The sequence below is a fragment of the Oncorhynchus gorbuscha genome, linkage group LG18 (assembly GCF_021184085.1).
Source record: "Oncorhynchus gorbuscha isolate QuinsamMale2020 ecotype Even-year linkage group LG18, OgorEven_v1.0, whole genome shotgun sequence".
In the NCBI taxonomy this organism is placed as follows: domain Eukaryota; kingdom Metazoa; phylum Chordata; class Actinopteri; order Salmoniformes; family Salmonidae; genus Oncorhynchus; species Oncorhynchus gorbuscha.
Genome location: NC_060190.1, coordinates 43,739,746 through 43,883,924, shown reverse-complemented (window position 1 = coordinate 43,883,924; position 144,179 = coordinate 43,739,746). Strand labels below are relative to the sequence as shown.

Here is a 144,179-nt window from a genome sequence, read left to right as displayed (position 1 = left end):
TCCTCAACACGTGGGCCCCACAAGGGTGCATCTTCGACTGCGTGCATCCACGGCTGTGTATACCCACGACTGAGTGGTCTCACACAGTTCCAACTCCATCATCAAGTTCTCTAACAACTTGACAGTAGGAGGCCTGATTACCAACAATTATGAGATGGCCTATAGGGCACTCTGACGGCGTGGTGCCAGGTAAACAACCTCTCCCTCAACATCAGCAAAACAAAGGAGCTGATTGTGGACTTCAGGTGGAACCAGGTTGGGCATGCACCCATCCTCATCAATGGGGGCGCGTGGAGATGGTAAAACATGCCAAGTTCCTCGGCATAAAACATCTCAGAGGAACTGAAATGGTCAAACCACAGAGACACCATGGTGAAGAAGGCACAACAGTGTCTCTTCCAACCTCAGGAGGGTGAAGAAATTCGGTCTGTCCCAGAGGGCCCTCAGTGTTCTACATGAGCACCATTTAGAGCATACTGTTAGGCTGCATCGTAGCCTGGATCGGCAACTCCACTGCCGCTGACTGCAAGGCACTACAGAGGGTGGTACACTCACCCGAACGCAGCATTGGGTGCATACTGCCTGCCATCCAGGACACGTAAAACACCAGGTGTCTCAGGAAGGCCAAGAAGATCATCAGGGACCCCACACGCCTTCTTCTCCCCGCTTCCATCACTCAAACGCCAGGAGCGTCATAGCTAAAACTAACAGACTGGCCAATAGTTTCTACACCTAGATCATCAGGCTGCTGAATAGCCACAACTAGTCACTAGTCAGCTACCTGTTTCAGCTTATATTTTTCCCTCCCCCTCAATGGACAATTACCCTGCCCACACTCCAATGGACATTTTATTTATGTTTATCATTGTCACAGTAATAAACATGTATATATTTGTATTCATATATTTGTTGTTGTTTTATTCACACCTGCACTGTTTGAACTCGGTGTTTAAGAATTTCTCGCTACACTACATCTGCGGAAAAAATGAAAAAATGATATGTGTTATATGTATATTTATTAAACCAGTACATTCCTTTTTAATCCACAAGGGGGGAGTGAATGATTGTACACTTCAGGGAGAATGGTAGAAATAGACCCTAGCCATTCTCTAAATTGGGAAGCCAGTTGGGCAGGTCATCTTTCTCCTACTAGAGGGCGCTGTTGGCAAATAAAAAGAAGAACTGTACAACAATTTATTTATTTAACCAGGCAAGTCAGTTAAGAACAAATTATTATTTACAATGACGGCCTATCCCGGCCAAACCCTAACAATACTGGGCCAATTGTGCACCTCCCTGTGGGACTCCCAATCATGGCCAGTTGTGATACAGCCTGGAATTGAGCCAGGGTCTGTAGTGACACCTCTAGCACTGAGATACAGTGCCTTAGACCACTGCACCACTCAGGAGCCCCACAAGCAATAAGCCCTTCTGGAGTATCCACAAACAAAATAGTGTAGTGGCATTTTTATGTGTTTTTGTCAGCGAGTCCGGATTGTGTTTTGGGTGATGGCATGTGTTGTGTCTATGGTGTCCTTTACTTAGATGTTCTTCTTATTTTATAGTGAAGCGTAATCTATTGCCTTAGTATCCTCTTTGGAGAGTCTGGGTGTATCAAGGCACAAGGTGAGACCCAGATGCAGACACAGGAGGCAGATGGTTGGAGTCTTACAATGTTTAATAATCCAAAGGGGTAGGCAAGAGAATAGTCGTGGACAGGCAAAGAAGTCAAAACCAGATCAGAGTCCAGGAGGTACAGAGCATACTCCATCCAGACCAGTTGATGGCTCCAGGTAGTGGGGTTGATTGAGACCAGGCACCTTAAGGTGATCTCCAGGTCTTGGTTGGCTCGCTCTGACTGACCGTTAGTTTGGGAATGGAATCCGGATGACAGGCTGGCCGACGACCCAATAAGGGTGCAGAATGCCTTCCAGAACTGAGACAAGAACTGAGGACCCCGATCGGAAACCATGTCTACCGGGAGTCCATTGATCCGGAAGACATGCTGCACCACAAGCTTGGCTGTCTCTTTGGCAGAAGGTAGTTTGGGAAGAGGGATGAAATGGGTGGCCTTGGAGAACCGATCGACTACCGTCAGAATGACAGTATTTCCATCAGACAGAGGGAGCCCATTGTCAAAGTCCAGAGATATATGAGACCAGGGATGATGAGGGACCGGTAGTGACTGGAGGCCAGAAGGAGCTTACCGTGGAGTCTTGTTCTGAGCACACACTGTGCATTTGGCGACGAAGGCAGAAACGTCAGGAACCATTGTGGGCCACCAGAAATGTTGTCAGAGGAAGGCTAGTGTATGACAGGACCTTGGATGACATGTTAGCCTGGAGGAATGAGCCCATTCCAGGACACGGGACCGGACTGGATTAGGGACAAACAGCCGGTTAGCCGGGCCCCCTTCAGGTCCAGGCTGGGAGCGTTGTGCTTCGCGGACCAGGTTCTCAATACTCCAATCCACAGTGGCAGCAAAGCATGAGGTAGGAAGAATGGTTTCGGTCGAGGGTGTGGCAGAGGAACTGTATAGGTGGGAGAGGGCGTTGGGCTTCATATTCTTTGACCTTGGTGGTAGGAGATGGTGCAGTTAAATCTGGTGAACAGGAGGGCCCACTGGGCCTGCCTGGAGTTGAGGTGCTTGGCTGTAAAGATATATTCCAGGTTTTTATGGTCAGTCCAGACCAAGAATGGCTGTTCTGCTCCTTCCAGCCAGTGCCTCTACTCTTCACCGCCAGGAGTTCTCTGTTGCCAAAATCGTAGTTCCTTTCAGCAGGATTGAGACGATGGGACAGGAAGGCACAAGGAAGAAGCTTCTGATCCTGGGCAGATCGCTGGGACAGGATGGCCCCCACTCCAACATCTGAAGCATCCACTTCCACGACAAATTGACGCGAGGGGTCAGGATGGATGAGGATGGGTGCTGTTGTGAACCAATGCTTCAGGTCCACAAAGGCTTTGTCGAAAGCTGGAGACCATTTGAACGGTACCTTGGGAGAGGTGAGTGCCGAGAGGGGGACCGCCAGGGTGCTGTAGTCCCGAATGAAACAGCTGTAGAAGTTTGCAAACCCAAGAAACCATTGCAACTGCACCCTGGACGTTGGTTGAGGCCAATCCACCACTGTTTTCACCTTTCCAGGATCCATCTGAACATTGCCCTCAGCAATGACATATCCTAGAAAGGTGATTGTAGAGCAGTGAAACTCACACTTCTCTGCTTTCATTAACAGTTGGTTCTCCAGGAGGCGCTGAAGGACATGTCTGACATGAAGAACATGTTCTTGTGCAGATCGGGGAAAAAACAGGATGTCGTCAAAGTACACAAACACAAACCGGTTTAGCATGTCCCAAAGCACATCATTGACCAAAGCCTGGAAAACAGCAGGGGTGTTAGTGAGTTCAAATGGCATGACCTGATACTCATAAGGTCCACTGGCTGTGTTGAAGGCTGTCTTCCACTCATCCCCCTCGCGTATCCGAACCAGGTGGTAGGCATTTCGAAGGTCCAAATTGGAAAATATGGTGGTGCCCTGGAGTGGTTCAAACACTGAGGAGGATAGGTAGGGGGTAACGGTTCTTGACAGTAATGTCATTAAGTCCCCGGTAGTCAATGCATGGACGCAGGGTCATGTCCTTCTTCTCCACAAAGAAAAACCTTGCGCTGGCAGGAGATGCAGACGGCCCGACGGCCCCAGTGGCCAGAGACTCCTTTATGTACTCCTCCATAGCTCTGGTCTCTGGTCCAGACAGGGAATCCAATCGACCCCAAGGTGGTGTAGTGCCTGGAAGAAGATCAATGGCACAATCATAAGGATGGTGCGGGGGAAGGGAAGTAGCATGTGCCTTACTGAACACTTCCAGGAGGTCATGGTATTCTGTGAGGATAGCAGAGACATCCACAGTCTTGCTAACATCCAGAGGAAGACGACATGAGGAAGGCTGTGCTGCTTTAAAGCAGTGGGAATGGCAAAATGGGCTCCAACCTAGGATGGAGCTTGTGGTCCAATCAATCATCGGATTGTGCTTTTGAAGCCAGGAAAATCCCAAAACAAACGGAACATGGGGAGATGCAATGAGGAGCAATTGTCTCACTGTGGTTACCCGTAATTGAACGGGCACAGTACTATGGGTGACTTCCCCTATAGAGCGGCCGTCCAGTGCACTAGCATCCATGGGCACAGAGAGAGGCTGAGTGATAATAACAAGCTCCGAAGCTATCGTGGCGTCCATAAAACTTTCATCAGCCCCAGAGTCAATGAGCACTCGGAGAGATTTAGATTGGTCTCCCCACAGCACAAGAGCAAAAAGGGGTGTGCGGGTGATGGGAATTAGGGAACTCCCAGTCTGACTCACCATAGTACTAGTACCCACTAGAGACAAGGGTTTCCTAATAGGGCAGGTAGCTATAAAATGTCCTGCCCCTCCACAGTACAGACATTATTCATCATTCATGAGCGTTCCCCAACTGATAACCTAGCTCTTCCCAATTGCATAGGCTCAGGAGTGTCCAACTCACGTCGTAGATTCCCAAGAGGGCTCGGGTGGCTTCAAACCCTCTCGGAAGTGCTGCCTTCCAGATTCCCTTGGAGGTGAATGCGCCATAGAGGGTGCACGAGTGTGCCCGAGACCTGACCTTTCACTCTTGCGTTCCCTTAGGCGTCCATCAATTTTAATGGTAAGGGTGATTAGGGAGTCGAGATCCATCGGCAATTCCTGAGCAGCTAGCTCATCCTTTACCTCCTCAGATAATCCGTGCAAAAAGTATAGAAAAGAGACTCCGGATTCCAGGCACTCTCGGCAGCCAATGTGCGAAAATCACCCGCGTAGTCTGCCACACTATGGGAGTTTTGACATAAGTCAAGCAGTTTACTGGCCGCCTTTCTCCCGGAAACCGGAGACTCAAATACCTTTCTCACTTCTGCCATGAATTCCTCCAGATGACCACAAATGGCAGATTGTTGCTCCCAAACTGCCGTAGCCCAGGAAAGCGCCCTTCCCGACATTTCAGTATTAATATACGCTCTCTTTCATCTGTCTGAAGGAGACAAAAATGGCTGTAGCTCAAAAATAAGTGAGCACTGAGAAAGCAAACCCCTGAGAAAGAAAATCCCGGCAGGTACCAGGATTCCCCAAATATCGCTCCGAAAGAGGTAAGCGGAGTTCTCGGGGAGCCGGGATAGGCTGTACAAACTCACCACAGATAGGGGGAAAATGGCCGAGTGATTGGGGTTTTTCACAGGTGGTGGGCAGCCTCTGAGCTAACTCCCTGATTTTCTCCATTAATAGCCTTTAACCTATGGTTGTAGCGTTCCGTCAAGGACCTGAGCCCTTCCAAAAGGCCCTGTACCAACTCCTCGTGTCTCCTAATGGTGGCTCCCTGCAGGGAGACAGCGTGGCGGAGCTGATCTAAGTCAAGTCTGCCTGGTCTGTCGTGGCCAGTTCGTACTATCAAGGCACAAGGCGAGACCCAGATGCAGACACAGGAGGCAGATGGTTGGAGTCTTATAATGTTTAATAATCCAAAGGGGTAGGCAAGAGAATGGTCGTGGACAGGCAAAGAGGTCAAAACCAGATCAGAGTCCAGGGGGTACAGAGTGGCAGACAGGCTCGTGGTCAAGGCAGGCAGATTGGTCAGGCAGGCGGGTACAGTCCAGAAACAGGCAAGGGTCAAAACCGGGAGGACTAGAAAAAGGAGAAACAGATCAGGGCGTGAAAGGGTGTGGGTTCCTTGACTGTGTGTTTGTGTGGATTAGTGTTTTTACGGTTTCCCATATGTTTCTATGCGTTTTTGCTTTTGAACATGTGTGACTGTGCCTGTGTGAGCACCTTTTCTGTGTGTGCATATATGCGTGAATAAGTGTGTTTGTGATATGGAGACACTCTGGGTATGAGGTTTGTCAAAACATGCTGTGACAGGGCATGCTGATAATTACAGAGGGTTTTGTAACTCAACAGAAACTGCTGCCAACACACACACCTGTCATCACAGCCTCCATCATCGCTCTCACACACATGAGGGTAGTGGGTTCGATCTCCGGGACCACCCATACGTAGAATGTATGCACACATGACTGTAAGTCGCTTTGGATAAAAGCGTCTGCTAAATGGCATATATACTATACTATACTATGTACCCACCCATACATTATATAGACACACACTCAGGCATGCACTTCACATATGCAGACATGGAAAAGACAGCCATACAAACACAAAATATAAACAGACAGGAAATGTAGAAACAAACATTTAAAGAGACTCACGGAAATGCAGGTATGCTCAAAAACGATTTTAATCAGCACTCTCACCATTTTATTCTTGCTCTCTCACTATTTATCTTGCTCTCACTCTCTCACTCTCGCTCTTTCGCTCTTTCACTCTTTTGCTCTCTCTCACACAGAAAAACATTTAAAGTAAGTTGTTCTAGTGTCAATGGGTGTTTAAAATCTTTTACGGCTAGGGGTTCCGCTAGCGGAACTTTTCAACAACATCCGGTGAAATGGTAGAGCACGAAATTCAAAAATAATTATGAGAAATATTTCACTTTCATACATTCACAAGTGCAATACACCAAATTAAAGCTTAACTCCTTGTTAATCTAGCCATCGTGTCAGATTTCAAAAAAGGCTTTACGGCGAAAGCAAACCATGCTATTATCCGAGTACAGCACCCCATCAAACAAACACGACAATCAAAATTCAACCTGCCAGGCGCGACCAAAACGAATAATTACCTTTGAAGATCTTCTTCTGTTTGCACTCCAATATATCCCATAAACATCATAAATGGTCCTTTCGTTTGATAAATTCCGTCGTTATATCTCCAAAATGTCCATTTATTTGGCGGGTTTGACTCAGAAAAACACAGGTTCCAACTTGCGCAACATGACTAGAAATATGTAATAAGTTACCTGTAATCTTGATCCAAACAACTTTCCTAATACAACTTTAGGTATTTTTTAACGTACATAATTGATCAAATTTAAGACGGAATAAACTGCGTTCAATACCGGACGAAAACAAAGTGGAGCGAGCTTTCAGGTCACGCGCCCCAACCACAACAGTACACTAGACCCTACCCTCGTTCTGAACAGCCCTACTTCTTCATTACTCAAAAGAAAAACATCAACCAATTTCTAAAGACTGTTGACATCCAGTGGAAGCGATAGGAACTGCAAGACAGTGCCTTAGAAATCTAGATCCATATAGAAAACCCATTGAAAACACGGTCATGTCAAAGAAATAATTTCTGGATAGTTTGCCCTCGGGGTTTCGCCTGCCAAATAAGTTATGTTACACTCACAGACATAATTCAATCAGTTTAAGAAACTTTAGAGTGTTTTCTATCCAAATCTTCCAATTATATGCATATCCTACACTTTTCATCCGGACGTGAAAATACCACCCCCTAGCCCTTAATGGTGTTGCCTTCGCCTCAATAGAGACAGACAGACACAGAGAGACATACAATGCATTCACAGAAAGACATTTTCCACATTTTGTTATGTTATAGCCTTATTCTAAAATGGATTAAATAAATAAAACATCCTCATCAATCTGCACACAATACCCTGTAATTACCCAGCTAAAATGTTTTTAGAATTTTAGCAAATGTATTACAAATCAAAAACAGAAAGAACTTATTACCATAAGTATTCAGACCCTTTGCAATGAGACCCAGGTGCATCCTATTTCCATTGATCATCCTTGGGATGTTTCTACAACTTGATTCAATTCCACTTGTGGTAAATTGTGGTCAATTGATTGGACATGATTTGGAAAGGCACATACCTGTCTATATAATGTCCCACAGGTGACAGTGCAAGTCAGAGAAAAAACCAAGCCATGAGGTCAAAGGAATTGTTCGTAGACCTCTGAGACAGGATTGTGTTGAGGCACAGATCTGGGGAAGGGTATCAAAATATGTCTGTAGCATTGAAGGTCCCCAAGAACACAGTGGCCTCCATCGTTCTTAAATAGAAGAAGTTTGGAACCACCAAGACTCTTCCTAGAGCTGGCCGCTCGGCCAAACTCACACAGATCTACTTTAATTGAACAATCATTTCCACATGTGGATCAAACTGCTTATCAACCGTTCAACCTCTTACTCCCCCTCTCTTCCTCCCTCCCACCTCTTTCTCATTTTTCCTCCCCGTTTTTCTCAATCCCTTATTTTCCCTTTCTTACACTCACTACCCTCCTCATGCCCCCTTTCTACCAACCCTCTCTCTCTCTCTCTCTCGCTCATGTCTGATTGAATTACCATAAGTGTAACTCATTGCCAAAATATGCCAGGTTCTTGTGATTAAGAGTGACTTTTTTGTAAGACCAGAACATTCCACATGATCGCAAGGAGTTACAGAGAGAGAGAGAGAAAGAGAGAAAGAGAGAAAGAAAGAAAGAGGGAAAGAGGGAAAGAGGGAAAGAAAGAAAGAAAGAGAGAAAGAAAGAAAGAAAGAAAGAAAGAAAGAAAGAAAGGAGGGAAAGAGAGAAAGAAAGAAAGGGATCAGGTGGGTGAATGTTGAAAAAATAGTTTGAGGAATTTTAAAAAAATGCTAGGGACATGTGGAGGAACCAGAAAGTGAGAGTGAAAGAAAAAGGGAGAGTAAGGAAAGGAGACCAAGTAAAGTGAGAGATGTAACGAGAGAGGAAGTGAGGAAGAAGTCCATTTCTTTACATGTACTTTTGGGATTTTTTAAAAAGTTGCACCATTATGTGGACCTGGCCCCACCCACATCCGTTCTACACATCGAAGGTGGTAGAGGCAAAGGAAAAATAAATAAATGCCTCCAAATATAACAATATGCATTTCATAAATATTACAAAAGTGTATAAATAAGGCGTATTAAACACATCTGTAAAATCTCAATGAGGACATAGCAAGTTTTCATTAGTCATAGGGTACATTCACAACATAACATATATAGGCATTTCATCATTAAGTCCTTTAGGAAATAATGTCTGGAGGGTGAAAATCCCCAAACATTCTCTTTTACTCAGAGTATTATTAATAATATCACCTCCCCTGTCTGATATCTTAACTTTCCCTACGTCACAAAATATAAAGGTGGAAATGTCATGCTTCATGTAATTTAAATGTAGAGTGACTGGATAATCCCTGTAATTTCTCTTGATTGAACTTTTATGTTCACAAATTCTCTGTTTGAGAGAGCGGGTGGTTTTATCGTGTTGTTGCACTGTGCGCATCCCCTGCATTTATAGCTACCATTTGGTAGAGGGCGTAAAAGAGTTTGGCAAATTTTATTTTGTGGCTGCCAGTTGGCATGAACCCATTTATCGCGTCAATTTTCTACCTCTCCTATACACAATACGTGGTGGATATGTAAATTCAGCCGGCAAAGCTGGGTCTCGATGATAAAATATGCCAGTATTTCTTGACCACAGTTGTGAACATTACGGAGTATTATTTGGCTTTAGCGGGTATTGTTTTTGTAGCAGTTCATCTCGTGTTTTTTTCCAATGCCAAATTATGAGATTCATCCACACATTGTGAGGGATAGCCTCTTCTTAGAAACCTCATGCGCATCTCCGCAGCTTTTTCTAGGTAATCCTCTGTGGAGTGGCATATGAGGGCGCAGTCTAAAAAACTGGCTTCTTTGAAGTCCTCTTTTTAATGGTTCAGGGTGGAATAAAGTATTCCACCCTTTTTTTTAAATCCCAAAAGCTCTGACGAAGCTCGTGTGGCCGATACATAAGCGTATTAAAAATCGGTGATACTATCAAGAGCAGTGTGCGGTTTCCTTTTTCCTTCATCTTGTTCGATTGTTGCCATGCACCTGCAAATTAGATTGCTCAGATGTGAGAGTGCCTGAATTTCTTTACATGTGAAATAGCTCTTTTTCACATGTTTACCTTACATCTCACAGGTGAAACCATATTTACACATACGTATTAAATTTAGAGAAACAGGAATCGCAGTTATCAAGTCAAAGTTACGATTTCACATGTTAAAAACTTTCAAGAGAAAATTTGATATGCAAAACATTCACATGAAAATCTCACTTTCACATGTTAAACTCAATCATATGTGAAAATAACATTTGCAGGTTCACATGTAAGAAAACACCACATCTCACTTTCACTTGTGGAATTGCAGATCCACACGTGGGGTTGAAATAATGTTATTCTCCTCACAAGTGAAAAGATGTTAACACGTTGAAGTAGCAATGTTTCCACCAGTGGAAGTAGGGCGACCACATCTAAGAGGCCCAAATTTAAGACAAGGTAGCGATTTTGTTGGACATTCATGGAACAGTGGACAGAATCATTTTTTGGTGGGCACATTAATGGATCACATTCAAACGTCAACATAATTCTGCTGTATGAAGGTCACTGCATGTTAAAGAGGCCATCCTTAGTTGCTACATCCATTTTTGGACTTCTAAATGAATGACAGGTACTCATTGATTCTTGAAAAATAAAACGTACCCCATCAGATGTCGTACCCCATCAGAACCCAAAATATAAGCTTGTTTTACTCCGATGTTTGTGAAACAAAGTAAACAACCAGCCTAAAAACATGGTTACAACTATAATGTTGATGTCATGGATGGTCCGCCCTTGCATTCATGGCATGCTCTATGGATTTGAGAGTGGTTGCATTTCTCCAGCCCCATCCCTCAGCTTTTTACGGAAACTGTGGCTGGGAAAACATTTGGTTGATGTAATATATATAATAATAATAATAATAATAATAAGGATTGCCGCTTTAAACACCTTTTTAAACACCTTTAATAGAATAATAGTGTTATTATATGATGTGACCCTCTAGTGAGTGACATACTTTGTGCAATTCATAACAAAATTCTTAGTATTGCAAACAAAAATAATGATAAAATCTTAAACCCAAAGATATTGATAGCAAAACAAAATATTGCAAGGAAATAATAAAACAAATGTGAGAACAAATTAATTGTAAATTGATCCAAAATATAGTTTCAGTGATTTAAAAAAATGATAATGCAATTATATAAATCAAATCAACTAAATAAAACACCTCCCTCTTTACTTAAATTTTCCCTCTCTTTGATTATGTTACCCTGGCCTTTGCTTTTGCTAGCTTTTTTTCCAGCTGCAGGTTTTGGTACATTCATTCCAGCAACATATCACCCTGCATCCCACTGCTGGTTTGCCTCTGAAGTGAAGCAGCTTGGGTCCTGGTCGGTCCCTGGATGGGACCCCAGATGTATCTAGATGTTGTGAAAAATAAGTATGCGAAATAAAAATGTGTAAAAAAAATAAACGTCAACATTTGGCTGTGTAGGCTATTTGGCGCGCATATACAGTTAAGCCCGAAAGTTTAGATTATTATTGTTTTTTTATATTTTTTTATAGCGGGAGAGAAGGAAATGCAGATAAGGAAAATGAGGAATAAGACAGTCAGTCACGTTTGTTGACAGAGGTGGGTTCAGCGCAGGTTCACTGTGATAGCATGGCTGATTTCTGAGGAGCATTTATATAGGAAAGCTATTCACCTCTCATTGGACACACTTATAGAGTATGGAATATGCACTCCCTCCTCACCAACACACACATGTACTACACACATATACACAAACATTTTAAACACACTGACAGCCCACTGCCTCATACCGGATGTAAAACCGCAAAGTAATGCACAGTGCTGCTTGAAAATATGTGAACCCCTCTTGTGCAATTACAATTTATATTTACCGTGAAATCTTCATTTAATCAGAACCAGTCTTTTTGATCTGACATAACAGGTTTATAATTACAAATACCATACGTTGGTGTAGAGGAAATCATGTGTGTAGAAGAAAGAAAGAAAAAAGGAATTAGTGCAAGTGCAAAAATAAGTGAACCCTTTGTTACATTGGTTAAATCAAGTAGGTAAGTAGATTCAGGTGGGTAAATAATTGGGTACCAAATGAACCAATCAAAGGAGAGATCATTTGCTCTCATCCTTCTAGACCTATCGGCTGCCTTCGATACTGTGAACCATCAGATCCTCCTCTCCACCCTCTCCGAGTTGGGCATCTCCGGCGCGGCCCACGCTTGGATTGCGTCCTACCTGACAGGTCGCTCCTACCAGGTGGCGTGGCGAGAATCTGTCTCCTCACCACGTGCTCTCACCACTGGTGTCCCCCAGGGCTCTGTTCTAGGCCCTCTCCTATTCTCGCTATACACCAAGTCACTTGGCTCTGTCATAACCTCACATGGTCTCTCCTATCATTGCTATGCAGACGACACACAATTAATTTTCTCCTTTCCCCCTTCTGATGACCAGGTGGCGAATCGCATCTCTGCATGTCTGGCAGACATATCAGTGTGGATGACGGATCACCACCTCAAGCTGAACTTCGGCAAGACGGAGCTGCTCTTCCTCCCGGGGAAGGACTGCCCGTTCCATGATCTCGCCATCACGGTTGACAACTCCATTGTGTCCTCCTCCCAGAGCGCTAAGAACCTTGGCGTGATCCTGGACAACACCCTGTCGTGCTCAACTAACATCAAGGCGGTGGCCCGTTCCTGTAGGTTCATGCTCTACAACATCCGCAGAGTACAACCCTGCCTCACACAGGAAGCGGCGCAGGTCCTAATCCAGGCACTTGTCATCTCCCGTCTGGATTATTGCAACTCGCTGTTGGCTGGGCTCCCTGCCTGTGCCATTAAACCCCTACAACTCATCCAGAACGCCGCAGCCCGTCTAGTGTTCAACCTTCCCAAGTTCTCTCACGTCACCCCGCTCCTCCGCTCTCTCCACTGGCTTCCAGTTGAAGCTCGCATCCGCTACAAGACCATGGTGCTTGCCTACGGAGCTGTGAGGGGAACGGCACCTCAGTACCTCCAGGCTCTGATCAGGCCCTACACCCAAATAAGGGCACTGCGTTCATCCACCTCTGGCCTGCTCGCCTCCCTACCACTGAGGAAGTACAGTTCCCGCTCAGCCCAGTCAAAACTGTTCGCTGCTCTGGCTCCCCAATGGTGGAACAAACTCCCTCACAACGCCAGGACAGCGGAGTCAATCACCACCTTCCGGAGACACCTGAAACCCCACCTCTTTAAGGAATACCTAGGATAGGATAAAGTAATCCTTCTCACCCCCCCCCCCTTAAAATATTTAGATGCACTATTGTAAAGTGGCTGTTCCACTGGATGTCATAAGGTGAATGCACCAATTTGTAAGTCGCTCTGGATAAGAGCGTCTGCTAAATAACTTAAATGTAAATGTAAATCATTAGGAAAGAGTTTGGGCGGGACAGAAACCTAGAGATAAGAAACCTGATCACTTTGGTGTAACCATCCAGGTGAATGCAAAGCACACCAAGCCGAGAGGAAAGGAGATCTCAGAGGACATCAGGACAAGGGTAGTGACAGCACATCAGTCTATAAGATCATCTCAAAAAGATTTGAGCTCCATCAGTCCACTGTGAGGCAAATAATTTACAAATGGATAGCATTTAACATGACAGCAACTCTGCCTAGAAGTGGACCCCCTTCCGACATATCCCCAAGAGCCTCAAGAACAATATTAAATCCGATAAAAGCCAACCCAAACACAACATCTAGAGATTTGCAGACCTCCCTCACTGCATACAATAAGAAGAACACTGGATCGAAATGCCATTCATGGAAGGGTTGCTAGGAAGAAGCCTCTGCTGTCAAAAAATAACCAAACTGCCCGTCTTAACTTTGCCAGAGACCACCTGGAAAACCTGAAGGTTTCTGGAAGTCCATTCTCTGGACTGATGACTCCAAAATTGACCATTTTGGTTACAATCAACACCGCTATGTTTGGTGAAAACCCAACACTGTCTACCACAATAAGAACCTTATCCCAACAGTCAAGCATGGTGGTGGGAATGTCAAGATCTGGGGCTGCTTTTCCTTCTCTGGACCACTCCACATCATTCCATGAATTCTGGGGTATACCAGGATATTCTTGTACAGAACCTCAGGCCATCAGTCAAGGAACTAAAGCTGGGCCCAAAATGGGTCATCCAACAAGACAACAACCCAAAGCATTCAAGTAAATCTACCGAAGAATGGCTCGGGGGAAAGAAGATTTGTGTTATGGATTGGCCAAGTCAAAGTCCTGACCGAAATCCAATTGTTAAATGAACCACGTATGTTAAATAATATTTGTTTCTGCATTTACTTGGAATGTCTTTATTACGAATTGGGGTTTAGATAAGAATTGTATATGTTTATTTTTATATTTTATAGCAACATCATGACCAGCCCTGTAAAGTTCACATACTTTCAAGCAGCCCTGTATGACAATCCATCAGTAAACTCATTCTCTCTGTCACCCCTTTCTCTGCTGTTTATATTGCACTGCATCTTGGCTGCAGCTAAATTTGTTGTGTGTGTGTGTGTGTGTGTGTGTGTGTGTGTGTGTGTGTGTGTGTGTGTGTGTGTGTGTGTGTGTGTGTGTGTGTGTGTGTGTGTGTGTGTGTGTGTGTGTGTGTGTGTGTGTGTGTGTGTGTGTGTGTGTGTGTGTGTGTTTCATTATACTTGTGAGTACCAGAAGTCCTCACAAGAGTATTAAACCAACAAAAATTCAGAGAAGTGAGGACATTTTGCCAGTCCTCACGCGTAAAAAGGCTATTTTAGGCTTAGGGGTTAGGTTTCTGGTTAGAATTAAGGTTAAGGTTAGAATTGGGGTTAGTGGCTAGGGTTAGGAGTTAAGGTTAGGGTTAGGTTTAGGGGTTTGGGAAAATAAGATTTTGAATGGGAATCAATTGTTGGTTCCCAAAAAGTCCTCTCAAGTGTAGGAAGACATAGCTGTGTGTGTATGTGTGTGTGTGTTAGTGGTGCACGGGTCAGCTGTTTGTTCATCTGCACCCTCTCCCAATTGCTAATAACCCATTCACAACCGCCTGACTTTATGTGATTAAGTGAAAATCTGAGACCCGCACCCAACCCTAACACACAAATATAGAACATGCGCCATAGGCTACAGTCAAAGACGGCAGAATGATTTTTTGACATAATTAGATGTGTTTCTGCTTATAATTTCCGCTATTTGTTAGTCAACTTGTCTATAATTAGATACACGTAGCGTCTCTTTTGTCATTATACTGTATGTTGCCTTAGAAGACTAAATAAACCCTTGCTCAACAGAATAATGTCATAGAATCGATAGAACTAGTTGACATCGGTAAAGTTGTTTCTGTTATCTTACGCGGAGCAAATACATTTAGACACTGGGGAGAAAATACAAAAAAACGGGAACAATTTTCTGTGAAAGAATAACAGAATACCCCGGCCAAACTCTCCCCTTACTCGGACGATGCTGGGCCAATTGTGTGCCATCACCGATCACGACCGGTGATGATACAGCCCGGGATCGAACCAGGGCCTGTAGTGACGCCTCCAGAACTGAGATGCAGTGCCTTAGACCACTGCACCACTCAGGAGTTGAACTAAGCTCATGAGGCATTTATAAGTTATATTGTTGAAGAATCAGTAACAGTCAAAAGTTTGAACACACCTACTCAGTCAAGCGTTATTCTTTTTTTTTTTTTTACAATTTTCTACATTGTAGAATAATAAAACTATGAAACAACACACCGGAAATCATGTAGTAACCAAAAAAGTGTTAAACAAATCAAAATATATTTTATATTTGAGATTCTTCAAAGTAGCCACCCTTTGCCTTGATAACAGCTTTGCACACTTTTGGCATGCTCTCAGCCAGTTTCCTGAAGTAGTAACCTGAAATGCATTTCAATTAACAGATGTGCCTTGTTAAAAGTTAATTTGTGGAATTTCTTTCCTTCTTAAAATTAAAAAACTCCTTCGGGAGCGGTGTCAGGCCCATGGGACGGTTGAGCTAATGTAGGCTATTGCGATTAGCATGAGTTTCTAAGTAACAAGAAAATTTCCCAGGACATAGACATATCTGATATTGTCAGAAAGCTTAAATTCTTGTTAATCTAACTGGACTGTCCAATTTACAGTAGCTATTATAGTGAAATAATACCATGCTATTGTTTGAGGAGAGTGCACAGTTTTGAACATAAAAAGTTATTAATAAACAAATTAGGCACATATGGGCAATCTTGATACAACAATTTGAACAGTGCAATGCAATGGTTCATTGGATCAGTCTAAAACATACACTGCTGCCATCTAGAGGCCAAAATCTAAATTGCAGCTGGGCTGGAATAATACATTATGGCCTTTCTCTCGCATTTCAAAGATGGTACCAAAAAAAAAAGAACGGTTGTTTTTCTCTTTGTATTATCTTTTACCAGATCTATTGTGTTATATTCTCTTACATTCCTTTCACATTTCCATAAACTTCAAAGTGTTTCCGTTCAAATGGTACCAAGAATATGCATATCCTTGTTTCAGGGCCTGAGTTGCAGGCAGTTAGATTTGGGTATGTCATTTTAGGTGAAAATTGAAAAAAGGGACAGATCCTTAAGAGGTTGTGCGAGTTTAAGCATGTGTCCATTAGGCCTGTGGATTTTTTATTTATTAGCATCAATTAGATTGAGCAATAAAAGCCCCACTTTTATTTCATAGGCTGCAAGAACATATTTTTCACTGTCTTTCCACTGGTTTCAAAAACAATGATTGATAGGCAGCTTAAACTTCTTGAATTCAAGTCTTATTGGGTTCAAATACACATTTAGATTTGTGAACATTTGTCCACAACAACCACAATCTGTAAGACGCAAATAGATAAATGAGAGAGCATCAGTATGATTCACATTAATGAGCTATGTAGATATCAATAATAAATTATGTCCGTATAGACGTGGACTACACCACTGCTGTCATCCTTACCTCCAAGCGATTATTCAAGTTGAATAATCTTTGTATGCTAACAGCAGTCGCACCATTGGAAGACATAGTTTGGACTGTAGCCTACAAAAGCCTATTCTTGCTCTTTTTAAGCGATCCATCAAACCAATTTGGTGTGTCATCGTAGTGGTATCTGACTTGTGGTCAGACTCACTCAAGTGGAACAAACTTAAACTTGCGACTTTTTTCAATGCTGATTTCAATGTCATTGCGAAAACATTTAAACATTTCAAATGTAAAAGTAATCCTCTAAATAATCATCTAGTTGTTCAAAAGTATCTGTAATCTGATTGCAATATTTTTGCTGGTAAAGTAATACAGTATTACAGTTGCATGTAATCCGTTACTCTCCAACCCTGTGTATCATTTTACTGCAAGAAATTATTAATTCTGCAGGAGTTATTATTAAGGCTATGTGAGAGGTTATAGACATACAGTCAGTGTCCAGATTTCATTGTCCATTTAACCCATCTAAACAGTAGGCTACAGTTCCCTTGACATGCCATAGGCCTATTTGAAGACCCATCTTGTGACTGTCGAATTTGTATAGCGCCTCACAAAACATAGCCGGCATTGCCATCATCCTCTTTAACCACTTATGAGTCAACCTGCACATCACTAGTGTGTGTGTGTGTGTGTGTGTGTGTGTGTGTGTGTGTGTGTGTGTGTGTGTGTGTGTGTGTGTGTGTGTGTGTGTGTGTGTGTGTGTGTGTGTGTGTGTGTGTGTGTGTGTGTGTGTGTGTGTGTGTGTGTGTGTGTGTGTGTGTGTGTGTGTGTGTGTGTGTGTGTGTGTGTGTGTGTGTGTGTGTGTGTGTGTGTGTGTGTGTGTGTATATGTGCGTGTGCGTGTGCGTGCAAATAAACACCAACCCGTGGCACAACTGCATTAACAGAATTACACCATGGCTTATTGTTTTAATTATGCCACGTGGTGCTGTAGTTTAGCTGTCAAATCTGAATCTTAAACATACCATTATTCTATGGTACTTCTTCTGTGGTGCTGTGCCTGTAAACAGGACATAGGAAGCATTGGGATCAGTTGACCAAATTTATGGCACAGCAACTTCTACGGCAGTGGAGCCCACGCTAGGGCAGAGGAAGCATGCGCCCATGCATCATTCGTAGACAGAGAGGCATGGATTGAAGCTGAGTTAGACACGTTAATTCTTCATAGAGAGGCAGCCGCAACACTGGCTCAGGTTGAGATCTGGGAGGCAGCAGTAAAACTACAGGATGAGGTTTTCCACAATAAAATGAGCCTTCCTCTAACACAAAATGACACACATACATCAGGAAGCAAGCAAAGCAACATCCTAGTCATTCTTCCATGTTTGAACTTGAACCAGCATACAACAACATTAGGTCACCTTCGCCACCCCATCACAACGACACCCTAGTCACAGGGTGTGTCAGACACATGTCAGCAACCTATTCACTCTAACCAAAGAGCAGTACAACTTTAAGTCAACTGGGAAACATGCAGCATACTCCAAGCCTCAAATCTCACTTCCCAACCAAACAGGAGCCCCTGCTACAAGAGCCCCATAGACTAAAAGAGAACCAGGCCAGTTATGGAACCACCTAACACAGCCCTACACCAGGCAACACTACACATCTTTGGGAAACCAGTCCAGAGCCAAAATGATAGACTTTACTAAGGATCAAGCACGTCAAGAGCGTGAACACAGGGCTTGCACAGTTTGACGAGCAGCCTGAGAGCTTCGTGGCATGGCAGCTATTATTCAAAAACGCTACCAAGTGCCTGGACCTCACTGCTAGTGAGGTATTGGATCTGGGTAAAGAGTCCTCAGAATACGTAAAGAGGATACGCTCGGCACACATCAAAGACCCAAACGCAGCACTAAGAAAGGCATGTATCAGACTAAAGCAGCGTTACAAACCGGAAATCATTGAAATCTCACTCTTCAATAGGTCAGACAGCTTCGCCAGAATCTCCAGCGGAGAGTTTTACGCTCAGCGAGCTCAGCGAGCTCATGAAGGAAGTTCAATCAGTGAAAGTAAATGGATACCTGCCTGGTCAATGTAGGAAAGCAAAGGCTTGCTTCTTCAAACAGAAATTTGCATCCTGTAGCACAAACTCCAAAACGTTCTGGGACACTGTAAAGTCCATGGAGAATAAGAGCACCTCCTCCCACCTGCCCACTGCGCTGAGGCTAGGAAACTCTGTCACAACCGAAAAATCTACAATAATCGAGAATTTCAATAAGCAATTTTCTACGGCTGGCAATGCTTTCCACCTGGCTACTCCTACCCCGGTCAAAAGCTCTGTACCCCCCACAGCAACTTGCCCAAGCCTCCCCATTCCTTCTTCACACAAATCCAAATAGGTGATGTTCTAAAAGAACTGCAAAATCTGGAACCCTACAAATCAGCTGGGATAGACAATCTGGACCCTCTCTTTCTTAAATTGCAACCCATATTCAGCCTGTTCAACCTCTCCTTCATATTGTCTGAGATCCCCAAAGATTGGAAAGCTTCGTGGTCATCCCCCTCTTCAAAGGGGGAGACACTCTAGACCCAAACTGTTAAAGACCTATATCTATCCTACCCTGCCTTTTTAAAGTCTTCGAAATCCAAGTTAACAAATAGATCACCGACCATTTTTAATCCCACCGTACCTTCTCCGCTATGCAATCTGGTGTCTGAGCTGGTTATGGGTGCACCTCAGCCACACTCAAGATCCTAAATGATATCATAACCGCCATCGATAAAAGACAGCACTGTGCAGCCATATTCATCGACCTGGCCAAGGCTTTCGGCTCTGTCAATCACCGCATTCTTATTGGCAGTCTCAACAGCCTTGGTTTCTCAAATGACTGCCTTGCCTGGTTCACCGACAACTTCTCAGATAGAGTTCAGTGTGTCAAATCGGAGGGCCTGTTGTCGGACCTCTGGCAGTCTTTATGGGGGTGCCACAGGGTTCAATTCTCAGGCCGACTCTCTTCTCTGTATACATCAATGATGTCGCTCTTGCTGCTGGTGATTCTCTGATCCACCTCTATGCAGATGACACCATTCTGTATACTTATGGCCCTTCTTTGGACACTGTGTTAACAAACCTCCAGATGAGCTTCAATGCCATACAACACTCCTTCTGTGGCCTCCAACTGCTCTTAAATGCAAGTAAAACTAAATGCATGCTCTTCAACCGATCGCTGCCCGCACCTACCCGCCCGTCTAGCATCACTACTCTGGACGGTTCTGACTTAGAATATGTGGACAACTACAAATACCTAGGTGACTGGTTAGACTGTAAACTATCCTTCCAGACTCATATTAAGCATCTCCAATCCAAATATAAATCTAGAATCGGCTGCCTATTTCGCAACAAAGTATCCTTCAGTCATGCTGCCAAACACACCCTCGTAAAAATGACTATCCTACTGATCCTTGACTTCGGCGATATCATTTACAAAATAGCCTCCAACACTCTACTCAAATTGGATGTAGTCTATCACAGTGCCATCCGTTTTGTCACCAAAGCACCATATACTTCCCACCACTGTGACCTGTATGCTCTCGTTGGCTGGCCCTCGCTTCATATTCGTCACCAAACCCACTGGCTCCAGGTCATCTATAAGTATTTGCTAGGTAAAGCCCTGCCTAATCTCAGCTCAGTGGTCACCATAGCAGCACCCACCCATAACACACGTTTCAGCAGGTATATTTCACGGGTCATCCCCAAAGCCAACTCCTCCTTGACTGGAATGAATTGCAAAAATCACTGAAGCTGGTGTCTTATATGTCCCTCACTAACTTTAAGCATCAGCTGTCAGAGCAGTTTACCAATCATTGCACCTGTACACAGCCAATCTGTAAATAGCCCACCAAACTACCTCATCCCCATTATGTTATTTATTTTTTGTTCCTTTGCATCCCAGTATCTCTACTTGCACATTCATCTTCTGCAGATCTATCATTCCAGTGTTTAATTGCTAAATTGTAATTATTTCGCAACTATGGCCTATTTATTGCCTTACCTCCCTAATCTTACTACATTTGCACACACTGTATATAGACTTTTCTATTGTGTTATTGACTGTACGTTTGTTTATCCCATGTGTAACTCTGTGTTGTTTGTGTCACAATGTTTTGCTTTATCTTGGCAAGGTCACAGTTGTAAATGAGAACTTGTTCTCAACTGGCCTACGTGGTAAAATAAAGGTGAAATAAAATTTTAAAAATTAAAAATTGCGTGCTCTTGTGCGGTTTCCTTGTTTCTGTTAAGACTCTACGTAAAAGTTCTGGATTTACCCTTAACTCTGCTTGCTATGTTACTCTGCACCTGAGTTTGAGTTCGTGCTAGCATTATTGTTACATTGCTGTATTTTAGGTATTATATAGTTTCATGATAATGGCGCCTGAGTAGATGGCTGCCAGAGGCAGCGCTCCTACTGTCTGGGGACTTTAATGCAGGAAAACTTAAATCAGTTTTACAACATTTCTACCAGCATGTTAAATATGCAACCAGAGGAAAAAAATATATATTCCACCTTTACTCCACATACAGAGATGCGTACAAAGCTCTCCCTCGCCCTCCTTTTGGCAAATCTGACCATAATTCTTTCCTCCTGATTTTTGCTTACAAGCAAAAACTTAAGCAGGAAGCACCAGTGACTCGGTCAATAAAAAAGTGGTCAGATGCTAAGCTACAGGACTGTTTTGCTAGCACAGACTGGAATATGTTCCCGGGATTCTGCCGATGGCATTGAGGAGTACCCCACATCAGTCACTGACTTCATCAATAAGTGCATTGGTGTTGAAGTTGTCTCCACAGTGACAGTACGTACATACCCCAACCAGAAGCCATGGATTACAGGCAACATCCGCACTGAGCTAAAGGATGGAGCTGCCGCTTTCAAGGAGCGTGACTCTAACCCAGAAGCTTATAAGAAATCTCGCTATGCCCTCCGACAAACCATCAAACAGGCAATGCATCAATACAGGACTAAGATTGAATCATACTATGTCGGCTCCTATGCTCGTCGGATGTGGCAGGGCTTTTTAACTATTATAGACTACAAAGGGAAGCACAGCCACGAGCTGCCCAGTGACACAAACCTACCAGACGAGCTAAATTACTTCTATGCTCGCTTTGAGGCAAATAGCACTGAAGCATGCATTAGAGCATCAGCTGTTCCGGACGACTGTGTGATCACGCTCTCCGTAGCCAATGTGAGAAAGACCTTTAAACAGGTCAACATTCACAAGGCTGCTGGGCCAAGAACACTAAGGTAACCTGCTTAAATGACTACCGACCCGTAGCACTCACGTCTGTAGCCATGAAGTGCTTTGAAAGGATGGTCATGGTTCACATCAACACCATTATCCCAGAAACCCTAGACCCACTCCAATTTGCATACCGCCCCAACAGGTCCACATGTGATGCAATCTCTTTCCCACCTGTAGAAAAAGAATATCTATGTGAGAATGCTATTCATTGGCTACAGCTCAGTGTTCAACACAAAGTGCCCTCAAAGCTCATCACTAAGCTAAGGACCCTGGGACTAAACACCTCCTCTGCAACTGGATCCTGGACTTCCTGGCGGGCTACATCCACCACCCTGATCCTCAACACTGCCTGGTATGGCAACTGCTCAGCCTCCGACCACAAGGCACTACAGAGGGTAGTGCGTACGTCCCAGCACATCACTGGGCCCATGCTTCCTGCAATCCAGGACCTCTATACCAGGTGGTTTAAGAAGAAGGCCCTAAAAATGGTCAAATACTCCAGCCACCCTAGTCATAGACTATTCTCTTTGCTACCGCACGGCAAGCAGTACTGGAGCACCAAGTCTAGGTCCAAAAGGCTTCTTAACAGCTTCTACCCCCAAGCCATCAGACTCCAGAACAACTAATCAAAGGGCGACCCAGACTACCCCCTCCCACACTGTCGCTACTCTCTGTTTATTATCTATAAATAGTCACTTTAACTCTATTTACATGTACATATTACCTCAATTACCTCGATTAACCTGTGCCCACGCACATTGACTCTGTACCAGAACCCCCTGTGTATAGCTTTGCTTGTTATTTTACTGCTGCTGTTTAATTATTTGTTACTTTTATTTTCAATTTTTTACTTAACACTTATTTTTCTTAACTGCATTGTTGGTTAAGGGCTTGTAAGTAATCATTTCACTGTTGTATTTGGCACATGTGACAAATACAATTTGATTTGATTTGATATCTGGCTGTGCTCCATGCCATAGGCTGTAGGCTTGTTCATTTAGCTGAAAAGATATGCCAATAAGTGCCTTGCCATTATTTTATTTTGTATGATTTGATAGTAAGAAGAACATAATTGAACTTAGCTGAATAAAATAAAAATGTAATTTTTTACATTACGGAGTGAGTACGTACATGAAGTGGCTATGTTAAGCGGAAAAGTGATCATTTGAAACAGGTCCAATATGCTAAATTTAGAGAAACTTTAGTTTTTAATGATGCAAACCTTATAATGTCTTAGAAATCAAAACATAACTAAACAAAAATATAAACGCAACATGTGAAGTGTTGGTCCCATGTTTCATGAGCTGAAATAAAAATCCTATAATTTTTCCATACGCTCAAAAAGCCTATTTCTCTCAAATTTTGTGCACAAATTTGTATACATCCCTGTTAGTATGCATTTCATTTCAAGATAATCCACCCACCTGACAGGTCTGGCATATCAAGAAGCTGATTAAATAGCATGATCATTACACAGGTGCACCTTCTGCTGGGGACAATAAAAATCCACTTTAAAATGTGCAGTTTTGTCACACAACACAATGCCACAGATGTCCCAAGTTTGGAGGGAGTGTGCAACTGCAGGAATGTCCACCAGAGCTGTTGCCAGATAATTGAATGTTCATTTCTCTACAATAAGCTGCCTCCAATGTCGTTTTAGAGATTTTGGCAGTACTTCCAACAGGCTTCAAAGTCACAGACAATGTGTATCCACTCCAGCACAGGACCTCCACGCTTCCTTTTGTGAGGAAAACCTCATTCTGATTGGCTGGGACTGGCTCCCCAGTGGGTGGGCTTGGCTGACAAGTGATTGGGCCTTGGCCCTCTGCACCCATGCCCAGTCATGTGAAATCCATAGATTAGGGCCAAATACATTTTTCTTAATGACAAATTTCCTTATATGAACTGTAACTCAGTAAAATCTTTGAAATTGTTGCATGTTGCATTTATATTATTACAGTACACACACACACACACACACACACACACACACACACACACACACACACACACACACACACACACACACACACACACACACACACACACACACACACACACACACACAGAGAAATGCCTGCTGACACACACACACACACACACACACACACACACACACACACACACACACACACACACACACACACACACACACACACACACACACACACACACACACACACACACACACACACACACACACACACACACACCAGGGCCATGCACAGACCTCTGGAGGGGCAACCCCCCCCCCCCCCCAAAGAAAACTTCACAAAAATGTCTTACATTCATAGCTAATGCTCTTGTTGTCAAACTTCAATACATATATTTTTAACATAGGGACCATTATTTTCAGCAAAATCACACTCATCCCACTGTAAGCAAGCTTCTGGCTTACTGCTGAAAGCAGTGAGGGGTTTAGTATATTTTTGTTCAGTATATATGGGCTCCATGGTGCGACTCTATCGGCTATTGATGATTTGAGAAAGTTGCAAAAAAAAGCTTACACTCTGTTCCTTGCCCCAGGCTACACAGCTGTTCTCTCATCAAGTGATCATCACATTTTCACCCATCAGACTATTCTCAATTGAATCTTGTCTTTCGATTTAGAATGGCCCATTATCAAATGGGCAGGAACAGGGTCCGGGGAAAAAAGGCATGTCATCTGTATGCACATGAATAGCGAATGAATGGAGGCCGTGTGCTTTCAGGCCGGTCCATTTTGTAGGCTACTTGGGTTTTATAGCGGAGCATGTGCTCGTTATGAGTAGCTGAGAAATAAATACAAGAACAGTTATTTCACTCCACATATCAACCACTGTTTGAGTAGCTGCCCAACAGGTGATATTCTACTCAAACTCTGTATGCAATGGGCTCTCTAACCGTCTTCCTGCAGCTAACCAGTGGCGTATATTCATGGATGCCAAGGGAAGCCAGGCTTACACAAAAACATTTTCCAACATTTTTTTCTTCAAATCAAATGTATTTATATGGCCCTTCGTACATCAGCTGATATCTCAAAGTGCTGTACAGAAACCCAGACTAAAACCCCAAACAGCAAGCAATGCAGGTGTAGAAGCACGGTGGCTAGGAAAAACTCCCTAGAAAGGCCAAAACCTAGGAAGAAATCTAGAGAGGAACCAGGCTATGAGGGGTGGCCAGTCCTCTTCTGGCTGTGCCGGGTGGAGATTATAACAGAACATGGCCAAGATGTTCAAATGTTCATAAATGACCAGCATGGTTAAATAATAATAATCAAAGTAGTTGTCGAGGGTGCAGCAAGTCAGCACCTCAGGAGTAAATGTCAGTTGGCTTTTCATAGCCGATCATTAAGAGTATCTCTACCACTCCTGCTGTCTCTAGAGAGTTGAAAACAGCAGGTCTGGGACAGGTAGCACGTCCAGAACAGTTTAAACTGGAGCAGCAGCACGGCCAGGTGGACTGGGGACAGCAAGGAGTCATCATGCCAGGTAGTCCTGAGGCATGGTCCTAGGGCTCAGGTCCTCCGAGAGAAAGAAAGAGAGAATTAGAGAGAGCATACTTAAATTCACACAGGACACAGGATAAGACAGGAGAAATACTCCAGATATAACAAACTGATTCTAGCCCCCGACACATAAACTACTGCAGCATAAATACTGGAGGCTGAGACAGGAGGGGTCAGGAGACACTGTGGCCCCATCCGATGATACCCCCGGACAGGGCCAAACAGTCAGGATATAACCCCATCCACTTTGACAAAGCACAGCCCCCACACCACTAGAGGGACATCTTCAACCACCAACTTACCATCTTGAAACAAGGCCGAGTATAGCTCTCAAAGATCTCTGCCACGGCACTACCCAAAGGGGGGCGCCAACCCAGACAGGAAGATCACATCAGTGATTCAACCCACTCAAGTGATGCACCCCTCCTAGGGACGGCATGAAAGAGCACCAGTAAGCCAGTGACTCAGCCCCTGTAATAGGGTTAGAGGCAGAGAATCCCAGTGGAGAGAGAGGACCGGCCAGGCAGAAACAGCAAGGGCGGTTTGTTGCTCCAGAGCCTTTCCGTTCACCTTCACACTCCTGGGCCAGACTACAGTCAATCATATGACCCACTGAAGTGATGAGTCTTCAGTAAAGACTTAAAGGTTGAGACCGAGTCTGCGTCTCTCACATGGGTAGGCGGACCATTCCATAAAAGCTCTATAGGAGCTCTATAGGAGAAATCCCTGCCTCCAGCTGTTTACTTAGAAATTCTAGGGACAATTAGGAGGCCTGCGTCTTGTGACCATAGCGTATGTGTAGGTATGTAAGGCAGGACCAAATCAGAAAGATAGGTTGGAGCAAGCCCATGTAATGCTTTGTAGGTTAGCAGTAAAACCTTGAAATCAGCCCTTGCCTTAACAGGAAGCCAGTGTAGGGAGGCTAGCACTGGAGTAATATGATCAAATGTTTTGGTTCTAGTCAGGATTCTAGCAGCTGTATTTAGCACTAACTGAAGTTTATTTAGTGCTTTATCCGGGTAGCCGGAAAGTAGAGCATTGTAGTAGTCTAACCTAGAAGTAACAAAAGCATGGATGAATTTTTCTGCATCATTTTTGGACAGAAAGTTTCTGATTTTTGCAATGTTACATAGATGGAAAAAAGCTGTCCTTGAAACAGTCTTGATATGTTCATCAAAAGAGAGATCAGGGTCCAGAGTAACGCCGAGGTCCTTCACAATTTTATTTGAGATGACTGTACAACCATCAAGATTAATTGTCAGATTCAACAGAAGATCTCTTTGTTTTATGGGACCTAGAACAAGCATCTCTGTTTTGCCCGAGTTTAAAAGTAGAAAGTTTGCAGCCATCCATTTCCTTATGTCTTAAACACAGGCTTCTAGCGAGGGCAATTTTGGGGCTTCACCATGTTTCATTTAAATGTACAGCTGTGTGTCATCCTCATAGCAGTGAAAGTTAACATTATGTTTTCGAATGACATCCCCAAGAGGTAAAATATATAGTGAAAAAAATAGTGGTCCTAAAACAGAACCTTGAGGAACACCGAAATTTACAGTTGATTTGAGGACAAACCATTCACAGAGACAAACTGATATCTTTCTGACAGATAAGATCTAAACAAGGCCAGAACTTGTCCGTGTAGACCAATTTGGGTTTCCAATCTCTCCAGAAGAATGTGGTGATTGATGATATCAAAAGCAGCACTAAGGTCTAGGAGCACGAGCTGCGCAACAGCTTTTTTATTTATTTCAGAGGAATGGAAGATTTGATATAGGCCGATAGTTTTTTATATTTTCTGGATCAAGGTTTGGCTTTTTCAAGAGAGGCTTTATTACTGCCACTTTTAGTGAGTTTGGTACACATCCAGGGGATAGAGAGCCATTTATTATGTTCAGTAATGGAGGGCCAAGCACACGAAGCAACTCTTTCAGTAGTTTAGTTGGAATAGGGTCCAGTATGCAGCTTGAAGGTTTAGAGGCCATGATTAGGAAATTGAAATCTTCTTGGACTAAATTGTTTTTGGTATCTTTTAGTTGTCAATGTATTAGCAGAGGTGATTTGACGATGTTGAAATAGCTTTTTTTGCGACTTGCAGTAACTCTCTTCGGTAATAAATCAGTAGTTGTTTAGTGGTCCAAAAAGGTTGGAAACATTAACTTGCTTGACCATCCTGTAGGTCATGTAGATCTGCTACTGTACGTGCAATATGCTTTGTGGACTTCACTGGATAGAGGTTGCTATCCGGTTTTGTGATAAAACAAAGGTGTGGTTGAATTTATTCTGCCACTGTGTGTTCTTATTGTGTCGGCCTTCAGGCCCATAGATCACGGTCGCAAAGCATATGAATAGAGCAAACAATGCAGTTATCACAATACATAGGTTGTAATATGGCTATTTTGGGGGAGGGGCTTGACTTCCAAGTGATTTTACCCACTCACTACTACTGCAGCTATCGAGTGCTTAACTTATTTGGGACTGGGGGGCAGTATTGAGTAGCTTGGATGAATAAGGTGCCCAGAGTAAACTGCCTGCTACTCATATTCTAGCCCAGAAGCTAGAATATGCATATAATTAGTAGATTTGGTTAGAAAACACTCTGAAGTTTCTAAACTTGTTTGAATGATGTCTGTGATTATAACAGAACTCTTATGGCAGCCAGGAACCAGGAAGTGGGAAATCTGAGGTTTGTAGTGTTTCAAGTGATTGCCTATCCAATATACATTGTCTATGGGGTCAGATTGCACTTCCTATGGCTTCCACTAGATGTCAACAGTCTTTAGAACATTGTTTCAGGCTTCTACTGTCATGCAGGTGAAAGAGGACCCAAAAGCGACTTAACAGAAACAGAGTTTATTTCAGTCCAAAACGGAATAACAGAAATCCTCTAGACTTGTAGAGGGGAAACAACTGGAGAAGCGGCCACAGACTGCATCGGGTAGGCGCAGGCCGTAGTCGACAGAGACACCTGCTCACACGCAGCATCTGATGAAGGCAAAAAACACGACAGGACAGGGCGATACACAATCACGGCAAAAACACGACAGGACAGGGCGAAACGCAATCACAGCATGGTGAATACAATACAAGGAACCGACGGGACAGGAACGGATCACAAAGGAATAAATAGGGACTCTAATCAGGGGAAAGGATCGGGAACAGGTGTGGGAAGACTAAATGATGATTAGGGGAATAGGAACAGCTGGGAGCAGGAACGGAACGATAGAGAGAAGAGAGAGCGAGAGAGTGAGAGAGGGAGGGGGAGAGAGAGGGCTAGAAGGAGGGAAAGAACCAAATAAGACCAGCAGAGGGAAACGAATAGCATGGGAAGCACAGGGACAAGACAAGATAATAAATGACAAACATGACATCTACTATGAAGGGGCATCAAATAAGAGCTGTTTGAATCAGGGGTCTGGCAGAATGCCATTAGTTTAGTCACGCGCGCGGCCATGAAAGTGAGCTCAGTTCCCTTTCATTTCTAAAGACAAAGGAATTGTCCGGTTGAAACATTAATGAAGATTTATGATAAAAACATCCTAAAGGTTGATTATTTACATCGTTTGACATGTTTCTACGAACTGGAATGGAACTGTTTTGACTTTTCATCTGGACTAAGTGCCCGCGCCTTGTGAATTTGGATTTGTGAACTAAACGCGCGAACAAAAAGGAGATATTTGGACATAAGTGATGGACTTTATCGAACAAAACAAACATTTATTGTGGACCTGGGAGTGCATTCCGATGAAGATCATCAAAGGTAAGTGAACATTTATAATGCTATTTCTGTCTTTTGTGACACTTCTCCTTGGTTGGAAAATGGTTGTATGGTTTTCTGTGGCTAGGCGCTGACCTAACATAATTGCATGGTGTGCTTTTACTGTAAAGTTGTTTTTTTAATCTGACACAGCCGTTGCGATGAGGAGAAATTTATATTTAATCCCATCCATAACACTTGTATCTTAGATCAATGTTCATGATGAGTATTTTTCTAATTTGATGTGGCTCTCTGCTCTTTCACCAGATGTTTGTTTGAGACAATGCATTTCTGAACATAACGCACCAATTTCAAATGAGGTTTTTGGACATAAAGATGAACTTTATCGAACAAAACACACATTTAATGTCTAACATGGAGTCCTGGGAGTGCCATCCGGTGAAGACCATCAAAGGTTAGTGATTCATTTCAACGCTATTTCTAGCTTTTGTGACACCTCTCCTTCTTTGGAAAATGGCTGTATGGTTTTCTGTGGCTAGGCGCTGACCTAACATAATCCCAGAGAAGTTCATTTGGGAAACCAAGTGAAATCTGTTTGGGAACATCGATAGTAACATGTTATCGCAATGAAACATTTCACTAAACTGTTGACAGCCTGTCTGTCTGCTCGAGAAAGGAATAAAGGAGAGAGAGGAGTTGATAGAAATGCATGGTGGTGAGATATTCTGTATATCTAAAGGTAATGTGGCACCCAATTAAATATGAAAATCTAAACATTCCCTATTGCTAGGTTATTCAAAATCAAATACACATTCACCAATTGTAGGTGAACTGTAAGCCACCATGCACAATCAATGAACCAACAGCATTGCCTGGGGCTATACTTTCTCTCCCAGACTTATGGATATAAATTTTGGAGGGTAGCGTAAAGTTACCAGTCCATCCAGTATGCATAATAATACAGTTGTCACACCCTGATCTGTTTCACCTGTCTTTGTTCTTGTCTCCACCCCCCTCCAGGTGTCGCCCGTTTTCCCCATTATCCCCTGTGTATCTATACCTGAGTTCTCTGTTTGTCTGTTGCCAGTTCATTTTGTTCGTCAAGCCTATCAGCGGTTTTCCCCTTGCTCCTGTCTATTTCTAGTGCCCTGACCCTGAGCCTGTCTGCCGTTCTGTACCTTGGCACACTACACTGGATTATTGACCTTTGCCTGCCTTTATCCTAAGACTGCCTGCCATTCTATACCGTTTGGACTCTGATCTGGATTACTGACCTCTGCCTGCCCATGACCTGTTGTTTTGCCTGCCCCCTGTTCTAGTAATACACTTTTGTTACTTCGACACTGTCTGCATCGAGGTCTTCCCTATAACGTGATAACAGTCCATACATACCAATTATGTACCCAAGGACATCTTAAATCAGTTTGGTTTTATGATTTTCTTTCATGCATAATATGCCAGTAGGCTATGTATTGTAGAACTGCACAATGATAATTAGAATTCAGGTATTTTTTTCGTAAGCCTACGCATACTGTCTAATATGTGTATGGATGTTTTGAATTAATCATCACCTTAGAAAGCGCTGTGTTAGGCTTTGAAACCACATCCACTAAACCATGTTTTACACTGTTTCTGTCACGAACGTCGTCAGGGAAATGACCGGACCAAGGTGCAGCGTGGTGTCTGTACATTTCTTTTTATTTAGAATGTCACCAACAAAAACAAGAAACAACAAAAACGACTGTGAAGCTTACTAGGGCTATACAGGCCACTAACAAAGTCAAGTACCCACAACTAAGGTGGAAAAACAGGCTGCCTAAGTATGATTCCCAATCAGAGACAACGATAGACAGCTGTCCCTGATTGAGAACCATTCCCGGTGAAAACAGAAACAGAAAACATAGAAAAAATTAACTAGAATGCCCACCCTAGTCACACCCTGGCCTAACCAAAATAGAGAATAAAAGCCTTTCTATGGCCAGGGCGTGACAGTTTCAACCTGCTGTTGAACTTCTTTCTTCAAATTGATCATCACAGGGAGGTGAGTTATAAAAGTACAAAAGTTCTACTGTTTTGATGATACGATTGCATTTGCATTGATGTCAGAGTGGTTAGAGGGACAATAGTGCCCTGAGTACCAGCCATTAGGACGTGATGGTAGTTAGTAAGTTTGGTACTACCAAAGCATGTCCAGAGTGCATATAAGGAGATTACCGATACTCAACTGTGACTGCCGGTGTGGCGGTATTACGGTCACCGAAACAGCCCTAGTAGGACCCGGATCCTTCTAGGAAGAGAGGGAAGTGGTGCTTAAAAGGCAGACACAGGTGATGGGGGGATACCCACAAAGCCTGGTCGACCTCTCTCTTGGAGTAGCCTCCCATAACCAGTGACAGAACGCACAGGAGCTGGGAGACATTCGACCCGACCAACGACTCAAACCCTCTCTGTGTCCCGCAACACAGACTCAGCTGATGTACGGGCACCCGGGAGAGGAAGTCACTATCTTAAACACCAAGCCCCGTAAAGAATTCGATACGATTGTTAAGAGAACCTGCATCACGTCTGTTTAGGGAAACATTGCGAGCCGTCCCCTAGTCTCGCACACAAAATGATTCAAGTGAGGGCAGCCTGAGCATCTCCTGAGCCGAGACATACAAGACAACCAACATGAGTATCTTTTTTTTCTTCTTTTTTCTTTTTCTTTTTAATCCTTTTTCTCCCCAACTTCGTGGTATCCAATTGTTGTAGTAGCTACTATCCCGTACGGGCAGCCACTTTAATAATGGGAATTGATGGGAAATGATGTAAATATATCACTAGCCACTTTAAACAATGCTACCTTAAATAATGTTACTTACCCTACATTATTCATCTCATATGCATACGTATATACTGTACTCTATATCATCGACTGCATCCTTATGTAATACATGTATCACTAGCCACTTTAACTATGCCACTTTGTTTACTTTGTCTACATACTCATCTCATATGTATATACTGTACTCGATACCATCTACTGTATGCTGCCCTGCACCATCACTCATTCATATATCCTTATGTACATATTCTTTATCCCCTTACACTGTGTATAAGACAGTCATTTTGGAATTGTTAGTTAGATTACTTGTTGGTTATTACTGCATTGTCGGAACTAGAAGCACAAGCATTTCGCTACACTCGCATTAACATCTGCTAACCATGTGTATGTGACAAATAAAATTTTATTTTATTTGATTTGAGAGACGAAGGTTGAAAGTCATGCGTCCTCCGATACACAACCCAACCAAGCCGCACTGCTTCTTAACACAGCGCGCACAGCGCCCTTAACCACTGTGTCACCCGGGAGGCCTCAACATGAGTATCTTTTAATTAGTTCTGAACCCAAACCGGCTTGCTAGCCTTTGACGTTTCGGGCACATTAGCCAACTTACTCATTGCTATAGTCAGGCCAAGCAATTTGAAGAATAACTCATTGTTTCTCATTTATCACCTGTGGAAGGTGGGACTACCAGCGAGGTGTGGATTTCATTGGCCTTGACAGGTGTGACTGTAGAGTGCGACACCCCATAGTATGTTTTACCAAAGTTGAGCTGCCACAGGGCTTCCAAGAAAAATGTATCCCTCGAGGCTCAAAGTACAAAGACGAACATAAGTGCTTTCCCCATGTTACGGTTTTCTTCTATCTCCTCCTTTGAAGAGGAGGTGTAGCAAGGATCGGACCAAAATGCAGCATGGTCATTTTGATACATGTTTAATGAATAAGAACACCAACAGTACAAAAACAATAAACTTAACGTGAAAACTGAAACAGCTTATACTGGTGCAAACTAACACAGAGACAGGAACAATCATCCTCGAAACACTCAAAGAATATGGCTGCCTAAATATGGTTCCCAATCAGAGACAACAATAAACACCTGCCTCTGATTGAGAACCACTTCAGGCAACCATAGACTTTTCTAGATAACCCCACTATACCACAATCCCAATACCTACAAAAAAAAGAACTAAACACACCACATAATAAACCCATGTCACACCCTGGCCTGACCAAAATAATAAAGAAAACACAAAATACTAAGACCAGGGCGTGACACCCCAATTCTCCTTCTTCATCTGCTATCCCCAGCAGTAGCAGTGGCCCTGCGAGAAGTGAGAATTGTGCCATGAGAAACGTAAGCACAAAACCCCCTGTAATTTTTTTATACACAAAACAGATGTTAACATGGCTGCTGACCCCAATGCAGAAACCACCGCAAAGACTTAAGATGGCCCAGGTAAAAACTGCTCCATCCACAATCTACCTCATCCGCTTAGAAAATGCAGAGGCTTCAGAGCTAAGACCATCAACAATATTTTTCATGTGTTATGCATCATCTTTTCACCTTGCAAGGGACTGTAAGATAGCAGTGAAATGTAATGAGTGTGAAAGTGACTGCCAAAAGACAGCTATGGACCTCAATGGCCTTCCCCCCTGCATCTGACAACTATGGGGAGGAGGAAGAAAACCCAACCACTGCACCTACAGTCAGCTCCCTGAGTTATGTGACACTGGTCCGACAACATGGTCATCCTCCAAAATATGTCTGGTGAGAGTATACCCCCAGGAGTAGCGTGAAAACACGATCAAGCTGTACACAATACTCAATGACCAGAGCATCCAATCACTGGCAAGGTCAGACTTTTTCGATCGGTTCAGCAACCAGGACAGCCCATCCCCCTACTCACTGAGGACATGCGTGGGAGTCGTGGAAACAGCAGGGAGAAAAGCTGATGGCTTCCAGATCGAAGCAGTGAATGGAAGAGTAAGCCCTTCCTCCACTCAAGGAGTGCAATTAGCGCAATCACATCATCAACAACTGATCAAACATACCTACACCATTGGCAACCCACATCCTGTAGCTGGATCCAAGTGCCAAAATCTGTCTGTTACTAGGGAGAGACATTATCCGATTACACAAGGTGAGAGAACAAATCAATGGACCACACAATGCCCCCTTAGCTCAGAGACCTAGTGGGGGTACCTAGGTACCAGAATCCTAATGGGGGTACCATACCTGGACAATGCACACAAGCCAAGTGTGAGCAGCCTCAAAACAGATGTGGATAACGGGCATCTCTCCTTCCTCACTCTGTGCCTGAACCATGGCGGGAGCAACAGGTTTGTTTCTCCCATGCATTCAAAGCAATCCTTGTTGAAAAGACAGACAAGGACAAGACAAACAGCTGCGTTTCTCCTCTCCCCTTCAGAGCACCCAGTCCTTCTCTTCCTAAAAGAGAGGCTCATCTCAGGCTTAGCCGAGCCACCCAAGGCCATTGTATTGTGTTACACCTTGTTACACCGCATTTCTTCTATGGTACTTCTTCGTGGTGCTGTGCCTGTAAAACAGGACATAGGAAGCATTTGGATCAGTTGACCAACCGTGTTGTTTCTGCCTTCAAAAAGCATTTCCTTTTTACACCGGTATATCAATCATTAAATAATGGAGGTTTGGAAAATCCTGACTCTTGACATGGTTTTTGAATGGAGTTTGGCTGTCTGTCTCATTTCTGTTACACACACCAACAGGAGGACAGTACAGTCAGGGTGTCTAGCACTGGTTGAACACACGACCTTCGGAGCCGGAGTTAGCGGCTTAAACGTCCTTTGGAGCAAGAGTCTACGGCTTAAACATCAATCGTCCCCAGCCACAACACCCTAGCAAGCTGCCAACCTAGTACAAGAAGCTAAACGTTGCACTCAGCGTTGCACTCAACCACATTTCGCCAGGTCCAAACGTAGCCTGGTACCTGCAGAATTGGCACCTGGTGTATTCTATAAGAGAATAGTGGGCTAGTGTGTGTGTGTGTGTGTGTGTGTGTGTGTGTGTGTGTGTGTGTGTGTGTGTGTGTGTGTGTGTGTGTGTGTGTGTGTGTGTGTGTGTGTGTGTGTGTGTGTGTGTGTGTGTGTGTGTGTGTGTGTGTGTGTGTGTGTGTGTGTGTCAGGCATGTGCACAGATAGAGTTCTAAGGGTAATTGACCGCCTTTCCCATTTGCCCTCCTATGAGAAAAGTGCCCTTTCAGATTGGTGTCGTTTTTAAATTGTGACATATTTATTAAACATCTAGTCTATTTTCTATCTTGTTATTCAAATGAATTGCCCTTCAAACAGCTATTTTCTTATTTATGAATCTTGGAAAATTCCTCCTTCACCACCCCGCCCCCCTCCCCCTGTGGTGGTCAGTGCAATTTATGATGAGGGAGGAGGATTTTCTTTTCATGAGCACCTGCAGAAGGTCAGACTTTTGGATGACTGTCATTCATATTCCCTTCCCCCAGTTCAATGTAACAGCGACGACTATCATTCATATTCCCTTCCCCCAGTTCAATGTAACAGCGACGACTGTCATTCATATTCCCTTCCCCCAGTTCAATGTAACAGCGACGAATGTCATTCATATTCCCTTCCCCCAGTTCAATGTAACAGCGACAAATGTCATTCATATTCCCTTCCCCCAGTTCAATGTAACAGCGACGACTATCATTCATATTCCCTTCCCCCAGTTCAATGTAACAGCGACGACTGTCATTCATATTCCCTTCCCCCAGTTCAATGTAACAGAGACGACTGTCATTCATATTCCCTTCCCCCAGTTCAATGTAACAGCTGTCATTCATATTCCCTTCCCCCAGTTCGAATGTCATTCATATTCCCTTCCCAGTTCCAGTTCAATGTAACAGCGACGTTCAATGTCGACTGTCATTCATATTCCCTTCCCCACTGTCATTCATATTCCCTTCCCCCAGTTCAATGTAACAGCGACGACTGTCATTCATATTCCCTTTCCCCAGTTCAATGTAACAGCGACTGTCATTCGACTGTCATTCATATTCCCTTCCCCCAGTTCAATGTAACAGCGACGACTATCATTCATATTCCCTTCCCCAGTTCAATGTAACAGCATTCATATTCCCTTCCCCCAGACTATCATTCATATTCCCTTCCCCCAGTTCAATGTAACAGCATTCATATTCCCTTCCCCCAGTTCTATCATTCATATTCCCTTCCCCCAGTTCAATGTAACAGCGACGTCATTCTCCCTTCAGTTCAATTCATCATTCCCTTCCCCCAGTTCAATGTAACAGCGACGAATGTCATTCATATTCCCTTCCCCCAGTTCAATGTAACAGCGACGACTGTCATTCATATTCCCTTCCCCCAGTTCAATGTAACAGCGAATGACTGTCATTCATATTCCCTTCCCCCAGTTCAATGTAACAGCGACGACTGTCATTCATATTCCCTTCCCCCAGTTCAATGTAACAGCGACGACTGTCATTCATATTCCCTTCCCCCAGTTCAATGTAACAGTGACGACTGTCATTCAGTTATTCCCTTCCCCCCCAGTTCAATGTAACAGTGACGACTGTCATTCATATTCCCTTCCCCCAGTTCAATGTAACAGTTCGACGACTGTCATTCATATTCCCTTCCCCCAGTTCAATGTCATTCATATTCCCTTCCCCCAGTTAACCAGTTCAACTGTCATTCATATTCCCTTCCCCCAGTTCAATGTAACAGCGACGACTCATTCATTCAGTTATTCCCTTCCCCCAGTTCAATGTAACAGTCATTCATATTCCCTTCCCCAGTTCAATGACGAATGTCATTCATATTCCCTTCCCCCAGTTCAATGTAACAGCGACGACTGTCATTCATATTCCCTTCCCCCAGTTCAATGTAACAGCGACGACTGTCATTCATATTCCCTTCCCCAGTTCAATGTAACAGTTCAATGTAACACGAACTGTCATTCATATTCCCTTCCCCCAGTTCAATGTAACAGCGACGAATGTCATTCATATTCCCTTCCCCCAGTTCAATGTAACAGCGACGACTGTCATTCATATTCCCTTCCCCCAGTTCAATGTAACAGCGACGACTGTCATTCATATTCCCTTCCCCCAGTTCAATGTAACAGCGACAGTTCAAAGGCGACTGAATGTTCAATTCATATTCCCTTCCCCAGTTCAGCGACGACTGTCATTCCCCAGTTCAATGTAACAGCGACGAATGTCATTCATATTCCCTTCCCCCAGTTCAATGTAACAGCGTCATTCATATTCCCTTCCCCAGTTCGAATGTCATTCATATTCCCTTCCCCAGTTCAATGTAACAGCGACGAATGTCATTCATATTCCCTTCCCCCAGTTCAATGTAACAGCGACGACTGTCATTCATATTCCCTTCCCCCAGTTCAATGTAACAGCGACTGTCGAATGTCATTCATATTCCCTTCCCCCAGTTCAATGTAACAGTGACGACTGTCATTCATACTGTCATTCATATTCCCTTCCCCCAGTTCAATGTAACAGCGACGACTGTCATTCATATTCCCTTCCCCCAGTTCAATGTAACAGCGACGACTGTCATTCATATTCCCTTCCCCCAGTTCAATGTAACAGCGACGACTGTCATTCATATTCCCTTCCCCCAGTTCAATGTAACAGCGACGACTGTCATTCATATTCCCTTCCCCCAGTTCAATGTAACAGCATATTCCCTTCCCCACGACTGTCATTCATATTCCCTTCCCCCAGTTCAATGTAACAGCGATGAATGTCATTCATATTCCCTTCCCCCAGTTCAATGTAACAGCGACGACTGTCATTCATATTCCCTTTCCCCAGTTCAATGTAACAGCTGTCATTCATATTCCCTTCCCCAGTTCGACTGTCATTCATATTCCCTTCCCCCAGTTCAATGTAACAGCGACGACTCCCCCAGTTCATTCATATTTCCCTTCCCCAGTTCAATGTAACAGCGACGAATGTCATTCATATTCCCTTCCCCCAGTTCAATGTAACAGCGACGACTGTCATTCATATTCCCTTTCCCCAGTTCAATGTAACAGCGACGACTGTCATTCATATTCCCTTCACCCAGTTCAATGTAACAACGATAGGTTTAGGCTACTACGTGATACTCTAATTTTCCCTCTACCCATCATGAGGTTGCTCTAACCTAGCCTATGAATTTTACAATGTAGGTGCACACAGGTCGAGATAAAAATTTGAGATGACAGACAGTGTCACATGGACAGACAGTGACACATGCAATACCGTCTTGCACACTCCTGCCTGCATCCAGCTCATCGAGGGTGTAATCATTAGTTCAACAGTTACAAACAAGATATTTTATTGGACAAACACATCAGTTGTATATGACCAGGGGGAAAAAAACTTTCCAAGCCAAACCATGTCATAACCGCTACACAAACACCATATTGTTTTCCCCTTATTAGCTAAAGTAACGTCCTAGTCAACATAGCTAATAGAACTAATGCATTAGTAAACCCGCTACAATAATGCAGTAGTGTTACAGTGTATATTCAGTGAGCAGTTACACAGGCAGTCCCCAGTGGCAATAAATTAATTCAACCAAAAGCTTACCTTGGAAGAGATTTAGTGTTGTGTTGGATAGTTGTAGCCAGCTAGCTAACATAGCATCCCTCTGTTTGAGTCAGGCGTTGGAGTAACTAAACTAGCCAGCTGCATTTGCTAGCTAAGTAAGTGAAACTTTCTCTCTCTTGCTTCTCATTCAGTGTTGAAGAAATTAATTTGTTGAAAACTGTTCAACTATTGTCTTTCTTTTTCTTTGAGTCAACTACTCACCACATGTTATGCACTGCAGTGCTAGCTCGCTGTAGATTTATGCTTTCAGTACAATATTCATTTTTTGATCCTTTGATTGGGTGGACAACATGTCAGTTCATGCTGCAAGAGCTCTGATAGGTTGGAGGGCGTCCTCCGGAGGTTGTCATAATCACTGTGTAAGTCTATAATCACTGTGTAAGTCTATCACTGTGTAGCCGGACGACAGCAGTTAGCTGTCCTCCGGCTACAACATGGTGCTACCCTACAGTGCTGTTGAGGATGCTATAGACCTTCATTGCAAAACAGTGTGTTTTAATTAACTATTTGGTGACTTGAATATATTTAGTATAGTTTTATCTAAAAAGGATGCGTTTTTTCAATGTTGGAGGTTGGTTCTCCCCTTCCTCCTCTGAGGAGCCTCCACTGCTCTGCCCCCATGCGAGCGCGCACTGCAATTGTCCTGCAAACGCACTGCAGGTGTCCTGCTAGAGACTAGGGGATCATAAACTGTCTCCCCAAACTCCCAGTGACCTCTGCTACCAGGCCACCTATAGGTTGTTAGAGGGGGCAGGACACCTGACAGTTCTGCCTGTTCAGGTCAGAGCCTCTTCAGTCTCTCTCCAAGTGGACAAGAGTGATGGAGTGCATGGACAGACGTGAGTGATGTTATTGAAACTTGTGCCTTTACTGTTGGTTGTTACTATTGCTAGTTGTTAATAGTAGTTGATGCGATGTGTTATACAGTCCTTTCCTTATGTCACTATCTCCTTATACAGTCAGTATTATTATTACTCATTCATTCTCATGCTATATGTTTATTCCTATATTAATTCCTTTATCTTTCTCTGTACAGAACCACATCCATCTCATATGTCATCTGTAAATAAAGTTCTGTAGTGTGTGGAACTCTCTGTGAGGTTGCCTTATTCCTTTGACCGGTAAAGGTGTCAGTGAATCAGCCCAACTTGAGAGCCATTCTCTTTCATGGTCCTTTAACTCGTCGGATTTGGGACTTGCTGGCACCACTATGGCAGCTTACAGAGAATTCACAGGAGACTAACCATCCAGACCTCCACCCTCAGATTACACCCCCTTTTCTTCATCAGCATGTGGAGTAAAGGCAGCTTGGAGTTTGACCTATTGCTCTGCCGGATTTTATAAATCCCTTCTGCCTGTTTAGGCAGCGACAGCGGGGACTTAAAGCCTCATCCCGTTGGGGGAACCGGGTGGCAGGACAGGTGACTTGGGGACCCTGAGCAGGGATGCACCACCTCCTCGGCCCCAGCAACACTAGAGGGGATGTCTGTGATGGGGACTGGGCCAAAGCCTACTGGACAAGTGGTGTCAGCCTTCAGAAGCCACGCAGCATCACCTCATCACCCCATGCAAACCTCTACTCTGCACCAACAGTCCACTCTGTTGGCCCAGCCAGCTGTCCCCCAGCCTGGTCCTTAGTCTGCGAGAACTGAGTTCCAGCCTCCAGCATGAGCACCATTTCTCCAGGCACAACATTGTCAAGCAGTGCATCAGCCATCAGCCATCAGCCCATGCACCGGTCCAGGTAGGAGCCCTGCCCCCACCAATCCAGTCTGCTGTGCTCGAGTGGATGCTGCAGCCTTCATCACCGCCTACCAAAAGGCCTCAGGCGCACCAACTGTGCCAACGCCAGCACTCCACACGTGAGACTCATCTTCTGGGTGTGAAGCCTGTGACGGAGAATCCTCCAGACCCAGGAGTGGACCACCATCCTGCCCTGGTAAGAGAGCAGCCGCCATGCCCACCCTCCTTCTCTGGCTCCATCCTTGGGACACTATTGGGCTCTGTTGGAGAGCCTACCATGACACCCTACTGGACACAGCAAACTAGCCCTGATTTAGGGTGCCTAGACACAGTTGTCTGTCCTCTGGCCTCTCCTAACGTGCCACTGAGGGGGAGTGACAGGGGGTGACGGGGGTGGCGGAACATAGCTGGTCGAGCAGGGCTCCCAGCAGACTTTCTGTAAATATGCTACCCATATTTAGGTGTGGCTGTTTCGGATTTCCCTGCCTGTGAGTTTTATAACTTAATGTAGCTCAGCACCACCCATCACCCAATAGTGCCAGAGAGACTAGGGGATCATAAAAATCTGTCAGTTTAAGTTAGAGACATTTTTTTGCATTGGATGCATCTCAATCCAAAAAGTGACTGTTTTCTGAATTACGTCATTTTCCCTACATTTCGCCCCAAGTGGGCAGGCTGGTGGGAACACCACATACCACAGTGATTGTACAATTCATTCGGAAAGTATTCACACCACTTCACTTTTTCCGAATTTTTTTACTTTACAGCCATATTATAAAATTGATTTTTTTTAAATGTATCATCAATCTACACACATTATCCCATAATGACAGAGCGGAAATAGTGTTTTTTTAGGAATGTTTGCAAATCTATTACAAACAAAAAACAGGAATACCTTATTTACATAATTATTCAGACCCTTTGCTATGAGACTTGAAAATGAGTTCAGGTGCATCCTGTTTCCTTTGCTTATCCTTGAGATGTTTATACAACTTGATTGGAGTCCACCTGTGGTAAATTCAATTGATTGGACATTATTTGGAAAGGCACACACCTGTCTATATAAGGTCCCACAGTTGACAGTGCATGTCAGAGCAAAAACCAAGCCATGAGGCCAAAGGAATTGTCCGTAGAGCTCCGAGTCAGGAGTGGGTCGAGGCACACATCTGGGGAAAGGTACCAAAACATTTCTGTATCATTGAAGGTCCCCAAGAACACAATGGCCTCCATCATTCTTAAATGGAAGAAGTTTGAACCCATCCACATTCTTCCTAGAGCTGGCCGCCTGGCCAAACTGAGCAATCAGGGGAGATGGGCCTTGGTCAGGGAGGTGACTAAGAACCCAATGGTCACTCTGATAGAGCTCCAGACACCTAAAGTACTCTCAGACCCTGATAAACAAGATGATCTGGTCTGATGAAACCAATATTGAACTCTTTGGCCTGAATTCCAAGCTTCACGTCTGGAGGAAACCACTCATCACCTGACCAAGACCATCCCTACAGAGAAGCATGGTGGTGGCAGCATCATGCTGTGGGATGTTCGTCAGAGGCAGGGAATGACAGTCTAGTCAGGATCAAGGGAAAGATGAATGAAGCAAAGTACAGAGAGATCCTTGATGAAAACCTGCTCCAGAGCACTCAGGACCTCAGACTGGGGCGAATATTCACCTTCCAAAAGGACAATGACCCTAGCACAAGCACATAGCCAAGACTACGCAGGACAGGCTTCAGGACAAGTCTCTGAATGTCCTTCAGTGGCCCAGCCAGAGCCTGGAATTGAACCCAATCGAACATCTGAAAATAGCTGTGGGATTATTTAAGATATGGATTGAAGAGGTAGAGTTTCAGATGTTCTCAGAAGATGGACAGGGACTTTGCCGTCCTAGCTTCAGGGGGATTCTGGTTCCACCACTGGGGTGCCAGGACAGAGAAGAGCTTGGACTGGGCTGAGCGGGAGTCCAAGACTGATGCCATGGCTGCCTGTCTCTGTACTTGTGAAAAGTTATGGTTGTGCTAGAATCCATCAAATCTCTCTTTCTGCATTAGCCATCCATCTGTTATGGTTGGACAAATGTGTTAATATTGTCTGTGTCGACTGATCTGTGGTGGAACTCTAGTTTTTTTACTTTTAAGACTGTGACATTTGTGCAATAAACATTTGTGAGTAATCACCAGCAGTGGAAATAAAACAATACGCCAACTAACATTACTGGACGAACAAACTGGTTGGCTAACATTTTTTTTAGGTACTTCAGTATTCATTGGTCTTGGGTAGCAGCAGCAGATCGTTTCATCTTCTTTATCCTGTGCCAAAACACATTAATTCAGTGAGTCTAAATTGTTAATTTAGCGGCTCGCAGCATGATTGTATCAATCTAGCTAGCTAATGTTAGGAAGCACTCTAGCTAGGCTACTTTGAAGCTAAAGTTGGTAGATTTGTTAGCTAGACATACAGTTGAAGTCGGAAGTTTACATAAGCTTAGGTTGGAGTCATTAACTCGTTTTTCAACCACTCCACAAATTTTTTGTTAACAAACTATAGTTTTGGCAAGTTGGTTAGGACATTACTCTGTGCATGACAATTGTTTATAGACAGATTATTTAATTTATAATTCACTGTATCACAATTCCTGTGCCTTTAAACAGCTTGGAAAATTCCAGAAAACGATGTCATGGCTTTAGAAGCTTCTGATAGGCTAACTGACATAATTTTAGTGAATTGGAGGTGTACCTGTGGATATATTTCAAGGCCTACCTTCAAACTCAGTGCCTCTTTGCCTGACATCATGGGAAAATCAAAATAAATCAGCCAAGAAAATTGTAGACCTCCACAAGTCTGGTTCATCTTTGGGAGCAATTTCCAAATGCCTGAAAGTACCACGTTCATCTATACATCCAATAGTACTCAAGTATAAACACCATGGGACCAGGCAGCCGTCATACCGCTCAGGAAGGAGACACGTTCTGTCTCCTAGAGATAAACGTCCTTTGGTGCGAAAAGTTCAAATCAATCCCAGAACAACAGCAAAGGACCTTGTGAAGATGCTGGAGGAAACAGGTACAAAAATATCTATATCCACAGTCAAATGAGTCCTATATCAACATAATCTGAAAGACCGCTCAGCAAGGAAGAAGCCACTGCTCCAAAACCGCCATAAAAAGCCAGACCACAGTTTGCAACTGCACATGGGGACAGAGATTATACTTTTTGGAGAAATGTCCTCTGGTCTGATGAAACAAAAATAGAATTGTTTGGCCATAATGACCATCGTTATGTTTGGAGGAAAACGGGGGAGGCTTGCAAGCCGAATAACACCATCTCAACCGTGAAGCACGGAGGTGGCAGTATCATGAAGTTGGGGTGCTTTGCTGCAGGAGGGACTGGTGCACTTCACAAAATAGATGGCATCATGATGCAGGAATATATTGAAGTAACATTTCAAGACTTCAGTCAGGAAGTTTAAAGCTTGGTTGCAAATGGGTCTTCCAAATTGAGATTGACCCCAAGCATACTTCCAAAGTTGTGGAAAAATGGCTTAAGGACAACAAAATCAAGGTATTGGAGTGGCCATCACAAAGCCCTGACCTCAATCCTATAGAAAATTTGTGGCAGAACTGAAAATGCGTATGCGAGCAAGGAGGCCTACAAACCTGACTCATTTACACCAGCTCTGTCAGTTGGAAGGGGCCAAAATTCACCCAACTTATTGTGGTAAGCTTGTGGAAGGCTACCCAAAACGTTTGACCCAAGTTAAACATTTTAAAGGCAAAGCTACCAAATACTAATTGAGTGTATGTAAACTTCTGACCCACATTCTTAAAATAAAGTAGTGATCCTAACTGACCTAAGACTGGGAATTTTTACTAGGATTAAATGTCAGGAATTGTGAAAAACTGAGTTTAAATGCATTTGGCTAATGTATATGTAAACTTCCAACTTCAACTGTAGATTGACTCATTCTAGATAGTTGTAGAGGACGACTTCTCAGGGATAGGTGTCCCGTCAATGGGACAGCGCCTTGTGTCATGATTGCAGATTTGAGAGAAATAACAAATATCAGTACATTTAAGTGTCTCATATCGGCTGAAAGCTTCAATTCTTGGTAATATAACTGCACTGTCCAATTTGCAGTAGCTATTACTGCGAAATATGCCATGCTTTTGTTTGAGGAGAGCTCCTAACAAAACACTTTTTTTTCACTGCGATAGGTTTGAGAATTTCACCTCTAAAGGTGAAATGTGTACTTACATTCTGAAATCTTGCTCTGATTTATCATCCAAAGGGTCCCAGAGATAACATTAAGTATCATTGTGTTAGATAACATCCTTTTTTATATCCTAAAAAGTTCCATATAGCATGCACGATCGATGTTGTATTTCCACTTGTTCAATTTGCAAAGAAAGGAATCTGTGAAAATCTAACCCTAAACGTTGTTACAACCATTCAAATCACATTGTATTTATTCCTCAGAGATCCTAGAACGTAATCAGACTTCACTATATCATTAGGGGTGTAGTATATCCTATAGGACAGTATTGGTCCTATTTGGTCATAGAGCGGCACCTTCATGGCACCCTGATGACGAGGGTGGTCTTCACTTGATCGATTTTAACTTTGTCAAATAAGCACAAATCAGGGTCGCAAAATGTAGCTGCAAACCTTTTACGACAGCATGCCTTTTCCTTTTGGACATAAATTATAAGAATATTCAGAGTTATGAAGTTATGAAAACTGTTTGTTTTGCAAATGTTGAACTTGGGTGACTTCACCTGTGTGACTTCACACTAAATGTCATGTAGTTCACTCATACTTCAAGTTATCTGTCTGAAACTTTGCTCGTATACTGCTGCCATCTTGTGGACACCATGGGAATTACAAACAGAGTGATGGCTGGTTGTTTTGTTCTTTGTATTTTCTTCTATCAGATCTATTGTGTTATATTCTCCTACATTCAATTCACATTTCCACAAACTTCAAAGTGTTTCCTTTCAAATGGCACCAAAAATATGCATATCCTTGCTTCAGGGCCTGAGCTACAGGCAGTTAGATTTGGGTATGTCATTTAGGAGATTTTTTTTAAATGGGGCTATTCCTAAGAAGTTTTATTAACTGCTTTTATTATCACATCATTAGAAAACGTGGACTTCGGTTGTGAGGCCGGTTAGACGTACTGCCAAATTCTCTATAACGACGTTGGAGGCAGCTTATGGTAAATACATTAACATTAAATTATCTGGCAACAGCTCTGGTCGAGATTCTTGCAGTCAGCATGCCAATTTCATGCTCCTTCAAAACTGGAGACATCTGTGGCATTGTATTGTGTGCCAAAACTGCACATTTTAGAGTGGCTTTTTATTGTCCCCAGCACAAGGTGCACCTGTGTAATGATCGTGCTGTTTAATCAGCTTCTTGATATGCCACACCTGTCAGTTGGATGGATTATCTTGGCAAAGGAGAAATGCTCACTAACAGGGATGTATGCGAATTTGTGCACAAAGTTGGAGAGAAATAAGCTTTTTGTGTGTATGGATTCTGGGATCTAGGATTTCTGGGATCTTATATTTTTATATAGTGTAGAAGTGTAAGTTACACAGTGTGCGGCTGCTGTAGAATGAATGAGCTCCATCACAGGATGTGTTTAACTTTATTACCCAAAATTGACAACTGTTCCCCTGCTCCTCTCTCTCTCTCTCTCTCTCTTTCTCTCTCTCTCAATTCAATTCACCTCAATTCAAAGAGCTTTATTGGCATGGGAAACATATGGTCTCTCTCTCTCTCTCTCTCTCTCTCTCTCTCTCTCTCTCTCTCTCTCTCTCTCTCTCTCTCTCTCTCTCTTTCGTGCTCTCTCTCTCTCGCTCTCTCTCTCTGCCACTGGTCCAGGGTGTTGTTTGTATATGTGTATGTATGTGGCTGTGTGTTTCTGTGTGAGGGAGTTCAAGTGTGTTTAGGTGTGGAGGTGTGATTGTTTGTATTTGTTTGTGTTGGTTCTTATTTCCAACACTTAACATACCTAGTGGTTAGTAAAAGTATGTGTGTGTGGCGTGTGCACCAGACCATGTATACTGGTGTAAGAGCGTTTGCCTATCTGTAGACGTGTTGGTCTTTCTGAGTGTTGGTATTCGTGTGTGTATCTATTTATTTGTGTGTGTGTGTGTGTGTGTGTGTGTGTGTGTGTGTGTGTGTGTGTGTGTGTGTGTGTGTGTGTGTGTGCGTGCGTGCGTGCGTGCGTGCGTGCGTGTGTGTGTGCATGCCTGTCGTTCTCGGCGTGCCTCTCAGAGCTTCACATGACATCAATCTGAGAGCAAGCGGGATAGTGATCTCATTACCAACGGCCTGCTGCTGATTAAAACCTGCCGTCTACACCCCTCTCCTCCCCCACCCCTTATTTTCTTCTCTCTCCCCTCCCCCTCCCTACCTCGCTCTGTCTTTCCAGCCTAGGGCTCACACCATTCTGCGGTTTCTCCGCTGCTTGCGTCCAAATGGGGCCCCATTTTAAGTTCTCCAAAATGTCACTCTCTTTCGACTGCCTCGTTTCCAGTTCACTCTCAGCTTCTTCTTGTTTCTCTGCTGTTTTCCTTTTCCTGGAGCAAACAACAGCTGTAATGCCTTTCAACCTCCTTTTACATTATCAGGGCCCTCCCACTATTATTCTCTCATTCCATCCTCACCACGATCCCAGCTTTGTTTTACATTTGAGTCACTGAGCAGACACTCTTATCCAGAGCGACTTACAGAAGCAATTATTTGCCTTACTCAAGGGTATATCGACAGATTCTTTACCTAGTCGGCTTGCGGATTTAAGCCAGCAACCTTTAATTTGCGGGCCCAACACTCTTAACCGCTGGACTAACTACCTGCCATTCCTCTCTTTCTCTCACAGCCTTTAGCACAGTGTTTCCCAAACTATGGGTTGCCACCCCATTTGAAAATGGGGTAGCTAGAGAAACTCTGAAATAAAATAAATCAAATCGCGCTTGGTTCACAGAACCGGGGTTATGTCAGTAACCTCCAGTAGCTACTAGATTAGGTTTTAATGAACAGAGCGGTTTATGTTTCTTCCTACAAATGTGGCTCTATCTTCTGAACCGTTGAAACGACAAAATATCATGACCCCATCACTGAAAGATAAGAATGTTTCCCTCTACAATGTCCACAAGCCGCGTAGGACTCATTAGAACAAAGTGGACAAGACCAGGTACTAAATCACACCGGGGGAAATATATCATCAATGGTGATGTTCTTTTCTACACAGAAGATCATACAAAATGATTGCCTGGTGATCTTCTGTACTTCCCAATACCTTTCTTATGTATTTCAGTCACTTCAAAACCAAATTTCTTTCAGTTTGAAATACGGTCAAAAGTACTATCAGAATGATTTGTAATAGATTCATAGCCCCAAATGGCCGTTGATTAATCACCTTTTTTTTTACATGGTGGGGGTCACACATTTTACTAAACATCAAAATGGGATCCAGGGCCAAAAACATTGTGAACCCCTGCTGTAGCAGATGTGCATAATGCACTTAGGTTCATAATTGTTTTATTTTTTATTTTGAACTCTATTTGGCTGTTACTTTGGCAACAGCTGCTCTTGATGTGACAAAATACAGTACAACACAACCATACACATAGACAGACACTATCCTGACCAACAGAAACTGTAACCACTAACCAGAGTGTGGGTGCAAGCCAATGGGGAAAGGGGATAGGAAATAGAGAGTAGGCACTCTTATCTGCCTTCGATACCTCATTCTGTTGACTGCACACACCCACACACTCACACACACACTCAAACCATAAATCTACCCCCCCCCTCGTCTTCACACACTTCACTGACACTGACACTGAAACACAAACGCTACTAACCTTTAACCTCCCTGATGCTACTGCCCCACAGACAGTAATATGCTCACAATATTAGGCAGGTGTCCTTAATGTTTTGTACACTCAGTGTATGTGCACACACAGACTCTATCTATTGCATGGTGAGACCCTTTCTTACATCCCTGCTGAAGGTCCATCAGATACAGTCTTCATTTGATTTGCTTGTCTGTTACCAGCCGTCTTACAGTTGGCTAGAGTTAGTTTCAGTCTGTTCAACCTGTTTCAGACTGGTTGACTGTGTGTAAGACTGCTAGTCTGGTAGACTGTTTCCCTCAGACATTACGAGACAGACGAAAGTTAATTCATCTCCTGCGTGTACAGGCAGGGAAGCAGACAGCAGAAAGACAAACAGATAGGCAGTCAGAGAGACAGACAGAAAGACAGACAGTCAGACAGGCAGGCAGGCAGATGGGCATTTAGACAGGCACGCAGGCTTGGATACTGTGGGGTAGGGCTTTATGTAATGACTGATTAATTGTACCTCCATCAAATGCTTCCTTACCAGAAAACCACACTGCTGATTTGCCTAGGAAAATCCTAGAGGAGGAACAGAACAGGCGTCTTCTGAAACAGAGCAATAAATGAACCCATTGTACTTTACATGTCAAGGTGTGTTAAGTATGTGTGTGTGTGTGTGTGTGTTTCTGGAGTTGCCCGATGTGTGACAAGTGTAGTCTTTAGTGTGTGTGCATGTGCTAATACGTGTGTGCCTGTGTGTTTGCGTGTGTGTGTGATTGAGGCTGAAAGGGGATAGCAGGGTAAGGGGCTAAGGTAGGAGTGAGGCTGAGGGGAGGTTAGGGGGTAAGTGGTTCTGTGACTCATCCCTGCTCAGTAATTAGCCCAGGGTATCAGCTCCTCTGAGACTAAACACGTTAGACGAAAGCACAGTTAGAACACCTATTATCGTGGAATTGCCCATTATTGTTTATTATCACATAATGTGTTAGTTAAGAGTTTGCCCAACTGATGCATTTTAAGAATAGTTATTACTTAAAAAGTTGTTGGTTATTCCTTAGCAAAAAGATTTGTAGGAATTTTATGAGAAATGCTTTTCACACTTCAATTTGTAGTTTCACGGGCCAGACTTATCAATCAATCAAATGTATTTATAAAGCCCTTCTTACATCAGCTGATGTCACAAAGTGCTGTACAGAAGCCCAGCCTAAAACCCCAAACAGCAAGCAATGCAGGTGTAGAAGCACGGTGGCTATAAAAAACTCCCTAGAAAGGTCGGAACCTAGGAAGAAACCTAGAGAGGAACCAGGCAATGAGGAGTGGCCAGTCCTCTTCTGGCTGTGCCGGGTGGAGATTATAACAAAACATGGTCAAGATGTTATATCTTTGTTATTCTTGTTAAATTATTATTATTCATTGTTGAATATATATTGGACTGCTATTATTATTGTTGTCGCTAGGTAAATGACCTGTGCTATTGAGTCAGATTGAGTGTATTCAGTGTGACTGTGGAGATTTAGTCACAATAGTGTGTTCAGTGGTCCGTGGCTCAGGCCCCTCTTGGGCTCCCAGATCCTTGGCCCCAGTCCCACAGTTCAGGCATTGTAAACATTAAGCAAAGGCCAAGGATTCATACTGATATCCCCGAAGGTGTACAGCCTTCTGCTGCATGTGTGTTTGTGTATGTCTGCTAGGTAATGACTGTTTCAGTGTGTGTGTGTGTGTGTGTGTGTGTGTGTGTGTGTGTGTGTGTGTGTGTGTGTGTGTGTGTGTGTGTGTGTGTGTGTGTGTGTGTGTGTGTGTGTGTGTGTGTGTGTGTGTGTGTGTGTGTGTGTGTGTGTGTGTGTGTGTGTGTGTGTGTGTGTGTGTGTGTGTGTGTGACTTTAAATGAAAAGAGAATCTAGGACCATAGAACATGAGAGCATGTTGGGACTGAGAAGAAAAACAAACGAATTGGCATTTATGCCCCCCCCCCTTCCCCCTCTGACACACATGCGCACACACATGCAAAGTTGGGTGGGCAGTTGTTTGTTTTTAAAGGAAGAGGAATATGCATAACGGGAGATATGGGAATAGTCAAGGAAATGAAACATCCAAGAACAGTAAGGTGACAGACCAAAGGTTTGGGACGAAGAGTGAAGGGGGAGAGTGAGAGACAAAGAAAAAGAGAGAGAGAGAGAGAGAGAGAGAGAGAGAGAGAGAGAGAGAGAGAGAGAGAGAGAGAGAGAGGAAAGAGAGAGGAGGGGGCTGAGAAGCTGAAACCTAAGCTTTCTGGACTCTATTTTCCATTCCTTCAGGCATTCTGTGGCTTGTAAAAAAATGCACTGTATATTTGAAGTGTTGGATCACGTGACAGGGAGGGTTTGTAAATCAAAGTGCATAATGATTTCAGTAGGGGAGAGAGAGGGAGCAAGAAGAGAGTGAGTGAGTGAGTGATCAAGGGAAAGAGAGAGAGAGAGAGAGAGAGAGAGAGAGAGAGAGAGAGAGAGAGAGAGAGAGAGAGAGAGAGAGAGAGAGAGAGAGAGAGAGAGAGAGAAAAGGGAGAGGAAGGCAGAATGCAACAGGCTGTGCTTTATCTTCGCTCTGAGAGGGACTTCTGACTGATGAACTGAACTCTACTACACATAACTCAATCCACTCTCTTCCTTCATTCGTCCATCTGTACTCCAGACACACTGCAGAGCTGGTGAGTTTGGGTTTCGGATTGAACTTTACAGACCGTCTCTCTTTTTCCTGTTTTTTATTTGTTTCTGAGTCTTTCTTTGGAGTGAGAGAGAAAGAGAACATGTCAGAGCAGGACTGAGACAAGAGTGTGTGTGTGTGTGTGTGTGTGTGTGTGTGTGTGTGTGTGTGTGTGTGTGTGTGTGTGTGTGTGTGTGTGTGTGTGTGTGTGTGTGTGTGTGTGTGTGTGTGTGTGTGTGTGTGTGTGTGTGTGTGTGTGTGTGTGTGTGTGTGTGTGTGTGTGTGTGTGTGTGTGTGTGTGTGTGTGTGTGTGTGTGTGTGTGTGTGTGTGTGTGTGTGTGTGTGTGTGTGTGTGTGTGTGTGTGTGTGTGTGTGTGTGTGTGTGTGTGTGTGTGGATGGGGAGATGATTGAAACAGAGACTGCTTGTGTGTGTTTGGGGAGGAATGGGACTCTACAAGGGGAGAGTTTGAGTTTCCTGAGGACAGCTTTAATTGAGAACAGATTTAAAGAGAGAGAAGGAGGTAAACTAGTGAGAAAGACAGAGATCGCCTCTTTCTTGTGCTTGACCGTTGTTACAAGTGTGAGTAGATGTGTAGTATTGTATGCATGAGTGTGTGATGTGTTTTTTTAACGTGTTCTTGTGTGTGTTTGCTGATTGTATGACAACTTTATAGTTTCCTAATCAAACGCTTACATTCTTAATGTGACAAACTGGCATGACATGAGCACTGCGTTGCATGACACGATATGTGAAAAACCTTGAATCTATGCACAAACTGTTGTCTCAGTAGTGATCAAAGTGATTCCTCATTCCATTTGAATATTCTCACATGGCATCGGCCGCACTAATGTTATGTATTATATTATTATTAAAAAAGAATTATATGCCATTTAGCAGACGCTTTTATCCAAAGCGACTTACAGTCATGTGTGCATACATTCTACATATGGATGGTCCCGGGAATCGAACCCACTACCCTGGCGTTACAAGCGCCATGCTCTACCAACTGAGCTACAGAAGGACCATGTTATAGGGACGTGCACTGCATGTCAGTGTAATACACCTTCATAATGCACTTTCTTCCCCATGTCATGATATATGTGCACCGAGTGTACAAAACATTAAGAACACCTGCTCTTTCCATGGCAGACTGACCAAGTGAATCCAGGTGTAAGCTATGATCCCCTATTGATGGCACTTGCTAAATACACTTCAATCAGTGAGGATGAAGGGGAGGAGACAGGTTAAAGAAGGATTTCTAAGCCGTGAGTCAAGTGAGACATGGACTGTGTATGTGTGCCATTCAGAGAATGAATGGGCAAGAACAAAATATTGAAGTGCTTTTGAACGGGGTATGGTAGTAGGGGACCGGTTTGTGTCCAGAAATGCAACACTGCTGGGTTTTTCATGCTCAATAGTTTCCGTGTGTATCAAGAATAGTCCACCACCCAAAGGACATCCAGCCAACTTGACACAACTTTGGGAAGCAGTGGAGTCAACATGGGCCAGCATCCCTGTGGAACACTTTCGACACCTTGTGGAGTCCAAGCACCAACAAGTTGAGGCTGTTCTGAGGGCAAAAGGGGGATCTACAACTCAATATTATAAAGGTGCCCTTAATGTTTGGGATACTCAGTGTATGTCAGTGTAATTCCATCTCAATGTCTTTATAGTATGGGTCCTTATATGTCAGTATATTTCCTCCCCATGTTATGGTCACACCCAGCATAAAGTAGCACAGACCTATTAAGCAGTGACTACGCTAGGATTAGACAGAGCCTCTACTTTGCCCACAGGCTGCTCAATCATATTGTGAATTGTCACTCTCGGCAGATGCTTCATCAGTCATGCAAATGGCTGGAGCTGGTCTGGTCTGGTCTGGTCTGGTCTGCTCTGGTGTGTGTGTGTGTGTGTGTGTGTGTGTGTGTGTGTGTGTGTGTGTGTGTGTGTGTGTGTGTGTGTGTGTGTGTGCGTGCGTGCGTGCGTGCGTGCGTGCGTGCGTGCGTGCGTGCGTGCATGCGTGCGTGCGTGCGTGCGTGCGTGTGTCGGTGCGTGCTTGCGTGCGTGTGTGTGTGTATATGCCCGTATGTGTATGTGCATGTGTGTGTGTTTGTGTGTGTGCACTGTGCAGTAGTCCTGTCACATAACACATAAGGTTATGTAAACAGGTTACGGAGGTGCAATTATACAAGCGACATGGAAACATTGAAACGACGTGATTTGAATATCGGGAGATGACTGAGAGCCGTGTGCGTCTGATCTCTGTTTCCTTCTGGTGTGCAGTGTGTGTGTGCGTGTGTGAAAGAAAAAAACAAACTCTTTGACCCCATGTAGTAAACCTTCAGTACATGGTGTTACATGTACTTCCATCCTCTCTCAGCAACAACCTGCAACCGTTTGAGGATCCTCAGTTTGGGTTTATTTGACAGGAAAAGTGAAACTAAGTGTTTTACACACATTTGTGAGTCACTCATACAGTGGGGATAGGCACAATTCTTGTCAAAAACAACATGTCCCCATCAATTTTATTAAAAATAGATTCGGTTATATTATTGAATCGAATTTGTTTAGATTCAACTTTTACTATCTATTACTTTGTGTACAAATCTGTGGTTTAACTGTTGTGTTCCGTCTTGCTGTGATATAATGCTGATCTCAGTGTGCTGATCTATGGAGTACAGCTCTATGCAATGCTTATCCTGCCCTTTGCCAATGTAGCGGATGCCCGACAAATCTATTCCAGATTCATTTTCCTAATGTCTGGTGGAATGTTAGTCAGCACATCTAGTAACTATCTTGGCATGGAGAGACGAGGAGGAGGAGAAGGAAGAAGAAGAGGCAGCAAATAGAGCACAGACAGGGCACAAAGGTTTAATGTGGCTAAGCACCACATTAAATGCTGGTTTGTGTCCACACACACTAATAAAAACACACATTCACTATAGTAACACACTCTCTCTCCCTCATCTACACTAACAAGCACTCACAGTCTCACTGCAGAATTAGACGTTTATCCCACTTTTCTCCAAATGTCACATTTAGAAGGTTAAGGTTTTGGATAGAGTTAAAACATTAAGTTTAGGCACTCATTCTGAATGGTTAAGGTAAGGGTTAAGGTCTGGGGTAGGGTAGGGTTAAAGCAACAACAACAAAAACAACCTAGACGTCAAATTTCAAAGTCAAGCTTAAGTGACCTGCCTAATGAACAAACACACACACACACACACACACACACACACACACACACACACACACACACACACACACACACACACACACACACACACACACACACACACACACACACACACACACACACACACACACACACACACACACACACACACACACACACACACACGTTTCCCTAAGAGATCAACACAACACACTAGTGTGTCCCACCAGAGCGAGACCAGCCAGTTCCAGTAAAAGCATTGTGTGTACAGATGTAGGATCTTAATTTGATCACTCTTTTGTTGCTGAGAATGCAAACTTGTAGTGTATTTTTATGGGGGTAAAATACAAAAAAAATACACTTTCAAATTTCAGACTTGATTTTCCGTAACGATAAATGTAACCCCTACAAAAATGACAATTTATTATAATCCACATAATAATTCATATTTCCTGTTGGGTCAGCATAATTCTTCTGCTGTAGCATACTGGCTCAAGTTAAGATCCTGTCTGTGAAGTGTTTGGCAGACAGCATGGTCGGAGTGTGTCTAAATATACTCCACGGAGAGTCCCTTTCTTTTATTCTCTATCACCACAACTCTGTGTCAGACTGGATCTCTCTCTCTCTGTGTGAGTGAAGTCAGTGGAGATTTACTAGAACCATTCCTCACTGTATATGTGATGTGTCTGAGTGAGTACTCGTGTCTTTGTGTGCTAGTGATCCTGGTATTTATGAGAATGTGTCTATGAACTGGCAATCTTGTGTATAGTCAGTTCAGTTTAAATGTGTAGTTAGCGGTTAGCTCTTTTGTGTGTTTTTGCGTGTGTATTGTGTGTGCGTGTCTGGGGGTGTAGATGTAGGATCTTAATTTGAGCCAGTTTGCTCCAGCAGGAAAAGAATCCAGGAAAATGATCCTGCAACAGGGTGATTCAATTAAGGTCCCACATCTCTATAAATTTGAAGTCAGAGATCCAAACACTTAGAGTGGTTTTCATCACCCTGTAATTTTCTCAGACCAAAGATATCTGGAAAGAGTGTCAACTAATCGCCCTGAGCAACAATACTCTCAATCCCATCAAACCCTCAGGTCACCCACTAGCAACCAACAGGAAGGCACAGGTCTAGGATCCGTTTACACTCTCTAAACCCTAACCTTAACGATCAGGGTGGGCTAAACGGACTAACTATGCCAATGACTGCCATCTCTATAATGGCCATTTAGTTAGCCCCATTCCCTGATTCACATACTGTATGGGGGTTAGTTTGGTTAGAATATACAGTACATAATGTATACTGTGCATATGTGTATGGACCTCTGATGTCTGGAAATGTAATAAGTCGTGGAGCCCAATTTATTTCAAATAATGTATGCTATTGTTCAACTTGTTTTGATAGCATTCGTTTATGACTAAATGTGTTTTTTTTGTGTTTGTTTTATGATCAAACTCACCTTACCTGCCAGACTGATGTTTCTTGTCCTGTCTGCCCATACACTTTAGATACATTCCCAGCAAACACACATGTATAAAAATGTATACACGTGTGTCTAAGTAATATTCTCGCACACATCTTTCACACGCACACAAAGAGAGATTCAGGACACACCTGCAGTGTTTGTGCGTAGGTTATTACCGCCTAACTCCTTTAACCTCCTTGCCATCTTTGTGTCTTTGTTCCCTTCGCTTTGCAAGGCAGGGCCCTCAGTAGGAGAATGTTGTCTCTCTCCTCTCTTTCTTCTTTCTCTCTCTCTGTTTCATGGTCTCCACTCGTCTGTCAACACGAAGCATTTCTCATTACCTCTCTCTCTCTCTCTATATTTCGCTCTCGCCCCCCCCACCTGCCTGTCTGTCCATACCAACCCACTTTCAAACTCTCCTCTTTTGAGGTGCTGAACAGAACAAATAGAGCAGTAGATGGTCCCCGGGACCAATATAGAATGTTCCATGACTGTAACTGATATCTAAATGCATATATTACTATTACTATTACTATAATTTCCAATCTGACAATAAAAAAACATAATTAGTGCGCAACAGCAGATTGTGAGAATGTTGAGAAATACAGTATGTCATCATCAGAAATAGGGGAATTGTAAATCAGTTGGATTTTGTAAAAAAAAAAAAAAAAATGATACAACGGGTGGGATCTAATCCTGAAGGCTGATTGGTTAAAAGCACATTCCAGCCAGTGTCTTTTCCACAAGTTAACACTGGCTAAATCTATCATGTTAAAATGCCTATCTACTCTGTTAATCTGACTGTGCAATCCACTGTCTCATCAGGCCACTTAGGCAAGTTATAAACTTGATCTCCACTATAAAAAGGAGTCGGGATGAGACAGACAGGTTGGCAGTGTTTCTCAGCCAGTTGAAATCTTGAATTAGCTGGTATCATTTTTATGGATATAGTTTTCAGTCTTTCCAGCTTCAGTTGGAAGTGATTATGTTAGCTGTGTCATTGGCCTCTGAACAACAGTGTCCTGATAAGAGAGCACATGTTCTATGCCAGACGAAATCCCACCTCATTTGCTCATTCTTATGGATGTATCCAAGTAAATGTCACTAGAAAACAGCTTAAACAAATGCAAAAGCAGCTACTGTTGTTATTCTGGCTGCACTGTTTGACGTGACCATAAGTTAGCCGTAGTTAGCCGTAGTTAGCTAGTGAGCAAACAAGGGATAAGAATGTTGCCAGCCAGTAAGGCAATGGAACATTTAGAATGAACGTCTGTGGCCATAGATGCAGAACGAAAAGACTGAACGACTGGGTCGCGTCTCAGGAAACCGAACCGATAGAACGAACAACCAACCGGCTTGGGTAGCAACCCTAGATTTGTGTCGAGACTATGTCTTGTGGAAGGATGAAATAGTATGAATTTATTCATAAAAATTATGTTTTTAAATCAAATATGTCAATCATTGTTTGAATATTTTGGTAACCTGTTGTATAAAAGTGATAATGCCCCTGAAGCCGGTGTTTGGAGGATTTATTGGCACAGGTGTTGTTAGGCCCGAGACGAAGTCGGCTTCTGTGTCATTAAACGTAGCACGGTGTTATACATCTTTCATTGTGCATTCATTTTGTTTTTAGACATCTTTCACCACATAACCATTAATCAAAATATACATTTACTGTGAAATATAATGAGTACATTGGTTTAATCACCAAAACACATATCTTCTCAATTTAGTTATCTTAACAACCAGTTACATGTAATCCAATAGCAAGGAAGGTAAGATTGTCACACCGTCCTCCTCTTCATCTGAAGAGGAGAGAAGGATCGGAGGACCAAAATGCAGCGTGATATGTGTTCATCATGAATTTTAATGAAGAAAACACTGAACACTGAAACACTATACAAAAACAGTAAACAAAATAACAACCGTGAAGCTTATGCGAGCTGCGCTGAAACAAGCCATCAACATAGACAATCACCCTCAAACAAACAGTGCAACCCAGGCTACCTAAGTATGATTCACAATCAGAGACAACTAATGACACCTGCCTCTGATTGAGAACCATACTAGGCCGAAACATAGAAATCCCCAAATCATAGAAAAACAAACATAGACTGCCCACCCAACTCACGCCCTGACCATACTAAATAAATACAAAACAGAGGAAATAAAGGTCAGAACGTGACAAAGATACATGTTTCAAAATTGCCCTTTGAATGTAGTATGCTACACAGCACTGTAAATTACATTAAACTGTTTTCCCATTATGCACTAATATTGACTGAATATTACATTTCCAGAATTTTGACCCCATGTGTGATCAAAGGTGTGGTGATTGAAGACAGATTTCACAATTAAATGAAATGAATAAAATGGCAGTAAATATCATGTTGTCACTTTGGATAAAAGTGTCTGCTACGTAAAAGGCATCAATCACCGTATTACAGTACTCTATTGGCCAATGCAAAACAGTAAAGCACATGCTTCAAGAGATCTTTGCAAATGCATTGAAATGGAAATACAAAAAATCTCATTTACATAAGTGTTCACACCCCTGAGTCAATACTTTGTAGAATCACCTTTGGCAGTGATCACACCTGTGAGTCTGACTGGGTAAGTCTCTAAGAGCTTTCCACACCTGGCTTGTGCAGCATATTTTCATTATTATTTTCATAATTCTTCAAGCTCTGTCAAATTGGTTGTTGATCATTGCTTTGACAACCATTTTCAGGTCTTGCCATACATTTTTAAGTATTGGATTTAAGTCAAAACTGTAACTTGGCCATTCAGGAACATTCACTGTCTTCTATGGTAAGCAACTCCAGTGTAGATTTGGCCTTTGGTCCTGCTGAAAGGTGATTTCCCCTCCCAGTGTCTGGTGGAAAGCAGACTGAACCAGGTATTCCGCTAGGATTTTGCCTGTGCTTAGCTCCATCCCTGAGCGATTTCTTCCTCTCCGACAACTGAGTCAGGAAGGACGCCTGTATCTTAGTAGTGACCAGGTGTATTGATACACCATCCAAAGTGTAATTAATAACTTCACCATGTTCAAAGGAATATTCAATGACTGTTTATTTTTACCCATCGACCAATAGGTACCCTTCTTTATGAGTCTGGAAAACCTCCCTGGTCTTTTGTTTTGGTTGAATCGGTTTTTGAAATTCATTGGTCGACTAAGGGACCTTACAGATCATTGTATATGTGTGGGGTACAGAGATGAGGCAGTCATTCAACAGTCATGTTAAACACTGTTATTGCACACAGAGTGAGTCCATACAACTTATTATGTGACTTGTTAAGCATATTTGTACTCCTGAACATGTTAAGGCTTGCCATAACAAAGGGGTTGAATACTTATTGACTCAAGACATTTCAGCTTTTAATGTTATATTCATTTGTAAATATTTTGAAAAACATAATTATACTATGACATTTTGTGATATTGTGCGTAGGCCAATGACAAAAAGAAATATTTAAAATTCAGGCAGAGTTTAAATTTTTTTATTTATTTTACTTAAGGTGTGTAACGTCGTTCGTCTGTTGAATGAAGAGAGTCGGACCGAAATGCAGCGTGTTGGTTACTCATGCCTTTAATGAATGATATGACGGTACATGAAATAACTGAAATACGAAAACAACAAACGAAACGAGAAACTAATTACAGCCTATCTGGTGAATACAACACAGAGACAGGAACAAACACCCACAAAATACAAAGCGAACTGAGGCTACCTAAATACGGTTCCCAATCCGAGACAACGAGAATCACCTGACTCCAATTGAGAACCGCCTCAGGCAGCCAAGCCTAACTAGACACACCCCTAATCATACACAATCCCAATGCTAATAAAACCCCAATACGAAACACAACATATAAACCCATGTCACACCCTGGCCTACCCAAACATATAACAAAAACACAAAATACAATGACCAAGGCGTGACAGAACCCCCCCTAAGGTGCGGACTCCCGGACGCACCTCAAGAGCATAGGGAGGGTCCGGGTGGGCGTCTGTCCATGGTGGCGGTTCTCGGGACGTGGACCCACTCCATTAATGTCCTAGTTCCTCCCCTTCGCGTCCTGGGATAATCCACCCTCTCCGCCGACCATGGCCTAATAGTCCTCACCCAGATCCCAACATAAATGAGGAGCAGCTCATGACAGAGGGGCAGCTCGGGACAGAGGGGCAGCTCGGGACAGAGGCAGCCCGGGACTGAGGGGTAGCCCGGGACTGAGGGGAAGCCCAGTACTGAGAGGAAGCCCAGTACTGAGAGGAAGCCCAGTACTGAGAGGAAGCTCAGGCAGGTAGTAGGCTCCGGTAAATCCTGGCTGGCTGGCGGAACTGGAAGAGACTGGTTGTCTGGCAGATCTGCAAAAGACTGGTTGTCGGGCAGATCTGGAAGAGACTGGTTGTCTGGCGGCGCTGGGCAGACTGGGAGCACTGGCGGAGCTGGGCAGACTGGGAGCACTGGCGACGCTGGGCAGACTGGGAGCACTGGTGGCGCTGGGCAGACTGGGAGCACTGGCGGCGCTGGGCAGACTGGGAGCACTGGCAGCGCTAGGCAGACTGGGAGCACTGGCGGCGCTGGGCAGACTGGGAGCACTGGTGGTGCTGGGCAGACTGGAGACTCCGGCAGCGCAGGAGAGGAGAAAGGCTCTGGCTGCGCTAAACAGCCGGGAGACTCCGACAGCGCAGGAGAGGAGAAAAGCGCTGGCTGCGCTGGACAGGCGAGGCGCACTGGAGGCCTGGTGCGTGGTGCTGGAACTGGTGGTACTGGATCGAGGACACGCACAGGAAGCCTGGTGCGGGGAGCTGCTACCGAAGGACTGGTGTGTGGAGGTGGCTCTGGATAGACCGGACCGTGCAGGCGCACTGGAGTTCTTGAGCACCGAGCCTGCCCAAGCTTACCTGGCTCGATGCCAACTCTAGCCCGGCCAATAGGAAGGGCTGGTATGTGCCGCACCTGGCTCTGCACCCGCACTGGAAACACCGTGCGCTCCATAGCATAACACGGTGCTTGCCCGGTATCTCTAGCCCAACGGTGAGCACAGGGAGTTTGCGAAGGTCTCCTACCTGGCATAACTATTCTCCCTTCTAGCCCCCCCCCAATAATTTTTTGGGGCTGCTTTTCCGGCTTCCAACCGCGTTGCCGTTCTGCCTCCTCATAACAGTACCTCTCCGCTTTAGCCGCATCTATTTCTTCCTTGGGACGGCGATATTCTCCCGGCTGCGCCCAGGGTCCTTTTCCGTCTAATATCATCTCCCATGTCCAGAAGTCCTTATATTGCTGCTCCTCACAATTAACAGGGAGAGTAGGCTCAGGTCTGACTCCTGACTCAACCACTCTCTCTCTGCGCTTTCCCCCAATAAATATTTGGGGGTTACTTTCGTTTTTTGCTCTGCGTCGCCGTGTTTTCCTTTTAGTCTCCATTCGTCTATAGCCCTCTTCGCACTGCTGAAGCGAATCCCAAGCGGGCTCCTGCACTCTCTCTGGGTCGGCTGCCCACCTGTCGATTTCTTCCCACGTCGTATACTCCATGCTTCTGCTGTCCATAACGTCGTTGCCAGTTACACGCTGCTCGGTCCGTGAGAGGTGGTAGGTGTTTCTGTAATGTCGTTCGTCTGTTGAATGAAGAGAGTCGGACCGAAATGCAGCGTGTTGGTTACTCATGCCTTTAATGAATGAAATGACGGTACATGAAATAACTGAAATACGAAAACAACAAACGAAACGAGAAACTAATTACAGCCTATCTGGTGAATACAACACAGAGACAGGAACAAACACCCACAAAATACAAAGCGAACTGAGGCTACCTAAATACGGTTCCCAATCCGAGACAACGAGAATCACCTGACTCCAATTGAGAACTGCCTCAGGCAGCCAAGCCTAACTAGACACACCCCTAATCATACACAATCCCAATGCTAATAAAACCCCAATACGAAACACAACATATAAACCCATGTCACACCCTGGCCTACCCAAACATATAACAAAAACACAAAATACAATGACGAAGGCGTGACAAGGTGAAGTTAAATCATAATAGTCATCATCATAGAGGTACATTTGGGTATATATAATACTTTTTATGTTTCTACAGATGTAGGACTTTAATCTGATCCAGTTTGCTACAGCAAGAAAATAATCCTTCAGCAACAATACATGTGAAGTATTATGTGGATTATGATTAATGGACACTTTCATAGGAGTTGTTGCATGTTTAGGGCAAATCAAATCTGACATTTCTAAGTGGAAATAACAAACTTTAGAAGGCTTTTTAAAACTCAAATTTTCTACAAATCTGATTTTCCTGCTGTGCTTAGAGTTTTGAAACATCTGCCTTTTTGATGATCTATTTAGAGTATTGTACTAATAAGAGTTGTGAAAAGTACCACATACTTGTGAAAATAAAACAAAAGCAATTTCAAACAAGGTAGGCACTACATCAGTAGTTCAGTAGTTATCAGTTTTGAGCAGTTTGATTAAGTGATAGTTCATTGTATTGTTAACAAATTACAAGAAAATCATATCAAAAGTACTATTCAAATTGCATTTTGAATATGTATTCAAATTGTAATTGATTTGGTGCAGTGAACAAGTCACTTTGTGAATGTGTTTGTTGTACACAATCAATTCAAAATGTGCTTAGAGTTTTGAAACATGAGCCATTTTTTCGTGCTTAGAGTTGTGAAAATATACCACGTACTTGTGTAAATTGCACCAAAGCGATTGATTTTATTGTCATTTGAGGGGACAATAGGTACCAGCAATAATTGAGCTTTACTTGCTCAAAATGTAAATGCCTGTTCTTCTCGTTTCCTCTTGTGTGCCAGTATAGTCACAATGGTGTACTGAGTACAGAGAGAGAGAGAGAGAGAAATGTTGCTCTTTTGTCGACCTTTCAGTTTTTCTCTATGAATATCAATGGCAATTTCATTAAATGATATATTTCCAGAATTGTATTTTCTTGTTTTCCAGCCTGGACGAAACAAACATATTTTTGTTCGGTAACGATGACGTATTTTCTTTGGTGTTTTACATAAAGGACTCTTAATGGAAACCATGCAGGAGTGTGGTTCTGCTTTAAGTGTTGAGTTGGAGTGCCTGTTCACTTCTGATACAGGCTATTTAAGAGCTCGTCTGTTCTGCATTGTTTAAGAACAACTCTCTTGTGTGTGGCTACTCATCACATTTAACTCTTTCCAAATGAACATTTTCCTCCAAGTAGGACTGTTCTTCTTCATGTTTAAAAAAATTGCTTTATGCTTCACTTTTATTGGTGCACTGCTATTTAGTTCAAAATCTTTGTCTCATAAGGTACCGTGTTTGGTACTTTAACACTGTGTTTAAGTCTGTTGAATAGTGGTCATTGTCATTGGGTCAGGTTGTATCATCTGGCCACCTGGTGTACCAGTGAAGCTGTCCTCTGTCTGTGTGTTACTTTAATCGCAGCCTCAGGCATGCCTTCAGATCAACATCCACTAGTCCTTTAAACAAAGCAGGTCACCTCTAGTCCTTCCTCTGTGGTGGAACGCAACCATCGACCCCCGAGAGAGAGAGAGAGAGAGAGAGAGAGAGAGAGAGAGAGAGAGAGAGAGAGAGAGAGAGAGAGAGAGAGAGAGAGAGAGAGAGAGAGAGAGAGAGAGAGAGAGAGAGAGAGAGAGAGAGAGAGAAACTCCAGCACTTAGGGCAGACTGACACAGACCCGTGAGCACAGAGCTAAAAGGTGCCTACTAAATGCCTCGATTAAGAGTGACCCCTGAACCCTATCTGTAGCCTGGAGCGACATGGGGTGACCTCAGTCGCGACCTGGCAACCCCAGAGTCAGCCGGAGGGGTTGGGCTCCCCATAACGGCACCATTGTGCGTTTGATTTAAACATTATTATCATCATTACCGTCATTAGTGCTGTTATTGCAGCCACTATTATGATTAGGCCTGCCATTAAGAGAGTAACAGTATTATAGTCACTGGCGTATCTGTAATTACCATTATTTATGGTTAGTAAGTTATTGTAAAGGTTACGACAGTGATTGTAACAGTAACAGTGGTATTATTACAAAGACTGTTATTTTGACAGTATGCGGCTAAAGCACAGCTCAAATGATTGTTTGCAGTGGAAGGTACAGTATAGAAACACATTATAGGCTTGGTTGGATAAAACATATTCCAATTTCCATAGGCGGTATTATGAGGCGTGTGAGAAGCAGTTACTGCTGCCTAAACAAATCCCATGTTTCTGTACCATCTGTCCGTCTGACAGGGAGAGATACAATGAGATGGCTGTGGCTAGAGGAGACAGGAGCTTGTGAGTGAGAATGTAGACTCAATGGTTACATAGAAACAAAGCAACCATAACGAATGATTATGAGGTGAAAGTTTCCACAATTGGAAGTAAAATGTTCACATGAGGTTAAAGATTTCATTCACATGACATTGTTTGTGTTTAGCACAAGAGTCTAGTTTGCGGCAAAGAAGTTAACAGTCGTAAAAAGGGCATTGTGGTTTTTTAACTTACCATCTTGGTCATAAATAGTATCTAAATATCTGGCTAATAAAGGAAATGTATATGCATAGTTACAACAACAAAAAATAGCAAAGCCAACAATATAACAGCTTTCATAAATTATAGTTATTGTTTGCAAGCCTGGACCACAATCGTAAAAATATTTTGGTTTTACGAGACCGATGGTAGCATGTGTTTTAGAGAGCCAGCTATATGTCAACATAGCTCATATACTATGGCCTTTTTTATTTTGTCTGGGAAAGAGAGAACATTTAATTGAATTGTGTATTGTTTGTGGGCAAATATATTTTGTGTGTGTGTGTGCATGCGGGCGTGTGTGTGTGTAAGTTTATCAGCATGTGTGTATGTGCGATTGGCCGTGTGTGTGTGTGTGTGTGTGTGTGTGTGTGTGTGTGTGTGTGTGTGTGTGTGTGTGTGTGTGTGTGTGTGTGTGTGTGTGTGTGTGTGTGTGTGTGTGTGTGTGTGTGTGTGTGTGTGTGTGTGTGTGTGTGTGTGTGTGTGTGTGTGTGTGTGTGTGTGTGTGTGTGTGTGTGTGTGTGTGTGTGTGTGTGTGTGTGTGTGTGTGTGTGTGTGTGTGTGTGTGTGTGTGTGTGTGTGTGTGTGTGTGTGTGTATGCCATGTGAAGCTTGCCATGCGGACCGTTTGACCCTGTGCTAATTCAGACACAGCAGACAACACTTCTGCAGAGAGAGGGAAAAACACACACACACACACACACATACAAATACAAGGTTATATACTTTTTTTGTATTTTGACTACATACTTTAACTCCACTTAACAAATAAGCCCATGTTTTTAACTAAAGACGGCATGATTTTACACACTTTTCATTTATCCTGCTTGGGTTGATTTGAGAGGATTGGAGTTTGGGACTTTTTCAGTTTCTCTCCTGCTGCGATTTTAAATTCTCCATCCCTCAGTCTTACTGCATCAACTGTATGTAGTAGCTGTATAACCTGGCAGTTTTGACAACTGGTAACACATTCTGTGACTACTGGTAACACAACTGGTAACTAATTCCATGTTGGGAAAATATATTAGATCGTAACGTCTTGTTCTATAGAACATTTATGGATTTAATGCTGAATAGTTGAGCTGCATGGGGTTTTACACAAACTGCTTTAGATAGCTGTGAATGCTCCTCAAATCTACATCACTTACACACAGTGATGGTCCGTCTCGGAAATAAGTGAATTCACTTGTATTGTTTCAGTAAAATTATCCAACTGTACACATGGAGATTAAAACCTTAAGCCAGTCGGTGAAACACGTCTGGCGGGCAGAGAGGTGATTTAATAAGTCATTAAAGAATGACTTGGGGTCACAGTGTGCAGTTTTAATGAGTCTGATTAAAGCTCTCTCTGCATGCCCACCCCAGTAATGACCTGGTGTGTGTCTGTATGTGTGTGTGTGTGTGTTTAAGTCAGGAGTTAGAGGCATATTAAACCGCGCCTCCATATTACTCAGTGGGTTGCATTCGCCACATGAAAGCTGGATACTTAAAATCACCCAGAGAAGTGTACGCTTCGCCTCACAAACAAGCCGTTGTGTGGGTTTAACTCAGTTGGAAAAAAAACACATTTTACACTGTACATGGTCCCTGAATAACAAAAGGCAGGTGCAGTTGGTAACACTGGAGGACAGCTTTTACTTGTGATTAACTTCAGACAGGCTTTTATTGTTTGTTCTCTTTGTTAAGGAAAATATCCAAAGGTCATTGTTATATATCCAGTGGCTGGTGTAGGCTATTTGTAAACTTTATTTAACTACACAAGTCAGTTAAGAACAAATTCTTATTTACAATGACAGCCTACACCGGATGACGCTGAGCCAATTGTGCGCCTCCCTATGGGGCTTACAATCACGGCTGGTTGTGATACAGCCTGGATTTGAACCAGGGTGTCTGTAGTGATGCCTCTAGCACTGAGATGCAGTGCCTTAGACTGCTGTGCCTTAGACCGCTGCGCCACTCGGGAGCCCAAAATCAAGCCTATGCTATACAGTATAAATATATGTATACATTTTATATGTCTAGCCGTTCGACCAATGTCAAATACTTCTGTAAAATAAACATTTTCACGAGAACCAGTGTGAAGAGAGGCAATAAATGTTTTTTTTGTTTGGTGTGTGTCGAGGTCTGCCCTTCAGTTAAAGGTCTTTTTGGAAAAGAGAGAGTGGAATGGAAAACCTCTGACACACACACACCAAAGCTGCTTTTAATTCCTCTGCATTCGGAAAGGTGGGCGTCAGTTACCTGTGCACCCCTCGGGCATGTGTGTGTGTGTGTGTGTGTGTGTGTGTGTGTGTGTGTGTGTGTGTGTGTGTGTGTGTGTGTGTGTGTGTGTGTGTGTGTGTGTGTGTGCGTGCGTGCGTGCGTGCGTGCGTGCGTGCGTGCGTGCGTGCGTGCGTGAAGAGTGGCAGGTTGAATCAGGTCGGGACTTGGGGTAATGGACTTGAGGGTGATGGTGGGCGATGAGATCACTGAGACAACACCCCTTTGCCCCCTCCACACACACCGTGTTTGTACGTGTGTGTGTCTCAGCAGGGCCAGACGGCCCAGTCTGAACCGACCCAGCCCGGCCTCATAAAGGCAGCATTGAAGCCTGGAAGCCCAGAAACGCACAGCACCGCTTTTGTTGCCCTGCCCAAGGTGTGTTACCCCTGGAGGGAGAGAGAGAGAGGCTCCCCTGGCTGGTGTGACTCATTAGAGAAAATGCAACAGTTCTCTGGGTTGGAGGCTCATTATTTTGTGTGTTTATTGGGGGAAATAAACCGTTTCTTTATTTTTATGTACGTTTTTCATCAGCCAGTTCGCTCCCTCCCTCTTTCTTCACCAACGTCCCCTCTTTCTCTTCTCAATCCAGCTCCCAATGTGGGAGTAATTAATGAAACGCTACTCACCTCTTACGAACGGAGAAAAGGCTCAGTGCCTTCCAGATGCCTGAAACAAACTCTTTCTTTCTCTCTCTCTTTACTCTCTCTCTCTCTTTTTCCCTCTGTTTTCTATCGTCTTTCGCTTTCACCACTTTCTTTTTTCCTTCACTGCCTTTCTTTCTTTCTTTCCTTCTTTTTCTCTTTCTTTCTTTCCTTCTTGTTCTCTTTCTTTCATAGTCTTAGAGAGACTTGGGTCTTGTGTTGTGATCAGTAAGGGAGCCCATTGCAAGTGAAGCAACGCCGGGGCTGTCTGCGGTGTGGTTCCTCTCAACAGATCTCGTAATAACTTCATCTCTCCTCCATACTTCACCTCTTCGGGGTCAATTTGAGACAGCGATGGAGCTTCCGACTGACCCTGGTTCCCACCAAACACTTCCCCATAAGGATGCTTAATAAAGTCAATGATTGTGTATCCGTGCGGGAGTGAGTATGTGTGTCTGAAGGGGTGTCGTTGCACCACTTACTTTCATTTGTATATTGGACACCCGTCTATGTCACTCATACAATCCCACCTACTCAAGTATTTATTTTGTTGCCCATACTTCTTACTAAAAGAGATTCTTTGTCTCTGGCGCACAAAAGCCTTTTTTTCTCACTCAGTGAAAATATTTGGAGGAGAAATTGGCCGACGCAGAGAAGTGCTGAAACCCCTGAAGATCCAAACATTTAAAGAAAATATGTCAATAAGAGAATTTATGGCTTGAAAAACAATTGTGAGATAGTTCATGCTTTTGTTTCCGTGTACATGCATACATGTGGTTGAAGAATAATGACTAATGAGCTACAAGGCATGGTTATTCAGAACAGAACACAACAAGACAAAAAGCAAACAAAACAACACGACCATAACATCCCGTAAACCTCCGGGTCAGAGCTCGGCCTAACAGCAGACCTGATGGAACAAATAGAACAATGAGAAGCAGATTCAAATCCTGGCAGAGGGATGTATTTGGTGGACTGATTGGAAACGGTTGAGAGGGAGGTTTAGGGATGGAGGAAGAGGTGGCTAGAGCAGGGGAGGGGATAGAAACAGGAAGAGGAGAAAGAGAGAGGGTATCTATGACAGTTGTGATGATAGATGGGGCAGGGTATTGATAGGGGGCGTAGAGGATCCACTGGGTTGATTTAGTGGATCGAATGTCTTGGGTAGAAGGGTTCATCCTATGTGTATAGTGCAGGGGGGTACAGTGTGACCTGAACAGGAAAAACGCAGGGCCCTATGTATTGTATATGGTATATAATATAATAATAATAATATATGCCATTTAGCAGACGCTTTTATCCAAAGCGACTTACAGTCATGTGTGCATACATTCTACGTATGGGTGGTCCCGGGGATCGAACCCACTACGCTGGCGTTACAAGCGCCATGCTCTACCAACTGAGCTACAGAAGGACCACGTATATGGTATATGGTATATGGTATATGGTATATGGTATATGGTATATGGTATATGGTATATGGTATATGGTATATGGTATATGGTATATGGTATAGGGAAGCACACGTGCGTGAGTGGTGTGTGTCCTTTCTGTAACGTGGCTGGGTTGGCCAGCCGGCCTGGCCCCACATGTGGAACAGTTTACTGGAATGGAACTCTAAATTAGCGGTGCCCCGCTGCAGTAGGCTGTAATTAGCTAGCTTTGTGAACATGGGAGACAGACAGACAGACAGACAGACAGACAGACAGACAGACAGACAGACAGACAGACAGACAGACAGACAGACAGACAGACAGACAGACAGACAGACAGACAGACAGACAGACAGACAGACAGACAGACAGACAGACAGACAGACAGACAGGGGGAAGGAGGAAGAAAATAATACAAGTATGTGTTTGCACTGATGGGTCCGTTTTCAGGGGTTGTGTGTGTTATGGCCTCTTTGTGTACATTTGTGTATGTGTGCATGTTTGCGCTCTTGCTCAGTATGCCACCCTACTGCCCCTGCAGTGCCCCCCAGTGCGTGGAACAGGTCACTGCAGAGTGAGTGTGTGTGTGTGAGTGTGTTTTTCCACTGTACATGTTAATCCATGGACATGTTCTTCCCTGTTTTGAGACGGTACTGTGAGTTCCTCACCCTTCCCTCCCTCTGCTCCTCTCTCCTCTCTCATTCTCCCTCTCCCCTCTTTCTCTCTCTTTCTATCTCTCTCATTCTCACCCACCTTCTCACTCCCTCTCTCCTCTCCCTCTCCCTCTCCCTCTCCCTCTCCCTCTCCCTCTCCCTCTCCCTCTCCCTCTCCCTCTCCCTCTCTCTTTCTATCTCTCTCCTTCTCACCCACCTTCTCACTCCCTCTCTCCCCTCCTCTCTCTCCCTCTCCCTCTCCCTCTCCCTCTCCCTCTCCCTCTCCCTCTCCCTCTCCCTCTCTCTTTCTATCTTTCTCCTTCTCACCCACCTTCTCACTCTCCCTCTCCCTCTTTCTCTCTCTTTCTATCTCTCTCCTTCTCACCCACCTTCTCACTCCCCCTCTCCCCTCCTCTCCCTCTCCCTCTCCCTCCCCTCCCCCTCTCTCTCATTCTCCCTCTCCCTCTTTCTCTCTCTTTCTATCTCTCTCCTTCTCACCCACCTTCTCACTCCCCCTCTCGCCTCCCTCTCTCTCTCTCTCTCTCTCTCTCTCTCTCTCTCTCTCTCTCTCTCTCTCTCTCTCTCTCTCTCTCTCTCTCTCTCTCTCCCTCTCCCCCTCCCCCTCTCTCTCTCTCTCTCTCTCTCTCTCACTCCCTCTCTCCCTCTCCTTATCCCTCTCTCACCCTCCCTCTCCCTCTCCCCCTCCTCCTCCTCTCTCTCTCTGACACTCTCTCTCTCTCTCTCTCTCTCTCTCTCTCTCTCTCTCTCTCTCTCTCTCTCTCTCTCTCTCTCTCTCTCTCTCTCTCTCTCTCTCTCTCTCTCTCTCACACTATGATTCATAAGCTGCAGCATGCCCAAAACAACACTGCATTCTTTGGCTCCTGTGTGTTAACCACAGATCTACCGGCGAGAATGTGACCCCATCCACTCATCACATCACTCTGTGGGGGGTGGGATGGTACACCAGGAGGAGATACGGAGGGAGGGAGAAAGGGAGAGTTACAATGATAGATAGAGGAAATAATTTGATCTGACAAGGTACATCTTCTGCTGCTTTCTGTGTATCTGACCCAGAAGATGGGGGGGGGGGCACACTTAACCCATGTTGTAATGGATTAAGTGTGTTGGGCAGAGCAGCCACAGTTTCAGGCTGGCAGAGAAAACACAGGGACTCTTTATAGTGGAGTTGGGCTGATTTAAATCAGATGGCATTGCACTGTTTGGAAGCCTTTCTCTGCTCTGTCTCATCCTCTCAGTCCTACTTTGTACTTATTTTCCCTAGAAATGTCGCTGTCTCTCATTCTCTGCCCACTGCTGTCTTCAACATATCCCATATTCCCTTTATTCCTCATCATTCACTTTTCTTCTTACCATCTTTTGAGTCAGCTACAGTTTCTCTATGAATGATGCCATCCCTCTTATGTTTGTAACAGACGTCTCATTGGATCATATATTGATGCATTTGGATTGAGGCTGTGTAGCCTACTTTAAACTGACAGGCATTGTAACTAACCTCCTATTCTCTCTTCTTTCCCTCTAGAGAGCGTAGATCTGAGGCAGTGTTGCCCAGGCTTGGTGTCTCGTCTGTGGGTCCCACCTCAGCTCATCATCCTTCCTCAGCCCTGTACTCTCCAGGCCCGCAGGACCAACCCCAATAAGACCACTGCCTGAGCGGGACAGTGGACCGGAGCTATCCTGGACCGGAATTATCCTCTCAACGCCATGGCAACCAATAGGGAACGGCAGGTGGGTCACATGACTGGCTTTTCACCTGCTGTCTACCCCTTTGCCTTCAACTCCATGAGGAGCCACTCCCCCTTCGACCTGCTGGCCAATAGCAGCCTGTTTGGACGATTTGGGGCAGACCTACCGAAAGAGATGGCTGCATTGTGTAAGTACTGTTAATCATATTCTCCATATTCAATACATAATGTATACACACACAATAACATACTCAAAACAACACCCTTTTGCGATATCTTACTCAGTCACAACTCTTGGGATGGATTGGGATGGATTGGGATGGAGAGAGAGAGAGCAAGAGAGAGCAAGAGAGAGAGAGAGACAGAGAGAGAGAGAGAGAGAGAGAGCAAGAGAGAGAGAGAGAGAGAGAGAGAGAGAGAGAGAGAGAGAGAGAGAGAGAGAGAGAGAGAGAGAGAGAGAGAGAGAGAGAGAGAGAGAAAACAAGAGAGATTGAGAGAGAGAGAGAGAGAGAGAGAGAGAGAGAGAGAGAGAGAGAGAGAGAGAGAGAGAGAGAGAGAGAGAGAGAGAGAGAGAGAGAGAGAGAGAGCAAGCAAGAGAGAGAGAGAGAAAGAAAACAAGAGAGATTGAGAGAGAGAGAGAGAGAGAGAGAGAGAGAGAGAGAGAGAGAGAGAGAGAGAGAGAGAGAGAGAGAGAGAGAGAGAGACAGAGAGAGAGAGACAGAGAGAGACAGACAGAGAGAGAGAGACAGACAGAGAGAGAGAGCAAGAGAGAGAGAGAGAGAGAGAGAGAGAGAGAGAGAGAGAGAGAGAGAGAGCAGAGAGAGAGAGAGAGAGCAAGAGAGAGAGAGAGAGAGAGAGAGAGAGAGAGCAAGAGAGAGAGAGAGAGAGACAGAGAGAGCAAGAGAGAGAGAGAGAGAGAGCAAAAACAGCCCTTCCAGGAAAGCAGGGTTTTTCCATGTGGTAAAGCAGGCAGGCAGGCAGGGGAGGGAGGGGGGGTGCAGGCAATGGGTTGGCAGGGTACAGGGCCGGGGCCAGCCTGGCCTCTCTCTAGTCTGAAGGCAGCAGGAAGAACAAGTGTCCCTTTATGATTTGGCTTTACAGAGGTGAATCAAATTATAACATATACAAAACAACATGAAAAGAGAGGGATTAGAGAGGGGGGGGGGGTTTGAAACAGTTTCTTGTTTTTGAATGGGTGAGCCAGTGGGGCTGTCAGAGTTTCCACACAAGTTCAAAGGGGGTGCTGTTGTCCAGAGAGAGAGAGAGAGAGAGAAAGAGAGAGAAAGAGAGTACTCACATATCTATGTGCAGCACGATTTGTGACCTGTTGCCACAAGAAAAAGGGCAACCAGAGAAGAAAAAACATCATTGTAAATACAACCCATATTTATTTTCCCTTTTGTACTTGAACTATTTTCACATAATATGACATTTGTAATGTCTTTATTCTTTGGATAATGTTTACTGTTAATGTAATGTTTACTGTTAATATGTATTGTTTATTTCACTTTTGTTTATTATCTAGTTCACCTGCTTTGGCAATGTTAACATATGTTTCCCATGCCATTAAAAGCTCTTAAATTGAATTCAATTGAGAGTAGAGAGAGAAGAGAGAGAAGAGAGAGATAAGAGAGAGATAAGAGACAGTTGGATAAATGTAGGTAAACTTGAACTTTTTTTCGCAAGAACTTATACAGGAAACTAACCTCAACATTAAAACCTTCAATCCGAATCTAAATTCCATACCTAAAACCTTGATTTTGGACAAAATTACATGAATGGACTGTTACTACCAAGGACTATCACGAAAAAAAATGGAACAAACCAAAACCTGCAGAAGAAAGACAGCAGAACCTGGAAATACCATCCAACACCAAACTGAGTGATTCATATTCAGTCTGAAGCTACTTCTGAAGCCAAAAAGTAAAAGACAATAATAATTTTGTTATATAACGCTAAGTAAATAAGTATACTAAGCTACCGAGCTGCTAGGACAGAACAGACCTGGCAGCACCTTCAATTAGCACTGAAGTGTGAAGTCAGATGTCTGAAAACTCTTGAGCCCAACAATGGCAGGAGAGTTTCACAGCCCCCACCTCCACCCTACCCAGATGCAGAGGCCTTTGAAGCCCCAATGGCGTATCCCTGTCCTGAGGTCATTACAATACAGTAGTACCCCATGGATATTAAAAATAACTCTGCAAGGAATAAGTACAACAACAAAAAAGCTCCTCAAGGGACAATCCAGAGACACTATTTGCTGACTGCTACAAAGAGGATAATGTAAGCAACTTCAATTTCCACACAGACCCTCCCATGGCACAGTGCTATAAGAGCACACTACCCCTATGTCAAGGGAGAGGATATTGGCCCAGGGTGGAAACTCTGAATACTAGACATTGAGGAAATTGAAACAACCTCTGTCAACGTGTACAAGTCTGGGACAGTAATGGTGCAGGGCATCCTCATGCAGTTCCAGCAGGACTTTTACAGGATCAAAGAGAGAAGACAGCAGGAATATCCCTCTCTCTCTGTGACTACTCCCCCATCCTGAGTGAGTCTGATCACACCTCTTCAAACTGTCCTACAGACGAAGATAGGTATTCCCCCAGCACTGATCACACCTCTTCAAACTGTCCTTCAGACGAAGATAGGTATTCCCCCAGCACTGATCACACCTCTTCAAACTGTCCTACAGACGAAGATAGGTATTCCCCCAGCACTGATCACACCTCTTCAAACTGTCCTGCAGACGAAGATAGGTATTCCCCCAGCACTGATCACACCTCTTCAAACTGTCCTGCAGACGAAGATAGGTATTCCCCCAGCACTGATCACACCTCTTCAAACTGTCCTGCAGACGAAGATAGGTATTCCCCCAGCACTGATCACACCTCTTCAAACTGTCCTGCAGACGAAGATAGGTATTCCCCCAGCACTGATCACACCTCTTCAAACTGTCCTCCCCCAGCAGATGAAGATAGGTATTCCCCCAGCACTGATCACACCTCTTCAAACTGTCCAGATGAAGATGTATTCCCCCAGCACTGATCACACCTCTTCAAACTGTCCTGCAGACGAAGATAGGTATTCCCCCAGCACTGATCACACCACTTCAAACTGTCCTACAGATGAAGATAGGTATTCCCCCAGCACTGATCACACCTCTTCAAACTGTCCTGCAGATGAAGATAGGTATTCCCCCAGCACTGATCACACCTCTTCAAACTGTCCTGCAGACGAAGATAGATATCCCCAGCACTGATCACACCTCTTCAAACTGTCCTACAGACGAAGATAGATATCCCCAGCACTGATCACACCTCTTCAAACTGTCCTACAGACGAAGATAGATATCCCCAGCACTGATCACACCTCTTCAAACTGTCCTGCAGACGAAGATAGATATCCCCAGCACTGATCACACCTCTTCAAACTGTCCTACAGACGAAGATAGATATCCCCAGCACTGATCACACCTCTTCAAACTGTCCTACAGATGAAGATAGGTATTCCCCCAGCACTGATCACACCTCTTCAAACTGTCCTGCAGACGAAGATAGGTATCCCCAGCACCGATCACACCTCTTCAATCTGTCCTACAGACGAAGATAGGTATCCCCCAAGCACTGATCACACCTCTTCAAACTGTCCTGCAGACGAAGATAGGTATCCCCCCAGCACCGATCACACCTCTTCAATCTGTCCTACAGACGAAGATAGGTATCCCCCCAGCACCAATCACACCTCTTCAAACTGTCCTGCAGACGAAGATAGGTATCCCCCCAGCACCGATCACACCTCTTCAAACTGACCTACAGACGAAGATAGGTATCCCCCCCAGCACCGATCACACCTCTTCAAACTGTCCTGCAGACGAAGATAGGTATTCCCCCAGCACTGATCACACCTCTTCAAACTGTCCTGCAGACAAAGATAGGTATCCCCTAGCACTGATCACACCTCTTCAAACTGTCCTACAGATGAAGATAGGTATTCCCCCAGCACTGATCACACCTCTTCAAACTGTCCTGCAGAGATGAAGATTCCCCCAGCACTGATCACACCTCTTCAAACTGTCCTACCCCAGCACTGATCACACCTCTTCAAACTGTCCTACAGATGAAGATAGGTATCTCCCAGCACTGATCACACCTCTTCAAACTGTCCTACAGATGAAGATAGGTATTCCCCCAGCACTGATCACACCTCTTCAAACTGTCCTACAGATGAAGATAGGTATTCCCCCAGCACTGATCACACCTCTTCAAACTGTCCTGCAGACGAAGATAGGTATCCCCAGCAACGATCACACCTCTTCAATCTGTCCTACAGACGAAGATAGGTATCCCCCCAGCACTGATCACACCTCTTCAAACTGTCCTGCAGATGAAGATAGGTATCCCCCCAGCACCGATCACACCTCTTCAATCTGTCCTACAGACGAAGATAGGTATCCCCCCAGCACCGATCACACCTCTTCAAACTGTCCTGCAGACGAAGATAGGTATCCCCCCAGCACCGATCACACCTATTCAATCTGTCCTACAGACGAGGATAGGTATCCCCCCAGCACCGATCACACCTCTTCAAACTGTCCTGCAGACGAAGATAGGTATCCCCCAGCACCGATCACACCTATTCAATCTGTCCTACAGACGAGGATAGGTATCCCCCAGCACCGACCTCTTCACAGACGAAGATAGGTATTCTTCAAACTGTCCTACAGACGAAGATAGGTATCCCCCCCAGCACTGATCACACCTCTTCAAACTGTCCTGCAGACAGTTAGCACTGAAGTGTGAAGTCAGATGTGTGAAAACTATTGAGCCCAACAATGGTAGGAGAGGTATCCCCCAGCACTGAACACACCCAGTCCCACAACTGCACTGTTCCTCCTTCATAGAGAGGGATAAATTCAGAGAGCTGGAGAGAGACATAGTGGAGCTCAGAGAGCTAGTCCACACAATCCAGACAGAACAAGACCACAAAACAGACCAGCACAACCCCCCCATCAGGAAAGAGTGGCAACAGCACTCGCGGGTGTGATTGAAAAAGCTTCTTCCACTTTCCCCAACGCACAAGTGGTTGTCACCCTGCTACCATGAAAATACTTTCACCCTGCCACCATACAGTGGGTGAATGCAAGCATTTCGCGAGACTGTGATTCAAAACATAATGTCTACCTGGCCCACAAGTCCACCCTGGACTTTAACAGCCTTTACAACCAGGTCCACCTCTACAAGGCAGCAATCCCAACTTTTTCCAGGACCCTGAAGGATGTCACCCTCAACCATAGCCCCAGCACCTCACACAGGAACAACAGAGCAACAGCCACCCCGCCCAGACCAGCGAGACACCCTCCCAAACCTGCAAAAAAACTCCCAAAGGACCTGCACCAAGAGAACCCATGCCAGAGGACCTACACCCAGACCACAGCATCACCTGCCACACCACAACCAGCTAAGAACACCACAAGCAAACCCTGGCCACACCGTATATAGGCCCCCCATATCAGTCCAATGTGCCATCTGCCCACCCCATGCCACCCGCCCCTGCGGCAAGGACCTCAGCATGACAGCAGAACATATGCCCAGGCCGTGAGCGGAGCAACAGGTCTAAACCCCTCTACTACACCCGCGCAAGCCCCATCCTGCGACCTAAGAGGTATGTATCAGATGCTCAACATTCTCTGCTCACACCTACTGTGATGGTCCGGGCCTAAACCACACAAAGCTTTCACTATCTCATCCTGGAATATACAAGGTCTGAGGTCATCTGCCCTTGGCCTAAACAGCAGGAACCCAGACTTCATCAAATACAGACATTGTCATCCTACAAGAAACATGGTATAAAAGAGATGGACCCACTGGTTGACCTCTAGGTTACAGAGAGCTGGTATTCCCATCCACCAAACTACCAGGTGTGAAACAGGGAAGAGACTCAGGGGGTATGCTAATTTGGTATAGAGCAGACCTAACCCACTCAATTAAATTTGTCAAAAGAGGAACATTTTACATCTGGCTAGAAATGATTCAGGAAATTATCTAAACAGAGAAAAATGGCCTCATGTGTGCTGCCTATATCCCCCAATAGAATCCCCGTACTTTAACGATGACAGCTTCTCCATCCTAGAGTGGGAGATCAACAAATTCCAGGCTCAGGGACCTGTACTAGTCTGTGGCGACCTAAATGCCAGAACTGGACAAGAACCCGACACCCTCAGCACACGGGGGGACAAACACCTACCTGGAGTTGACAGCATTCCCTTCACCATATGCCCCCCTAGACACAACTACTACAACGAAACAAACAGAAACGGGTCACAACTCCTGCAACTCTGTTGGGTACGCTGGGTATGTACATAGTCAATGGTAGGCTTTGAGGGGACTCCTATGGTAGGTACACCTATAGCTCATCTCTTGGTAGTAGTGGTAGTAGTATTGTAGACTACTTTATCACTGACCTCAACCCAGAGTCTCTTAATAAAGCGTTCGCAGTCAGTCTACTGACACCCCTTTCAGATCACAGGAAAATCACACTCCACTTAAAATGAGGCGATGCTCAATCATGAGGCATCAAGGCCAAAGGAACTGAATAATATTAAGAAATACTATAGATGGAAAGAAAATAACAAAAAAACATTGGGCAACAGCAAATTCAATCCCTTCTAGACAATTTCCTGGACAAAATGTTTCACTGTAACAGTGAAGGTGTACACTTGGCAGTAGAAAACCTAAACAATATATTTGACGTCTCAGCCTCCCTTTCTCATCTAAAAATGTCAAGCAGACAACCTAAGAAAATGAGCAACAATGATAAATGGTTTGATGAAGAATGCAAAATAGGGACTCTAATCAGGGAAAGGATCGGGAACAGGTGTGGGAAGACTAAATGATTGATTAGGGGAATAGGAACAGCTGGGAGCAGGAACGGAACGATAGAGAGAAGAGAGAGCGAGAGAGTGAGAGAGGGAGGGGGGAGAGAGAGGGATAGAAAGAGGGAAAGAACCTAATAAGACCAGCAGAGGGAAACGAATAGAATGGGAAGCACAGGGACAAGACAAGATAATAAATGACAAAACATGACAGTACCCCCACTCACCGAGCGCCTCCTGGCGCACTCGAGGAGGAATCCTGGCGGCAACGGAGGAAATCATCAATGAGTGAACGGTCCAGCACGTCCCGAGACGGAACCCAACTCCTCTCCTCAGGACCGTAACCCTCCCAATCCACTAAGTATTGGTGACCCCGTCCCCGAGAACGCATGTCCATGATCTTATGTACCTTGTAAATAGGTGCGCTCTCGACAAGGACGGGGGGGGAGGGAAGACGAACGGGGGTGCGAAGAAAGGGCTTGACACAGGAGACATGGAAGACAGGATGGACGCGACGAAGATGTCGCGGAAGAAGCAGTCGCACAGCGACAGGATTGACGACCTGGGAGACACGGAACGGACCAATGAACCGCGGAGTCAACTTACGAGAAGCTGTCGTAAGAGGAAGGTTGCGAGTGGAAAGCCACACTCTCTGGCCGCAACAATACCTTGGACTCTTAATCCTGCGTTTATTGGCGGCTCTCACAGTCTGTGCCCTGTAACGGCAAAGTGCAGACCTCACCCTCCTCCAGGTGCGCTCACAACGTTGGACAAACGCTTGAGCGGAGGGAACGCTGGACTCGGCAAGCTGGGATGAGAACAGAGGAGGCTGGTAACCCAGACTACTCTGAAACGGAGATAACCCGGTAGCAGACGAAGGAAGCGAATTGTGAGCGTATTCTGCCCAGGGGAGCTGTTCTGCCCAAGACGCAGGGTTTCTGAAAGAAAGGCTGCGTAGTATGCGACCAATCGTCTGATTGGCCCTCTCTGCTTGACCGTTAGACTGGGGATGAAACCCGGAAGAGAGACTGACGGACGCACCAATCAAACGACAGAACTCCCTCCAAAACTGTGACGTGAATTGCGGGCCTCTGTCTGAAACGGCGTCTAACGGGAGGCCATGAATTCTGAATACATTCTCGATAATGATTTGTGCCGTCTCCTTAGCGGAAGGAAGTTTAGCGAGGGGAATGAAATGTGCCGCCTTAGAGAACCTATCGACAACCGTAAGAATCACAAACTCGAAACGAGCGAAAAACAACGCCCAACGAGCTTGACGGGCATTAAGTCGTTTGGCAGAACGGATGTACTCAAGGTTCTTATGGTCTGTCCAAACGACAAAAGGAACGGTCGCCCCCTCCAACCACTGTCGCCATTCGCCTAGGGCTAAGCGGATGGCGAGCAGTTCACGGTTACCCACATCATAGTTGCGCTCAGATGGCGACAGGCGATGAGAAAAATAAGCGCAAGGATGAACCTTATCGTCAGACTGGAAGCGCTGGGATAGAATGGCTCCCACGCCTACCTCTGAAGCGTCAACCTCGACAATGAATTGTCTAGTGACGTCAGGAGTAACGAGGATAGGAGCGGACGTAAAACGTTCTTTTAGAAGATCAAAAGCTCCCTGGGCGGAACCGGACCACTTAAAACACGTCTTGACAGAAGTAAGAGCTGTGAGAGGGGCAGCAACTTGACCGAAATTACGAATGAAACGCCGATAGAAATTAGCGAAACCTAAAAAGCGCTGCAACTCGACACGTGACCTTGGAACGGGCCAATCACTGACAGCTTGGACCTTAGCGGAATCCATCTGAATGCCTTCAGCGGAAATAACGGAACCGAGAAAAGTAACGGAGGAGACATGAAAAGAGCACTTCTCAGACTTTACGTAGAGACAATTCTCTAAAGGCGCTGTAGAACACGTCGAACGTGCTGAACATGAATCTCGAGTGACGGAGAAAAAATCAGGATATCGTCAAGATAGACAAAAACAAAGATGTTCAGCATGTCTCTCAGAACATCATTAACTAATGCCTGAAAAACAGCTGGCGCATTGGCGAGACCAAACGGCAGAACCCGGTACTCAAAATGCCCTAACGGAGTGTTAAACGCCGTTTTCCACTCGTCCCCCTCTCTGATGCGCACGAGATGGTAAGCGTTACGAAGGTCCAACTTAGTAAAGCACCTGGCTCCCTGCAGAATCTCGAAGGCTGATGACATAAGGGGAAGCGGATAACGATTCTTAACCGTTATGTCATTCAGCCCTCGATAATCCACGCAGGGGCGCAGAGTACCGTCCTTCTTCTTAACAAAAAGAAACCCCGCCCCGGCCGGAGAGGAAGAAGGCACTATGGTACCGGCGTCAAGAGACACAGACAAATAATCCTCGAGAGCCTTACGTTCGGGAGCCGACAGAGAGTATAGTCTACCCCGAGGAGGAGTGGTCCCCGGAAGGAGATCAATACTACAATCATACGACCGGTGAGGAGGAAGGGAGTTGGCTCGGGACCGACTGAAGACCGTGCGCAGATCATGATATTCCTCCGGCACTCCTGTCAAATCGCCAGGTTCCTCCTGAGAAGTAGGGACAGAAGAAACGGGAGGGATGGCAGACATTAAACACTTCACATGACAAGAAACGTTCCAGGATAGGATAGAATTACTAGACCAATTAATAGAAGGATTATGACATACTAGCCAGGGATGACCCAAAACAACAGGTGTAAACGGTGAGCGAAAAATCAAAAAGAAATAGTCTCACTGTGGTTACCAGATACTGTGAGGGTTAAAGGTAGTGTCTCAAATCTGATACTGGGAAGATGACTACCATCTAAGGCGAACATGGGCGTAGGCTTCTCTAACTCTCTGAAAGGAATGTCATGTTTCCGAACCCATGCTTCGTCCATGAAACAACCCTCAGCCCCAGAGTCTATCAAGGCACTACATGTAGCACCCGAACCGGTCCAGCGTAGATGGACCGACAAAAGTAGTACAGGATTTTGATGGAGAGACTTGAGTAGTTGCGCTCACCTGTAGCCCTCCGCTTACAGATGAGCTCTGGCTTTTACTGGACATGAATTAACAAAATGTCCAGCAACTCCGCAATAGAGGCACAGGCGGTTGGTGATCCTCCGTTCCCTCTCCTTAGTCGAGATGCGAATCCCTCCCAGCTGCATGGGCTCAGACTCTGAGCCAGAGGAGGGAGATGGTTGCGATGCGGAGCAGGGAAACACCGTTGATGCGAGCTCTCTTCCACGAGCCCGGTGACGAAGATCTACCCGTCGTTCTATGCGGATGGCGAGAGCAATCAAAGAGTCCACATCTGAAGGAACCTCCCGGGAGAGAATCTCATCCTTAACCACTGCGTGGAGTCCCTCCAGAAAACGAGCGAGCAGCGCCGGCTCGTTCCACTCACTAGAGGCAGCAAGAGTGCGAAACTCAATAGAATAATCCGTTATGGACCGTTCACCTTGGCATAAGGAAGCCAGGGCCCTAGAAGCCTCCCTACCAAAAACTGAACGGTCAAAAACCCGAATCATCTCCTCTTTAAAGTTCTGGAACTTGTTAGAGCAATCAGCCCTTGCCTCCCAGATAGCTGTGCCCCATTCTCGAGCCCGGCCAGTAAGGAGTGAAATGACGTAAGCAACCCGAGCTCTCTCTCTAGAGTATGTGTTGGGTTGGAGAGAGAACACAATCTCACACTGCGTGAGAAAGGAGCGGCATTCAGTGGGCTGCCCGGAGTAGCAAGGTGGGTTATTAACCCTAGGTTCTGGAGGCTCGGCAGGCCAGGAAGTAACAGGTGGCACGAGACGTAGACTCTGGAACTGTCCAGAGAGGTCGGAAACCTGAGCGGCCAGGTTCTCCACGGCATGGCGAGCAGCAGACAATTCCTGCTCGTGTCTGCCGAGCATGGCTCCTTGGATCTCGACGGCAGTGTAACGAGCGTCTGAAGTCGCTGGGTCCATTCCTTGGTCGGTTCCTTCTGTCATGCAGGTGAAAGAGGACCCAAAAGCGACTTGGCGAAAACAGAGTCTTTAATCCAGTAAAGTAAATACAAACAAAAAAACACAACTTTCACTCGAAATGACGAGGACAAACTGGAGACTCGATCTTGAACAGCAGGTGAACAGCAGGTTGCCTCGGGAAGGCACTTGAACCAGACAGACTCAGACACCTGCTCACCACGCAGCATCTGAGGAAAACACGACACGACAGGGGCGATACACAAACACAGCACGGTGAATTCTAGACAAGGAACCGACAGGACAGGAACGGAACACAAAGGAAGAAATAGGGACTCTAATCAGGGGAAAGGATCGGGAACAGGTGTGGGAAGACTAAATGATTGATTAGGGGAATAGGAACAGCTGGGAGCAGGAACGGAACGATAGAGAGAAGAGAGAGCGAGAGAGTGAGAGAGGGAGGGGGAGAGAGAGGGATAGAAAGAGGGAAAGAACCTAATAAGACCAGCAGAGGGAAACGAATAGAATGGGAAGCACAGGGACAAGACAAGATAATAAATGACAAAACATGACAGCAAGAACCTAACAAAGAAGTTGAGAAACCTGTCCAACCAAAACCATAGAGACCCAGAAAACCTGAGCCTATGCCTTCACTATGGTGAATCACTAAAACAATACAGAAATACACTACGGAAAAAGAAGGAACAGCACATCAGAAATCAACTCAATGTGATTGAAGAATCCATTTTCCCACCACTTCTGGGAAAATTGGAAAACTCTAATAAAACGACAACACGAAGAGTTATCTATCCAAAACGGAGATGCATGGATAAACAACGTTCTATAACAAAGAACAAACAGCAAAAACATATACAAGGTCAAATGCAAATCTTATAATCAACTACTAAAGACGACCAGAACCCACTGGATTCTCCAATTACATTGAATGAACCACAGGAAAAAATACAAACCCTCCAACCTAAAAAGGCCTGTAGTATCAGAAAATAAATGATCAAATATACAGACCACAAATTCCAATTGGCTATATACTTAAACTCTTTAACATCATCCTCAGCTCTGGCATCTTCCCTAGTATTTGGAACTAAGGACTGATCAACCCAATCCACAAAAGTGGAGACAAATTCGACCCCAATAACTACCGGAGGATATATGTCAACAGCAACCTTGGGAAAAACCTGCTGCATTACCATGAACTTCCTCAATGAAGAAAATGTACTGAGCAAATGTCAAATTGGCTTTTTACCAAATGACCGTATGACAGAACACGTATTCACCCTGCACACCCTAATTGACAAACAAACCAAAACAAAGGCAAGTCTTCTCATCCTTTAAAAAAAAGGTTTTGACTCAATTTGAGGGTCTGCTGTACAAATTGATGGAAAGTGGTGTTGGGGGAAAAACATACAACATTATCAATTACATGTTCACAAACTACAAGTGTGTGGTTAAAATTGGCAAAAAACACACATTTCTTTCCACAGGGCCGGGGGGTGAGACAGTGATGCAGCTTAAGACCCACCCTCTTCAACATATATAACGAATTGGCAAGGGCACTAGAGCCGTCTGCTGCACCGATACCCGCTAATGATCAAAATCCAGAAAAGAGCTGTTAAATTCAACAACCACCTAAAAGGAAACAATTCCCAAACCATCCATAACAAAGCCATCACATACAGAGAAATTAACCTGGAAAAGATCCGCCTAAGCAAACTGGTTCTGGGGCTCTGCTTACAAACACAAACAGACCCCACAGAGCCCCAGGACAAACCAACCAAATCATGAGAAAACAAAAAGATAATTACTTGGAAAGATGGACACAATGGAAAGAATTTGCACAAGAAATGAGCAAACTAGAATGCAATATGGCCCTAAACAGAGAGCACACAGTGGCAGAATACCTGACCACTGTGACTGACAAAAAAAAAAAAAATCTTTGACTTTGTATAGACTCAGTGAGCATAGCCTTGCTATTGAGAAAGGCCGCCAAAGGCAGACTTGGTTCTCAAGAGAAGACAGGCTATGTGCTCACTGCCCACAAAATGAAGTGGAAACTGAGCTGCACTTCCTAACCTCCTGACATACGTATGTATGACCATATTAGAGACACATATTTCCCTCAGATTACACAGATCCACAAAGAATTTGAAAACAAATCAAACATTGATAAACTCCCATATCTACTGGGTGAAATATCACAGTGTGCAATCACAGCAGCAAGATTTGTGACCTGTTGCCACAAAAAAGGGCAACCAGTGAAGAACAAAGACCATTGTAAATACAACCGATATTTATGTTTATTTATTTTCCCTTTTGTACTTGAACTATTTGCACATTTTTACAACACTGTATATAGACATAATATGACATTTTAAATGTCTTTATTCTTTTGGAACTTTTGAGTGTAACGTTTACTGTAAATTTTCTATTGTTTATTTCACTTTTGTTTATTATCTATTTCACTTGCTTTGGCAATATAAACATATGTTTCCAATGCCAATAAAGCCCCTTAAATTGAGAGAGAGATGGGAGAGAGAGAGAGAGAGAGAGAGAGAGAGAGAGAGAGAGAGAGAGAGAGAGAGAGAGAGAGAGAGAGAGGTAACTCCAGCACTAGGGCAGACTGACACAGACCCGTGAGCACAGAGAGAGAGAAAAAAGTCAACCCAGTATCACAGATTGTCGTGAAATAGACACTAAATGTACATGAATGCGTTATGAAGACAGAAAATCATGTAATACACACAAGATGCGTTGTGATTAACTTTTTTGTGCCTCTCACAAATGTCTAATTATCTCATTTGTGTCTATTTCACAATAAGCTGTGATAGTGTGTTGAACAAGTAGTGGGATGAGTGAGGGAGAAAGCATGTGGGAAATAATTTGAAATACTACTATCTCTTTTAAGCATGTTGAAAGGAGACTGAAGTCTGACACACACACACACACGCACGCACCCACACACACACACACACACACACACACACACATGCACACACGCACACACACACGTACACACACTTGTACACACACATGTACACACACACATGTACACACACACACATGTACACACACACATGTACACACACACATCCAGCAGTCCCAGGGTAGCCTAGTGGTTAGAGCATTGGACTTGTAACCGGAAGGTTGCAAGTTCAAATCCCTGAGCTGACAAGGTACAAATCTGTCGTTCTGCCCCTGAACAGGCAGTTAACCCACCATTGAAAATAAGAACTTGTTCTTAACTGACTTGCCTAGTTAAATAAAAATACACAGTACAGTAATTTCTGTTCCTCTCCAGCAGACATGTAGAGACTGTGAGTATGAGCAATTTGCTCTGTTATTAGTGCCCTGGCTCTGACTATAACCACAAGAAACACACAGATGTCAATACTGCAGGAATGAAGCCTGGAGAGGAACAGATCAATGACAGATGGATGCTGGAGAGAACAAAGAAAAATGACACTAGTACATTTCATTGGACAAAGTTAGTTTGATCGTAAGTTGCAGTGGACTGCTAACCCAAGTGGTTCGAGGAAACAAATGGGTTTGAGTTTGAAAGCTTCGACATTTGAGTATTTTGAGTTTGTTCCACAATCATCATTATTGACACTACTTCAATAATAACTAGTAGAACTTGAAACTATTGAGATAAGTTAATAAAAAAATGTAATAGTGCCTAGGGTTTTTCTTGGTCAGGTTGGATGGTCAGGAAAATCTGCCAATACAGAATAATCATGCTAACAATGATCTCAACAATGAACATACACTTTCATCCAAAATGACTTACAGTAAGTAGCCGGCCCTTCAATTCAGTGTAGTGGTCATAAAAACTGTAAAATACTTGTAAAACAAAACACTCATGACTCCCCCTCTGCTTTCCCTGTCCTCCATGTCCAAACTTGTCTGTTCTCCTTGCCAGGCTTTCACATGTCAGTCCCTCCCTCCTTCCGTCCCTCTCTCCCTCTGCTCAATCAGTCCCATAGGGATTTGAGGAAGAGGCAGAGAGCAGTAGAGAGGACTCCCCATTAAACCCCCTGGCTTAGCCAAGGTTGGGGAGGAATCTGACAACACATCCTGCCTGGAGAACACACACTCACTGGCAGACGGGCACACACACACACGGACACACTCTGACAAATACACACACAGACACTAAATGATAGGAGTATGCACCCGGGTCGTGAGTGCACATGCACGCACGCACGCACGCACGCACGCACACACACACACACACACACACACACACACACACACACACACACACACACACACACACACACACACACACACACACACACACACACACACACACACACACACACACACACACACACACACACACACACACACACACACACACACATGCACGCGCACACACAGACAAGTCGACGCAGTACCTACTATGCTGGCATCAAGATTAGAAGTACCTGTTGAGCACAGTGTCAGTGAGAGAGATACAGTGAGTTCCAAAAGTATTGAGACAGTGACAAATGTTTTGTTGTTCTTTTGGCTTTGTCCCAATACGTTTGGTCCTGTAAGATGTGCGGACTATGTACAAAAGGTGCTGTAATTTCTAAACGGTTAAAACTGACAGTCGGTAATTTAATCTCATAGTCATTGTATCATTTCAAATCAAAAGTCCTGGAGTAGAGTGCCAAAACAACCAACAGTGTGTCACTGTCCGAATACTTCTGTAGCTCACTGTAGCTGCCCGATTGAGTTAGTAGGGGAACTTTGTGGTATTGCTGTGTGTGTGTGTGTGTGTGTGTGTGTGTGTGTGTGTGTGTGTGTGTGTGTGTGTGTGTGTGTGTGTGTGTGTGTGTGTGTGTGTGTGTGTGTGTGTGTGTGTGTGTGTGTGTGTGTGTGTGTGTGTGTGTGTGTGTGTGTGTGTGTGTGTGTGTCCTGATCTACCAGGGAGATAATCAGCTCATCTGGTCACAGTGGCTGTTATCTGTTGATCTCTGCTATTATCTGGAGTCTTCAGACCAAACGGCAGGGAGTCCATTAGCACCACTTAATACCTGATAACATCTCAGCCCTGCCCCTCAGAGGGAGGGAGGGAGGGAGGGAGGGGAGGGAGGGAGGGAGGGAGGGAGGGAGGGAGGGAGGGAGGGAGGGAGGGAGGGAGGGAGGGAGGGAGGGAGGGAGGGAGGGAGGGAGGGAGGGAGGGAGGGAGGGAGGGAGAGAGAGAGATAAAGGGAGAGAAAAACAGAGAGAGAGAAAGGAAGGGGAGATAGCGGGAGAGAGAGATAAATAGAGATAGATAGATAGATAGAGATATCTACTTCACTTGCTTTGGCAATGTTAACATATGTTTGCCATGCCAATAAAGCCCTTGAACTGAATTGAATTGATAAAGGGAGAGACAAACTCCAAAAGATTCTGGGACACTGTAAAGTCCATGGAGAATAAGAGCACCTCCTCCCAGCTGCCCACTGCACTGAGGTTGGTAAACACTGTCACCACCGAAAAACCTATGATAATCAAGAATTTCAATAAGCATTTTTCTACGGCCATGCTTTCCACCTGGCTACCCCTACCTCGGTCAACAGCTCTGCACCCCCCACAGCAACTTCCCCAAGCCTCCCCAATTTCTCCTTCACCCAATTCCATATAGCTGATGTTCTGAAAGACTTGCAAAATCTGGACCCCTACAAATCAGCTGGGATAGACAATCTGGACCCTCTATTTCTATTTCTCTCTATTTCCTCTATTTCCGATGTAATTGTTGCAACCCCTATTACCAGCCTGTTCAACCTCTCTTTTGTATCGTCTGAGATCCCCAAAGATTGGAAAGCTGCCGCGGTCATCCCCCTCTTCAAAGGGGGAGACACTCTAGACCCAAACTGTTACAGACCTATATCTATCCTATCCTGCCTTTCTAAGGTCTTCGAAAGCCAAGTTCACAAACAGATCACTGACCATTTTGAATCCCACGTACCTTCTCCGCTATGCACGGTTCTGGACGGTTCTGACCTAGAATATGTGGACAACTACAAATACATAGGTGTCTGGTTAGACTGTAAACTCTCCTTCCAGACTCGCATTAAGCATCTCCAATCCAAAATTACATCTAGAATTCGCTTCCTATTTCGCAACAAAGCATCCTTCATTCATGCTGCCAAACACACCCTCGTAAAACGGACTGTCCTACTGGTCCTTGACTTAGGCAATGTCATTTACAAAATAGACTCCAACACTCTACTCAGCAAATTGGATGCAGTCTATCACAGTCCCATCCGTTTTGTCACCAATGCCCCATATAGTACCTACTATGCTCTCGTTGGCTGGCCCTCGCTTCATATTTGTCACCAAATCCACTGGCTCCAGGTCATCTATAAGTCTTTGCTAGGTAAAGCCCTGCCTAATCTCAGCTCACTGGTCACCATAGCAGCATGCACCTGTAGAATGCGCTCCAGCAGGTATATTTCACTGGACACCCCCAAAGCCAACTCCTATTTTGGCCACCTTTCCTTCCAGTTCTCTGCTGCCAATGACTGGAACGAATTGCAAAAATAACTGAAGCTGGAGAGTTTTATCTCCCTCACTAACTTTAAGCATCAGCTGTCAGAGCAGCTTACAGATCATTGCACCTGTACATAGCCCATCTGTAAATAGCCCATCCAACTATCTCATTCCCATATTGTTATTTATTTTTTTGCTCCTTTGCACCCCAGTATCTCTACTTGCACATTCATCTTCTGCACATCTATCACTCCAGTTTTTAATTGCTAAATTGTAATTATTTTGCCACAATGTGTCCTATTTATTGCCTTACGTCCATAATCTTACTTAATTTGCACACACTGTATATATACTTTTCTATTGTGTTATTGACCGTATGTTTTGTTTATTCCATCTGTAACTCTGTGTTGTTTGTGTCCCGCTGATTTGCTTTATCTTGGCCAGGTCGCAGTAAAAGAAACTTGTGTCTTTTACTATTCTACCTATCAGCTGTAAGTTGAGACCTGATGGAGTTCTTATAAAAAAAAAAAAGTTAAAAGAGTATTGGAAACCATTCGGTGTCCTCATTATGTATCTATGGCCCTGCAGACACACAAACACGTTCTGCTGTCATATAAGCCTGCGGCTCTTGGAGGTCTGCCTAGACAGCCTGGTCAGAAGCAGTCAGAGATGAGATGGAAAACAAAGCGATTCAAATTAATGCCACATTTTGATGGGAAAAAAAATAACGAGAATGGCCTAAAAGTAAAGGTTGCTGTGGTACTGAAGGGGCCCAGAACAAACAGGGCATTGTGTCTAATTATTTATTTATATAAAATCGGTTGGAATTTTGTTTCTGGTCCCAGCTCTCAACCGGCAGAGAGGCCTGTGTGTGTGTGTGTGTGTGTGTGTGTGTGTGTGTGTGTGTGTGTGTGTGTGTGTGTGTGTGTGTGTGTGTGTGTGTGTGTGTGTGTGTGTGTGTGTGTGTGTGTGTGTGTGTGTGTGTGTGTGTGTGTGTGTGTGTGTGCGTGCGCGTGCGTGTGTGTGTGTGTGTGTGTGTGTGTGTGTGTGTGTGTAAGTGTGTGTGTGTGTGTGTGTGTGTGTGTGTGTGTGTGTGTGTGTGTGTGTGTGTGTGTGTGTGTGTGTGTGTGTGTGTGTGTGTGTGTGTGTGTGTGTGTGTGTGTGTGTGTGTGCGTGCGCGTGTGCGTGCGTGCGCGTGTGCGTGTGCATGTGTGTGTGTGACAGTGATCAAGAGAGGGAGATAGAATGTGTTTATGGTGAAAGATAATGTGGGGAAGTTCATTCAATTCTGGTTGAAAAATGTTTCCACCCTTTTTATTCTGCCCAAAACGTCATCAGAACAGGGTGCACAACAAGACGAAACACACATAAATCAGAGAATGAGTTCCTTCCTTCAGAAAGAAACACTAATTGTTATTTTTTTAATTATTTTTTAAATGTAGTTGTTTAGAAGAGAAACTTGAGTCAGGAACAAAATCCAAACAAATGCACAGATGGTGGCTGTGGGTAGTGTGGCTGACTCCACATGATGACAGATGAAGATTAAGTATCCTTTGACAAGAGTTGGACACAAACATAAACCAATGAAAATCTTTCGCATAAATAAAGGCGTGGTGTTGAGAGCAAGGTGGTCCAATGGAGCTCACTATAGGTGGTTGCAGTCCAAGGAGGAGGGCAATTTGCCTTGTCTGGCCGACGCGCCAAAAAGCCTTTCACGAGCGCTCATACAAACAGAGAATCCCGACAATCAAGATTCCTAATTATCATAATAGTAAAAAAAAATAATAGCATTTTGTGTTCGTCATGTATAGGCACTAAACTTATGTAGGACTTCATGGATCTCTTCCTGATCCAAAGCTCTTCCTGGCTTTGTTCATCATCCTCAGACTGTGTTATTTATCACTACAATGTCAAGATTACTATAAGCTTTCTCAACTAGAATGATCCACAGTCTGATAGACAGGTTTGGATTCATGAGCAAATGCTGTACATTCCAACACAGGCAAATACCACACAAAATGCAGCCCCTTAAATGAGACCATAATTGTGGCGGCAGCTTTATTGATGAACACATTGTGATTTGTGCCCATACTGTTAGTGCTGCTGTTATGAAAGACAGAGAGAGCCCATTGTTCTTGCCTGTGTGTGTTTCTCTCAGAGATGATGACAGGATGAATAGCCGAGGAACCAGATTCTGAAATGCCCTGTGAGGAGCTGGAATGTGACTTTGTGTGTACTATGTGTGTGTGTATGTGCGTGTGTGTGTGTGTGAGTGCATGTGTTAGAAAAAGAGTTGGAGAGAGAGAAAGAAAGAAAGAATGGACCGCCCTTTTCCTGTCTGCATTCCCTCTTTCGTTTCTGTCTCTCTTTCCTCGGTCCTGGGGCTGGAAGCTGTAGGAAGGGGGATTTGAGGGGGTAAGGGGGGCTGTAATTGTCCCAAGGTGTGGAGAGAACAGAGCAGGCTGAGATTGTGCAGCTACGCTCACTGCTGTGAGTCACAGAGAAGTGTGTGTGTGTGTGTGTGTGTGTGTGTGTGTGTGTGTGTGTGTGTGTGTGTGTGTGTGTGTGTGTGTGTGTGTGTGTGTGTGTGTGTGTGTGTGTGTGTGTGTGTGTGTGTGTGTGTGTGTGTGTGTGTGTGTGTGTGTGTGTGTGTGTGTGTGTACAAGCGTGTGTGTGTGTGACGTGTTGAAAGACAGGTAAAAATGTTGAGACTAAGAGAGGGACACGTTTGGTGGGGGATTTGCTTACATGAACAAAGCAAAGGCAAAAAGAGGCCAGAGCATTATGAAAAGAGTGACTGTTTTCTTGGAAGTTTCACTATTGTTCAGTTGACCCTAAAACTTCCATAGTGAGAGAAAAGAGAGCGAAAAAGAGGAAGAGAGGCAGAGAGAAAGAGTAAAAGAGAGAAAAAAATGCAACAGTACATTAACATAATGGGGAAGATATTGACATAACAGAAAATTTGCAATTATACAATAAGGGAAAATCATTATGGATAATGAGAATCCAAAAAACAGAGTGATCAGAAGAAAAGTGAGCCAGGGAAGGAACAGAAACCAGGGAAGGAGGGGAGGAGAAGAGCCGGAGAAGTTTGGAGGGGGAGTTAGAGCCCCAGTGGGGGTTTCTTCCAGAGTTCATCCCTCGTGAACGAGGGAAGGAAGGGGAGGGAGGAGGAGGGTGGAGTTGACCGTATAGAGAGCGTATGAAGTATCCAAAGTCACGGCAATTGAGATGGCTTGTGGGGGAAGCGTGGTTTTAATGGGGCTGAAGTAGTCAATAACCCCAGGGCTGGGCAAATCAACTGAATGTAATGAATTGAATTAGAAAGGCAACACAAGCCAGATGAAGAGGGAAGAGAGAGAATCTGAAAGAGTTGAAAACACAAACCAGGGAGGGAGAAAGAGAGAGAGAGTCTCTATTCTTTTGAAACTTTTGTGAGTGTCATGTTTACTTACTGTTTCACAATGTAAACATATATTTCCCATGCCAATAAAGCCATTTGAATTGAATTTAGAGAGAGATGAGAAAGAGAGAGATGAGGTCGAGAGAGAGACATGAGGTAGAGAGAGGGAAAAGCACAAAACAGAAAAACACCAAACAATGCAGCAGAGCAAAATTAGTCCAATACCTGCTAATTATCAAAATCCAGTAAAGAGCCGTTAAATTCGACAACCACCTAAAAGGAAGCGATTCCCAATCATTCCATAACAAAGTCATCACCTACAGAGAGATGAATCTGGAGAAGAGTCCCCTAAGCAAGCTAGTCCTGGGGCTCTGTTCACAAACACAAACAGACCCCACAGAGACCCAGGACAGCAACACAATTAGACCCAACCAAATCATGAGAAAACAAAAAGATAATTACTTGACACATTGGAAAGAACTAACAAAAACTCTGAGCAAACTAGAATGCTATTTGGCCCTAAACAGAGAGTACTTAGTGACAAAATACCTGACCACTGTGACTGACCCAAAAGTAAAGAAAGCTTTGACTATGCACAGAATCACTGAGCATAGCCTTGCTATTGAGAGAGGCCGTTGTAAGCAGACCTGGCTCTGAAGAAAAGACAGGTTATGTGCTCCCTGTCCACAAAATGAAGTGGAAACTGAGCTGCACTTCCTAACCTTCTGTCAAATGTATGACCATATTAGAGACACATATTTCCCTCAGATTGCACAGACACACAAAGTATTTGAAAACAAATACAATTTTGATAAACTCCCATATCTACTGGGTTAAATACCACAGTGTGCAATCAGAGCAGCAATATGTGTGACCTGTTGCCACAAGAAAAGGGCAACCAGTGAAGAACAAACACCATGGTAAATAAAACCGATATTTATGTTTATTTATTTTCCATTTTGTACTCCCACTATTTGCATATCATTACAGCACTGTATATAGCCATAATATGACATTTTCAATGTCTCTATTTCTTTGGAACTTCTGTGAGTGTAATGTTTACTGTTCATTTTTATTGCTAATTTCACCTTTGTTTATTATCTATTTCACCTACTTTGGCAATGTAAACATACAGTACCGGTCAAAAGTCATTCAAGGGAAAATTCCAAGAGTGTGCAAAGCTGTCATCAAGGCAAAGGTTGGCTACTTTGAGGAATCTCAAACATAAAATATATTCTGATTTGTTTTACACCTTTTTGGTTACTACATGATTCCATATGTGTTATTTCATGTTATTGCATGTAGAAAATAGTACAAATAAAGAAAAACCCTGGAATGAGTAGGTGTGTCCAAGCTTTTGACTGGTACTGTATCTTTCCCAGGCATATAAATCCCTTTAATTGAATGGAATTTAATTGAGAGATGAGCTAGGGAGATAGAGATGAGGTAGAGAGATAGAGATGAGGTAGTAGAGAGCTAGAGAGATGAGAGAGATGAGGTAGAGCGAGAGATGAGGTAGAGCGATAGAGATGATATATTTGATATTATTTGATTTTAGTAGGATCTCTTTTAGTCCTCATTTGGACTAATCTTTTCAAGAGTCCTTAAACATTAAAATACAATTTATAATACAATCACATTTTCACTGTTACAAACAGGCATAATACACTGACATATTGACCAGTACCTCATAACCTTCCAATTTGTTATATTTCAATGGTTCTAAAGTATTGTTTGAATTTATATATTGAACGGTTTCTGGTTTGCTCAGATAAATTATTTTATTTCTTTATTACTATAAATTGAAACGCTCTTTTGCCTATTTCTCTTTTCTGTCTGGATAACACATAGATTGTGGACAATCGATTCCTAGTATTTACTGAATGTCTGTCTCTTACAAACTGAATACTGTTGTGAATGGAGTTTGACTGTTTTAAATGGTGTACATTGTGAAATAAAAGAAGAATGTTTTTTTTTCAATTGTCTTGTTGATTGATGGCCAACCAAGAGCATTGAGCATGATTATACCCGCAGAACAGTATCTCCACCTTAAAACCATCCTTGCTGATGTGTTCTGTGCAATCTGCAACCTCCTACTTTCGATTGCTGATGCATTTCCTCAGAACACAGAACAGTAGTTCACCTGACTTTCAATTAATGCTTGGGTTATTTGCTTAAGAATATTTCCCGGTAAATATTTAACTATCCTTCTGATCATGCTTGCAGTTGAATATCTTTTTTTTTTTACATAGATTCGTTTTTTGAGACAACCATGATAAGCAATTGTCTAGTTGCACCCCTACTAGTTTGGTTTCTGCCACTTCTGCCACTCAATTTACACTCACCCATACTTAATTGTATACAATGCTGTGTTGGCCTTTTCCTGGTGGAACAGACCAACATAACCTTGGTTTTCTTGGTGTTCAAAAAAGTTTGTTCCAGCAAAACCACTCCCTGATATATCCCTGATCTACTTGTAGAGCTTGCTGTATGTGTTGAACCGATTGTCTATTTGAATAAATTGTAGTATCATCTGCAAATATAGTAGCTTGAGTTTTAGACAAGGCGTAAGGAAGGTCGTTGGTATATATTAAATAAAGAAGTGGCCCAAGGCAGCTGCCCTGTGGTATTCCACAGTTTGGAGCGTGAGGGGAAGAAAACGACTCATTGATATAGGTGGACTGTTTCCTGTCAGTTAGATATGGCTGTACTCAATTCAATGCTGCCTCCTTAAAAACTTCTTATGGCTGCAGTCCCGTAAACAGGATCGATATGACAACAGCCAGTGAAAGTGCAAGGCGCCAAATTCAAAATAACGGAAATCTCATAATTACAATTCCTCAAACATATGTGTATCTGATACCGTTTTAAAGGTAATCTTGTTGTTAATCCCACCACAGTGTCTAATTTCAAATATGCTTTACAGCGAAAGCACCACAAACAATTATGTTAGGTCACCACCAAGCCACAGAATAAATAATCAAATCAAATTTATTTATATAGCCCTTCGTACATCAGCTGAAATTTCAAAGTGCTGTACAGAAACCCAGCCTAAAACCCCAAACAGCAAGCAATGCAGGTGTAGAAGTACGGTGGCTAGGAAAAACTCCCTAGAAAGGCCAAAACCTAGGAAGAAACCTAGAGAGGAACCAGGCTATGTGGGGTGGCCAGTCCTATTCTGGCTGTGCCGTTGGAGATTATAACAGAACATGGCCAAGATGTTCAAATGTTCATAAATTACCAGCATGGTCGAATAATAATAAGGCAGAACAGTTGAAACTGTAGCAGCAGCATGGCCAGGTGGACTGGGGACAGCAAGGAGTCATCATGTCAGGTAGTCCTGGGGCATGGTCCTAGGGCTCAGGTCCTCCGAGAGAGAGAGAGAAAGAAAGAGAGAATGAGAGAATTAGAGAACGCACACTTAGATTCACACAGGACACCAAATAGGACAGGAGAAGTACTCCAGATATAACAAACTGACCCTAGCCCCCCGACACAAACTACTGCAGCATAAATACTGGAGGCTGAGACAGGAGGGGTCAGGAGACACTGTGGCCCCATCCGAGGACACCCCTGGACAGGGCCAAACAGGAAGGATATAACCCCACCCACTTTGCCAAAGCACAGCCCCCACACCACTAGAGGGATATCTTCAACCACCAACTTACCATCCTGAGACAAGGCTGAGTATAGCCCACAAAGATCTCCGCCATGGCACAACACAAGGGGGGGGCGCCAACCCAGACAGGATGACCACATCAGTGAATCAACCCACTCAGGTGATGCACCCCTTCCAGGGACGGCATGAGAGAGCCCCAGTAAGCCAGTGACTCAGTCCCTGTAATAGGGTTAGAGGCAGAGAATCCCAGTGGAAAGAGGGGAACCGGCCAGGCAGAGACAGCAAGGGCGGTTCGTTGCTCCAGAGCCTTTCCGTTCACCTTCCCACTCCTGGAAAGAATAAACACAGCCATTTTTCCAGACAAAGATGCGGTGACCTCACCCATTACAACCAGCATGTCCAGAGATATAACCTCTCTTATCATCACCCAGTGCCTGGGCTTACCACGCCCAGAAATCTACTCCTTTTATTCTTTGTCCCCAATGCTCTAGGCGACCAGTTTTGATAGCCTTTAGCCGCACCCTCATCCTACTCCTCCTCTGTTCCGCGGGTGATGTGGATGTAAACCCAGGCCCTGCATGCCCCCAGGCACCCTCATTTGTTGACTTCTGTGATCGAAAAAGCCTTGGTTTCATGCATGTCAACATCAGAAGCCTCCTCCCTAAGTTTGTTTTACTCACTGCTTAAGCACACTCTGCCAACCCTGATGTCCTTGCTGTGTCTGAATCCAGGCTTAGGAAGGCCACCAAAAATTCTGAGATTTCCATACCCAACTATAACATTTTCCGTCAAGATAGAACTGCCAAAGGGGAAGGAGTTGCAGTGTACTGCAGAGATAGCCTGCAAAGTAATGTCATACTTTCCAGGTCCATACCCAAACAGTTCGAACATCTAATATAAAAATTAATCTCTCCACTAATAAGTCTCTCACTGTTGCCGCCTGCTACCGACCCCCCTCAGCTCCCAGCTGTGTCCTGGACACCATTTGTGAATTGATCGCCCCCCCCATCCAGCTTCAGAGTTTGTTCTGTTAGGTGACCTAAACTCGGATATGCTTAACACCCCGACAGTCCAACAATCTAAGCTAGATGTCCTCAATCTCACACAAATCATAAAGGAACCCACCAGGTACAACCCTAAATCTGTAAACAAGGGCACCCTCATAGACGTTATCCTCCAAATACACCTCCGCTGTCTCCAATCAGGATCTCAGCGATCACTGCCTCATTGCCTGTATCCGGCTACGGGTCCGCAGTCAAACGACCACTCCTAATCACTGTCAAACGCTCCCTAAAACACTTCTGCGAGCAGGCCTTTCTAATCGACCTGGCCCGGGTATCCTGGAAGGATATTGACCTCATCCCATCAGTTGAGGATGCCTGGTCATTCTTTAAAAGTAAATTCCTCACCATCTTAGATAAGCATGCTCCGTTCAAAAAATGCAGAACTAAGAACAGATATAGCCCCTGGTTCACTCCAGACCTGACTGCCCTCAACCAGCACAAAAACATCCTATGGTGGACTGCAATAGCATCAAATAGTCCCCGCGATATGCAACTGTTCAGGGAAGTCAGGAACCAATAGACACAGTCAGTCAGGAAAGCAAAGGCCAGCTTTTTCAAGCAGAAATTTGCATCCTGTAGCTCTATCCCCAAAAAGTTCTGAGACACTGTAAAGTCCATGGAGAACAAGAGCACCTCCTCCCAGCTGCCCACTGCACTGAGGCTAGGCACCACCGATAAATCCATGATAATCGAAAACTTCAACAATCATTTCCCAACGGCCGGCCATGCCTTCCTCCTGGCTACTCCAACATCGGCCAACAGCTCTGCCCGCCCCCCGCAGCTACTCGCCCAAGCCTCCCCAGCTTCTTTATCCAAATCCAGATAGCAGATGTTCTGAAAGAGCTGCAAAACCTGGACCCGTACAAATCAGCTGGGCTTGACAATCTGGACCCTCTATTTCTGAAACTATCCGCCGCCATTGTCGCAACCCCTATTACCAGCCTGTTCAACCTCTTTTTCATATCGTCTGAGATCCCCAAGGACTGGAAAGCTGCCTCTTCAAAGGGGGAGACACCCTGGCCCAAACTGTTACAGACCTATATCCATCCTGCCATGCCTATCTAAGGTCTTCGAAAGCCAAGTCAACAAACAGATCACTGACCATCTCGAATCCCACCGTACCTTCTCCGCTGTGCAATCTGGTTTCCGAGCCGGTCACGGGTGCACCTCAGCCACACTCAAGGTACGAAACGATATCATAACCGCCATCGATAAAATACAGTACTCTGCAGCCGTCTTCATCGAACTGGCCAAAGCTTTCGACTCTGTCAATCACCATATTCTTATCGGCAGACTCAGTAGCCTCGGTTTTTCTAATGACTGCCTTGCCTGGTTCACCAACTACTTTGCAGACAGAGTTCAGTGTGTCAAATCGGAGGGCATGTTGTCCGGTCCTCTGGCAGTCTCTATGGGGGTGCCACAGGGTTCAATTCTCAGGCCGACCCTTTTCTCTGTATATATCAATGATGTTGCTCTTGCTGCGGGAGATTCCCTGACCCACCTCTATGCAGACGACACCATTCTGTATACTTCTGGCCCTTCTTTGGACACTGTGCTATCTAACCTCCAAACGAGCTTCAATGCCACACAACACTTCTTCCGTGGCCTCCAACTGCTATTAAACGCTAGTAAAACCACATGCATGCTTTTCAACCGTTCGCTGCCTGCACCCGCACGCCCGACTAGCATCACCACCCTGGATGGTTCCGACCTAGAATATGTGGACATCTGTAAGTACCTAGGTGTCTGGCTAGACTGTAAACTCTCCTTCCAGACTCATATCAAACATCTCCAATCCAAAATCAAATCTAGAATCGGCTTTCTATTTCGCAACAAAGCCTCCTTCACTCACGCCGCCAAACTTACCCTAGTAAAACTGACTATCCAACCAATCCTCAACTTCGGCGATGTCATTTACAAAATAGCTCCCAATTACTCAGCAAACTGGATGCAGTTTATCACAGTGCCATCCGTTTTGTTACTAAAGCACCTTAGACCACCCACCACTGCGACCTGTATGCTCTAGTCGGCTGGCCCTCGCTACATATTTGTCGCCAGACCCACTGGCTCCAGGTCATCCACAAGTCCATGCTAGGTAAAGCTCTGCCTTATCTCAGTTCACTGGTCACGATGGCAACACCCACCCGTAGCACGAACTCCAGCAGGTGTATCTCACTGATCATCCCTAAAGCCAACACCTCATTTGGCCGCCTTTCCTTCCAGTTCTCTGCTGCCTGTGACTGAAACAAATTGCAAAAATCGTTAAAGTTGGAGACTTTAGTCTCCCTCACCAACTTTAAACATCTGCTATCTGAGCAGCCAACCGATTGCTGCAGCTGTACATAGTCCATCGGTAAATAGCCCACCCAATTGACCTACCTCATCCCCATACTGTTTTTATTTATTTACTTTTCTGCTCTTTTGCACACCAGTATCTCTACCTGTACATGACCATCTGATCATTTATCACTCCAGTGTTAATCTGCTAAATTGTAATTATTCGCCTACCTCCTCATGCCTTTTGCACACAATGTATATAGACTCTTTTTTTCTTTTTCTTTTTTTCTACTGTGTTATTGACTTGTTTATTGTTTACTCCATGCGTAACTCTGTGTTGTTGTCTGTTCACACTGCTATGCTTTATCTTGGCCAGGTCGCAGTTGTAAATGAGAACTTGTTCTCAATTAGCCTACCTGGTTACATAAAGGTGAAATAAAAAAATAAAAGTTCAGTCCCACAACACAGTAGAAGCCTCATTCAAGTTTCTAAAGGCGGTTGATATCTAGTGGAAGCCCTAGGAAGTGCAACTTCATTCATATCCCACTGTGAATTCAATAGGGCCTGGGTTGAAAATTGACCAACCTCAGATTTCTCACTTCCTGTTTGGATTTCTTCTCAGGTTTTTGCCTGCCATATTAGTTCTGTTATACTCACATACATCATTCAAACTGTTTTAGAACCTTCAGATTGTTTTCTATCCAATACTAATAATAATATGCATATATTGGCAACTGAGACTGAGGAGCAGGCCGTTTACTCTGGGCACCTCTGGGCACCTTTCATCCAAGCTAAATACTGCCCCTGCAGCCATAAGAAGTTAAACCCATGATGCAATAATTTAGTCAAAGTTATTTCATGATACACTAAATCAAATTCTGCATTAAAATCTAAAAATAGTACACTCACAAACCTGCCATTATTCATAGCATTGAGCCTCTGGTCAGTTATGTCAACCAATACAGTGGTAGTGGGATGGTTTTTGCGATAAGCATGCTGATTGGCTGTAATCAGATGATTTTCCCGTGTACTCCCATATTTGTCTACTCACAATACCCCCCAATATCTTACTGAGTGAAGGGAGTAGATTAATTGGTCGACTATTGGAAGGAGTAATGGATTCTTTGCTGTCTTTCGGGATTGGACACAGTTTAGCATTCTTCCATACATTTGCAAATGTCCCCTTTTCTGGTGACCAATTAAATATGTATTTCAGTGGAGCTGAAATCTCGGGAGCAGCATAGCGAAGTACATTTTTTCCATAAGTTCATAACCTGTAGATTTACCATTGGGTAATGACTTCAATAGGTTTAATACCTCTTCTACTGACACCATTTGTAGATTCAAAGATCATGTTTTTTTGCTCATAATATGATCATGGAAGAATAAGTGTTTACATTATCGCTCAGTAAATACATTTCTCTTTGGAAAACAATCTGCCAAATGATTGGCAATATCAGCTGGTTTTGTTATTGTCCTCCAGTCAACCTCCACACTAAATGGGCATGTTGAAATAGATGTACAAGTAAGCCCTTATTAACTGTATTCCATACCTTTTTAGAATCATTTTTACAATCAATAAAAGCATTTTTGTAAAATAGCGTATTTTTCTCACGATTTAATTTAACTGCATATTTACGTAGTGTTCTATAATTCTGTTCATCAATGCCTCACCCAGTTCATTATCATTATCAATTCATGGAGATGGACAAGCCCCAACTGTACTCTTTCTTACTGGGGCATGATGATCCATTACCTCAGTGAGCAAATCAATAAAACATTCTTTGGCGTGATTTAAATCATCATAAATCATCTCCCAGGTAGAGAGAACATGATAGACAGACTGGAGAACACACTGTACAAACAGCTGACGTGTTGATTTATGGAACATGCTCCTCTCTTCACATGTTATGAAATAACATCTGTATCAGTAAAAATGACTTCCCCTCTCTCTTTAATGCACCACAGCTCTATAAGCATCTCCATTCGGGTCGGTGGCTGAGATTTTGTCAGTAGAAGTTTTGTCTACATTGCTGCTGTGGTTTTTTATGTGTTTGGTCAAACTTTTTTCTTGTGTTTGAACTCGGTGACTGTGGTGTGCATGAAACTAGCACTGCGGTGCTGGACGTGGTTCAGTATACGGTCATTGAAATTACAGAGAGAGAGAGAGAGAGAGAGAGAGAGAGAGAGAGAGAGAGAGAGAGAGAGAGAGAGAGAGAGAGAGAGAGAGAGAGAGAGAGAGAGAGAGAGAGAGAGAGAGAGAGAGAGAGAGAGAGAGAGAGAGAGAGAGAGAGAGAGAGAGAGAGAGAGAGAGAGAGAGAGAGAGAGAGAGAGAGAGAGGTGAACGGTACAGAGTGTACTAGTATGGGCAGCAATAATGTGATCTGAGACTCATTCCAATAAAAGCAGGATGGAATTAAGGAGGGGAGGGGTAGAATGAGAGAATGAGGACAAAAGAGAGAGAGCTAAAGGAGAACGAGACTGTGTCTGCTCATATGTGCGTGTTTGCATATTTTTTCCCCCTGTTCCTCCCCACGGAGTCCTCTGGGTGGCGCCTCTGACTATAACCATCACCCTACAGTCCCACACACAGTATATAACCATCGGAAATGACCATTTGCCACTTAATGCAAACTAACAGTGTGGTATACTCAGTCTCAGCATTCACTTACAATAGGATGGCAGTCTTCTCTTAACATTGTCTGTTGACTCATTACATTTGCCCTCCCATGGGGACACTATGACGTGGCATTGGGGACACTATGAAGTGGCATTGGGGACACATATATGCCTTTGGTGTTTGAACCCTAAGGAGGGATGTGGGAGGCTCAAGTTTGTGTGGGAGGGAGAAGGGGGCTTTTCAATAGAGAAAGGAGAAGAGGAGGGGAGCTGAGAGAAAGAGCAAGAGTACACAGTGACAGAATACCTGACCACTGTAACTGACCCAGAATTAAGGAAATGTTTGACTATGTACAGTCTCAGTGAGCATAGCCTTGCTATTGAGAAAGGCCGCCGAAGGCAGACCTGGCTCTCAAGAGAAGACAGGCTATGTGCACACTGCCCACAAAATGAGGTGGAAACTGAGCTGCACTTCCTAACCTCCTGCCAAATATATGACCATATTAGAGACACATATTTTTCTCAGATTACACAGATCCACAAAGAATTCGAAAACAAATCCAATTTTGATTAACTCCAATATCTATTGGGTGAAATACCATAGTATGATCTAATACCATAGATCACAGCAGCAAGATTTGTGATCTGTTGCCACAAGAAAAGGGCAACCAGTGAAGAACAAAGACCATTGTAAAAACAACCGATATTTACGTTGATTTATTTTCCCTTTTGTACTTGAACTATTTGCACATCATTACAACACTGTATATAGACATAATATGACATTTGAAATGTTTTTATTCCTTTGGAACTTCTGTGAGTGTAATGTTGACTGTTCATTTTTATTGTTTATTTCACTTTTATTTATTATCTATATCACTTGCTTTGGCAATGTAAACATATGTTTTCCAATGCCAAATAAAGCCCTTAAATTGGAATTGAAATAGAAAGGAAGACAGGGAGGGAGGCATGGTGTTTGTTTTCATTTGTAAAATATGAAATATGAAGAGGAAGAAGGGAAATCAGAGGGGGAACATAGGATAGAAAGTTTGTTATGTGACTGACCAGACTAATGGGCCCGCCCCCGGCTCTCTAGTTCCCTCCCCCCCCCCCCCCCTTTGCTGAGAGAACAGGCTGTTGGTTCACTCCACAGTATCACTGGCTGTGTGTGAGAGGCCCAGAGAGCTAAGGAGAGGGGGGTGTTTAGATCAGTTACAACTCCCAGTGAGAATCACCCAGACAGTGGAGAGGGTGACTGAGGACTGTGTGTGAGAGTGGGAAATAGTCTGGAGCTCAAGAGAAGAGAGAAAGAGAAGAAAGACAAAAGGGAAAAAAGCTGTTCAACTCCAAGACCAATACACAGAGAGAAGCCAGTCAAGGACTGTATCAGAGTGGAACCAAGCAGAGGTTGAGACAGACGCACAGCACCTGGAGAAGGTTCACCCCGACTGAAAGTGACAGAGGTCCACTATTACAACAACCACAAGCCTGGAACGCCAGTCCTGCTCTGAGCTGCTCTTGTTTTTCTCTGGGTGGAAATTCCTCTGAGACGTCACTGCTAGCTAAGCTCAGCTGAACAACCACAGCAGAAGAGGACTCTGGTGTTGTTGTGGTTGTTGGACAAAATAGTGTGTGTGGAGCTAGAGAGAGGAACATGTTTGACTGTATGGAGGCTCTAGGGATGGCCCCTCGGCCGCTCTTCGACGTGTCCACTCAGGGGGCTTGTATGCTGGGCAAGGCCACCCCCTTCTTCCCTGGTCTGGACCCCTTTGCCTGGGGTGGGACAGCCAGTGTTCAGTGTAAGTGAAGTATTTGCTCTGTCTCCTCACTCGACTCATCAGACTGTAAAGGCTTGTGTGTGTGCTGTGTGTGTTTGTGCCGAGACACGGTTTTCACTCTCCTCATCAGGCCGTCGGTGTTATTGTGATCATGTGGAAAGAGTGACAATCTCAGTGTGCATGTGTGTCCTTATCGGAGTGCTGGTGTTATCATAGAGCTCTCTCCACAGGAAGAGAACGATTCCATTTGATTCTCAGTGCCCTTTCTCGTCCTCCAGTCTGTTTGTTTATGTGCTCAGTGTGTGGGACTGCATATTTATTCATCATCACATTTGTTTTCTTTTTGAATCACTTCAGATGACTGATTTAGCTTTCTCTCACAATATGGGCCCCCTGACCTTGTGAGGTGTTTAGAAGCTAACTACCAAAGTCAAAATGAACGGGGATCCTTAAAAGGGATCACAAGAGGCCCAATGATGAAAGCCTATGACCCATTTCAGTAGAGATCTGGGTAACTGATGCAATGTGAATAACTAGGCCTACTTAAAAACATAATTAACATCTAACTTAAAAGTTCATTTGAGGGCAAAACTGTTAATGAAGAATAACTAGAGCATGAGTAAGTAGGACAATACAGCTTTACAGTAACAACTGAGGCCTTGGGGTATAACAGGGCCATGTCTCTCTCTCTCTCTCTCTTTTCCTAGAGGCTTTTGCCACTTTGCTAACACACATCATGCCTGTATGAGTGAAAACAATGGGTGTGAGAAAATAAGTTGTTATTGTTATGCAGCCCATCTACCCTCACCACTGTATTTCATATGATAATAGCATACTCTGGCACTGGCAACATGGTGTTTCTGGCATACTCATTTGAATATGAAAGATGAGGGGGGGGCCTTGCCATTGCGCTATAAGAACGTGTTCGGGCAGGGAAGACACAGGAAACTATTACAGATGTTACATTTATCTATTTCATCCAGATGGCCTACACGCTTTTACGCAAGGCTGTGCCCCTTAGCGCCTTTTGTGTCGGTTTAATAATTGCGACCCAGGCGAATTCTACTTCATGACAGTAGGCCTAAACCGTGTGCTGGTTAGTTTAAGTTCTTCAAGGTGAAATGCCTATATATCTTCATTAATCGTGAAGACACCAGGGTTTCAGGCGCTGTCAGCCCCACGGTGTTTCCCGTAATGAAGACGAATGAGCTGTCAGGACGAGCGAGACCACAGCCGGTCTCAACTCGCTAAATACAATCGCCAACATCTGAGGGGACAGGAGGACAACAAAATACTGCTACAGTTGTATTGGACATCGAAACTATGAGCCGTTCTTTATTCGGTAACAGTCTAGGTCCTATAATGTCCTGGCCAAAATGGCCTTATTATTACGTTTCTGTTGCGCAAATGTACATCGTGGTCACCACAACACTTTTTGATTGAAGAGAATGAGATTTATTTTTCCACGAACACTTTTAAGTGAAATAAGTTCCGTTTATAAACTACTTTCCTCTGGTCGTACGATTGGTTGCCTTCACAAAATAGTATCTGTTGTTAGGCAGTTTGAGAAAGAGACAAAGATAAGGAGAAAACAGAATAGGCCTAAAGACCACAGATATGTCCTTTGATAGGCGTGGATGGCCCCGGGCGGGGGAGAGAGAAAAGAGGGATCTAGAGTGTTGAGTGTTCATCTTTAGACCGGTGTTCTGTTTCCATCCTCTGTTCCCAATAACCTCAGTAAACATCGAGAGACAATAACTCGCGAAGAGGCGTAATTCACCCACTCTATTCACACTGGTTAGCCCTCATTGTTGCCAACAGACGGATGAGCTAGCACTGGCTCACGCTTACATTGCCAAACATGGAAAGGTCGGACTAAAATCTCATTTAGAAAGTAGGATAGCATAATAACCAGAAAGAACTCATTCACATTCTCAAAGAAGTGGGTCTTTGTGAGTGTGTTCAACCTGGACTCAGGGGTAGACGTAACATAGTAAAATAAAATCACTGGACACTCCCAATTAGTATATGTTATGTTCCGTATGGTAGCCTATATATTAACTTGTGGATGTCCCTCATCCATTTCCTATGATATTTTATTAATTGCAATTTATTTTGACTAATGTTAGCTAGGTGGCTAACATTTACTACGCTAGGGGTTAAACTTAGGAGTTAGACTAAAGGGTTAGGGGAAGGGTCAGCTAAAAAGTAGCTTAAAAAGTAGGCTTATGACATTGCAACTTTCGGGTTGCTAGACGTTCGCATTATACCACACACCCTACTTTCCTTTTTGTCTTAAATATGCTCCGACATGATCTGGTTGCTAAAATTTGAATAGTTTGCCTAATTTCAGTTTATGTGACAAAACAAACAAGTATAGAGTGTAGAGAATTATTGTACTATCTAAACCGCTGCGAAATATATTTTCCATAAACATAAATATTGTATTTTCAGTTGTTTGAAGCTGGTGTACGAAACCAAAAGTTAAAGATCCAAAAAGGAAACTTAAGAATGGGAAGTATAGAAATACCGCAAATAGAACATATGTACTGCTTCTTAGACTTGCTTTCAATGAGAATGACAGATCTATAACATACATTTCTGTGAATTTGGTTGTGTTGACCAAAAATGTACGTATTACAGCTTTAAGTAAACTTCTGTCTTATATAGCCATACCAAACTTAGCATGTCATACTAATTTTTACATTACTATGTTAAGTCAAGTCTATGAGACCAGGCTGGTGTGTTTGATGTTTGAGGTTTTTTGCCCTTGGAAGCTGAACTACAGTGTGTCATTGTTTAGCATCGACAGAAAGGAGGTCAATGATAGATTGACAGGCTTGTCAACAACAAACGAGGCCATCACTTTTTCACAAAAAGACAACCCAAGCTCATTTTCAGCTCTATGAGTTTGACACACCGCATTGTGTTTTATTCGAATTTGACAAGGTAAATATTCTGAAGGCTGTAGGTCTTTCTCATATATCATCAACAGAATAGAACATTTGGCCTACAGGAGAACACAGCGCATCAGCACTAGTATCAACAACACAGCCAACCTATGATGGATCCACCAGGGGGTAGATTGGAATAGAGGCTCTGCCACAGTGTGGAACTTGATTATGTTACTTCTCTAAATTCTCATAATCAGGGATAGGCATTCAGGCAGCCCTAGTGTGTGTGTGTGGCCAGTTTTCCTGTTTTCTGTTGTTTTTAGTTCAGGACCTTTCTGCCTCCCTTGGTTTCAATGTCAGGCGTAATGGAGAGAGCACAGACAGGCCAAAGTCAGGATCTGTGTGCGTGTGTCCCTCTTTGCACACTGATTGGTGGGCTTCCTAATAAAGAAAGAGAAAGGCATCATTTTAAACACCATTAAATAAAGTAGACAATGGTATTGTACAGTAATGAAAGCAACACCAAACAAGGACTATACATGCCATTATTTTGAATACTTATGAGTGTGCTGCTGTATATGTGTGTCCGTCTCACTGAATCATGCATACAGTATCCCTCGGATCTTGTGTCTTGTCAGAATACGTCAACGTCATTTGTTTGCCTTTAATGAAGGCCTTTAATTATTCAATTATAATTACAAAAGGCTCAATTAAGAGATTAGACTGCCTGCAGGGGACAGGGCAGCAAGAAGAGAGGGATGAATGGGGGTTTGATTAGGGATTAAGATTTACCCCCTACAATTCCATCCCTTCTTCTGTATTCGGGGGGTCTCGTCCTTTCATCAGAGAATAGGCCAGCATGTCTTCTCTGGGAGTGATAACACGAATCCCTTGTCTCTCTCTGCTTCTCTCCTCTCTGCCCTTGATGTCTTATTCACTAACACCTTGAAGGTCATATGGCCACATTGTACGTGTCATGACTATGTTAGGAAGCTCAGGTGAAATAGGATTAAATGATAGTTTGTCTTAAATGCTGTGCCTTTGTACCAGTATAGCTTCCGTCCCTCCCCTCACCCCAACATGGGCTCGAACCAGGGACCCTCTGCACACATCAACAACAGTCACCCATGAAGCATCGTTACCCATCGCTCCAGAAAAAGCCGCTGCCCTTGCAGAGCAAGTGGAACCACTACTTCAAGGTCTCAGAGCGAGTGACGTCACCGATCGAAACGCTGTTAGCGCGCACCACCGCTAACTAGCTAGCCATTTCACATCGGACACACCTTCAGGATTAAACAATATGGTTACAGATTAACTGTAAAGTCAGAATATTTCTCTAAGAAAATTTGGAGAGGCAGGATGAAATCTACATTGCAGCATGTAGAGTAATACATTAGCATAAATGTACTTTTTTCATAGTCAAATAAAAATGGAAAATACTTTGACACTCACAGGTATATGTTTTTAGTTTCCATAGTAACACATGCATGCACAAAGGCAACAGGTTGTACAGTAAGAATTTACACAAACATACTTGGGCCAGTTTGATTAAATCTGTCTAAAACAAGGATAGGGAGACAGAGTGAAATACTATATGTGAGGTAGATGGTAGTTGAGAGGGTTTAGAGGGAGAGTGAGAGAGAATACATCCCATAGACGGTGTGTGTATTTGTGTCTGTGGTGTGTGTGCTTTTGTGTGTCTGTCTCAGTGCTCAGACGGCTGTCCCTGTTTGTGCCTGCACAGATTTCACAGGCCCCTGATGGAATTCAGTAATAGCATTTTATAGCTTGTCTTCAGTGGGCAAGGGAACACAGTAAATAATATTGGTTGTCCATGGTGCGTACACTCCTATGCGTCCTGCACAGTGTCCTGGGACACCTCTGGGCTGGCTTTGTCATAGTGTCATTGGGCCAGGGCCAGTGGGAGAAGGACCCAGTCAACCCTACCTTTTGTATTAGTCTGTAATTGTTTTCCAAAGTCAGAGAACCACTCATTTACATGATATAAATATGTTCTACGTTATACAGTACCGGTTAAAAGCTTGGACACACCGACTCATTCAAGGGTTTATCTTTATTTTTTACTATTTTCTACATTGTAGAATAATAGTGAAGACATCAAACCTATGAAATAACACATATGCAATCATGTAGTAAGCAACAAAGTGTTCAACCAATCAAAATATATTTTATTTTTGAGATTCTTCACAGCAGCCTCCCTTTGCCTTGACAGCCTTGCACACTCTTGACTGGTACACTATATTTTGTACAATGTTGGACTGTCGTCAGGCACCTCTCTATGGTTTCTCCCAGATAGACATAGAATGGTTGTAAATGGTGTGACGTGACGCCTCAGGACTACCTGTGTGTGTTAGTGTATGGTCTGTCTGTCTGTCTCTGGGAGTGTGTATGTATCGAAGTTTGGGATCCAACCCCAGAGGAAGTGGGGATCCTGTCTTCCTGTGGCAGGGCAATGCTGAGCAGAACACCAGTAAGTAGCTAGTCAACTGATTGTTACTCTTCAGACAAAAATAACCTGTGCCAAGCTTTAGCTACTGTGTATGTTTGAGTTGCTGTTTGAGTTATTAACTGAGGCCTATTCAGATGAGCTAAGCTGGCCGACCACACAAATGGGATTGATTTTGAGTGACTGATTAGTTGATTGATATATTGATGACTGATATGTTGATTTACTGGTTGAGAATCCTGGTCTTAAATTGCTAACGCAAAGTAGTTGAAATGCCTTGTGGGACTTGTAGCTAGGTTGTTTAGATACTCAAACCTCACTCAGTCAGGTGAGTGCTTTAGTAATTGTGGTGACTGAACCACTTGTATTGCACTAGGATTAGTGGTTCTTGACAGTAATGACAAATTGTTTCCCAATTTCAGTGTAACTCAAACAATCTTAAAAGTAATGGGATTAGCTTGGTAGAGTTATTGAAAAGCAGTTACTGTAGTATGAGGAGCAGCCAGGCAGCACTGTAGTGCCTCACCTGTTGTAATGAATAGTCTTTACCATCTAGTCTTGTTCTAGCTTGTCTCAGACTCTGTAATTCCCCTCTTCATTGTGTCATAACAGTCTTTCCCATCCATGGCCACAACACATTGACTTCAATGGTTGGATGTTTGGAAACAAATGAAACGTGTGTGTGTGTGTGTGTGTGTGTGTGTGTGTGTGTGTGTGTGTGTGTGTGTGTGTGTGTGTGTGTGTGTGTGTGTGTGTGTGTGTGTGTGTGTGTGTGTGTGTGTGTGTGTGTGTGTGTGTGTGTGTGTGTGTGTGTGTGTGTGTGTGTGTGTGTGTGTGTGTGTGTGTGTGTGTTTTTGTCTCAGTGTTGTTGTTCATCAAGGTGGGATTAGGAAGGCATGGCTGTTTGAAGCATAGTGTTGGTCATCTGACAAGAAAGTGTTGTGCGGAAAGTAGGGGTAGTTGGTGAGTAGATGAGGGGAGGCCAAATGTTGACTCCGTTTCATAAAAAAAGGGGGTGAAATAAAAAGGTAGCTTTATGAGGTGTTGTAAAGAAGAAAGGCTGCTTTGTATGCAATGTGAGGTGAATGTGAGGGGCAATCCTGATTTAACAACCGTCCCTAAAAATTAACCCCCCACCCCACCCCCTCACACAGAGATACCCTGCCTTCCTGTCCATCTCTGTTAGGAGAAAAACATATGGGAGTAAATATTGCATAAAACACTGCAGTTGTATTGGACATATACAGAAGCCAGTACAGATGTAGGATCTTCATTTGAGCCAATCTGCTACAGTAGGAAAATAACCCTGCAGCAACAGGAAATATGAAGTATTATGTGGATTTTAATTAATGTATATTAATAATTAAGTCTGAAATTTAAAGTCTGACATTTCAAAATGGAAATTACAAACTTCAAAAGCCTTTTTAAACCTCAAATACACTACAAGTTGTACATTTCCTAAAAGTTCCCTGCAACAGGAAGATCAAATTAAGATCCAACATCTGTAGGTGAACTTGCAGCATTACTCTCCACATTATCTGTGTGTATGTGTGTGTGTTTGCCGTATAGTCCATGGCTGTGTGTCGTTCTAGTAAGGGTGTGATAATTCCTCTCGGATTGTGTGTGTGCATGGATGAGCTGGTGTGTGCTCATGTGTTTGTGCGTGTGACCCCCTCTTGCCTGTGCGTTTGGTGTTGCTGTTTTTATGGAGCCATCTCCTGGACGGTAGACTGGTTTTATCACAGGCTTTCCTTTCAAAGAAACTGCCAATGACAGGAAGGGCTCCTCCTCCCAACAGAGCAGGAAGGCAGAGGGGGGAGAGAGGGAGGGAGGGATATGGGACAGGCCAGGGAGGGGGAAGGGAGGTGAGAGAGGATTGGGGGTGTAGATTTTGAACTTAAGACAGCTGACGAAAGGAAGTGCCATTGCTCTACATTTTAGACTGAAATCCCTTCGACCCCCTCCGCGCGCTAACGCATCCACACACTCAGCATATCCTCTCCTGGGGTTCAGGACTATTTTGAGCTCTTGAGTGGCGCAGCGGTCTAAGGCACTGCATCTCAGTGCAAGAGGCATCACTACAGTCCCTGGTTCAAATCCAAGCTGTATCACATCTGGCTGTGATTGGGAGTCCCATAGGATGGTGCACAATTGGCTCAGCGTTGTCGGGGTTAGGCCTGGGTAGGCCGTCATTGTTCTTAAATGACTTGCCTGGTAAAAAAATGTAAATCCTTATTGGTTATCTGTAAACATAGGGAATTAGTCTGTTATAGAGAATTAGTCTGTTCAACACCACAGTGTACAGCTACAACTCTAGAATGATCCATTAAATCACACGTTTGCCCACATCATGCTCATTTCAAAGAGTGAATGGTCATGGTGGAGCATATGGGTTTGAAGACACACAAGGGGATTGTTTTCCTGTTTGTTGGTATATACAGGATGGGATGAGTTAACGTAGTCTCCATTTTCTCCCTCAGATCAGGCTTAAGGTGGTGTTCTTGTGTGTTGTTCCCACATACTGTATGTGTTGTCCCCCTATTTCACACTGAAAGTCACACTGAAAGTCACACTGAAAAACCGACACACACATTCCAACATGTTCATAAGCTGAAACCAGGCTACACTCACACACATTCACACGCACACACATTCCACAGCAGACTCCAGAACATTTTGTGAGGCGAGAAGTTATGTAAAAGGAAATTTGCAAACCAAATGAGTCTTTGGAGACCTGATTGCGCCATACTGTAGATTGGAGCACGTCCAATTTAAAACTGAACGCCTACAGTCATGTACCGAGATTTCATTATGTTGGCACAACTGAAGTTTGTGCAGAATCTCATCTCTATAAAATACCATCTCAAAATCAATCATTAGAACTAGAAAAGGCCATGTGACCTGACCAGGAAAAAATGCTATTACGTTATTGCCAGGTATCACTAGGACATGGAGTTTTTCCTTGTCAGATACCTGGGTCAGGAACACTACTTATGGGTCCTAAGTGGCGCAGCGGTCTAAGGTGTCACTACAAAGACTGGTTCGATCCCGGGCTGTATCACAACCGGCTGTGATCGGGAGTCCCATAGGGCGCTGCACAATATGCCCAGCGTCGTCCGGGTAAGCCGTCATTGTAAAACAAGAATTTGTTCTTAACTGTCTTGCCTAGTAAATAAAATATAACTTTTAAAAATATATAAGGGAAGATAAACGTAGACAAAATCACAGGATACACCCATAGTAACATCCCATGGAGAAGGTCTGTCAAGCCCACCAGGATGGCTGAAGCCCACCCCTGAGACATCTGAACTGCCCCTTAGGCAATGCGCCCCACTCTGTCGCCCACAGCGAATGAAAGGAGCCCTTCATCACAGCACACAGTCAACGCGCTACACTGTGTGCGTGTGGGTGTGTGCCTGATATGAAAATGCATTTCTCACCGCTCGGATCCATGTGACATATATGACAAATGGGTGAAAGGTTTGCATAAGGTCTTGACTAAAGCTTCTTCACGGTCCGGCAGTTGTAGCAAGCAAACTGTACTAACGTAGACAAAAAAAAAAGAATCATTGTGTAACTGACAAGCTTGTATCTACATTGAGGTTCATTCAGACATCTAAATAGGTCTCAAAAGTCAAGAAAACTCTGTAATTAGGTGAAACATGTATGTCAGCCTCAAGCCCCAGCTGTAATAGCGAGCACAGGTAGAGGGAGTTAAGACAGACAGACCTAGGATGCATGGTTGAAAGACAGACAGAGAGAAAGAGGGGGATAGATGGGGGAGTGTGTGAAGGCCAACCGATGGTAGAAAGTGGTGCATGTATAAGTGACAATGAGGAACTATGAAGACTCACTCCCTCCCCTGCATAAAGAAGCCATGCAAAGACAAGAGGGAATTAGGAGTAAAATTATACGGAATTGTGATGGCTCTGCTGTACCTGCCCCTCCCCACCCACACCCACCATCAACCCACCTCATAGCCTAGGCTGACACACGGCACACAGGATGGGGATTGTCATACTAATTGAGTCCCAGGCTTCTGGGGGCTGATAAGGAAGGCCTCAAGTTTCACGGGAGCTTTTGTTTTCTAAACAGTGATGTGTCGAGCTGAGACACACTGAAGGAGAAGCAGAGAGAGAGAAAGAGGGAGCAAGAGAGTAAGAAAGCAAGAGAGAGAGAAAGACAATTAGACCCAACCAAATCATGAGAAAACAAAGAGATAATTACTTGACACATTAGAAGGAATTAACAAAAAAACAGAGAAAACTAGAATGCTATTTAGCCCTAAACAGAGAGTAAACAGTGTCAGAATACCTAACCACTGTGACTGACCCGAACTAATACTTTGCCTATGTTCAGACTCAGTGAGCATTTCCTTGCTCTCAAGAAAAGATAAGTTATGTGCACACAAAATGAAGTGGAAACTGAGCTGCACTTCCTAACCTCCTGCCAAATGTATGACCATATTAGAGATACATATTTCCCTCAGATTACACAGATCCACAAATAATTCGAAAAGAAATCAAATTTTGATTAACTCCCATGTCTATTGGGTGAAGTACCGTAGTGTGCCATCACATGAGCAAGATTTGTGACCTGTTGCCACAAGAAAAGGGCAACCAGTGAAGAACAAACACCATTGTAAATACAACCCATATTTATGTGTATTTATTTTCCCTTTTGTACTTTAACTATTTGCACATCGTTAAAACACTGTATATAGACATAATATGACATTTGAAATGTCTTTATTATTTTGGAACTTCTGTGAGTGCAATGTTCACTGTTAAAGTTTTTTATTGTTTATTGTTTATTTCACTTTTGTTTATTATCTACTTCACTTGCTTTGGCAATGTTAACATATGTTTCCCATGCCAATAAAGCCCTTGAATTGAATTGAAAGAGGGGGAGTGCGAGAGAGAGCAAGAGAGAGATGTGTAGAGCTGAGAAGACACACTGAAGGAGAAGCAGTGAGAAAGAAAGAAAGAGGGAGCGAGAGAGAGAGAGAGAGAATGAAAGGAAGAGGGAGAGAAAAAAGGTGAACGCAATAGAGCGAGAGATAGAGAGAGAGCAAACTGCAGCTAACTAAAGCACCAGGGTAGACACCACTTTTGCACAAAGTGAAAAGGTGGAAGAAGGAAGGGAGAGGGATAAACAAGGATGGAGAGAGGGAGGTGGGAGAGAGAGAGGGATAAAGTGAGATGGAAGGAGTTGTGAGGGGTGGAGCTGGTCTAAATGCTTGTCTAGGGGTAGTCCTATGGATGCTGATTGATGTAGTGACACGCTGTGAGGTAAGCCCTGGGCGAAGAAAGAGACAGAAGGAGAGAGAGAGGGGCGTTTTTTCAGGCTGAGGCTCAGAGGCTGGGCTCAGTTCAGGATGATGACAGATCCAGGCCCCCTCTCTCTCGGTCTCTTCCAGCCAGGTGGAGCTGGGATTGTCCCAATCTATTTCTCTGTGTTCTCCTGTTTTCCCTCACTCCTTCTGTGCCCTTTCCCTTTTCTCTGTCTCCCTCTCTCCCTTTATCTTGTGTCCTGTTGTCTTCTCCCCCTTTTCTGTCTCTCCCTCTCTCCACCTCTCCCCCCTCGCGTCAGACATTGTCAGTCACTACCTCTCCCCTGGCGCCACATGCAGCTCCTCCGTTTAAATAGGAGCTTTTTTTCTGGGTCTTTCTTTCATTGTAGTGTTACTACATAAACAGAAAACAGCACTCCGGTTACAGTGTCCCTCACTCAGCACCAACCCACTCCCACCTCCACTACCTGTCTCTACTGACAGCATGCACGTCCCAAAAGGTACCCTATTCCCTATATAGTACTCTAATTCCCTATATAGTACTCTAATTCCCTATATAGTACTCTAATTCCCTATATAGTGCTCTAATTCCCTACTATATAGTGCTCCAATTCCCTATATAGTATGTACAGTATGTACAGTATGTATATACATGTAGATATATGTATATGTATATACTGTATTCAATACCATCAACTGTATCTTGCCTATGCCGCATGGCCATCGCTTATTCATATATTTATATGTACATATTCTTATTCATCCCTTTACATTTGTGTGTAAGGTAGTCGTTGTGAATTAGTTAGATTACTTGTTAGATATTACTGCACTGTCGGAACTAGAAGCATAAGCATTTCGCTACACTCGCATTGACATCTGCTAACCATGTGTATGTGACCAATACAATTTGTTTTGATTTGATATGTCAAATAGGAGTGGCAATATCCTTGGCTATTATCCTGGTAGTGGTGGAAGTACACTGTTAGGCTATTGGTAGCTAGTACTAATGTTAGTGATGGTAGTAGACTGTTAGGCTATTGGTAGCTAGTACTAATGTTAGTGATGGTAGTAGACTGTTAGGCTGTTGGTAGCTAGTACTAATGTTAGTGATGGTAGTAGACCGTTAGGCTGTTGGTAGCTGGTACTAATGTTAGTGATGGTAGTAGACTGTTATGCTGTTGATAGCTGGTACTAATGTTAGTGATGGTAGTAGACTGTTAGGCTATTGGTAGCTAGTACTAATGTTAGTGATGGTAGTAGACTGTTAGGCTATTGGTAGCTAGTACTAATGTTAGTGATGGTAGTAGACCGTTAGGCTGTTGGTAGCTGGTACTAATGTTAGTGATGGTAGTAGACTGTTATGCTGTTGATAGCTGGTACTAATGTTAGTGATGGTAGTAGACTGTTAGGCTATTGGTAGCTGGTACTAATGTTAGTGATGGTAGTAGACTGTTACGCTGTTGATAGCTGGTACTAATGTTAGTGATGGTAGTAGACTGTTAGGCTGTTGGTAGCTAGTACTAATGTTAGTGATGGTAGTAGACTGTTACGCTGTTGATAGCTGGTACTAATGTTAGTGATTGTAGTAGACTGTTACGCTGTTGAAAGCTGGTACTAATGTTAGTGATGGTAGTAGACTGTTACGCTGTTGATAGCTGGTACTAATGTTAGTGATGGTAGTAGACTGTTACGCTATTGATAGCTGGTACTAATGTTAGTGATGGTAGTAGACTGTTACGCTGTTGATAGCTAGTACTAATGTTAGTGATGGTAGTAGACTGTTACGCTGTTGATAGCTGGTACTAATGTTAGTGATGGTAGTAGACTGTTACGCTGTTGATAGCTGGTACTAATGTTAGTGATGGTAGTAGACTGTTACGCTGTTGATAGCTGGTACTAATGTTAGTGATGGTAGTAGACTGTTAGGCTATTGGTAGCTAGTACTAATGTTAGTCCTTCTGTAGCTCAGTTGGTAGAGCATGGCGCTTGTAATGCCAGGGTAGTGGGTTCGATCCCCGGGACCACCCATACGTAGAATGTATGCACACATGACTGTAAGTCGCTTTGGATAAAAGCGTCTGCTAAATGGCATATATTATTATTATATTAGTGATGGTAGTAGACTGTTATGCTGTTGATAGCTGGTACTAATGTTAGTGATGGTAGTAGACTGTTACGCTGTTGATAGCTGGTGCTAATGTTAGTGATGGTAGTAGACTGTTAGGCTATTGGTAGCTGGTACTAATGTTAGTGATGGTAGTAGACTGTTACGCTGTTGATAGCTGGTACTAATGTTATTGATGGTAGTAGACTTTTACGCTGTTGATAGCTGGTACTAATGTTAGTGATGGTAGTAGACTGTTACGCTGTTGATAGCTGGTACTAATGTTAGTGATGGTAGTAGACTGTTACGCTGTTGATAGCTGGTACTAATGTTAGTGATGTTAGTAGACTGTTACGCTGTTGATAGCTGGTACTAATGTTAGTGATGGTAGTAGACTGTTACACTGTTGATAGCTGGTACTAATGTTAGTGATGGTAGTAGACTGTTACGCTGTTGATAGCTGGTACTAATGTTAGTGATGGTAGTAGACTGTTACGCTGTTGATAGCTGGTACTAATGTTAGTGATGGTAGTAGACTGTTACACTGTTGAAAGCTGGTACTAATGTTAGTGATGGTAGTAGACTGTTACGCTGTTGATAGCTGGTACTAATGTTAGTGATGGTAGTAGACTGTTACGCTGTTGATAGCTGGTACTAATGTTAGTGATGGTAGTAGACTGTTACGCTGTTGATAGCTGGTACTAATGTTAGTGATGGTAGTAGACTGTTACGCTGTTGATAGCTGGTACTAATGTTAGTGATGGTAGTAGACTGTTACGCTGTTAATAGCTGGTAATAATGTTAGTGATGGTAGTAGACTGTTACGCTGTTGATAGCTGGTACTAAAATGTTCAGCTCAAATGGTGCCGGAGCAGAAGGCAGACATTTTACGTGCCCCCAAATGATTGTGTTTTGTTTTGTTTATCTGCGTTGTTTGTAAGTTATTTTTTACTATTTTTGTACATTATGTTGCTGCTACCATCTCTTATGACCGAACATAACTTCTAGACATCAGGACTGCGATTACTCACCACGGATTAGCAGAATTATTTTTCTTCTTTCACGACTCTGAAGAGCCCGAGGCAGAGGATATACGGCTCCCTCAGGAACAGGCCCCGATCCCGGTGATCTACGTGAAGAGGAGGCGGAGAAAGAGAGGCCGGAGGGTGGGCTACCTTCTAAGTAGTAGGAGGACGATCGAATAAACGACCACTCCCCTCAATTCTGCTCGCGAACTTGCAATCTTGGACAATAAAATGGACAAGTTATTAGGAAGATGAAACTAACAACAAGACATTCAAAACTGTAACATCTTGTGCTTCGCGGAGTCGTGGCTGAACAACGACAATATTAACATACAGCTGGCTGGTTATACGATATACCGGTAGCATAGAACAGCGGCATCTGACAAGACAAGGGACGGCTGTCTATATATTTTTGTAATCAACAGCTGGTGCGCGATATCTAAGGAAGTCTCGAGTCATTGCTCGCCTGAGGTAGAGTTTCTCATGATAAGCTGCAGACCACATTACCTACCGAGAGAGTTTACATACCACCACAGTCAGGGGCTGGCACCAAGATAGAATGGAATGAGCTCTATTCCACCATAAGCAAACAAGAAAACGCTCACCCAGAGGCGGCGCTCCTAGTAGCCGGGGACTTGCAGGGAAACTTAAATCAGTTTCACCGAATTTCTATCAACATGTTAAATGTGCAACCAGAGGGAAAAGTCCTCTGGACCACACAGAGATGTTTAGAAATCTACCCCTTGCCCTCCATTTGGCAAATCTGACCATAATTCTATCCTCCTGATTCCTGCTTACAAACCAAATCAAATCAAATGTATTTATATAGCCCTTCGTACCTCAGCTGATATATCAAAGTGCTGTACAGAAACCCAGCCTAAAACCCCAAACAGCAAGCAATGCAGGTGTAGAAGCACGGTGGCTAGGAAAAACTCCCTAGAAAGTCCAAAACCTAGGAAGAAACCTAGAGAGGAACCAGGCTACGTGGGGTGGCCAGTCCTCTTCTGGCTGTGCCGGGTGGAGATTATAAAAGAACATGGCCAAGATGTTCAAATGTTCATAAATGACCAGCATGGTCGAAGAATAATAAGGCAGAACAGTTGAAACTGGAGCAGCAGCACGGTCAGGTGGACTGGGGACAGCAAGGAGTCATCATGTCAGGTAGTCCTGGGGCATGGTCCTAGGGCTCAAGTCAGTTGAAACTGGAGCAAACAAAAATTAAAGCAGGAAGCACCAGTGTTAGATCAATAAAAAAGTGGTCAGATGAAGCAGATGCTAAGCTACAGGACTGTTTTGCTATCACAGACTGGAATATGTTCTGGGATTCCTCCAATGGCATAGAGGAGTATACCACTTCTGTCATTGGCTTCATCAATAAGTGCATTGATGATGTCATCCCCACAGTGACTGTACTTAAATACACCACCCATTAACCATGGATTACAGGCAGCAGCCGCACTTAGCTTAAAGCTAGAGCTGCCGCTTTCAAGGAGTGAGACTCTAACCCAGAAGCTTACAAGAAATCCCGCTATGCCCTCCAACGAACCATCAAACAGGCAAAGCATCAATACAGGACTAAGATTGAACCGTACCACACCGGCTCTGACGCTCGTCGGATGTGGCAGGGCTTCCAAACCATTGCAGACTACAAAGGGAAGCACAGCCGAGACCTGCCCAATGACACGAGCATACCGGACGAGCGAAACTACTTCTATGCTCGCTTCAAGGCAAATAACACTGAAACATGCACGAGAGCACCAGCTGTACGATGTGAGTAAGACCTTTAGACAAGTCAACATTCACAAGGCCGCTGGGCCAGACGGATTACCAGGACATGTACTCCGAGCATGCACTGAACAACTGGCAAGTGTCTTCACTGACATTTTCAACATCTGCCTGTCTGAGTCTGTAATACCAAAATGTTTCAAGCAGACCACCATAGTCCCTGTGCCCAAGAACACTAAGGGAACCTTCCGAAATGACTACCGACCCGTAGCACTCACGTCTGTAGCCATGAAGTGCTTTGAAAGGTTGGTCATGACTCACATCAACACCATCATCCCAGAAACCCTAGACCCACTCCAATTTGCATACCGCCCCAACAGATCCACAGATGATGCAGTTTCCATTGCATTCCACACTGCCCTTTCCCACCTGGACAGAAGGAACGCATGTGAGAATGCTATTTATTGACTACAGCGCAGCGTTCAACACCATAGTGCCCTCAAAGTTCATCAATAAGCTAAGGACCCTGGTACTAAACACCTCCCTCTGCTACTGGATCCTGGACTTCCTGACGGGCTGCCCTCAGGTGGTTAGGGTAGGTAACAACACATCCGACACGCTGATCCTCAACACAGGGGCCCCTCAGGGGTGCGTGCTCATTCCCCTCCTGTACTCCCTGTTCACTCATGACTGCATGGCCAGGCACGACTCCAATACCATCATTAAATTTGCCGATGACACAACAGTGGTAGGCGTGATCACCGACAACAACGAGGCAGCCTATAGGGAGGAGGTCAGAGACCTGGCCGTGTGATGCCAGGACAACAACCTCTCCCTCAATGTGATCAAGACCAAGGAGATTATTGTGGACTACATGAAAAAGAGGACCAAGCGTGCCCCATTCTCATCGACGGGGCTGCAGTGGAGCAGGTTGAGAGCTTCAAGATCCTTGGTGTCCAGATCACTAACAAACTCACGTGGTCCAAGCACACTATGACAGTCATGAAGTGGGCACAACAAAACCTACTCCCCCTCATGAGACTGAAACGATTTGGCATGGGTCCTCAGATCCTCAAAAGGTTCTACAGCTGCACCATCGAGAGCATCCTGACTGGTTGCATCACTGCCTGGTATGGCAACTGCTCGGCCTCCGACTGCAAGGCACTACAGAGGGTAGAGCGAACAGCCCAGTACATCACTGGGGCCAAGCTTCCTGCCATCCAGGACCCATATACCAGGTGATGTCAGAGGAAGGCCCTGAAAATTGTCAAAGACTCCAGCCACCCTAGTCATAGACTGTGCTCTCTGCTACCACATGGCAAGCGATACAGGAGTGCCAAGTCTAGGTCCAAGAGGCTTCTAAACAGCTTCCACCCCCAAGCTATAAGACTCCTGAACATCTAGTCAAATGGTTACCCAGACTATTCACATTGCCCCCCCACCCCCTACACACCACTGCCACTCTCTGTTGTCATCTATGCATAGTCACAAAAATGAACTCTACCTACATGTACATACTACCTCAACTAACCAGTGCCCCCACACATTGACCCTGTACCGGCACCCCCCCTGTATATATTGTTATTTTACTGATCCTCTTTAATTACTTGTTACTTTTATCTCTTATTCTTATCTGTATTTTTTGAAACTGCACTGTCGGTTAGAGGCTCGTAAGTAAGCATTGTAAGGTCTACACCTGTTGTATTCGGCGCATGTGACAAAAAAAAATGGATTTGATTTACTAATGGTAGTGGTGGTAATAGACTGTTACACTATTTGTAGCTAGTACTAATGGTAGTGGTGGTAATAGACTGTTACACTATTTGTAGCTATTACTAATGGTAGTGGTGGTAGTAGACTGTTAGGATATTGGTAGCTGGTACTTATGGTAGTGGTGGTAATAGACTGTTAGGCCATTGGTAGCTAATATTAATGGTAGTGGTGGTAATAGACTGTCACACTATTTGTAGCTAGTACTAATAGTAGTGGTGGTAGTAGACTGTTAGGCTATTGGTAGCTGGTACTAATGGTAGTGCTGGTAGTAGACTGTTACGCCATTGGTAGCTAATACTAATGGTGGTGGAGGTCTTACAAAACATCTCATCAGTCAAGGTCAATGCTAAAGGGTCAGAGTTTTATTCCACCTCTCTAGCCACTGGTAGCACTCTGTCCTCCAACTCGTGTCTTTCTCTTTCTCCCCCTGTATTTCTCTCTTCATTTGTCCCGCTCTTCTTTTATGACATTTTTCCTTTATGCCCTTTTCTACTATTTTTGAAGTCTCGCCTCTCTTGTTAAATGCAGGCCCTAGTGTGAGAGAGAGGGGGCTGGAGGGGGGGGGAGAGGCCCACATTTGGGCCAGAACTGTTCTATCCATTGAAGATGGCAGCTAGGAGGGGGGCTGTGCATGGCTTTTGGATTTTCAACCCCTCCATTTTTGTTTTTTTTGTCTTTTTTTTTACGGGGAGGGATGCAAGGGTCCAGCTGGTGGTGTGAATGGCTGTCCAAGGTGACTGGATCCCAATAAAGAGGCGGTTGGCCTGGCCGGGGGCCTCCTTCCCAGCCCAGACACAGCCTTTATAGGCCAGCTTACGAGCCTGGTCCTCTATTAAACCCTGGCCAGCCTGCGCAGAGGAATTTAGGGCCAGGAAACAAGAGAAAAACAGGGGGGTTTGGGAATGGGCATGTGGAGGTGAAGTTGGGGTGACTGAAGGTGAAAGTTGAAAGGCATGTTAGAGGGGATTGTTTAAGGGGCTTGGTCAGTGAATGTAGCTAAATGTATGTGTATATGTGCTTTTGACCATTTATAAATTCATGTGTGTGTGTCTATGCAAATGTCTGATCTTTGTTGTGTGTGTGAAGTCAGGAAAAACACAGTGCATTTGTAGTTATGTTGAGTAGCTAGATGGTGCATATACCTGAAATGGTCAGTGATGAAAAAGAGAAGGACTGCACTCTTAGAATTAGGATGAATACAAAATAAAGACGATTTCCCTTTTAGATATGGACCAAGGTTTCACTCATCTGGGCTTCATCCATGTCGTGTTGTCTCTGTGTTCAAATGTTTGTCTCTCTTGTCTCTGTGTGTGTGTGTGCGCGCACGCGCGCACGTGTGTGTGTGTGTGTGCGTGCGTGCGTGCGTGCGTGCGTGCGTGCGTGCGTGCGTGCGTGCGTGTGTGTGTGTGTGTGTGTGTGTGTGTGTGTGTGTGTGTGTGTGTGTGTGTGTGTGTGTATTTGACGTTGTTTATTTTGAGGGTTTTCATTGGCAGCAGTTGAATGACTGCTTGTGAGACAGCAAATGGTGTTATATTGTGTGCCATTTTCCCCCTGCGAGACAGAAGGGAGGGACAGAGGGAGACAGCAGTCTCATAAACACCTTCAGCCTGTTTGTTCAAATGTGGCTAGAGGTATACAAGCATGTCGGGTTGGACAGGCATTCCAATTAAAACACAGACACACACACACACACACACCATTCAGCTGTCAGTTAGTCAGACAGTCAGAGGTATGCTCCACCCCCCACTCCCCAGAAGTGGAGACGGCAATCAAATCTCATCTGCCAATCAGCATTTTATCAGCATAGCCATCTGGCCATCAGCTAATTGTGTCTCTTTTCCCTCTTTCGATCTCTCTCTTTCTCTCTCTCTCCAATGTCAATCAGCGCTGAACCAACCAACCCCCCCATCTCTTCAAATGTTTGCCTTTGAGCTGCCCTCCTGGGTAGAGCTGAAAGGTTGGGCTAGAGGGGGGTTGGGCTTGTTTGTTGACAAGTCTGCCTTTATCAGTTACTACATATTTATATATCAGCTTAACTTATTTAGGGAGCAACACTGTGGGTCCCATTGAACCCCAGTCGTGTACTGTACTTGTAATGTGCCTTCAAAGATGTTTTGCATGAATTGCATTAATCATCTGACATGCAGTTTACCTATTAGCTGCAATACGGTAATGTGCAGTAAGTTAAAGTCTGTCTTTATTGAAAGTCTGTCTCTCTCTCTCTCTTTCTCTCTCCCTCTCTCTCTCCAATTACATTCAAAGTGCTTTATCTCTCTCTCTCTCTCTCTCTCTCCAATTACATTCAAAGTGCTTTATTGGCATGGGAAACATATGTTTACATTGCCAAAGCAAGTGAAATAGATAATAACCAAAAGTGAAATAAACAATCTCTTTCTTTCTCTCTCTCTAACCTTCCCTCTATCTGAGCAGCAGTAGAGACCCAGAGCACCAGCTCTGAGGAGATGGTGCCCAGTTCACCCTCTCCGCCCCCTCCTCCCCGCATCTACAAGCCTTGCTTCGTGTGCCAGGACAAGTCCTCTGGATACCACTATGGGGTCAGCTCATGTGAGGGCTGCAAGGTGAGACACAAAAGACACTCAGTCAATATGTACAGACAGGATGTGTAAAACCCAGGCAAATACATGATATATACAGAACATGCATACACAAACAAGCCATGAACAGTCAGACAGGGGCACACAGACAGTCTACCATAATTGTTTCCATGCAGTTCATCACTATTCTGACTTTAGAGGATGAAAAGATGCCTGTGCTGCCCTCTGGTGGAATCTTTATCAAAGGACAAATGCATGGGCTCAAATCCCCTCCTGTGGCTATGGAGTGAGAGATCTATACTCCCGGAAACAATGGTTTAATGGCTGATTTATCTCTCTTGGTCTCTCTCTCTCTCTCTCTCTCTCTGTATCTCTCTCTGTATCTCTGTATCTCTGTATCTCTCTCTCAGGGATTCTTCCGGCGCAGTATTCAGAAGAACATGGTGTATACCTGCCACCGAGACAAGAACTGTCAGATCAACAAGGTGACCCGTAACCGCTGTCAGTACTGCCGGCTGCAGAAGTGCTTTGAGGTCGGCATGTCCAAAGAAGGTGAGTGCCAGGGCCTCAGAAAGATTACAATACAACCAGTGTTGCCCATAACTTCTGGGTATGCTGTGCTCAAGTGTCAAAGTGGGATCAGAGATGGTTTGAATACAGAGAGCGTGTGAGAGTGATTGTGTGGCAAAGAGTGTTTTGGAAAGGGATCTCAGTACAGTTCATGTCTGTACCGGGGTAGCACTGAAATCACAATATAGCCGCTCTACAAGTGGACATCCTGAGAGGAAGGAAGGAGAGAAGCATGAGGGATGTGTTGCTCTATTAGATGACAAAACAACTACCACCAATCTATCACTTTCCCTTTCACTCATCTTTTCTCTCTCCTTCGTTTTAATTTCATTTAGTGGGTGCTTTTCTTTGTCCGAGGTCACATATGTTCAAGAGTGTATTAATAGTTGAAAATGTGTTGTCTCAAAGAGTAGGCTCGCGGACAGCCATCATCAACGGTAACCCTGAAGCAATTAGAGTTAAGTGCCATGTTCAAGGGCAGTTTGGCAATTTTTTCACCTTGTCGGCTCGTGGATTCGAACTAGCCACCTTTCGGTTACTGGCCCAACTCTCTAACCGCCAGGGCACCTGCTGCCTTGTCCCCCATGCAGCGGTGCGTAATGACAGGAACAAGAAGAAGAAAGATGTGAAGGAGGAGGTGGTGTTGCCGGAGAGCTATGAGCTCAGTGGAGAACTGGAGGAGCTAGTCAACAAAGTCAGCAAGGCCCACAAAGACACCTTCCCCTCACTCGTCCAGCTGGGCAAATATACTACAGTGAGTCAAGTACACACACACACGCACATGCACACACAGGCACCCACAAATCTCACCCCTCTCTCTCTGTGTCTCTCCTGTGTTCCAGAACTCCAGTGCAGACCACCGTGTGCAGTTGGATCTGGGGCTGTGGGATAAGTTCAGTGAACTTTCCACCAAGTGCATCATCAAAATAGTGGAGTTTGCCAAGCGCCTGCCAGGCTTCACCACCCTCACCATCGCTGACCAGATCACACTTCTCAAATCAGCCTGTCTGGACATACTGGTAGCTGAACACACCCCCACCCCCACCTCTACTCTGTCTGTACTCCTCTCTCCCGCACTGCTCTTTACAGTTCACACTCATGTCTCCCTCCACCTTCACTCATTTCTCCCTCCACCTTCACTCATCTCTCCCTCCACCTTCATTCATGTCTCCTTCCACCTTCATTCATGTCTCCCTCCACCTTCATTCATGTCTCCCTCCACCTTCACTCATGTCTCCTTCCACCTTCATTCATGTCTCCCTCCACCTTCACTCATCTCTCCCTCCACCTTCACTCATGTCTCCTTCCACCTTCATTCATGTCTCCCTCCACCTTCACCATCTCTCCCTCCACCTTCACTCATGTCTCCCTCCACCTTCACTCATGTCTCCCTCCACCTTCACTCATGTCTCCCTCCACCTTCACTCATCTCTCCCTCCACCTTCACTCATCTCTCCCTCCACCTTCACTCATGTCTCCCTCCACCTTCACTCATCTCTCCCTCCACCTTCACTAATCTCTCCCTCCACCTTCACTCATCTCTCCCTCCACCTTCACTCATTTCTCCCTCCACCTTCACTCATCTCTCCCTCCACCTTCACTCATCTCTCCCTCCACCTTCATTCATGTCTCCCTCCACCTTCACTCATCTCTCCCTCCACCTTCACTCATGTCTCCCTCCACCTTCACTCATGTCTCCCTCCACCTTCACTCATGTCTCCCTCCACCTTCACTCATCTCTCCCTCCACCTTCACTCATCTCTCCCTCCACCTTCACTCATGTCTCCCTCCACCTTCACTCATCTCTCCCTCCACCTTCCTAATCTCTCCCTCCACCTTCACTCATCTCCCTCCACCTTCACTCATTTCTCCCTCCACCTTCACTCATGTCTCCCTCCACCTTCACTCATCTCTCCCTCCACCTTCACTCATGTCTCCCTCCACCTTCACTCATCTCTCCCTCCACCTTCACTCATCTCTCCCTCCACCTTCACTCATCTCCCCCTCCACCTTCACCCTTCTCTCCCTCACTACAATCTATTCACTCCTCTCTCTCCCTTACAATGCTCTATCCATACTTTGCTTTCCCTCAACACACTATACACACACATTTCACAATGCACATGTCACTGTCCTCTGTCACTCCCTACACTTTACACTACCTCCTCTTCTTCGTCCTCCCTTTTCATCATCCTTGTTGTCGTTATTCCCCTAACCTCTCTATCTTCTCCTCTCCTCACTCTCAGATGCTGAGGATCTGCACTCGCTACACTCCGGAGCAGGACACAATGACCTTCTCAGACGGGCTGACCCTGAACCGGACCCAGATGCATAACGCAGGCTTCGGCCCGCTCACAGAACTGGTGTTTGCCTTTGCTGGCCAGCTGCTGCCTCTGGAGATGGACGACACAGAGACTGGCCTCCTCAGTGCCATCTGCCTCATCTGTGGAGGTACTGCAGCATTTGCTGTTATTGTTTGTGATCATGTGTGTGTGTGTGTGTGTGTGTGTGTGTGTGTGTGTGTGTGTGTGTGTGTGTGTGTGTGTGTGTGTGTGTGTGTGTGTGTGTGTGTGTGTGTGTGTGTGTGTGTGTGTGTGTGTGTGTGTGTGTGTGTGTGTGTGTGTGTGTGTGTGTGTGTGTGTGTGTGTGTTAATATACTAAGCACTCTCTCCTCTTCTCTTTTTGTTCCAGCCCCCCCCCCCCTGTCATTGGCTGCTTACTCTTCCTCACCCTCTATCATTGCCCACCCCCCCTCCTGACCCTGTGTGTTGGCTCTCTCCCTCAGATCGTATGGACTTGGAGGAGCCCCAGAAGGTAGACAAGCTGCAGGAGCCCCTCCTGGAGGCCCTAAAGATCTACGCCCGCCGCAGACGCCCCAACAAGCCACATTTGTTCCCCCGTATGCTGATGAAGGTCACGGATCTCAGGGGCATCAGCACCAAGGGTCAGTACAGATAAGGATGTAGTACATAGTACAGAACAGAGACACGGCACAGCCTAGATCTCTATTCATAACATAGGCTATAGCCTTAACACATCCTGACACATAGATCAATATGCATGTAGGGTAGAGCCTCAGACTCCGGCTTTCAATCAGTATTGATAGAGACATAGAGCCCCAAATAATTAACAATAAATAACTAACTGATTGTAAGTTGCTCTGGAGGAGTCTGCTAAATGGCTAAAATGTCAATGTGAATGTAAACTCATGTTTATGCATGTCTCTGTCTCTCTCTCTCTGTGTACTGTAGGTGCAGAGAGGGCCATCACTCTGAAGATGGAGATCCCAGGCCCCATGCCTCCTCTGATCAGGGAGATGCTGGAGAACCCTGAAGCCTTTGAGGACAGCAGCGACTCTGGGGACAGCGCCTCCGCCGCCGCCCCCCCCGCCATCCAGGCCATCAAGAAAGAGAGAGAGGAGGAGAAGAGCCTGGAGGAGGAAGATGAGGAGGACGAATGGGGGGATGAAGATAGGGAGAGAGGGGCGGACAGCGATGGGGAGCCTTGGGGGGAGGCTGCAGTGGCAGCAGGGGGGTCCCAGAAAGGAGCGACTGGGAGAGCCCAGTGAGAGACATAGTGATGCACTCTGACCCACACACATCACCTCCTGCTCCACCACCCTCAGACAGACCAACACTCCCTGTCCTAGCACACCATCAACTCCCTACATGATCAGCCCATCCTGTAACAAGGGTCTTTGCCAAGACGTAGCATTCACCTCTGTTGTTACACTACCCCCCCCCCCCCCCCCATACATTTACAAATATACACACATACACATACATACTGTATACCCATAATAATTCCCTCTTTTCTCTAGATAGACAGAGAAGTAAAGGCAGTATATGTGTTGAACCTACTCTGACACTCCCTGGTGAAACGGGCCCTTTCTATAGGAAAAAGTGGAACACGTAGTCCGGGAGAAGAGGGAGAAAAACAAGCACTAAATGTCACTGAGTTGGGTCAAGGGTCACGAGAGATCACTGTGCCAACCATAACACTGACCATTATGTTACTTTACAACGCTGTCGCCAAACAAACAGAAACGCAAGGAGGGGCAGCAGCTCCGAGAGGTGGTCTATAGGAAATGCACTCCCCCACTTTCCTTAACGGCTAGGATAAGTGCAAGAGCAATGACGAAACGACATCTGCAACAACCAAACTCTTAATGTGGAAACCATTGCCACACATGCCTTTGAAAATAATTTCCAGTGACAATTGACCTTTATTCTTCTATTGTATGACTTTCCAAAAGAAAACGTATACATTCATATTTCATCATATTGTATATTCATGTGTATTACTATGCATTTTTCTATTTTATTGTTGTTTTGTATGTTTGGGCTTCAGTCGTGCTCATGTTTGATGAGCCATCTCAAACTAGCGATAGATTCTCAATCTGGCAACCCATCTCGCAAACTGGCAACTCTCTTCTGATCTTTACATTGCCTGTGCTTGTGACTTCACTCATTGGGACAGAGCTTACTTTAGATCTCTGTGGGGTGAGACAAACAAAAACAACAAGGATTTTTACAAGCAATAGTTCAGAGCAACACATACAGTTCATAAACACACAAGCACATTCATTAAACATCCACGTGTGCAGGGTCAATTTTATGCTTTTTTAATGCCAATGCTTTGACTCGAGGTGACTTCTAGACTCTAGAGAAGGACCACATCTCACCAGTGGGAATGTTGAAGAAAATCACCACAAGGAAGTGTGGGGTAGCACCGATGGTCCACTACACTCCCTGTTCTTTTCATCTACAAGCCATTCAAGTGGGATCTGAATGTGAAAGAGGACTCTCTTTTCGTTGTCATTTCCTTTTGTTCTCAGTGGAAGGCCTGGTGGTCTACCAAGGGGGGGGGGGGGATCCGATATCTGGGTGGGCAGAATCCAGCACATAGCTGAGTATCTGTGATAATGAAAGTGGGTGTCTACTCCCAGCCCCAAGCCAAGGCTCAGGTGGTGTGTTGATAACAGTACAGCACATTGAAAGTAAGCCATAATAAGCAGCGATATGACAAAGAATACATGGAACTGGACTACTGGATCACTAAGCAACACTCATCGGACCAGTTCAGTCTAGGGTCCATTCCATTAATCCAATGGAATAACTCAAGCATGTAGGTCATAATTACACATATCATCGATGTCCATGAAATTTCACCCTCCTAGAGCGATGAATAAGAAATATTGGAATTATATGCAAACCCATGAGAGATAGCCTTGTATGAGCTGCCTGAATCAGGAAATGACTGTGTGTGTGGTATGTAGATGTGTGTGTGAATGAGTGTGAGGGGTGAGTGTGAGGGTGTGTGAGGGTGAGCGTGAGAGTGTTTCTCACATTACTTGTATAATGTACATTTTGTGTTTTGTGCTTACTTTACCATAGAGCAGATGAGACAGTATTTTGGAAACTGTCTACATACATAAACTGGGTTATAGGAGTTGTGGTCCATAGTTCTCTCCAAGAACATGCACAGAACCATATGGTTGATTTTCTTACTACAGTCATATAGAGAATTCTTCATTTGTAAAGTGAATGTATGCCAGGGCTCTCCAGCCCTGTTTCTAGAGCGCTACCCTCCTGTAGGTTTTCACTCCAACCCCAGTTGTAACAATCCTGATTCAGCTCATCAACCAGCTAATTATTCGAATCAGGTGTGCTAGGTTAGGGTTGGAGCGAAAACCTACAGGATGGTAGCTCTCCAGGAAGAGTGTTGGAGAGCCCTGATCTATGCAAAGCTGGGATTCTGGCATTCTTTTGATGTCATTTCATTTTTGACATACTGTACTTTACATGTGTAATGAGAAATGTTTCTGATGAATTTGAGATTTAGATAAGTCAGTCCATTTAGAATGACTACATTTCATTCTCTAAAAGTCCACAATGGAGATATTCCACCCAGTTCTCTATACATGCATCTTCCTGTCCCAAGCATTACTGTACAAGATATTACTTTGATAAAGGAGCGGCATATTAATGCTCATAATAACTCAAACCCCACATCTACAGTATATTCAGATTGCATACCGTTGGCACCTTGCCGTTGGCCTCTTACTATGACAAACAGACACAGCAGTGTGTGGATTTATTCAAACCTGTGGTTGTAAAGCATTAACATGGACCTCAGGCTGAGTAACACTTCCAGTGTATGGAATGGATTTGGAGTTAATCCCCAGTGTGCATCGAGGCCATTAGTTATTCTGAAAGAGTGATTTACATCTTCACGTCAGCAGCCACTGGCCAAGCCTACGCCTTGGTCAGTACTCAGCCCTCATGGAGTAGAGGGAGAACTTTCCTATACTGTCAGTCACACCCAGATGCATAAACCTCAACCCTTACTGGAGCGCAGTTCACACACTGTAGCTACTGTAGTGGGATACCTGACAGCGCTCGTTCAAAACCAAAGCCATATTAACTGCGTTCTGTGTGTGTGTGTGTGGTCTCATAATGCTGCAGAGGACTCTCAGCCTCTGTCTCACAATATTAGTCACATTAGCAATATATTTGATACCATCGTCATACCTCTAAATGAGATTTTCAATCAGGTTCATTGGACTCCCGGGGAGCTTCTTGGAATAGCAGTAATGAATAAAGGACATTTATTTAAGTGTTTGTTCATTGTTTCCTTTTTATATACAGTAGTCAATGTTTTGTTTGAAGCTAAGCAGATGTAGCAAAAAGCCATGGTTCTGGTGCATTTAGCGAGCACTTAGCACGCAACCAATGTGGAAAGAAATCTAGATGTGGGAACCTGTATTTTCTTAGGCCTATTTGAAGAAAATGGGACATATATTTTGGTGCAAAAGCTTTTCATAGACAGCTGACATTTAATAGTGATTGTTTGATGGTAACTGAAAATAGATTGGCCAAAGAAAAAACAATTACACCAGTGTTATAATTCATGAAGAATCTCAATTAGGTCATTCATTTGAAATATGTGTGCTATTTTTGGAGTTTGAATATTTGTGGCTCTTCACAGCTTGTATTATTGATAATAAGCGCTTCCTTTTCAATGCTTTAGGATTCTTGGGTATTTTATGAGAAAGAATAGCTTTTCAGAATGTACTATACTTATTTTAATTTGCATTTTGTTCTTATTTGTTGGTGTTACTTTTCATAACCATAACTTTACATTTGAATTGAATTTGTAAAAAACTAAGGATACACATTTTAATTCAATTCAGGGATTTCAAAATCAGCCTAAGATTTGTATTTCTGTTTGTGTCAAAACATGAAATCCCCATTTTTGTTTGTATGCTCTTTTGAGATCAAATGTACTGGTAGTTTGTTTTTCTATTGTTTTTCTACCTGCTGTCCCTTTCTCAAACAACGCTTTGTGTAGCCTGTCGTTGTTGTTACTATTTGATTTGATTTTATTGTCATTGAGGCAGTTGTCTCTTCTGTACGTCTGGCTGTTGTTGTATTTTCAAATAATTTGATTTTATAAAGAAACTTCTCTTTTAAATGTGTGTGTTAATTTCTATTACAATGTCATTTGCTTCAATACAGATGGCATACCTGGTAAAAACACATGGACACAAGGGGGCGATGCAGTCATGCCATAAGCAAGGTGAATCTACTGCTACTCTATTGGGAGTGAATGGGGCAACATTGGCATGTTACACATTTGTGTGTAACACACCACCCTTTTATTTCTAGGCTACTGAGTCGAGCTAATCTGAGTGGGGCTGTACTGCGCTGGCCTGGTTGCACATCCACAACAGTTGCTGGAACCTTGCTGAAGGAAAATATCTGAACCAGCACTGTACTGTAGGCTACAGGTCAGCAAGATACTGTAGTGTGAAAAGGCTGTTAGGGTATTATCAAACCAAGTAATTTAGTTGAATTGGCCATGCCCAATTGGTAATGCAATTTTTTTTTTATTAGCTGAATTTATCAGTGTGTCGCTCCCTGACCTTAGTTATCCTTGTTTTCTTTATTATTTGGTTAGGTCAGGGTGTGACAAGGGTGGTTTGTGTAGTTTTGTATTGTCTATGGGGTTTTGTATGTTTATGGGGTTTTCTAGTCTAGGTGTTTATGTCTATGGTTGCCTAGATTGGTTCTCAATCAGGCAGCTGTTTATCGTTGTCTCTGATTGGGGACCATATTTAGGTAGCCATATTCCTGAGATAGTTTGTGGGTTGTTATTCTATGTTTAGTTGCCTGTTTGCACTAGTCATATAGCTTCACGTTTTGTTCAGTGTTCGTTCTTTTCATTAAACGAGTTATGTATGCTTATCATGCTGCGCCTTGGTCTCCTCATTATGACGACCGTGACACGGTGGCTATTTAAACTAATCTGAACCACGGATCAAGGTTACTCCTAGCCCATAGACTACTTTAAAGGTCAAATAAAATGACAATACCAAATGTGTCCAATAAGGCAGAAGAGACCAGAGTTGTAGATAATAAATGATAATAAATGGTTTATTACATGGGATCGAACCAGGTGCCCGATCACCTTGACTGCACCAACCACATTGCATGTGCTAGCGTTGCAAAAACAAAGGTACACATACGTTATTCAAACATTTCATCCGCACTGCTCATTTCTGTGATGCCAAATGCTAAAATAGAACTTGGTTTATTTGAGACACTGCAAGTCCCAGGTGCATCTGCTACAGTCGAAAGTCAGACACTAATGCGGTTTTCCAACAGCAAGGCTCAGATCAACTTGGCAGTGTTGCCATTGTTTATAAAAAAAAGCTTTCTTTATAGTGTTGAGAAACACTCGTATCCCACACTCACAAACAAATCATACACGTGAACATCATACAATCAATTAGTGAGAGAGCCTCAATCACATTTATTTATTCACTGTAGGCTACACATGCATTGAAGTAATTGGTCACATCTTTGGTCACGTTCGCGTGGGTCAAACAAGAACACCCTAATGATTGGTTGACAATAGAGCCTCCCACAAAGTAGATGATGGCTGCAGGATGAAGTTGTTGAAGAGCAACTGCAGAAACTTGCAGTTGATGCCATTTGGTCCATTTTTATCCCAAGAATGCAACACAAATCAAATCAAATCCAATTTTATTTGTCACATACACATGGTTAGCAGATGTTAATGCGAGTGTAGCGAAATGCTTGTGCTTCTAGTTCCGACAATGCAGTGATAACCAACAAGTAACTAACTAACAATTCCAAAACTACTGTCTTATACACAGTGTAAGGGGATAAGGAACATGTACATAAGGATATATGAATGAGTGATGGTACAGAGCAGCATACAGTAGATGGTATCGAGTACAGTATATACATATGAGATGAGTGTGTAGACAAAGTAAACAAAGTGGCATAGTTAAAGTGGCTAGTGATACATGTGTTACATAAGGATGCAGTCGATGTTGTAGAGTACAGTATATACATATACATATGAGATGAATAATGTAGGGTAAGTAACATTATATAAGGTAGCATTGTTTAAAGTGGCTAGTGATATATTTACATCATTTCCCATCAATTCCCATTATTAAAATGGCTGGAGTTGGGTCAGTGTCAATGACAGTGTGTTGGCAGCAGCCACTCAATGTTAGTGGTGGCTATTTAACAGTCTGATGGCCTTGAGATAGAAGCTGTTTTTCAGTCTCTCGGTCCCAGCTTTGATGCACCTGTACTGACCTCGCCTTCTGGATGATAGCGGGGTGAACAGGCAGTGGTTCGGGTGGTTGATGTCCTTGATGATCTTTATGGCCTTCCTGTAACAACGGGTGGTGTAGGTGTCCTGGAGGGCAGGTAGTTTGCCCCCGGTGATGCGTTGTGCAGTCCTCACTACCCTCTGGAGAGCCTTACGGTTGAGGGCGGAGCAGTTGCCGTACCAGGCGGTGATACAGCCCGCCAGGATGCTCTCGATTGTGCATCTGTAGAAGTTTGTGAGTGCTTTTGGTGACAAGCCGAATTTCTTCAGCCTCCTGAGGTTGAATAGGCGCTGCTGCGCCTTCTTTACGACGCTGTCAGTGTGAGTGGACCAATTCAGTTTGTCTGTGATGTGTATGCCGAGGAACTTAAAACTAGCTACCCTCTCCACTACTGTTCCATCGATGTGGATAGGGGGTGTTCCCTCTGCTGTTTCCTGAAGTCCACAATCATCTCCTTAGTTTTGTTGACGTTGAGTGTGAGGTTATTTTCCTGACACCACACTCCAAGGGCCCTCACCTCCTCCCTGTAGGCCGTCTCGTCGTTGTTGGTAATCAAGCCTACCACTGTTGTGTCGTCCGCAAACTTGATGATTGAGTTGGAGGCGTGCGTGGCCACGCAGTCGTGGGTGAACAGGGAGTACAGGAGAGGGCTCAGAACGCACCCTTGTGGGGCCCCCGTGTTGAGGATCAGCGGGGAGGAGATGTTGTTGCCTACCCTCACCACCTGGGGGCGGCCCGTCAGGAAGTCCAGTACCCAGTTGCACAGGGCGGGGTCGAGACCCAGGGTCTCGAGCTTGATGACGAGCTTGGAGGGTACTATGGTGTTGAATGCCGAGCTGTAGTCGATGAACAGCATTCTCACATAGGTATTCCTCTTGTCCAGGTGGGTTAGGGCAGTGTGCAGTGTGGTTGAGATTGCATCGTCTGTGGACCTATTTGGGCGGTAAGCAAATTGGAGTGGGTCTAGGGTGTCAGGTAGGGTGGAGGTGATATGGTCCTTGACTAGTCTCTCAAAGCACTTCATGATGACGGAAGTGAGTGCTACGGGCGGTAGTCGTTTAGCTCAGTTACCTTAGCTTTCTTGGGAACAGGAACAATGGTGGCCCTCTTGAAGCATGTGGGAACAGCAGACTGGTATAGGGATTGATTGAATATGTCCGTAAACACACCGGCCAGCTGGTCTGCGCATGCTCGGAGGGCGCGGCTGGGGATGCCGTCTGGGCCTGCAGCCTTGCGAGGGTTAACACGTTTAAATGTCTTAATCACCTCGGCTGCAGTGAAGGAGAGACTGCATGTTTCCGTTGCAGGCCGTGTCAGTGGCACTGTATTGTCCTCAAAGCGGGCAAAAAAGTTATTTAGTCTGCCTGGGAGCAAGACATCCTGGTCCGTGACTGGGCTGGATTTCATCTTGTAGTCCGTGATTGACTGTAGACCCTGCCACATGCCTCTTGTGTCTGAGCCATTGAATTGAGATTCCACTTTGTCTCTGTACTGACGCTTAGCTTGTTTGATAGCCTTACGGAGGGAATAGCTGCACTGTTTGTATTCAGTCATGTTGCCAGACACCTTGCCCTGATTAAAAGCAGTGGTTCGCGCTTTCAGTTTCACGCGAATGCTGCCATCAATCCACGGTTTCTGGTTAGGGAATGTTTTTATCGTTGCTATGGGAACGACATCTTCGACGCACGTTCTAATGAACTCGCACACCGAATCAGCGTATTCGTCAATATTCCCATCTGACGCAATACGAAACATGTCCCAGTCCACGTGATGGAAGCAGTCTTGGAGTGTAGAGTCAGCTTGGTCTGACCAGCGTTGGACAGACCTCAGCGTGGGAGCCTCTTGTTTTAATTTCTGTCTGTAGGCAGGGATCAGCAAAATGGAGTCGTGGTCAGCTTTTCCGAAAGGGGGGCGGGGCAGGGCCTTATATGCGTCGCGGAAGTTAGAGTAACAATGATCCAAGGTTTTACCACCCCTGGTTGCGCAATCGATATGCTGATAAAATTTAGGGAGTCTTGTTTTCAGATTGGCTTTGTTAAAATCCCCAGCTACAATGAATGCAGCCTCCGGATAAATGTTTTCCAGTTTGCAAAGAGTTAAATAAAGTTCGTTCAGAGCCATCGATGTGTCTGCTTGGGGGGGGATATATACGGCTGTGATTATAATCGAAGAGAATTCTCTTGGAAGATAATGCGGTCTACATTTGATTGTGAGGAATTCTAAATCAGGTGAACAGAAGGATTTGAGTTCCTGTATGTTTCCTTCATCACACCATGTCCCGTTAGTCATGAGGCATACGCCCCCTCCACTCTTCTTACCAGATAGATGTTTGTTTCTGTCGGCGCGATGCGTGGAGAAACCCGTTGGCTGTACCGCCCTGGATAGCGTTTTCCCAGTAAGCCATGTCTCCGTAAAGCAGAGAACGTTGCAGTCTCTGATGTCCCTCTGGAATGCCACCCTTGCTCGGATTTCATCAACCTTGTTGTCGAGAGACTGGACATTGGCAAGAAGAATACTGGGAAGTGGTGCGCGATGTGCCCTTTTTCGGAGTCTGACCAGAACACCGCCGCGTTTCCCTCTTTTTCGGAGTCGTTTCCTTGGGTCGCTGCATGCGATCCATTCCGTTGTCCTGTTTGTAAGGCAGAACACAGGATCCGCGTCGCGGAAAACATATTCTTGGTCGTACTGATGGTGAGTTGACGCTGATCTTATATTCAGTAGTTCTTCTCGACTGTATGTAATGAAACCTAAGATGACCTGGGGTACTAATGTAAGAAATAACACGTAAAAAAACAAAAAACTGCATAGTTTCCTAGGAACGCGAAGCGAGGCGGCCATCTCAGTCGGCGCACACTTTGAAAGGCGGTGACTATCTTGGACTTCTCACTCAATGTCAACAAAACAAAGGAGATGAACGTGGACTTCAGGAAACAGCAGAGGGAGCACCCCTCTATACACATCGATGGGAAAGCAGTGGAGAAGGTGGAAATTTTTAAGTTTCTCGGCGTACACATCACGGACAAACTGAAATGGTCCACCCACACACAACAGTGCCTCTTCAACCTCAGGAGGCTGAAGAAATTTGGCTTGTCACAAACTTCACAATTGAGAGAATCCTGTTTGTGCTGTATCACATCCTGGTACGGCAACTGCACCACCCACCACCGCAGGGCTCTCCAGAGGGTAGTGTAGTCTGCACAACGCATCACTGGGAGCAAACTACCTGCCCACCAGGACAGCTACAGCACCCGATGTCACAGGAAGGCCAAAAAGATAATCAAGGACATCAACCACCCGAGCCCCTGCCTGTTCACCCCGTTACAATCCAGAAGGCGAGGTCAGTACAGGTGCATCAAAGCTGGGACCGAGAGACTGAAAAACAGCTTCTATCTCAAGGACATCAGACTCTTAAACAGCCATCACTAGCACAGAGAGGCGTCTGCCTACATACAGACTTGAAATCATGGGCCACTTCAATAAATGGATCACTAGACACTTTAATAAAGTCACTTTAGTAATGTTTACATATCTTGCATTACTCATCTCATATACTGTATGTTAAACCATCTATTGCATCTTGCCTTTGATGCTCTGCCATTGCTCATTCATATACAGTTGAAGATGGAAGTTTACATACACCTTAGCCAAATACATTTAAACTCAGTTTTTCACAATTCCTGACATTTAATGCTTGCAAGAATTCCCTGTCTTAGGTCAATTTGGATCACCACTTTATTTTAAGAATGTGAAATGTCAGAATAATAGTAGAGAATTATTTATTTCAGCTTTAATTTCTTTCATCACATTCCCAGTGGGTCAGAAGTTTACATACACTCAATTAATATTAGGTAGCATTGCCTTTGAATTGTTTAACTTGGGTAAAACATTTTGGGTAGCCTTCCACAACCTTCCCACAATAAGTTGGGTGAATTTTGGCCCCTTCCCCCTGATAGAGCTTGTGTAACTGAGTCAGGTTTGTAGGCCTCCTTGCTCTTACGTGCTTTTCCAGTTCTGCCCACAAATTATCTATGAGATCGAGGTCAGGGATTTGTGATGGCCACTCCAATACCTTGACTTTGTTGTCCTTAAGCCATTTTGCCACAACTTTGGAAGTATTGCTTGGGGTCATTGTCCATTTGGAAGACTCATTTGTGACCAAGCTTTAACTTCCTAACTGATGTCTTGCGATGTTGCTTCAATATATCCACATTATTTTTCTGCCTCTTGATGCCATCTATTTTGTGAAGTGCACCAGTCCCTCCTGTAGAAAAGCACACCACAACATGATGCTGCCACCCCTGTGCTTCACGGTTGGGATGGTGTTCTTCTGCTTGCAAGCCTCCCCCTTTTTCCACCAAACATAACGATGGTCATTATGGCCAAACAGTTCTTTTTTTGTTTCATCATCAAAAAGTAAGATCTTTGTCCCCATGTGCAGTTGCAAACCGTAGTCTGGCTTTTTATGGTGGTTTTGGAGCAGTGGCTTCTTCCTTGCTGAGCTGCCTTTCAGGTTATGTCAATATAGGACTCGTTTTACTGTGGTTATAGATACTTTTGTACCTGTTTCCTCCAGCATCTTCACAAGGTCCTTTGCTGTGGTTCTAGGATTGATTTGCACTTTTTGCACCAAAGTATGTTCATCTCTAGGAGACAGAACGTGTCTCCTTCCTGAGCGGTATGACGTCTGCGTAGCCCCATGGTGTTTATACTTGCGTACTATTGTGTGTACAGATGAATGTGGTACCTACAGGCGTTTGGAAATTGCTCCCAAGGAGGAACCAGACTTGTGGAGGTCTACAATTTTTTTTCTGAAGTCTTGGCTGATTTCTTTTCATGTTCCCATGATGTCAAGCAAAGAGGCACTGAGTTTGAAGGTAGAACATGAAATACATCCACAGGTACACCTCCAATTGACTCAAATGACGTCAATTAGCCTATCAGAAACTTCTAAAGCCATGACGTAATTTTCTGGAATTTTCCAAGCTGTTTAAAGGCACAGTCAACTTAGTGTATGTAAACTTCTGACCCAATGGAATTGTGATACAGTGAATTATAATTAAAATAATCTGTCTGTAAACAATTGTTGGAAAAATGACTTGTGCACAAAGTAGATGTCCTAACCGACTTGCCAAAACTATAGTTTTTGTTAGCAAGAAATTTTGCTAACCATGCCTATGTGACCAATACAATTTGATTTGATTTGAAAAGTGATCTGCTCGTATGTGCCCATACCCTACGAAAGTGGTATCTCGTTTTCCAGGAAGGATAGAGTTGTCATTTCTGAACTTTTGTAAGCTTTTGAATGATATTCAACAGGTGAAAATGCAGTGCAATGGTCTTCAGTGGAAAAACTTTACTGGTAGACTTAAATTCATCCCATAAACACAGATATAATTGTATATCTTAAATGACCGCGTTTTCACGAATTTGATGATACGGTATAATCGTGAAGCCAATTCAAAAGGTTAGTGGACATGTAAAGTAAATGTGTGTAAGTAAATCGGTAGGGACAGTTACTTTCACAGGGTATTAATCACACTAACTAAAATCAAACTAGGTTTCCCTTTGTATCTGTGGATGAATTATTGGAGAAGAAAAACACACTATTTGTGTATGATCCAGGTCAAAATTCTACAAAGAACCAGTTTAAATGAGGACATTTACATTACATTTACATTTAAGTCAGAGGACCATAGACATGGTCAGGTAAATGTTCATCTCCCAGGAAGAACTGCTAGCAACAGCTATCTAACTGATGTCCATGAATGTTTTGTGTGTTTCCCACCGTCTGTGCCCAAATTAATATAGTTGGTTCACAGTTGGTTTTGGTATTTTAACCTGCGTGTGTCGCAGTATAACTTTAGTCTGTCCCCTCGCCGGGCTCGATCCACGGACCCTCTGCACACACAGGCAACTGACACCCACCAAGCATCGTTACCTATCGCTCCACAAAAGCCGTGGCCCTTGCGGAGCAAGGGGAACCACTACTTCAAGGTCTCAGAGCGAGTGACGTCACCGATTGAAACGCTATTAGCGTGCACCACCCGCTAACTAGCTAGCCATTTCACATCGGTTACACTCACCCCGCTTTTGACCTTCTCCTTTTGTGAGGATTGAAAATATGCTTGGCCTATCATGAGGGTGTCTGTGTATGTTAAAAGCAACATTTTGCAACATATGGTGTGACTAGCGGAAAGGCTGTGGCTGGCCTTGAGGTGTAGGCAGCTATCATGAATTGTTGGGGGCACATACAGAACGTAGGGTAGGGAACAACTGGTCTTTTGTTAGATAACAGGAGCCAGGTGTGTGATGACTGTATCGAGTGCATGGGCGCATAGATATTCTACACAACTACAACGACTGACCGCTGAAGCGCCTAGGGAGCTGGGACCAGCTCGTGAGCCAACAATCAACGATAGGCTGGGTGAGTTTAAACCACGTCCAGTCTCTACTCTGTGAAGCAGGAACTACTTCTGTCAGAGTATATTATAATATCTTTGTCAGGAACCAGTCAGTTCTCTGGTTGCCCTGCGAGGTGGGACAGAGAGCCCGTATATATGAAAATTGCATTTACCACTTTTTGCTTAGCTAATAAAAAGTACATATTATACAATTTGGTGACTCAGTGTTATACTTATCCTGATACCAGATTCGATTGGCGCAACCCTAACACTTTTCTGCAGCAACCAGTGATCCGGGTCAACAGCATCAATGTAACAGTATAGCTTCCGTCCCTCACCTCGCCCCTACCTGGGCTCGAACCAGGGACCCTCTGCACACAGACAACAGTCACCCACGAACCATCGTTACCCATCGCTCCACAAAAGCCGTGGCCCTTGCAGAGCAAGGGGAACCACTACTTCAAGGTCTCAGAGTGAGTGACGTCACAAATTGAAACGCTATTAGTGCGCACCACCGCTAACTCGCTAGCTGTTTCACTCACCCCCCTTTTGACCTCCTCCTTTTCCGCAGCAACCAGTGATTCGGGTCACGGCACCAATATAACAGTATAACTTTAGTCCGTCCCCTCGCCGGGCTCGAACCAGGGATTGAGATGTGGTGACTGGTGCAGGCCGCTGCAGTAAACTGATATCACTGTCCTGTTTGTGGAACCATTCCTGGACAATTCTAGCCATGGGGCGGCAGGTAGCCGAGTGGATAGAGCGTTGGGTCAGTAACCGAAAGGTTGCTGGATTGTATCCCTGAGCTAACAAGGTAAAACTCTGTCATTCTGCAGTTAACCCACTGTTCCCCAGTAGGTTGTCATTGTAAATAAGAATTTGTTCTTAATTAACTGACTAGTTAAATAAAAGCAAAATAAAAAATGATATCTCAGATACCATGAAGGGATGCACCTAATTGGCAATCATCTTCAGAAATCCTGTGGCATTCAAATGTTGCCCCAATGTGTGCCATGAAAACATGCCCCACCAGCCTGCAATGTTGACACGCAGCATGATGGATGCATGTACTCATGTAGTTTTCTCCATACCCTAGTCCTCTCATCAGCATGAAACAGCAGGAACCGGGATTCATCAGAGCAGGCAATGTTTTTCCTATGTTAAAAACATTTCCAATGTTTGGAAAAACAGGCAATGTTTTTCCGTTGCTAAACATTTTGCAACGGAATCCGACGAATGAATACACCCCATACGCTTCCGCCCATGCGCAATTAACCAAACATGGACAATGACGAATTACATGCCTTTTTAATTAATATTTTAAGTAACTATGAACGAATGTGCATTTGCATATTGAAACTGCAATGAAGTAAGCTGCAGGGCGTTGGGGAAGACCCATTTTTCATCCGTCGACTCAAATTGACAGTAAATGCAGTGGTTGCTCTCTTGTCCTCTAGATTTAGACCATTAACTGTTACATCTTAGTTTGTAATGTCATGTTCTCCATGACCACATCTACAGGGACACTAACCACGTTTCCATCAAGAGTTTTATGCGAGTAAAGTCATACCGTATTAAAAACAATATCACGACAGATATTATGGAAACAGGTAGTTTTGGTACAATTTTATAAATGCGAAAAGGTAATTTGTTCGTTCATCATGGTTGAATATTTTTTTGTCTGTAAAATGTAGGCCTATTATGAGATAAATTGTGGTGAAAACGCCTTATGAGCAAATATTAATGTTATGTCCATTATATCTAAGCAAATATGGGAGTCACGTGATGATATGGTGTGTGGTCCTCCCATTACGACTCAGGAAGCCATACAGTTTATTAGGCTACAGATTAAATAAATGATGAACTTCACAGGGTGGTGAAAGTGCACGGTGATCTGGACGCTCCTTTCGAATAGATATCGAGGGTTTTATTCTGGTGACAAAATGATTGATGCTTGTCTGCCGTTTGACAAATACAAATGAATCTCGCTCTTATCCATAATAATGTCATGTAGGCCTATACTATCCTAACCGCACATCCGATCTGCACTGCGAGCTGTTGACTGGAGCACACGTGCCAAAACCAGACTAGACACATTTGCTATTTAACGCAACAGTTTTTGTGACAAAACTAGTCAAATATGCGATTGAAACACATTAAGCGAAAAAAGTACATTTTCTTTACACTACGTCATCACGCAATGACTTTTATCCCCAAGAAGTCAAATCCGTTTGGTGGAAACACCACTGGTGGAAAATACGCATATTTTATTATGCGGATATTAAAATATTCGCATGAAGATCTGTCGCAAATTGGATGGAAACCTAGCTACTGACAGTCATGTATAACATAACCGGCCCACCTGATTTGGTTATAGATTGGGGGATAGGCCCTACTGTTTTTTGCGAAAATGCTCACTCTGATCTTGAAAGTTGGCATAATGAATCTTTGCATGCATTACACACATACACAAGCCTCCCTTCAATGATGGATGTGTTTTCAGCATGGTCATTTTTAGTAATAGGGAGAGAGAAAATGTAATAAATTGGGATAGGACTGCTAATTAAATGATTGCTATAATTAACTTTCATTAAACAGAGATCGATAAAGCAGTGCAAGGATTAAAACAGGGTCCATACATTATACACTGTTTTACAAGGAAGCTTTTAACGACCTTGTATATTTGACTGCGCTGAGGCACGTTGCCATGGGAACGCGGATGGGGGATTTAAGGAGGCTGGGCAGTATATTTTATTCCCCCTTTTTTATGTGTTTCTGCCTTCATTTATATTTGATCTGCCTTTGGCTGCCTGGAGTGAGACTGCTCTAAAAAAATAAAAAACTGCACAGAGAAAAAGGGAGGAGGGGGAGCCTCTGTTACCCTTGGGTGCAGATGAATATGAGGAGAATATTATCAGATAGATCAGAGGGTAAAGGCATTTTGGACCATACATCATTCAAGGGTCACTCAGGGAAGCCTTGTAGATTAGTTGTAGATGGCAGATAGGGATGTTCTTGAGCCCAAGAAGGATACAGAGTTAGAGGCCTTAAGATAGACAATCATAATATTAACCCGAGTGTGAGGGCGAATGAAAAGGAGCAGATTAGGGAAGGAAGGATGGACTTGTTGAAGAGTGGTGGTGTGATATGTGATGCCATAGTAGAGTGGTAGTGGGATTCTCAAAGAGGGTAGCTCTAATGTTTGCGTTTTAGCACAGAGCAAACAGAGCAAAGCCACAAACCAGATTTCAGACTCAGAGCAGGCTGTGAAAGCAACTGCATGAGACCGTTGATTTTACAATGAGCGCTTTTCCTCCATCTCAGATTCAGGTGTGGGAGGAATAGGGCCAGCGGATTATGGAGAGGAGGTTGGTTTCAGAATGTAGATGTTTTAGTGCTAAAGAAGGAAGGTTGAGAAGAATGTTAGGCTGGACTGATGGGGCGGGGGGGGGGGCACAGGTGTTTGTGTGTGGGAGGGAGGAAAGTGCATGGAGCGGACTACTGCAAAAAGTCAGTTGCTGGGTAGAGAGGGAGTATTGGTGAATAGTAAGAGAGTGTAGAAATTGGAAAGACGACCAGAGGCAGAGTAGCCGTCAGCTGACCGCCTTCCTGATCTTCCACTCCATCCAGCCAGTCTGTGATAGAGTTTGTTTTAATGCTGCCTCAAACATCACAGCATAGAGATGAGCATAAATCGGTAAACAGACGGTGTTTTGTTGCAAAAACTCATCCACACAGTGTGAAGCACTCTGAAAGTAAACCAAAGAGGGAACTTGTTCATTCTATCACTCTTGTGCACACTTTTACAACTCTACACACATCTTTACAGCCGGCTCCCAAATGTATCGGGCTAGTTTATAGCACCTAGATAAAATGTATACCAAGATATAAAATAGTGTATTGGACAGATTGCTTTCAACTAGCCGGCTATCTAAACTTGTAGTATTGATCCAATTACCGACCGGGGGGGGCCCCATTGATTTTGTTAGTCACTTTCACTCTAATATCATATTCAAAACTGCAAACATTTCTCTCCACCCATTGGCAAAATGTGTCGAATTTCCTCTGGCAATATTTTTCTTAATGTCCCCAAAAGGCTAGGGCTGGCTCTGACTGCATATGTGGGTATGCAGACCCACGAGCCACTGCTGCCCCTCATGGTGAGTTCAGATTTTTTGTGGCCCCCACCCCCTTCAAAGTTGCCCATCACTGTTTGTAGGATATTCAATCAACTTGTCCTCATTTTTTTTACCACAAGGGGGAGCAGTCAGCAAACTCACAATGAAAGAGGGAGATGGGGAGACATTAGGTGAGGCTCTGTGGATGGATGCATGCATGAAAGCGAGAGAGAATGGGCATAGTAGTTAATAATGGTTGGAGAGAGAGAATGGGAGAATGAGTAATGCTGTGGTGAATACGGAACACTGTGGGTGACTAGTGATGGATCATCCCCACACTGCTTCCAGCACTGGTCTTTATTTCCCTCTACTCCCATCCCTCCCTATGTGGCTCTGCTCTACTCCCGCTGGCCTACTCCAGCTGATGCATTACCTCTATAACACTCAAATATTTTTTTGGAGGGGGAGGAAAATCATTATCATTTTATAGATGCTCTTATTCCCGCTGTTCTTTAATTCAGGGGCGCTGCTGCAGTGCTTTACATATTCTCACACGTGAAGAGGAAAGGAACAGGGACTTTTTAACATCAGTCTGCACTGTGTATGTCGGAAGGCCAGAATGGTCACCTTATGATTGGGTTGTTGTGGTCTGGTCT

At 44.2% G+C, this 144,179-nt stretch overlaps 1 protein-coding gene across 3 annotated transcripts; it reads left to right on the top strand.

The window, feature by feature from the left end:
* Positions 1-50,753: 50,753 nt before the first annotated feature.
* Positions 50,754-127,755, top strand: LOC124002627 (retinoic acid receptor gamma-A-like). Of its 3 annotated transcripts, none has more exons than XM_046310189.1 (9): positions 50,754-50,991; positions 70,699-71,049; positions 122,655-122,803; positions 123,190-123,331; positions 123,940-124,103; positions 124,192-124,368; positions 125,596-125,800; positions 126,135-126,293; positions 126,601-127,755. In XM_046310189.1, exons 2-9 carry the CDS (start codon positions 70,881-70,883, stop codon positions 126,915-126,917), a joined length of 1,482 nt encoding a protein of 493 aa, XP_046166145.1. In that variant the 5' UTR covers positions 50,754-50,991; positions 70,699-70,880; the 3' UTR covers positions 126,918-127,755. The 3 variants fall into 3 exon arrangements, with proteins under 3 accessions (XP_046166145.1, XP_046166146.1, XP_046166147.1); XM_046310190.1 differs by lacking the exon at positions 50,754-50,991 and adding an exon at positions 54,791-54,854; XM_046310191.1 differs by lacking the exons at positions 50,754-50,991; positions 70,699-71,049 and adding an exon at positions 102,331-102,964.
* The last annotated feature ends 16,424 nt before the right edge of the window (positions 127,756-144,179 follow it).

Excerpts from the sequence above, each read along its gene's own strand:
- LOC124002627 (XM_046310189.1), top strand. The coding sequence starts at position 70,881 with ATGGCAACCAATAGGGAACGGCAGGTGGGTCACATGACTGGCTTTTCA. Across the intron at positions 122,804-123,189 it reads GCTCATGTGAGGGCTGCAAG|GGATTCTTCCGGCGCAGTAT; the intron begins GTGAGACACAAA and ends TCTCTCTCTCAG. Across the intron at positions 124,369-125,595 it reads CAGCCTGTCTGGACATACTG|ATGCTGAGGATCTGCACTCG; the intron begins GTAGCTGAACAC and ends CCTCACTCTCAG.